The 110,432-nt window shown below is 32.5% G+C and overlaps 1 protein-coding gene across 2 annotated transcripts; it reads right to left on the bottom strand.

Annotated features, from left to right (window-relative positions):
* Positions 1–13,303: 13,303 nt before the first annotated feature.
* Positions 13,304–83,483, bottom strand: LOC149417188 (uncharacterized). Of its 2 annotated transcripts, none has more exons than XM_089639937.1 (4): positions 83,308–83,483; positions 16,533–16,652; positions 16,045–16,101; positions 13,304–14,583 (listed from the first exon to the last, which is right to left on the bottom strand). In XM_089639937.1, the coding sequence occupies exons 2-4, from the start codon at positions 16,650–16,652 to the stop codon at positions 14,320–14,322; spliced, it is 441 nt and encodes a 146-aa protein (XP_089496063.1). In that variant the 5' UTR covers positions 83,308–83,483; the 3' UTR covers positions 13,304–14,319. The 2 variants fall into 2 exon arrangements, with proteins under 2 accessions (XP_089496063.1, XP_089496064.1); XM_089639938.1 differs by having other exon boundaries at positions 14,424–14,583; positions 15,935–16,101.
* Between the last annotated feature and the right edge of the window lie 26,949 nt (positions 83,484–110,432).

Here is a 110,432-nt window from a genome sequence, read left to right as displayed (position 1 = left end):
TTTAGAGCACACGCATCAGGTAGATATGATATGCTTGTTCTATCTGTATTAAAATACAAGACGCATAATCAACATATATTTACGGTTGACATTGTTCACATGAAAACGGTCGCTTCTACGACTCGTTCTTGAGTTCAACAGCTCGGCTTCGGAACGACTTGCCGGCCTCTGTGTTTCTTCTCACAGCATTCCCAAAGATGACATAGTCCCTGAGGGGAATTATTTTCCTCAGGACTTCCTGTGTGGAGTTAATGAAAAAATCTACTCATACAATCCTATTTTACAGTGATGAATAGTTTTACCGGGCTTTCATCTCCGCAAGGTATCAAACGTATCGATAGACATTTTTTTAGACTCGTGGAATGGTTTGGCCTTTTTTCGTCACTATTAATGATTTTATATCACTTTTTAAAAGTGTGTTCAATTGGCACTGTCCTGAGGTGCCATGAAACTTTTTGCAATACGATAAATTGGCACTATCCTGAGTTGCATGGTACCTTATATAATGCGTTGGCACTGTCTTGAGTTGTCATGGAACCTTATGTAATACATTGTCACTATTCCGAGTTGCCATGGAACCTTATGCAATACGTTGGAACTGTCCTGAGTTGCGATGGAACATTATCCAATATTTTGTAACTATCCCTAGTTGCCATGGATTCTTATGCAATACTTTGTCACTATCCTGAGATGCCATGGAACCTTATGCAATACGTTGGCACTGTCTTGAGTTGCCATGGAATCTTATGCAATACGTTGGCACTGTCCTGAGCTGCCATGGAACATTATGCAATGCGTCGAATTGGTACTGTTCTGAGTTGCCATAGGACATTATGCAATACGTTGGCACTGTCTTGAGTTGCCATGGAACCTTATGCAATACGTTGGCACTGTCTTGAGTTGCCATGGAACCTTATGCAATACGTTGGCACTGTCCTGAGTTGCCATGAAACATTATGCAATGCGTCGAATTGGTACTGTTCTGAGTTGCCATAGGACATTATGCAATACGTTGGCACTGTCTTGAGTTGCCATGGAACCTTATGCAATACGTTGGCACTGTCCTGAGTTGCCATGGAACATTATGCAATGCGTCGAATTGGTACTGTTCTGAGTTGCCATGGAACCTTAAGCAATACGTTGGCACTGTCCTGAGTTGCCATGGAACATTATGCAATGCGTCGAATTGGTACTGTTCTGAGTTGCCATAGGACATTATGCAATACGTTGGCACTGTCTTGAGTTGCCATGGAACCTTATGCAATACGTTGGCACTGTCCTGAGTTGCCATGAAACATTATGCAATACGATGAAAAAGAACAAATATATTGAATATTTATTTGATTTAGCCACTGATTGTGCTAATTGCTATTTTCAACGACAACGTGGGTATTTCCGCAAATATGTAGATGTTTATCTCGCCAATTTTTTATTAAAATGAATGCGCTAATGATTATGCACGTTAACTTTGAATTAGGAGGCTAACTCACTTACAATAAACATCAATGAAATTGGAATTCAATAATGTTACTCTACAAATGATATAAAATATCGCAAATTTATTAAAAAAATCTCTTCAAATTATTCGTATTCCTGTTAAGAACGAGACTGCAGGCCTTTAACGAATGAATAGCCAGATTTCCTAATAAATTATCAGTACAGTAAGAATATGTAATGGCGATGAGGGAGCATGTGTTCGTAAAAAATTCTAATATTTTCGCATTTCGTAATTATATAATAATATGATAAACGCAGCTGCCTGCGCACGTGTTCCGATATAGTATGAAAGTACTAATAGTTCGTTATGAAATAGAAAGCTTTCAAGTTTTTATACGATTTTAATAAATCAGCAATACTCATTTTTCTACGTGAACGCACGTTACTTTATGGAATTAAAATCACAAATAAATGCAGTACATACCAAGTGCTAACATATCTCCATGATAGGAAAAAGATTGGGCGTTTTACACGAGGCATTTTTTTTCTTCAGTATTTCCATATAGTGCGTTTTTTCATATGGATTGGGGATGAAAAAAAAGACCTCATCTATTTCGGTACCGATTTCCGTAAATTTCAAGATGGCGGACAATATTTGACAGTTGTTTTACTTATGTATATTATGTGGAAATCTTGCATTTTTATTTCGTTTTATATTTAAAATGTTGTTAAAAAATAAAATTGACGGCTTCCGTTGTCGAGGGGTAAGCCTCTCGACTAGCAAGCTGGAGGACAGGGTTCAAATCCCAGCGTGCGCAAAATTTTTTTTTGATAAATTTGTGTTATTTTATTTAAAATAATTCATAGTGTATTTGCGGTAATTTCCAGAGTGGAGGATACTTTCAGTATCGCCCTGATGGAAGATTACCATTCAGAGTTGAAACGTTGCTTGAAATGGCTTTGGCCGTGTTTGGTGACCAGACCTGAATGGACAGATACTTCCCCACCTTCTTCTTCCCCATCTTCTACCCTTCCTTACTACCTTCAGCCTCATTACATACCCTAATTAGTTAGGAGCAGTTGGAACTTTTGTGCGGTTTCCAATAAAAAAATTAAATACACAAATTTTTGATGATTTGTTGACAGAGATGCTTACATGTGATTTATGGTTATGTTCAAGGTGTTTACATTTTTAGATAATTTGGGATAATATAAATCCAAAAAATATTTCTTTTCTATTGGCAAATATCTGTATGAAATTATAAGCATAAAAATAATGGTCGTGTAAAGCAAAGATTTTTATTGGATCCCGATATAGTTTCCATATGGGGAACGGAAAAAACATCATGTTTAAAATATTGTGAAACCAGGAGATATGGTCAAACACCCAATGACAACCCTGGTGAAATTTGTTAAACGCGCTGGATGCTGTCAAAGGAAGAAGGTAAACTAAGGGAAATAGCTAGCTATATCATTTAAAAAAATATATCTGAACGTATGAAATATTTTCCCACTTCTAATGTCTGTGAACCCTTATGCAGGCTCATTCTGCAAATCTATATTCATGTTAAATATCTGGCAAAAAGGGTGTAAAGGGATAGAATCCCCCCCCTTCCCCCTCTTGGCCAAAGTATTACGTAGGAAAAAAGATTAGTCCTCGCAGATTACATTCCTGTAAAATTCAACAATATTATTTGCACCATCTCTTTCATTTGTAAATATATAATATAATATTATAATATATAATATAATATGTAATAAGTTATGGTAAGTGGAGGTTGCAAAAAACTTTTGTAATGAATCCCCCCCTTTCTATCTCCCCCCTTAGGGTCGAACTCCCCCCAATGTGAATGCTATAACTACGCTCTTGTCTGGCAAATGTGTTGATATTAGATTTAAAATTTTATCACGATAGTTACATGAATTGGGATTTCCATGGGTTGAATGTATGAAAACTATTCAATTGAAAAGTGCAACGGAAGTTTTGCAGTTTGAAGATGGATTTAGGAGGAAAATTGACGAAATCATGAGATAAGGGAGTGGTCTATAAAATATTCACTGATTTCGGAGGATAGGTGAATAGAACCTGTTTCATCTTCAGGAGCATATATACAATATATAAAAAAAATCATTACTAACATACTAATATATAAAACAATATTACTAATAATATATTTTAAAAAAATCCCTAGTCACATGTTATATTTACCTGTAACTATTACTAAAACAAGTAGGTAGCTAAAAATGCAAGGGATATCGATAAATGCAAATATTATTGATCAAGTTCTTAGTACGACGTTACAACATTACAACAAAAATTAAAACCACTGTTGTGTGTAATGGAATTTTACCTTGCATAATATTAAAAGACATAAAAATGTACAGATTCGACGTCATACAACACGTCTAGTTATTCTAATGACTTATTCCTGGGATACCCAATTTCACTGTCGCTAGAATAAGCATTTAATGGAATAAAGTCATAAGTCATATATACAGGGTGTATCGGCACGTACCCGACAAACTTTAATCAGCTATTCCTTAGCACATTTGGAGTAAAAAATGTTATGGGCACTTTGCTGTCCGGTAACATTTTTTTTCAATTAAAACCAAAAATTATAAAAAAATCCACACTCCGTCACTGTCATTGGCATTGTTTCTCGTGTTCAACAGCTGTTATTAGCAAGTGTGTCAAAAAGTGTCTTCGCTCTTTCATACACACTAAATAATAATAGTTAAAAATGAGACGAATGGTGCCATGCCATTTCGTTGTGATTGTAAAAGCGCGCCAATGTAGGTACATACGTATATTATTCAACGAAACTCGAATAAAATATTGCCAGATGGGTTTTCAAACTGTGACAAAGGATAAAACAGTGGTGACATGTGGTGAAAATATGAATGATAAATTTTTTATTAAAAAAAAAATGTTACCGGACAGCAAAGTGCCCATAACATTTTTTACTCCAAATGTGCTAAGGAACCACCGCACTGCCAACACGTATACAGACCTTTTTGATATTTTCAAAACCTCACCGTCTTGCATCAAGGCAAAAATACTTGGTTATGAATGTAATTGATATGTTTGTGAAATGTTAAATGTCTGTTTGTACTGCATCATACTGACTGTTGTATTCTTCTTTATGTGTAACATATATATGGTGTTCTATACATATACATTCCACATATATACATATATGTGAAATGTATATGTATAGCATCAATAAAAACTGCTTGTGGATGTATTATTTTAATGAAAAATGCTATTTCTAATTGTCAAGTCTCTTACAGCCCTGAACTGTGTACTTATAATCCCATGTTTCACATTACTGTAAAAGCCTTTTATGGCGTTTAATAAATAAATAAAAAAAAATAAAAATAAAAAAGAATAGCTGGTTAAAGTTTGTCAGGTACGTGCCGATACACCCTGTATTTACGATATTATTTAATTAATACCATTTCTCCAAATATTAATATTAAAAATCGTAACATTTTCGTATTTCGTCATTATATACTATTATCATGACAAATGCAGGTTCATGAACACGTTTTCCGATATTATTAGAAATTTACCAAAAGTTTATCAAGAAACGTCCTGCAATCCCATTTTTAACTAGATAACCAATTATTTGAAGAGATTCTTAATAAATTAGCAATACTCATTTTTCTCCTTGTACATTGCGTAGTTTCGCTATTGTTGCGTCAAGGGCGATCATATTATTATTGTGATATCCTTGAGATGTTTGCACACGAACCAAACACGATTGGCTGTTTAAAAAGGATAGTAAAAATCAAAACCTGTCCAAGACAGGTGGATTCTCGAAGGCCGCCATGACTTGAACCCTAGTGCAATTAATTTTAAAAAAAAACTTTATAAAATTTTTCATTTTAAGGTATTTTTTTAATAAATTGCACTGATTTACGTATTATAAAGCAAAATTATCTACATACATATGTTTATACGGAGCAAAACTATAAAATGAAATATTTAAAGTTGATAGCCACTATAATACTAGTAGCAATTAAGCCTACGCTTAAAAGCAGCTGCAATGATGCCAAATATATCGATATCTGAATAATTCTAATTCTGTTAAACAAGATATCCCTTCCAACCGGTATGACCATTGGTAAGTTAGTCCTGCAGGTTGGAAGGTAAAACAGTAGTATGCTGTCGGTAATGTAGATAACCATCAGGAACATAGAAATGAATGCTCTCCATGATAACCGAGTTTTCAAACCATCAACGAATCAATCTGAAGAATTGTTTAGTAATCTGTACATCCCTTCTGACTCGATCGTTCATTCCAACTAACGAACCAGATTGTTCGTTCCAGCAGTTATGACTGTTTTACACCACTCTTTTTTTACGTGTACGTGTTCTTTTTTGGTACTTGGTACCATGAGTGGCATATCTATGTTGGTACCGATTTTCGTACAGTTTAAGATAGCGGACATTATTTTACAACTGTTATCTCTCATCGTTTTAAATAACTATATTAAGTAAAAATGTTGCATGTCTATTCAGTATTTTATTTTAAATATTAATAAAAATACTACAATGTGTATTTATTACTGATTGTGAATGTGTAAGTTAGTTATTGTGAATTTCGTGTTTATGTTTGATGATTTGATATTTTATCGGGAAATCATCCACGAGGACTTTACATTAACTTATAGACTAATGTGTGTTAATTTCATAGTGCAACATATTTTTTTTAATTAATCAGTAGAGACAGGGTTTTGAGAGCTATTGCTTTAGCATCTGCCCTGTCTTATTTTGGTGGTTTCACCTCATATAGTATACAAATACCGTATCGATCAAGATACGGTGATGACGCAGGAAATTTTTCCAAGGAATAGGTACCCACAAAAATCATTTTGATAAAGGTTCAAACGACAAATGGGTAAACAAAAACATCGATTGAATAATGAGGACCAAGCACGTGACACAACTCGCAAATGACGGTGACAGATCCTATCATGATTGTGATCTATGGCTATGTTCAAGGTGTTGCCATTTTTTGACGATTTAGCACCGTCCCAAAATATTATTTCTCCTCTAATGGCAACTATCTGCGTGAAATCGTAAGTATGAACATAGTGATCGTCTAAAGCCAAGATTTTTCATGTGGGTCCCGATATGGGGATCGGTATGAAAAAAAAGTATAGTGTAGAGTAATAGAGACACTGGTAGTAGCCATACCATCGTCCCTTAGGCGCAGAAATCTTCTGAACTCTCTCCAACATGAGCATGTGTGGGTTGAAGAACCAACAACGATAATAAGGAAGTTGAGTGAAAAATATTTTGACTTTTAAAAAATATGTTCATGTAGATCAAAAAATGTAGATTCTAAATATATAAATATATTTCTATATTATTATTCTTAGAATTAGTTAAACGTTCTTGAAAAAGCATTAAATAGCAATAAACTGAATACGCTCCACGATCGGTCGAAAGAATTCTGACGTCACATGTATTGTATCGTGGCTGTACGTAGAACGCGTCACCGCAAAGTCTATGGTGCATCTTTTTCTATTACATGATAGATGGTCGGTTTAGATGAGAGAGGTGTATAGGCCAAACGTTTATTTTGGTCAAATCACAGCCGGTCGTGGAGTTAAATCTTCCAAGTAAGTATATCAAATTATTAATTGTGTTCATTTGTACGTTACGATAAATATAATACATTTTTACAGAATAAAATAAATATAATCATTGCGTATTCTACCCATCTGACATTTACCAGGTATATTTATTGATTTCGCATGACATGATAATAATTATTTCCTACTCATTATAATATATATTATAATGTGGTGATGGCTTTTAAATATTTCAACTTTTGTTTACCATATAATAAGGCACTGCTGAAAACCAGCTGCATTCCCGGAGAAACCCCTTTGTCAATAGGATCTATGTGAAAAAAATAGCTCCCATCTATTGTCAAATATTTATGTGGGTATTTGTTGTTATTATTATGTAAAATGGATTTCTAAACATACATATTCGTATAGTGCTTTATAATAATATGTTGTTTATTGCATCGCTTAGAAGTTTTTTATTATTATACATGTCACATTACATGTGATACACTTCAGGCCGCCGCGCAGAAAAGTCTCACAGTGAACTGGGCTGTAAACCGTTATTTTACTTTTGGTCTTTACTTTTCTGCGCGGCGGTCCCTAATTGGCGCGGGGCACATCAACAAATAGCGACGGCAATACCGTACCGGGCGGGAAAAGCAAATATTCTAATTTAGAATATTAATTTAACTATGAAATCTTAATCAATTTTCTTTTTTTTTTAATAACATCAATTCTAATAGACGGTTAGCATTGGTAAAAAAAATACTGGAATTCCTTATTGAAGAATTTTTTTTCCATACAAAATGTTTAAGCGACGTGGTTCTCACAGTTTGAATGACGTCACACCCACACCCCGCCTCTTACCGCTCGGATTTAGCTCGTTTTGGCGGGCTTAGTAAAATTCAAACTTTGAGAATTAATTTAACTATGAAAACCAACTTATAAAAAATAAAAAAAATACTTGTATTTAAGTTTGAATGCGAACATTGATAAAAAAAATTTAAAAAAATGGACTCAACTTCCTTATTGCGAAGATATCTCGAGCTTACGGCAACAATGTGTCCCTTCGTAGCTTTCTTAGCAACATACGTCTTTTTATAAAACCGAAAAATTTCACTGCGTTTGTGGGTACTGTAAGAATTTATTTGTCAACTCTCGACAGGCCAAGATGCCAAACAAAACCAAGTGGGTCTTCCGACGACCCCATGCATTTTTCGGTTTTATGTGCTTTTATACTATAGAAATCCCAATTAATCAGTCAATTATTAATGGTAACTAATTTATACGTAAAATACTAAATTGGCATATCAAGTATTTAGGCTGATATAAGGAGTATAGTAATTTTGGGTACTACCTACTACATAGTACACTTGGTTGCGGGATAGTTAAAAACACTGCTCTACGGACCAAATGGATACTCTTTTCAAAACAAAAGCTAACCTCAACGTAAGTTTAGTAAAATCTTTTTTAAGCTTCAACAGATTGCTTAGGTTTTCCCATCCTTAAAATATGTAACAAGATAAAAAATTTTATAGCAATAATTAATTTAGCTTAGGCACTTGAACATTATTGATGATAATAGTGAGCGTTCAACAACGCGTTTTTTTTTCATCGGCAAAACTAGGTAAATCTTTATTAATTATAATATAATTCATAAAATACATCGATGTTTACTTAAATAATATGTTCCCCAATATAATACACAGACGTGATTCTGTAAAATCTTTATTCCGGTTTTGCTAGGTTCCAATACTTACGTAGAATCTTACCATGCTGTAATATTTTTACGATTTTAGAGGCTAAATACTGCGGTGGAAGTTGAAAGTAATTCAATAAAATGTGGATAAATTCAAGAACATTTTGCTTAACTGGAAAGGTATCTCATTAAAAGTAGGAAGCAAAACTTACGTAAATTGTGAATCATTAAACTAATCCATTTGATTTCTGGTTTCACTAAATAAACATTACAGGTCATTTAAGGTCTTTGACATTTATACATGATTAATTAATTTACTCTAAGTGCTGAGTGATGGATTGATATCACGATAGATGGAAGTAATGCGCCTTATAAATTGTCAATAAATTAGAAATATGCAGAATACATGTTAGTTTGGCGATGACTTCTTGAGGAGACCAAAGCCAATATTTTTTTACTCCACTGGATTAACCCTCCATTTATTGTAAATATCACATTCGTTTCAATATTAACGATTAAATAATTAAAAAAAAAACAACCCTTAAAAAACAAAGTTTTTTTACCACAAAACATTTATTTTTATTAACGTGTGTATTTAAAAATATTTATTTTTGGATTGACTGAGGATCGAAACTTCCTCCCCAGGGACTGGCAACCGGTGCTAACAACTGAGCCAAATCCCAATAGTCACCCGATTTCAGAGAAATGCTGATGTGCGCGTATGACAAAAAGTTGATAGAATGCACTGTCATCGACAACGGAAACGGGTTGATTTTCTCTTCCAAGAGTCCAGTTCATACATTCAAGAAAATAATAGTGAAATTCAAATAGATGTATAATACATTTTACTATTTTGAAGACTCTGAAGGTCGTCTGTATAGCTCAGTGGTTTGGAGAATTCGCGCGGTTAGTTAAAGATTAATTAAGTCAGTAATATGAATTACTTACCTTATGTAGTTTCACAAAATCTTTTAAGCTTTTTGGTTTTATAGCTTTTCCAGTTTTACGTTTTTAAAACAATATTAATAACATTTTACAAACGAGAAAATCTTACGCCATCTCATGGCACAGCTTTCAAACTTAACAACGTTATGGGTGTGCGAAAATACCTAGTATAAATTTTTATCAATGCTAAATTTTAGAAGGTTATTATCCATCTATGTTTTTGTTTTGAAACACATCGACTACTATAAACGCTAAAAGGTTATGTAAACGTGAATATTCACCGTAGTTAATACTTCTTAGTTTTCTCAATAGATCTTCTCACTAAAACAGACGAAGGTGAAAGCTTGTAAACCATAATTAATGCATTCTTATATTTAGTTTATGTAAGGTTTAAACCTATGTATTGTTAGCAATAATAAAACGCTAATAGATGTTTGAGATGAAATATATTAGTCTTGTCTCCACGGTATTACAATCAATAACTTTATTTGCTCTGTATTCGCTCAGCGTGGCTGTTGGCTGTGCTCATAAGCTGTGCTAATGTCATAAATATACCACTCTCGCTAATGTGTTATTGTGTTGATTGCTTGCAATCCTTGCTCGTCCCGCGGGTGGCCGCTAGGTGGGGGGAGAGTCGCTCCCGCCAAACCAGCAGTGCCTCTGCCGGCCATACCGCAAACCACTCACGAAGTGTAGATCCCTGATAGGCCGACAGTGATGAGAGTGGCGCCTCTGGCGGCCAATTGGTAAACTAAACACTATGGCGGCAGTATTTGAATGCGCTGCTACCAGTATTGTTTTTCTGTTGCGTTTTTTTTTTTTTTTTTTTTTTTTTCTTCGGACAGATATAACATAGAAGCATAATATTATTGTTAAAAGCATCACTTAGGAACCATTGCATTCGTTGTTATGTTCTTAATATTTATTTATCTACAATGTAAAAACATGTTCCTCTTTTTTTTCTATGTATTATTAAATTATGTTTTATAAAACCATATTATATTAATTTAAAAACTAATTTCTGTTTTTATTTATATATTAAAAAAAATTAAGCGATTTTTGGCATATTATGGCAATTTTGCAAAAATATTTTGAGCGATCACTTACCATGATGTGCCAAATTTATAGAACCTAAAAATATTCCATAGAAGGAGAAATCTAGGTGGATTCATTGACTTTAAATCGCAGTAAGCAATTTCATACGCTTTCATATTAAGGTTAAACGCAACGCTCGTTGTATTCTACGTGTTCACAGATGGCGTTAATGAATTAATTTTGTTTAAATACGCTTTTGCGAGGTATTGCTTTACAATATTAAGACAAATCATTTGTTTGCGCCCTCATATACGCAATATGAATATGAATCAATAGTTTTGTTCGTTTAAAGACTTAATTCTTTCGAGAAAGGCACACAAATACAATATTTTACCGATGATTCAATCCAATATTGTATTTGTATGCCTTTCTCGATAGAATTGAGTTTTTATTTGGACAAAACTATTTATTCATATTCATATTGCGTATATGAGGGCGCAAACAAATAATTTGTCTTAATACTGTAAAGCAATACCTTGCAAAAGGGTATTTAAACAAAATTAATTAATTAACGCCATCTGTGAACACGTAGAATACAACGAGGGTTGCGTTTAACCTTAATATTTTGAGGAATGGTAGTAATTAAATAATAGGGTGAATAGGTCTCTTTTGCATTAAATCGTGTAAAATATAAGATTACGTAAAAGCCCACCGGGCGTTAATAATTAATTTTTTTTTTTTTTAATTTTTAAGTTAGTTTAATTTAGATATGAGTATTTAAGACGATGCACTACGTCGTGTAATATTTTAAATTGAGCCGCTATCAAAAAAAACCCTTACGTAGATGGCGATAATGTTTAAATTCCCGCTTAACACCATCCGCCTGTTTTGATTTATGCAAGAAAAAAACATGGCCAAAAAGTGCCTTTTATTTTATTTTGTGGATGTTCAGACATAAATATTTAATTTTTTTTCGATTATTTTATAAATTACTTAATTTGCCACATTATACAATAAAATTATAACCGAAAATAGGTTCGTAAGTGGGAGATGTTCAACTTTAAAGCAGTTTTCATAGGCCTTATACATAATTTTTTTCTGGGCTTATAAAAAGACTTATCTAAAAAATACTCTATTATTTCAAAGGCCAAGATGTATTCTACTCGCAGTATTTAATTAAAGCATCTGAAACATTTCTAGGCGACCAAATTTTCAAACCAAAAACACATGATTTTGCATTACTACGTATGGCATCGCCTTAACAAAATTATATGTAACTAAAGCATTTTGTATTCAAAAGAATGCTATACCATTTTGTAGTTCCATATCTACAAAATGACGACCACTGTAGCATAGTGACATATGAATTCAATATTGAATCATTTTGTCACATAGTAGTCCCAGAGAGAGGTCATCGTTCTAGTATATTCCAACTTTTGTCACATATTATTTTTTATTATAGGAGACGGTTGACGTAAGGTTCCCGCGAGCACTTAGGCCATAGGCTCATTGTGTTATCTCCCATTTTATCTCATTTCTTTAACAGTAATCCGGTCCCTTTTATAAAGTTCACCAGGGTTGTCATTGGATATGTAGCTATATCTTCTGGTTCTACAATGTGTCTTCCCAGATATCTGAGTCTTGTTCCCAACAGAGCTGGACATTGGCATCAAAGGTGAATTGGAGTCTCTTCATCCTCTTTACATTTCCTGCATCTGTTGATGTTTTCCACTCAAAACAACTGCATGTGTCTTTTGAGATAGTAGTATCCCATTAGTAGTCCTACCAGTTCCCTCAGTGAGTTTCTGTCCTTATTGAGTAGTAGTTGTCTGATCTGGTACATTTATGAGTACTTTCGATAGCCTTATTCTGGGTGCACTTTCCCATTCCTCCCAGTGCTGGGATTTGACCCACCTTTCAATATGTATTTTGGTGTGGCAAGCTGCTACTCCTACGGCCGGTTTGGATCCTGCAAGTGGTGCTTTCGCCCCTTTCCTTGCTAGCCCATCAGCCTAGCCTAGTCATCGTTCTAGTATCTTCTGTCTTTTTTTTTATACACAAGACGTGCAAAAAGGAAGTAAACGATCATCGATGAGGTAAATATCTTCTTTTTGTGGCATGAGGACGACATATCCGGATATTATTACAATGACAGTTAAGATCGAAGGATGGAAAAGAATGGGGATTAAAGATTTGTAAAAGTATTTTAGAAAATCATAAAAAATACAAAGATTCATATAAAAATAGTTTATTTGAAAGTAAAAAAAATATATTTAGGTACGAATAATATTTATAAACTTTATCCAAAAATACAATATAATATTATCTTCTGTATGTTTACCTTGGATTAAATAGCTTTTTTTTCCCTTTGAAAATACTTTAAGTTTCTTTATAATACTTATACAAATAAGCAAGAATAATGGTAAATACATATTATTGGACCAAACGGTACTTTAAATATGATATGATATTTCCCTGAATGTATTCTTTTTTCAGATATTGAAAAATGCATATTTAATCTCATTAACTATAAGTAATATGTATACATATAAGTATATTTTATCTCACAATCTTTAAGTGGCTTTGTTATTAAATTTTCTCAAAAAGAAACTCTTTACAAAATATAAAAAATAAAACATAATAATAAGGAATACATTAAATAACTTTCTCAAACTATCTAATATTATTACTATTCATAAAAAGGCATAACAATATGGACCCGTGCGAATGATACGAACCTTGTGCACTTATAAGAAAATAATGTATTATGCCGTGAATAAGAAAATAACAAAAGTTATATCTACAGGAAATGTTACACTACACTTTTTTGTTTATGGCACAGCGCATAAATGTGTTAAGTGAAATTTTACATAAAATGGCTTACTAGATTATTTGTTGCGCACCTCTCAAGATGGACAATCAGTAAAGAATGTATCACGCGGAACACATTGATGCTTAATTCATTTGTAATACATTACATTGATAGTTTAACTGATAATTTGTATCATATGTGAGTTTTTGCAGTGTTCCCCAAATGCGGCTGTCGCTAACATAACCTACGAGGTTTTACAGTCGATATAACAGAAGTCTTCAAACAATAAGAGTAAAAACTTAAATTAAGTACGTAGGTACCTCCTTTATTAATTTCGTTACGAGAGACTTTTGAGAGAAATTCTAATATGTTTTGAATACTTTTGCGGAACAATAAAATCTATTTATCGTAATATTGAAAGCAATTTATAACTTTTAACAACTGTTTCTTTAGTAATTTCAAATTCCCTTCATGGCGTCATTTAAATTAAATGAAAATAACAGACTTTGTTTACACCGTTATTTAAAAAAAATGTCAACATGTTTCTACATCAGGATACGACTGATTTATCAGATAAACTGGTAGGTATCTTGTGTAAACAAAGTTTGATATTTTAATTTAATTTAACAATAGTATTAACAAATCAATTAGCATGTTTATGTACTTGAAAAGAGTCATGTATAGTTTATGTTAAATTTTCAAGTTGCACTTAACACATTTACGCACTATGTTGTCATTATTCGTTATTTTCATGTCATTAAAAGGCAGTTTGATTTTTTCGTATGAAAATGGTCGGTCCAATAGATTATTAATGACGTTTGTGATGTTTCTTGACTACGTAGGTCTGTTCGACAATCTGCGGGGTCTCCTGGACATATGTCACCGAAGGTCGGGTCCTGTCGGCTCGGCGGAGGGCCTTGGCATCGTTCCTCGCCTCGCGGTCTGCGGCTCTTGCCTTGAGTAGCTCCGCCCTGGCCCTGCGGTCCTCATTGCGCTGGTCGGCTGCCTTCTTCAAAAGGGGTCCTGTGGTTTGGACGAGGTCGCTGACGGCGTTCAGTGCGGCGATTGGGATCTGCAATTAATAAGTTCAAAAATAAGTATACAGTTCCTACAAATTTATCATAAATTTAATGCAGGGCGAAAAACAGGCCAATATGAAGTCTAGTCATTTACTGAAGTCAAGTCATTAAGTAAGATAAAGTCAGTAAGTGAAGTCATGATAATAAATGGAGACAATTCAATAAGGGAAGTAAGTCAGTTAGTTAAATGAAGTCAATAAGTAAAGTCATGTGATGTCAGGTCAATTAGTGAAGGAAATCAATAAGTCAAGCCCTTGAAGTTCTAAAAACTTTAAATCTTCACAGGAAAAAATTATTACTTATTAAAATAATGGCTGACATAGTTCAACCTGCGTGAAGACATGACACACAATTTTTCCATCTCATTTGTATATGTGAGAACGAAATTTTGGTATGGTTGTTATAAAATAAACATTGTTTATTTTTACTAGTGACTATTTCACAATATTTTATTAAAATTGATGAAAACAGAGATGAAATAGATATACATGGTAATATTGATAAAAAGCATGACAGAAGACCTACCTTATCTGCTTTTAAAGCATGCAAAACAGATTGATTTGCTGGATGTGGTGAGGTGATAGACTGGAGAGAAGATGTGTTGAAATCAGACGATAGTGAAGAAGAACAACCAACTTACCACGATAATTTTTGACGAAAGCAGGTGCAGATTAAATATTGTTAGGTATTAATAAAATCATTTAAAAGGTGAAGATATAATGTTCGTTTTAATAAATTTTAAGCAACGATTTATGATTAATGCGAGTCTTACACGAGCGCCATACTCTCATAATACATGTCTGCATGACATATATCATCACCGTATCAAAATTCCAATTTAGAATGTATGGCGAGCGACATGGTGAAACAGGCGAAGCACGCTAATATATTATGTAAGTATAGCGCTTGTGTGAGACTAGCATAAATCAGTGAGATTATTGTTGATAATCTAGAAAACATTTCTTGGTGGAAAGCAAATAAAAAGCTGTATCCTTTGTACTTTGTTTATTTTGTACAATGTATTTTGGTTTTTAATTTGAAAATTTTGATACCTACCTAAGAAGAAAGATTAATCATTTATATCAAATGGAAACAGTCTTTAATGACCAGAAGACATTCACTCAGAGTTGAAATCAGCATTTTTACATTGTTTTATCGAAGCGACAGATCTTTGACACTTTTCATAGAAGGTAACGAAAATGAAATGAATGAAATTTGTACAATGCATCATGAAAGAACAGACGAACAGAAGCACAGATTTTATATCAAATTGAGAATGAATATAATTGAAATGAAGAATAACAGGGCATGTTGTACAGAAGACATTGGGTTCATCTCTTATACCTGGCCAGACAGAGCAGCCTCTTGGCAGCCTGGTAGTTCCACATGGCGGTGAGGGCAGTGAACACACCCCCCCTGATCACGCTCCGTAAGGGTAGGCTGTACCAACTCACGTTGAATATTCCCTCGATCACCCGGCTCGAGTAGTCCTGTTTGCCGTTCACCAAGGCCTGGAATTACACAAAAATATTTGAGGTAATGCATAAAACGACAAAGTTTAATTTGCTTAGTCCCATTGACTTGACTTTTGTATTATTTATACAATGGAGGAAGCTGAGAAACTTTACATAAGTGGGAAAAACCATTATTCAAAACATATTTACATGCCGGAGGATTCATTTTTTTATATGATCTAAAATAATTAAAGGTAGGATTTTTGTTAATGTATTAAAAAAAAATCGAGCGTCCTAAATGGACTGTGCGCAAATAGTACAAATAATTGTGTATAAAAATTTTGTAAACACAATTTATTGTAATTATGCAAAAGCCCTAAATTGCGAAAATATATTTTTTTTATTCATACTCCAAGAGTCATTACTCGACGGTGCAAGTTATGATAATATTTTAAAACTATGTTAATTATAAAATACGTCATAATTACGTTGAAATCGTTGCTGTCCTTAGCATGAGATGCCACCCCGCCGAACTGTAGCGCCGCTGTGAGCGCCACGCTAACTAACAGCACGGACACGAACCGATTCAGCATATTGAGGAACTTCATCTGGAAATATAAAAAAAGCTTCGGTCAGATAATGTAGATGGCAGGGTTATACAAGAAGAAAATAATAACAACATGAGTCAGTTCTCATACCGCTAGAGAATGTTTTCTTCGGATAATAAATAATATAAGTTCATCAACTGAAGGATCGTGTACTCTTAGGACGGGTTGTTTCGCAATTTGAACAATTCTTCAAATTTCAAAGTTGATTTTCAAGTTCTGTGAAAGTTGGATGAAGAAGGAAATTATATATCATGATTTGTTTACATTTAAAATATTACATATGAAAACCCCAACTGTTTCAGCCGTCAGAGCAGTTATAATCATTGAATTACAAGTGTTCATATTATCTGCCCTGATGAAAGCGTGGTTGTAGCGAAACCGGTTGGCATCTTCGTGTACATAAAGGGAAAAAAAATGTATTTTCGGAAAAATATTATTTTCAAAAAAGTCTGTGTTTTTGAAGGGAAAAAAATTATGTTCTATTTATAATAACTTGATTAATAAAATAACATTAAATAGATAATCGTTGTAAATTTCCTTCGTCATATTTCTGTCTCCACAACAAACGGATATAACTATTTAGATTGAAGGACAACTAATCGATTTTCACGCTTTGTTCGGAAAATAATTTAAATCTGTTTGGACAAATAAACTTTTCATTAGATTGTCTTTGATAATTTTCTCAATACGAGTTCATGGTATATTTATACCGTTAATATGAAACAATGTAAAAAAAATAAAAAATACTGCTAATATTTATTACCGATACTTCAAATATATTTTCAAAGACGATACCGGACGTTATTTCTGATGACTAACGAACTAAAAAAGACCTTTCCGCAGGGCTAGGCAGATTGGATAGACCACCAATTAAGTCTCATCACAAACTCATTGCTTCATCCACATTCTTAATTCTTATAATTGACAATAATGATTTTAAATACCCATTTTCTCTATTTAAATTGTGTTTACAAATGCTAAAAAGTTTTCACAGTTTTGGCAAGACGACAATATGTATTTACAGATCTTAAGGTTTTGTTAAAATTGGACCAACTTACTTACATAAAATTTATTTATTTAACGCCGAGAGGGCTTTTACATGTAGGTGATACAATTTTGATGGCAGACAATTTTGAAAACATGAGAAAGAAATAATATAAATAAAATTACATTAAAAAATATTTGCAAGAAACCAAAATAAAAAGAAAAAACATAAATTAAAAAATATTGCTATTTGACTGGTTTACAAAAATACAACTTCCATTTAGGAACAGTGTTGAAATAAATCTTTTACATAATCCACAAAATTCGCAAAGTTAATATTAAATATATCGTCATCACTCATCACCTAAGTATTTGTTTCCCATAGTGTGAAACCGTTGTATTGGGGAGTTCGCAATGTAATTGCGCTTATGTGTGTGGAACAGTGTATTTTGTCGTGTTGTTATTAAAATGTTGCTAATTTATAAAAAATCTGTTAAAAACGGGACTGCAGGCCCTTAACGCATGAATTGACCGGTTTCATGTTAAGCTTTTAGTAAAAAAGGAATCTATCAACACAGCTTCGGAACACATGTTCATAAAAATCATTATATTTTCGTATTTAGTCATTATATATTTACAGTGCTTTTTAGTAGTAAAAGTAGTATAATTTTATTAGGAAACGGCCTCTTGTCCTGTTTTTAACAGGATTTTAATAAATCAGCAATACCAACTCATTTTTCTCCGTGCATCTGCGTATCACAATCCGACGTTCTTACAAGTCAACAGGAAAGGAATTCACAATTCACTTTGAAACGAAACCAGTAGCAATTATATTTCTAGCGACTCATCTTCCTAAAGTGTTACAGCTGACTGAAATGGAATTCAAGAAACCTACAGCTAATCTGCCCACAGATATACGAACAGTATAAGGCGAGACAGTCGAAAATTCTTGCTTGAGGCCTACTTTCAGTAAGTCTGACCTATATTTAATATTTATGAATCACCATTCATCAAACACAAATCACTTGCTGTTAGTTTGACGGTTTGAGTAATTGAACTTTGTTACTTTCCCTGCGTTTTTTATTCAATTGCAATATTATTCATAACAGTAAGACAACACGAATCAATTATATTTCTGATTGATTGACAAGAGAAGAGAATTAATGGTACTATTTATAACATTTCAGACAGAGCTTTCTTAAACCTTTGTCTATGTTTTATAATGTCTAGTAGATGTAAAAAAGCGTTACTATCGGCTAGTAAACTAACCATCAATCTTAGATATCGATGTATTTACGATGTTACTTTCATAAAACATCTGTTATATATTATTTCGTTACTAGTATACCACAAAGTTACTGTAAAAAAACTATAGTACATCATCTTTAATTCGACTCCGTATGTCATTCTGGTGCAGAGATATTGCGTTAAGCATTCCTCAGGTATCCCCGACTCCTTCTACAATTTAAACCAGTCTCTAAACACTCCTGGCACTAATCAGAAGAAATTTTCAGCGATATCGGTAGACTACTTTTCGATTTTTGCGAGCACAAACATAAACAAGCTGAATTTGTATACATTAGAATTAGATAGTATCGAATCCCCCTCAACGTAATAATAATAACGATGTTCTATACTAACTAACTAAACATCATGCCGTTTCTCCGCAGGGGTAGGCAGAGAGAACGGACCGTCAACAACTCGATCTTGACGCACACTCCTTGCCTCATTCACACTCCATACATACTCTTCTATTATTCTGACTCTTGACATGGCCTGACTCAAGTATCTGATTCACTTGATCGTGCTATGTCTTCCTTGGGCGTCCCCGACTTCTGCTACCAATCGCATTTTCGTCATATATTCTCCTTACATTTCTTTCTTCGCTCATTCGCTCTACATGCCCAAACCATCTAAGCTTTCATTTCTTAATCTTACTCATTACGCTTACATCAGTCTTGCACTCGTTGCGGATCTCCACATTTCTCACACGATCATACATGGTTTTACCACATATATGCCTCAGGGATCTCATTTCTACAGCATCCAGTGTATTTACATACTTCCTCTGCCAGTTCTATGCCTCGCTGCCAGGTAGGGTAGGTACCAGTACTCCACTGTGGACTACTAGTCTGTTGTGTCTGCTGTTTGCTGTTTAGTCCTCCATTAATGGAGTTACCTACATTTACCCTTCTTTCAATATCTCTGTCAGCCTTCCCATCTCTTGTAAACATACTCCCTAAATACACAAACTCATCCACCTGTTCCAAGTATTCCTCATCCACAACTACATACAGGGTGTATAGGCACGTACCCGACAAACTTTAACCAGCTATTCCTTAGCACATTTTGAGTAAAAAATGTTATGGGCACTTTGCTGTCCGGTAACGTTTTTTTTTAAATAAAAAGATTATTATTCATACTTTCACCACATGTCACCACTGTTTTATCCTTTGTCAAAGTTTGAAAACCCATCTGGCAATATTTTATTCGAATTCCGTTGAATAATGTACGTGTGTAGCTATATTGGCGCACTTTTACAATCACAACGAAATGGCACGGCACCATTCGTCTCATTTTTAACTATTATTATTTAGTGTGTGCGAAAGAGCGAAGACGCTTTTCGACATACTTGCTTATAACAGCTGTTGAACACGAAAATCAATGCCAATTACAGTGATGTAGTGTGGAAATTTTTAATTTTTTTGTTTTTAATTGAAAAAAAAATGCTACCGGACAGCAAAGTGCCCATAGCATTTTTTACTCCAAATGTGCTAAGGAATAGCTGGTTAAAGTTTGTCGGGTTAGTGCCGATACACCCTGTATATTGCACACTGTTTTCGTACTCTCTCTTTCAAACACTTTTTACGTTCATCATTAACTCATTCTTCATACTTACTTCGTTCATCCTAGACACGAGAGAAATTTTATGTAACCGATAAATATTCATTTACAATATTTAATGGTTGTTTATCAGTTGGATAAAATTTAATTACGTTTATCAGTAAGGCCAATAATGTTCAGTTTTTTTTAAAAATATATTGGTCTACTTTTGGGGGTGTTACATTCCATCCATTGTTACGTGAAATAAATAACATTTAACAATTCAATCGATGCGTAACTGAATACTGCCTTGATCTTACGTATTCTGAAGTATCTTAGCCTGTTATAGCGAAAACAACTGTCGATGTAAACGCTATGAAGGCATAATGTTTAGTCCACGAGAGCAACAACCTAGATTGACCAAGCCCCGCAATGCAAGGGCAAAGCACTGCAATGAAATTAGAAAAAGGTTGTTTACTTCCTCATCAAGCCTTATTACCTAAACTCTGTCCACGATAAGAACGACCTGTTGGAGTACCAAATTAGGTTCGTTCTGCGCATACCACCCCCCCGCTCCTTTCCTTCGCCATCGCTCGGCTATCTCCGGCAATCTTCGCTGACAATTCGTTAGTCGTTAATGCCCGCGCTTAGAGAAATTAACCCATTCAGACCCTGCTATAAAATGGATGTTCAGCCGATATGTCCGAATTCATTATCACCAATTACGAAAAACAAAAAAGGACAGGTAAACATTATTTATGTGTTATTTGTATGACTATTCGATTTACAACAATGCATTTTTATAATTCAAGGATATAGATAGGTAATATATGTATAAAATTTGTGAATGTTGGTGTTGATCGGTTTTTTTTATGTTTATAGGTGGTGCACAAACCTCAACGGACAATGATAATAAATATGTATCGAAAAAAAATTTCGGAATATCGATCACATTTTTGATGAACTAGAGGACAATAATGATAATTCGTTAGCTTTTGAAATTTCAAATGAATCATCTGAGGAAAATTTTTTTTTTTTTTAATGGCAATGATGATATTTTCAACTTTGGATTGATTTCTTAGCCGATTTGATAAATCTGATGCCTAATAAAGTACAATATGTATTGTAATACTATCATCATCATTTTTTTTTTTTTTTTTTTTTTTATCATTATTTGAATGTATTAAAATGTTTTAATTTTTAATTTTATTTATCGGTAGGAAAATAAATTAAATAATTAATTTATTAAAATAGTAGGTCTGAATGTGTTAACGCTCGTCCTTTTAGGAGTGGGGTGAAGGGGCGGAGACATGCGCGTCCACGGGTTGTTCTAATCTTGGACCGAGAATAGTTTATGACATACGACATGTTTCATATACATAATTATCGCAATTAACATTAGGTAGATGATACACAAACAGATTTTTGCTGTGAATTCAGTTAAAAATGAAAGATTTTGGAATATTTTAATTTCAACAGAATGTTCGTGGTCTTCGTAAAACAATTTACGAAGATATTGATATTGTATTTCTGCAAATAAAATTAAACCACGCTTTAAGGCGATGTACTACATCGTGTAATATTTTGAATCGAGCCGCTATCAACAACACACCTTACGTAGAGGGCGATAATGCTTAAATTCCAGCTTCACACCATCAACCTGTTTTGATTTATGCAAGAAAAAAACATGGCCAAAAAGTGCCTTTTATTTTTTTGTGGATGTTCAGGCACAAATGTTTAATTTTTTTTTGATCATTTTATAAATAACTTAATTTGCCACATTATACAATAACACCATAACTGTAAATGGGTTCGTAAATAGGAGATTTTGAACTTTAAAGCAGTTTTCATAGGCCTATACATTATTTTTTTCTGGGCTTATAAAAAGACTTATCTAAAAAATACTCGATTATTTCAAAGGCCAGGATGTATTCTACTCGCAGTATTTAATTATAGCATCTGAAACATTTCTAGGCGACCAAATTTTCAAACCAAAAACACATGATTTGAAATTACTACGTAATGCATCGCCTTAATTAGCAACTTTATACGATTATCATGTGATTATTGTAAATATTGTAGATCAAGGACAATAACTGAATAAATGTATCCAAGATTGATTAATGCGTCTATGCCATTGCGGCCACGATCTTAAAATGGAAAAACCAACTTGATAATGCTTCGGAGAATACCTTTTTGGATAGAACTCTAGACAAGTGTTATGCGCCATGCTCCATAATGAAACGTTGTTATTTAGAATTCTAGATTCGTTCTCAAATCCTCATTACTTATAGCCTTGTTCTTTGATTTTTAAATCTCAGGTTTCTTCAGATAAATTCGCTTTTATTTAACAGTGAACATTTAGATACACACTGGAATGCTTTTAATAGATAGCTACTTTCTGTCTCTATTATTTAGTTGATCAGATTTTGTTTAAGATGTTCTAATCTTTAATCCATATTAATTCTACAATCTATATTATTTCCTTAAGGTATCAAGTTATACTGGTTTTGGAAAATATACTTTGTTGAACTCGTTTTGATTTGCTGGACATGAGATAGAGTCTGTGAGTATGAATCTAAAATAACTTAACCTCTTTTTTATTTAACGGGTGACAGCACCAAAAGGCTCAATTGTTTCAGCTACAGTACATTTTGTGTGAAGCACACCCTGAGACACTTAATATTCTTTCAAATGAAGGTAGCAAGTTCTAAACTATTGTAACCAAAATCTCGACTCGAAGGGTTATTATCGTCAGTCATTTATATTAAATTTGATAGTTTAGATTTTTGTATAAATGAATGTATTTTTAATTATAAATAATATGATGTTTTTGAGTATTTATGAAAATATACACATTTGATGAACTTTCTTATTATTTACCGTTAAGAAAATAATTTGTCAGGTTAAACATCATAATTTGATAAATTACGGTATCTATTCATACAGTAAAACACACTCTGTGAACCGCAGTGTAAATTGTTGTATTTGATCAATAAGATATCTGTCATATATTTTTGTCCTACGTAAAAAGTCATATGTGCATTATCACAAAAACCACTTCAAAACCCAAGTCTCAATTTGTGAATCCTTCTCAATCTCGACGTAGTTTTGAACTGTATATAATAAAGTTGATTTTCTATCGGATATCTATAATGTTCCACTCTCGTTGTTTGTGTTTGGTGCAGGTGGTTCAACGATCCTTAATTAAAAAAAACACTAATTTTAACTCCGCTTTATCCACTTCATCTAGTATTTTATTCTTATGCAGTGACTGCTCCTATTTTTTAGGAGAAACTGGCGTTTGTTTGGCTCATTATGTCTTCTCATAACTGCATTTTTGTAGTGATTAATGAAATCGGTTTGGTATTATGTCCCCTAATTTATTAATATCTGATTTGTTTTTTACCGAGAGATAATTTTTCTCAAAATTAAAAAAAAATAATCCTTGCAACTTGCAACTTAAGATATATTTTCAATAAATAGGCATAACCTGTTCTGAAAAGGGATTAAGACATTCTCGATCCATCCATTTACCGTATAGCGTCCTACCCACCATTGCTGCACTGGCGACATACAGTTATATTATTCGATAGCATCTGCAGCATAATGACATGCGTAATTAAATTACACAGACGATGGGAGAGAGATGGACGAGAAAGATATAATTAGAGAGCACATTTGTATATGCGTTTATGTATTGCCTGCTCTTCAAGTCTGTAGTCTTGATAGTTAAGTTTGTTGAACAAAGCTAATACTTTAACACTTTTACAATTTTAACTGTATCATACTTCGAGTAAGAACTACCAACAATGTCTTCATTTTTTCACCGCACATTACTTATTGGCAACTATCTTTATGTATGATCGCAAGATTCAACCCGAACTAAATGCAATCTAGACAGCGCCTTTTAGATAAACTTATCTTATTATTATTTTTTTATTTTATTAGAAAAAATTAAGACATTGTTGGTAGTTCTTATTCGAAGTATGATACAGTTAAAAGTGACCGAAGCGGATAGGGTCCCATTAGCTCAGTGGTAGAGCAGTGCCCCGGCAAGGCAAGGGTTCTGAGTTCGAGTCCTAGATGTGACCGTATCCTTTTCTGATTTTTCTGTTTCAGATTTTCGTTTAGAAATCGCTAATATTGTCTTAAATAATTAAATATTACAATTTGAGGTTATACTCAATAAATTTATTCCAAAAAATAAATAAACAAAATTTATTGTTATTATTGTCTTCATTATTAATTTATATTTAACATTTGGCTATCATTGTCAACATAACGCTTCTTCAATGAGTAGGTAATTATGTTATTTTATAAAAGTTAAATGGTATTTTAAACACAAGTAATAAAACTATTAATAAAATAGTAGTATGAATTAATTTTAAAAGTAATTCGTTGTTCCTCTTGCTTAAACAGCGGGACTATAATAACGTATTAAATAAATGCATGCTTCCACATAAAATATCAAATTAGCTAATGGCTAGAGCCTAATTAAAATCGCTGACCGCGTTTACAAAAATGTATGATAATGAAAACAGTTTATTGTATGTTTAGCCAACCGGTTCGCAACAATAGCCATTATTTATTCGGAGTAAAAAATATAGGTCTACGTGAATGTTGGCACGCTCTCCGTTCGCTCAGACGTCTGCAGATCTATGAAACGATTATAAAATCACACGTTATCAGCTATTATGAGGAATAATATTATTGAGAGGAATTAATGTCCTTTTCCTCATATTCATATAAAAGCTTTTTTATGTTTTTTACAGGTTTCTAATAATTCTTTCATTGCTTTTAGTCCACGCTTGTTTTTGTTATCTCGTAACTAGTTTTAAAAATTTATATCAAATGACCAAGGCGTGTAGATTAACATAATATGATTATTAATATGAAAAATTTATTGAATATGAAAGTTTTGGTATTTTTATGATTATTGGGTACTTATTGAAGGTCATTCACTGCGAGATTTTTTAAACTATTATTTGAAAACGTGTTGTGCATCCGCCATTGAAAGGGGGTCGGTTTGACGCCTGGATTATAAATTGTAATTAAGTTCTCATAAAATCGACTATTAAAGACAGTTCAAGTAAGAGCAAAGGTTAAAAGGTTCAGAAGCGAATAAATATAATGTTGTCTCTCACCTTACAATTGTAATGCAGATATTATTCCAATACTAACTAAGAACTTTGTAATATGATTTTCTATGACAGCGTTCATAAAATTTAGATAGCAAGCATCAATCGTGATGTGTTCTATTCTGTTGTAACTTCGAAAAATACGTCTTACAACAAACGTAAATAAACGTATATTACGTTATGCAGTGTGTGTTTGCACAACACGTGTACATAATTATTTGAGAATACGAAGGTATTGTTACAAGTGCGACAGTTGGTTACCGCAGGGGTCGGCAGACTTTCAAGCGAGAAGAGCCAAGTTATAAAGGAAACGGGATAACAAATGGATGCTAAATAACCGAGTCCTTAGACAAAAAAGCTTTTAAATTATCGTTTTACGTGAATAATTGCTGCATGTTTTTGCTGCAATTATCTCAGACCTTTATTACACAGAGTCATTGACAACTAAATTGACAGCCTTGTCATCATCGCCACTATTAAATTCTATGTACCGACTAAGATCACAAGACAAAATGTAACTTTCTTCTGCAATACATACACAACCAACTATCAGACACACTCACTAACCAATAGGATGCATGATCTGAGCAATAAGTCTGGGGATACCACTATTGATTACTGACTCCATTGCACTTTGATGAATCTTAATAGTTATAGTAGAGTTGGTAATGTACTTTTAGTGATTTGTCTTATGTGTAGAATTGTTCGAGTTTCTATATTATTTTATGTTACTTTTACATGTTTTACTTATATTGTTTCATATATATTTTGATTGAAATTTAATGTTATTTCTTGTTTTAAAAACTACGTGTATATTTTTTGGCAGCTCACTGGGTATATTCTTTTACTATAATCTATGTAGAAGTTCTGCTGGGCGTAAAACCAAATAAAATAAAACAAAGAGATAGAATATCTGAAAAATCAAGCGCTAAAGTTGGCAACTTGATGCTGTTCAAGTCAAAGTTCGTTCGGTGGCTTCATCTCATAAGGCTGGTTAAGTGGAGGTGAAATTAGAGTAGATTTCTGAAGAATCTGCAAATGACTATGCAAAAGCCACATCCTTCAGGTTAGCGCATAATAATTCACCGTGTTTGTCAAAAATCACGTACAAAGTTTAGCGTTGGTCTATGGTTAGTACTTTGGTTTCCAAAAGAGCGAAAAAATTTCTGAGTGCGTAATTTACAAAAAAGGTTCAAATTTATGGTAAAAACGTGTAAAAAGATTTTAAATATTCAAGACTTCAGTAAAAAACTCTGTTACTAAGTGTTAAAGCTAAGGTTAAGCTTCCTCAAATATTTGCCGAATCGGATAAGTGCTATGATTTTTTTTAAATATATTCGAATGTTTACGTACTTGTAGCAACGGGTTTTATTTCCTATAAGGCAACTCAAACAGATCTGTTGAATAAATTTACATTTTTCTTATTCAAATATTTAGTTCTTACTCATTGTTGATTCGGAGAATTGAAATAATTGCATTTAATCGTACACTTCGTTTTTTTGTAAAATACTTATGAGAATAGATTGAATTATGTATAATAACAGACCTACTGTATTCCACAGAATATAAATTTAAAATTGAGATTATCAACACATTACATTCATGTGTACACATATTTTATTTTAATCAATTCAGCTACTTGTCATTTCATTAAATGCTTTTTAAAAAAATACAGGGAAAACACATTGCTTCAACAAACAGTAATGAAACATTGCAATATTGCAAAGAAGGTTTACTTTGTTACCGTTTTTATTGTTATTTATTAAGGTTATTTATTCCTACGGCTGAACAATGTTAGCTTAACTCTTATTTTGTTATTTATGTCTATTTCCTTTTTTTATTGTTTCTGATTTCAAATAATTATTACTATATATACCAATGAAAATATTTATATTGATATATTATAATAAAAAAAATATTTTTTTTCCACTTTAATTTCAACGAGCTGAAACCGGTTACGGTCAATAAAATTAAAGTGGTAAATATTTTATATTTGTTTTATTATAATATATTATGATGGAATTCCACCATGAAGTGTCAGTTTCAAAAATAGAAAAATTTCTATTTAATTCATTAAGATTTATTTATTACGAAAAAATTAGACATCAATACAGCAAAAGGAGAGCATTTTTTTAAATCTATATTATGTAATTTTTTTGTTACATATGAAAATATTCATGTGGACATGAACAACAGTTTTTGCAATATACAATCCTTTATGCTAAATATATCGATGGCTCACAGATAAAATATTGTATTCCCACAAATCATACTATTGACGAAACTGAAAGTTGGCATATCATCCTGTATATGTATCCGTATATTCATCTGTCTATGAATCTATATCTGTGTATGTGTCTGTAACTAATGAAAATTCAATATTGGACTTTCGTTTAGAAAAATTATATTATTATGGAGTATATATATATATATATATTATATTATTACGATATCTGTGCTCATTAAAACATTGCCTGGAAGATTTGAAACATATTTTGGTAATTTTTTGGAAATACTATTCTTAAACCCACCAAAATCATGATTGCCTTTAATACATTTCAGTACTTAACTCATTTTCGACCAAAATTGGAGATTGAAGAATTTTACTCTAAGCCATCGATTATATTATTTCTTAAAGTAAGCTAGTGCTTATGATAAGGGACATTTTTTATACCTGAATAGAGCCATATTAAATATGTAAGTCTGTTTAAAGTTTTGATAAAGTCGAAGATTAAATTCTTATTAATAGAAAATACTATATTTATTTTCAAAACGAATGAAAACATCTTTTAGAAATTCACCAAAAACTGTAATGCTTTAAATCTCGATATTCTGGACAGAGTAGAATAATTAAAATGTAGTTTCGTTGTAAATTCGAATATAAAAGGCACTGCGGAATATTAAACTAATAAATTTCCGACCTATCTCACTGTTAGCATGCAGCAAACTAGTCTTAATCATTAAATGTCGAGTTATAAAAATGTCAAACGAGTTGCATTGTCGAAATTGAACTTCAAAACCATTTGCTTTATTTTTATTTTAGGTTTTAATTCGGTGAACCTTTACGTAAATTACTAACATAAGAATAAACGTGAAATTTTTTTTTAATAAATTCTAAATTGTTACACTTGATCTACCAAGTAGCGATAAGGTCACACGGACACAAAATGAATAATGCTATTTATTAGATAATGGGATACCTACGAACATACCTATTGTATAAGTAATCTTAATATTAAAAACATCAACGCACAGTTAAGAACGAAACCCGCCGGATTATTTTGGTAGTGATAAAAAAAAGCTTAATTTCACGATTATGTCTGGTACTTGATAAAATTATGCTATTGAACTTTTTATTTGATAGTATATTGCATTTAATTGGTTCAATTTAATATGAATAAGTACAAAAAACTGTTGTGCCTACCTGAATATATCCATGCAACGAACTGTTTGAATTGCCTACCTTGTACCTACGTGTTCTAAAATTAGCACCTCTCAAGGGATTTATAGTTAGCGAACTGAAATTGAGTAAGTGCAAACAAACTCTTTTATTTACTGACAAGATTCAAGGCAGTGAATGAAGTATAAATAAAAGAAATTAATTTATTCAGAAAACTAACCAAATACGACAAAGACAAATGTATAATGTTTTAATGTAAGGGTTATTTATTTTCGCTTTGTTTTATAACGTGTTAAATTTATCAACAGTCTTCCGAGGAGAATCTATCTGGCAAAAAAAATACTAAAAAAGATACCCAAAATTAACATTGTTCAACAGACTGTCTTCCAACGGTCCACGTTGCAGTAAATGACACAATAATTGAACGTTTTCATTTCTTTTACCTATTACACTGCCCATTGTTTGACATGATCCTACTTAAGCGATCGTCCCACGGATCGGTAAAGAATCGAAAAAACCGAGTGCGGTATACCGAGAACCCACCGATCTATATATTTGTATTGGGGCCTGCAAACAGTGTAAACGGGTCGGGGGGCGAGAGGGAGCGATGCGAAATACTTCCTGTATACAGCTAGCGGTACCAGATTTCAATGGGCGCTCGATATTTATCGCGTTACCTTCGATATCATATAACAAAGTTCAAAATACAGTTTTAACATTTATTTTTAGTTAAAAGGGATTTTATTATATTCTTAATAATTTTCTATTTAGGCACATTAAATATATCACAAAAAATTCCACAACTTCGTGGTCACTTGGTGATTGACTTGATTCACAGTCCATTTGTTATTATTAAGTCAGTCAGTCAGTCTCCTATCAAATTTAATATATATTTTTTGATATACTGTTAAAATGCGCCCTTATAAGAGTACCCGTGAGTCAATTTGACGATGATAAGATAATGACATTCGGCGTAAAGGTGGTAAATGCAATACCGACAGTTTTCTAAGCTACCAGCTATGTAGCTTTTCTCACGTGTGTAGAGGTCATGACACATAAAATCGTGAAATATTAAACGCGTCTTCATTTTTTGATTTATTTTTTAACGCTGACCAAGAGATTACATTGATGCAATTTTACTTACTGTTATTTTCGACTTTTACAGGTGTTTTGGTGACATTTTTTTCAATAAATAGCAAATATCTACTTTTTATATATTATAAGTATAATATTTACATGCTACTTCCGTAGAATTAATCTGTGAAAATAAAATAAACAAATATCGCGAATAAAATAAAAACTCCCACTGTTTTATGTAAACATCACGTGTGTGTGTTATGGGTACCATATATATCACAGGAAAGATAATTAAAATTCTTTCAGACACTAGAAAAATTCTATTAGAAAACACTTTAATACAAAGCATTGTACTTTATGTGGTTGGTTTAAGTTGCTGTTTTTCATTAATTTAAAAAATACTACCGAGATATGCGTGGAGATATGGATAGTGAAGGTAGTCATCAAGTCATTTTAACTATTGTAGTGTCAGTATTTAGTGGAATGGGTTAGTTTAAGGGGAGTGAACCAAGTATTGTGTGTGATTTACGAAGTTTAAAGTGATTCATCTTATTATCAGTTAAGAACTGTTAGACGATGATAACATAACAATATTTCTTTATCAGTTTCTTGAATTTCCGGTTCCAACCCATTCGTGTCATGTTTAAGTCAATTGTTTCAGCATTATTTTTTTGTTTACAGAAAAAATAATGCGTTCGTCAAATGTATACATGGGTATTTAGGTATATATTATATGTACAATCATGATAAGAAGAGATACAGATTACTAAATGGAATTTAAAGTCACGAACTCAAAAGTAGAGCAGAGTAGATCAGAGCCGTAGGCAAAACTTTCGTTTTTTTTTCATTGAAGACAGTATTTTTTTGCATTTAGGAATTATCTCCAAATTTATAAAATAATTAGTATTTTATTTTTGTTTGCATTGCAATTCAATACATATCTTTATTTACAATTTTTAATCATTTATTTAATATACAATATTATGGTGTATGTAGATAAATATTGAATTTTGAGTGCCGGGGAATTTGTGTTACAACATTAACGATGTACAACTTTTTAGATAAAATCAATATATATTATTGCTTTGCCGTACAAACAATGTTAATATTTCACAGCGTGGGATGGAAAGGAGCATGCCAGGCATCACCAAAAGAAACGGTTTTTTTACTATTTATTTTATTATAGTGACTATTTAAAACATTGTACATTCAAAATATGACAGTGAATATATGTATAGTAAATTATATTTCTTAGTCCTCCTCACTAGGGTGACTTGTGCTGAGGCGGGCTAAAGTTATTCATTTCTGTTTTATTAGTTTTCTATGTCATTTTTAATGTTTTGTCCAGAATGTTTATTTAATCTCTTTCTGCCAGATTTGGTTGTATATTTGGTTATTAAATTTTGCACCTACAATAGCAACTTTTATCAGATATCATCGGACAATCTTAGAATACAATGATTAAATTAACTTATGTTTACTTTTGTAGTAATTTTTCACAATTAACAGTATAATTTTAACTAAGAATTATTTGCAAGATGATATTGTTAATTCTGAGTTAGAAATGTGAGATCGACAAAAATTAGGTACAAACATTAGGACCTAATGGTCGAATGATTGAATGATATGATTAAGACAGATATCCGGGTTCGACTCCCAGTTGAGACCGTTATCTTATTTAATTTTTTTATGCGCCTTGTTCTGTTTCAAGTTTCGTTCAGATGAGTAAATATCATATTCTTATTCTTCAATGATATATTACATTAATAGGTGTACCCTTCAAAAATTATAAAAGAAAAGTTGTTCCAATAAAAACGTATTTAACTGTTAAAGCAATAAGACCCAAACGAAACCTAAAGGGCCTAGGATCTGATATTACAGATTTTTAAAAACTAACCGCGTAAATATGACGTTTTAAGTCTGATTTAGGTTGACAATAATAATAATTTTTACGCTAATAGTTAATTAATAGTCGAGATTATCAAGATTCTATTAAAATTCTAACTATTATCATGCTAAATTTCACGCAGCAAATATACGTGGAAATTGCGATGTAAAACGTCTTTAAGTTATTCACACTTTTCGACGTGATTCTTGTAGTTTAAATTTGACGTCATAAAGTCAAGGTTGGGTCAATTAATTCGGTTAATTTGTATTTGCAACGTACATTTTTGTTTCAGTTAAGAAGGTGGCTTGAATAACAATTATTGTAATACGAAAATTTCTCTGCCATCTTCGTCAATTTATTGGCACTTATCTTCCGTAGATATAATAATGAACTCTAAATGGTACCGATTATTATTAATGGAGAGATTATCCTATTTTTGATTATTTACATGTGTTGAATATGTTCTTCATTGAAGACAATATTAGCGACTCGCAGACGAAAATTTGAAACCAAAAAATCAGGAGCAAATTGAACCAAGAGCCTTGCCGGGGCGTTGCTTTACCACTGAGCTTATATCTTATTTAACGGTATCATACTTTTGACTAAGAACTACCAATATTATTTTCGTTTTCTTAACGCATATGTTTATTGGTTGCTATCTTCATTTGTTTATTTACTAACGGCACATGTCCAATTTCAATACATTACATTTTACATGTAGTTAATAAAAGGAGAAATGTTACAATACAGGATGGTTAAAAAATTACTACTATGACAAAAATAGGGCACAAAAACCAGAGAGATATTTTCACGTCATGACAAGAACAAAGTTTTGATGGAGTTCACAACTTTTGCCACATCAATATAAAATATTACTTGCGTGATGACTGACAAAAATCATTAAGGCTTACACCAAAAAATTCAACGTCCTGTCTTGAGTTGACAAGTCTTCCCATTATGAACATTGGTGAATGGTATCCATAATTAGTGGAGTGTTGTTTAGGAAAAGCAAATGATTATTTCTGAAAGCAAATCAGGTTCTACGGGAAGGGATATTGAAAGGATATTATGATTGCAAGATTCTCCCCGAACTTAATGCAATCTGGATAGTGTCTTGGATAAATACATATTTCTTTATTTAATGAGCGACATCTATTGACTTTCCTACAAGTCTGTGATGAATATATTTTATTTTTATTTTTAGAATGACTTAATGAGTAATATCCCAAATTGTAATATTTAGACATTGAAGACAATATTAGGGACTTTCAATTGAAAATGAAGGAGATAAGGTTGAATTAGCTCAGTGTTAGAGCAAAGTCCCGGCAAGGTTGAGGTCCTGGGTTTAATTTCTAGATGCGACCGAATCTTTTTCTAATGTTTCTGTTTCAAATTTTCGTTTGAGAGTAGCTAATTTTGTCTTCAATGACTAAATATTACAATTTGTGAAATATTTTCTTGTGAAATCGAGGTTATTGATGCCAATAAAAATATAATGTGGGTGTTAGGTGAATTTTATTTGATTTCAGATAGAAATATTTTTTTTCTAAAACCGCTAAAATGTTATTAACTTCTCTAAAATAACAGTAAAAATATAATATTTGGTCGTGAAGAGACGTCCATTAGTGTGTCAAGGATTGAGTCTGAAATGGAAACCGATTCACGCGAAAAATTAATATTCAAAGTAATAACACGCAGTCAAAAATATGAATAAATTTTCAAGGCCTCGCCTTTTAATGAAAGCACTTCTTTATTGCTTATTATAATTGAGTATATTATCCGCTCTAACGCAAAACGTGGAAAAATGGATTTTACAGTATACAAGTAAAAACTGATGCAAGTAGATTTGTTTTACAGTATACAAGTAAAAACAGAACACGCGGCTTTGCCACAAAAGCACATATATTATTTTATTACATGTGGTTTTTATTCGGGGGGTGATTCTACATAATTTTAGAAGCAAAAAAAAATACGCAGTTTTTTATTTTTTATTTTGAGGTTGTTTTTAGTTGAAAAAAGTTAATTTTTTTGTATGGGAAAATAAACATTGGAATATCGAAAAGAGTTTTTTATTTATTTTTTTTTACTTCTACCGTCATGTAGAATCATTTCCCGAAATTAGCGCACTTTACCTCCAGACACCGTATATATATATATATTATGCCCGCCATTTTACAAATTTTATCTTCTCTTTCTCATTTTATTCAACTTATTTCACTCAACTAAACTTAGTTAGTAATTTAAATAAATTTACTCTTTTTGCACAACGTAGGTACTAATATTTCTCATTTTACTCATTTAACAACGTTGGTACTAATATTTCTCATTTAACAACGTTTTGTTTTTTCTATTTAAAATAAACTAATTTTCCGTCTCAACCAACCAAATTCATTCACTTCAGTTGGACAGGGTTCTAACTTCACTGTACTTTGTTCTGAGAAATGAGGTGTCAATGTTTGCAAAGACGATTTCTCATTATCTGTATATCATTCTCATTAAATTTTAAAGGAAAATATTTAAATAGAACATACATACGATTTACCGTGCAGATAGAACCATATGCAATCAGCTAGGGCATAATCATTAATTGCATAAGGTTCTATATAAACAATATATTTCCCTAATGCCATTCCAAGATAGGGCCATGTTATAGTTAAATATTTTCCTTTAAAATATGTTAAACTAAAATACTTTACAAAAGATTGAGATTATGAGAAATGGTCTTTGCAAACATTGATACCCCAGAAAATAGTAAGAACAACATACAAGTATCTGCGGAAATACAACACAGATGGCTTAGAAAGTTTTTTTAGTTATAGAAATGAGCAAAAAATGTGGTTTAACAATCAAAGGTCATTTTTGAAAAAAAAATGTCAGTAAAAACCTTATCCAACTGAAGTGAAGATATTATGAAAATTTACCAATTACTTCATCAAGTTGCAACAGTTGAATCACCTTTCAGAATTATATAAATTATTGTTTCGTCCATGAAATTTCAATTGATGTGAACTTTTTACAAATTATTATAAGCAATAATTAAAAAAAAGCCTTTCCTACAAAAAATAAAGTTGGTTGTTTAGAGGTGAAGAAATATAATAAGCAGTAATTGTTGATTAAAGTACTAGTAAATATTGAATTATTTGGCGTGTTGGAAATAAGCCGACGTAGCTCAGTGGTCCAGAGCATCTGGCCGGACATCAGAAGATGCGGGTTCAATTCCCGTCGGCGACATTTATTTTTACTCTGGAGATATTTTCAATTTGTATTGGTATTTCATGCGAATAATTATTGCTTATAATAATTTTTTATCATTTGTGCCATGCATAAAAAAACCTTGTCTTAAACATTATTTTATCATTAAAAAAATAATTGTACTTTATACTTATTTTTTAGTAATGTTATTATATATTATTTGTTATCGCATGTAGTAATCATTGATTATTATCATGTGCGAGTCAAATCGATAATTTACCTGTAAATTCACCTATCGAAAAGAGGTATGTTTGTATTGTATTGTACAAATTGTAGGATATTATTAACAATTATTACACAATTGATATTCTATCTTTTTTACATCGGAAAATATTTCAACACCGTAAAAAGATTTTTTTTAACCATTAGTAAAATTTGTCAAAAACACATTTACAATGTTATTTTTTCTAAATAACATAAAAACTGAATATACCTAAATGTTTGGAAGAATGGTAATATTTTTTTAAATCAACCGTTCAATATCATCTTATTACATCTCAGAATTATACAAATAGTCAGATGTAACTGGCATATTTTTTATGTTACTTTTTTTTAAATGTTGCTTTATGTGAAAACCACACAAAAGTCCCAACTTTCCGGAGCCATTAAGAACATTGTACCCCCAATTGGAGTACACAAGAAGAAAAATTAGTATTGCTAATATATTGAGAATCCGCGAGAATTGCAGATCTTAACGAATGAATTAATAGATGCCCTGGTAAACTTTTAGTAAATAATATTAGTTTTTAACCGGATTACCGATAATTTAAAGAGATTCTTAATAAACTAGCAATACTATTTTTTCACCGTGTGGTACTAGGCGTAAGGGAGTGGTAAGAAGGAGATGAGAAGGAGGAAGGTTAAAAATTACCTGGCTTTTCAGATCTGGTCACCAAATACGGTTGAGCCAATGTGTAATTATAATATAAGTAATGTGTAATTACACATCTGCCCTGATGATAGACACTGCAATGTTGTCCGAAACTAGCTCTCTAATTAAAAATTACTCATAATTAAAAAAATATATAGTATATTTGTGGCTCTTTAAATCGGAAGATACTCCAGGTGAAATACCACTATTCAGAATTGAAACGTCGCTTGAAATGACCATATCTGAATAGCCAGGTACATCCCTACCTTCCTCCTCCCCATCTCCTTCCAATATTCACTATCTTCAGCCTCACAACATACTATTGGGCATGCCATAGTCTCACAGGCTCCAGACGGTTAGAAGTATTTCAGACTCTTGTGCGGTCTCACATTAAAAAAAAAATTAAACTGCAAAAATCGGTTCAAAAATTTATCGGCACTGAACAAAAATGATATTTAAAAAAATGTCATATTCAGTTTTTTAACTTCATATTGATAAAACGGAATTCGTTTTAATTTAGTCGATTTTGGCGAGACGTAGAATTGTTCGATTAAGTGTGTGTATTAATGAATCAACAATCATCTAGGAAATTACAATAGAATTAGTCTAACACATTCAGTTAATTACTCGGCCGTCCATTGTTAGTAGTAAAGCAGGATATAAGTTCTCATGGTGTTGGAACGACCTATTGTTTATTGACCTTCACTCTATAACAGAATATGTTTGAAGGTGAAGGAGACGGTAGTGAACTTAAGGTGTTGATTTTAATTGACTTGGTTTAATTGAATACAATTGTACATATCAAATCATGCATGCTTTATAAACGTCAATCAACATATATGTAGATGTGTAGGTCAATAATCTTCTTTTAAATTTATGACATATCCATCAAAATAGTTACATGTATAAAGCATGTAAATTCGTGTTTACAACGGTCATAATTTTACGACATTAAATTTTTATATTTTTCAATGGTCAAAAAAAACTTGTTTACTTACTACTTTTTCTTCTATTATATTATTATTTCTTAATTGCTACTACAAAGTACACAAAAAATAGGTAAAATTAATAAAATTTTATAAACAGTATACATACATATACAATCTACACGGAGAAACATCACGAATAAAAATATTGCAAATTTAATAAGAATCTCTTCAAATTATTCATAATCCAATTAAAAACGGAATTCGGGCCCTTAACGAATAAATTGATAGAATTTTTTGTTATTTGTTTTTGGGGTGTTATGCCTTGCGCGAATTTCTTCTTTAGTCAACGTTTCTACTACACTAAACTAACTACACATCTGCCTTGATGATGGACACTATAACGTTGGCTTAATAAAGAGTTAGCGCAACACGGCATAACACCCCAAAAACAAATAACTTAAATACTTTTGGCCATGAAAATCTTAAATCGTATTTGAATTGATAGGTTTTCTAATTTTTTATTTTTTTTATTTTTTTTATAGTGAATACCTCACAAGAGTCCCAACTGCTCCCGTCTGGAGCCAGTGAGACTATAGCATCCCCAATTGGGGGATGTTGTGAGGCTGAAGGTAAGTGGGGAAAGGAAAGAGGAAGGTGGGGAAGTACCTGGCTATTCAGATCTAGTCACTAAACACGGCTAAAGCCATTTGGAGCAACGTTTCAATTCTGAATGGTGGTCTTACACCAGGGCGATACTGGTAGTATCTTCCACTCTGTTTATTTTTAGTAAAATACCAATTTATAGTCAGCTTTGTGACGATGTTTGAACACGTGTTCATAATAATCCTAATCGCGTTTCGTCAATATATATTTCCAGGGCAAATGCAGGTGCATAAATACGTGTTCCGATATATTAGGAATGTTTTAAAAAAATTACGGGAAACGGACTGCAATCCCGTTTTTAACCGTATTATAATAAATAATGTAATGAAAATATTTATATGAGCTATGCTGGGAAAACTATTTACTAAATTTACAATTTACAAAAACACACATTTGCAAAAAAAAAACAAATAAGTTATTACGGAAATAGAATCAGCTGGCGGATGGCAAAAAAGAAAGAATAAATTTATTTGGATTCTTTCCAAAAGGTCCTATTTTTTATTCACGATTTTAATCAGATATCACATTTAATTTTATTTTATTAGTGTCACATATTTTGCAGTTTTTCACATCGTCTGTAGATACTGCTGTATTTATTTCTTTTAGAATCATGAACATTTTAAAAATAATACCATATTTTAATGGAAAATTTAATTTTAAAACGGGAATGACACTTGGAATACTTTATTGTTTACTTTGCAACCTATTTGGATATCATCGTATTTTAAAGTTTGGTTATATTCCCACACACACTTCGTGTGCCTTGGCTTTTGACACACTAAAACCATATTCAGAAATTTATTTCCTGAAATAAGTGTTATTTTTTTAATAACGGGTAGGTATGCCTAATTAAATATTAATCATGTGGATATATTTTTAGTGCCACCTGTATGGCAACAATATTTTGCAAATAGTGAAGTCAGCATTAATTTATAGAATATGAAAAAAAAACTCTTGACCAGGGTTAGAATTTTTGACATTAGTGACATCCAATATATAAATATATAAATTATTAATTATTAAATTATATTAATTATTAAATTATATTAATTATTAAATTATATTAATTATTAAATTATATTAATTATTAAATTATATTAAATATTAAGTTATATTAATTATTAAATTATATTAATTATTAAATTATTAGTATGCCTAATTAAATATTAATCATGTGAATATATTTTTAGTGCTACCTGTATGGCAACAATATTTTGCAAATATTGAAGTCAGCATTGATTTATAGAATATGAAAAAAACTCTTGGCCAGGGTTAGAATGTTTGACATTTATGACATCCAATATATAAATTATTTAACCAATAATGATACATATTTATCTATTATTAATTCACATACGTGAGCTAATATGTTTTCTCTCCGTCGAGATGTTTGCTTTTGGCAAAATGCATAAATTATAATTTTTTGTGGGTTAATCTCTTTAAGTATTAAAATATTCACCGAAAGATGCATTGTAAAATAATAACTCCCACATTAGCAATTTTAATAGAGACTGCATTTTAATTATGTATGTGTTTTTATTACATTCTAAAAGTTTTAATATGCAGAAGTAACATATGTATTATATCGTAGAAGCTGTTTATTTCTATATGTTAATGGTTATTTATTTAAATCAATGATTAAAAATAAACATAATGGTGTATTACTTAAATAGTTATTTACTTATTTTAGCTTAAAGTTTACATTAGTTTTCACAATTATAAAAAATAGATCGGTGTCAAAGCGCACACTCGTCAAACTCCTCGAAAAAGTGCAATTTAATAAAAAATAGGTTATGTTACATATTTTTTGTCAGCAAAAACACTTAATTAGTATCTTTGCAGTCAGAGCAAAACTAATAAATGCCCAAACTTTTGATCGCAATTACATGTTTTTCGTTGAAAAATTATCATTGTATTCTTTGAAACTACATGTTATGAGTTACACGAAACAAAACAGTGGGTATTTGCACGAACTATGAAAGCTGTTAACACGTGTGAAAGATTTAACTTTCGTTTTTCTGACGTGAATTTTAATATGTTCATTCATGATTATTGTTTTAAAAAACGGTCAACCCGCGTTCTAACTGGCTACAACGACGTTATGACATAGAATACGCCAAAGTATGGCAAGACGGTTCTAACAAACGTCGTCTGACGTGACGTTAGCGCCGCCAAATTCACGAATCAAACGAAACATTCCCACAACGGCAAATCGAAAATGGCACATTTTAAATCGTTATTCAAAATAAAAATACCGTAACAAATAATTATAAATAATAATTAGACGGAAGAAATATCAATACAAAATGAAAATATCTTCCGAGTAAAAATAAATTCCGCCAACGGGAATTGAACCCATGGCTTCTGATGTCCGGTCAGGTGCTCAGAAACCACTAAGCTATGTGAGCTTATTTCCAACCCGCCAAATGATTCAATATGTACTAGTACCTCAATCAACAATTACTGCCTATCATATTTTTTCCACCTGTAAATAACCAACTTTATTTTTGTAGGAAAGGCTTTGTTAGTGCTAAATTTCTCACTAGATGGCGTTGAGACATATAATATCTTAATTTATTAGTGAAATATTTTTGACTTGTAAAATATTATTATTTTTAAATGATAAACTAATGTTTATAAGACAAGGTTTTATGCAAAGCATAAAGGATAATAAATAACTAAAAACAATAATTATTTGTTATCCTTTATGCTATGCATAAAACCTTGTCTTATAAACATTAGTTTATCATTAAAAAATAAAAATACCGTATTACGTTACTACGTTACCAGCATATTCCTACGAACTCAAAGTTATTTTAAAACATTCAAGTTCAAACAATGTTTCAATGTTATGGACGATGGAAAAAAATATTACAAAAATGTTATTTTTTATAGGTTTTCTAGTGGTCATCTAAATCAAACAAGGTGTAGTTTAGCAAACGTTTATAAAATAATTATCTTGTTTGGCCTACGTGATTCCATCAAGATATACAATCCAATAAAAACATAAAGTTATTCCAAATTTTAACACACCGTCACACTACAAACACAAACCAAAAACCATCAGTTAGTTGTAAAAAATAAATGTATTTATTTTTAAATGATAATTTATTGCAAAGTGGATACATAATTTATGACTCAAAACGAGATCACTCTTACTGTAATGAGATATACTCGTATTATCCACGCGAGTGATCGGTATCCGATTATTACCGTATTATTTGAATAATACCTTTGAATAATATAGAAGATGTGAAACTTCTTAATCTGATTTAATGCCAATGAATTCACCTAGATTTCACCGTTTATCTCAAATTTTAACTTGGCATAATATTACAAATATCTCTCAAATTATTTTAAAACCGCAGATGTGTAATATAAAACCTATACGATGATAAATTTTAAATCAATTTGTATCTGGTATCGAATGAAAAAGATTAAAGAAATCTGACCGAAAGAGATTGCCGCAGAGACGATGATAAAGAATATCATTTTTAAACTCGAACTTACTATCACACTTTCTCCTAACCACAGATTAATTAATTAACTAATTATGATTAACAATGTATTTTTTATTATTATTGTAGAAAGCAATCACTTTGTGGTTTGAAATATTTAATAAAATGTAACAATTAGTTTAAAACCACGATTTTTTATTAATTTATTGACCGACCGGTTTCGTTTAGCTCAAACATCAGTATTAATTTGCACCATGTTGATTATTAATCTTTTTTTTGTTACAAAATAGCGAAAAATGCTGATGATGATTTGAATAAAAGAGATGTTATTTTTCATTCACTTAACATAATATCAAGAAGTATAAAACACGAGCCATGATAGGATGTACAAATTTTTTGCATTGAACGTGTACTTTATTTTTTGCGCGAAAATAATGAATAAGTCAAAACACTATACTGTTAAACACTAACGTATAACCGATTCAACTACTGGAATACCATTATTAAACCGTTTATATTCCCACATCGGGCATTATTATTCATAGTTTCAATGAAAAAAAAAATACGATTTTAACAAAACTAGAGTCCATGGTCACGAAAACAAAAGGCAATCACAATTATTTGCATTAACCAGAAAGAAATCTGCATTTTATGCAGTGTAATATTGAGAAAATGTGATTATTATGCTAGAGCCATTCGGATAATTTTCATATTTATAAATAGTGGGTTGGATTTTAAGAAACAGAAGATGTAGTTATTGGATATAATAACTAGGATTTTGCTATCAGAAAAAAGTTTCTGCACGCTTTTCACGAGTATGTTAACTTTAAATTAAAACTCTTGTACCTTTTTTTATAATTTGCTGCTCTTGCAATGAAAATCAATTTATTTAATGATGTTTTATTGTGGACCAATAGTTACTATCAGGCTGTGCATAAGTCAAAATGATACTGCGATCTGAAAATAATCACGCCATAAATATGCTTTCAAAAATGTTTGCTGTATCAAAAAACAGTTTTTTTATACTTCAAATATTTTACAACTTCATATTAGTTATAAATTAAACGTCTTTATTGCTAGAGAATTTTTATGACATTAAAAAATCCCCGTTTGTTGAACCTAGAAAAGTTTGCAAAATATTAATATTTTCTAAAATAGTGTTTTCCCAACTGTGGTTCGCTTCCTCTTGATTATATTATATGTGAAGAGTTTAACACTTTTAACAAACATTAAACCGATTTTTTTTTATTTTATGCTTTTTTAAACACACATTTAAAATATCTTATTTACATAAACGACTAGGTACTAAATACCATTTAAAGAACGTTAGACAAAATATTGTATTGACTTATTAATATTACTATATTGACTGAATATTCATATTGTATTGACATATAAATATTAATATATTGACCGAATATAAATATGAATATTGTATTGACGTATTAATATTGATATATTGACCGTATAAGAATATGAATATTGTCAGTGACTGAGTTGGCATCGTGTCTGGGTTCCACTCAGACGTAGTGAGGTCGATTCCTCGGCTAGCTCCTCCATCACGACACAAGCAACACCTCCGCTTACTTACTGATGGTAGTAGGCGAAGTTTTTCAAATATTGTCTAGTTTTTCATTACCTGGGAATGTTTGTCTATCTTTAAAAAAAAAAAAAAAACAAAATTAATTTAAAAATGGAAACATTTTGCGAACCAGAAGTCAGATCCCCGATAAAATACGTGTCAAAAATATAAATATTTAATATTATTTTTAATACCTTCCTACACTTCGTTGTCGTTACTTTTAATCGGCGCAAAATCTCCGTTGAGCGAATGAAATAGATGAATATTATTAAAATAATAAATTAATATTCAAAGAATTTACCATTACCTATGCCTTATCGGCACCATAAAAACCTACAAAGAACTGACCTAAAGAGACTGTTAAATTATTATCACTTTGGGCCTCGATTCTCGACGAAGTCATTCCACTCGAACGTTCGACCCACTCGTTTTTCGAGTGGAATGACTTTTGCCGTTTGGCGTATTTAAGTATGTACCTTCGACGAGACTCAAGAATAAGGATGTCGACCAATGTATACACTTTCGACGTCGTTTGCGAGGGGGCTGGATTGAAGAATCGATACCCTGCTTTTGTACTGTGTAGAATTGTAGAATCGCGTCATAAATATTAACTTGTGGGTTTTATATATTACAGTTCACCTTCATATTTCTACTGGCATTACTATATTGCCGCCAGTAAAAAAACTTTATTTCTCATGTTTTTTAATGAGTATAATAAATTTATTAAATATTTTTTTAATCCTGTATGTTAATTAATAATATCAATTTTATAATTTATTTAATATGTTTAGGTACCTAACTGAATAAAATATAAATAAAAAAAGTTTTTTTTAATAACACAGAATATGTCGAAAATGATACAGACACTGGGTCACGCCGTTCTGTGAAACCTATTAAATTCATAGATTATGTAAATACTTTGTCTAAATTGGATCAATTTGTTAGAAAAGCTTTCATTTCAAACATGCGCAATAAATAGGTAGACGTTTTTTGCTTCCTACTTATTGAAACAAAATTATTCCTTAGATTGTTAGAACTCCCAGAATTTGAAATGGGTTTAGCCATGCTTGGTGATCAGATCAGCAGAGCCGGGTACTTACAAATCTTATGTACCCACTTGAGTGATTTTTGGCATATTATGGCAAGTTTGCAAAAACAATTTGAGCGATCGCTTGTCATAAAGTGACAAATTTATAGAACCTAAAAATTTGAAGTAAACGGAGAAATCTAGGAGGATTTTTTGGCTTTAAGTTACAGTAAGCAGTTCATATGTTGCCAAGTTAATAATAATGCCTCTCCCTTAAAACCAGAGAACATTAAAATTGGTAATATGTAAATCAATTATTTAAATCGAAGAATTTAATTGAGTACTTGAGTAAAAACTTATAATGAATGTTCAAATTCCATTACGTATCATTTTCAAAAAATCATGAATATACATATAAAATTTATTAATAAGATTATCTAACACGTAATTGCACCTACAATGTTGCCATTAAATTCCGATAATCGTGACACTTTAATTCTTATGTAGGTATGTGATAAATTGATATGAACATATTTATTTGCGTAAAAAGTATTATTAATAATCACAATCCTCAGATATGCCTGAATTTGCATTTGAATATGGAAAATTTATAATTTGGAATTTGGAACAAACATCGGTTTAAATATTTTGAATAATGTACTGTGATAATTATAGAACCCGAATACAATCACGAATTTCTCCAATTTTACTTGCAAAACGAAAACGCATTTGTTACAAGAAAATATACGAAGGGCTTAGGTACCTACAATGAATACTAAAATAAGATTTTTAATTACGCATTATGATTTCACAGCGTTGAAAATATTCAGGCCAAAATCATTAAATAAATAAAAATCATTTTTAGATAACATCAACATTTTTTCAAGCTAATAAATTGTTCTACATATTGACAATTCCATTCGCATTAATAAATGTTAATTATTAAATTATTTGGATTAAAATGGATTATTCATCATGTATTTGTGTCGTATGTAAATGAATAAACGTATGAAATTAATGTGTAATAATAGCTGAAATCCAAAGATTTCTACAAAATTATTTTTTTTTAAGAAAGACAAACATTCCCGGTAATAAATAACCTGACAATATTTTAAATTCTCCTACTACCACCACAGTAAGCGGAAAATGTTGCTTGTGTTGTAATGGAGGACTTAGGACTTAATATACTACGCCTGGGTGGGACCCAAACGCAATGTCAACTCAGCCACCGGCCCGGACTTTACACAGATTTTTTCGAAATCAGATGTAGACAGTAGTTAACCTCTTATATTGAACGAAGTGCGTAAAATTTTAATAATAAGTAAAACATTCTGCTGTAAGGGGTAGAAAAATGGGATGGGGATGTTTTTTAAAATCTCTTCTTTTGAAGGTCAAGCGTGCAAAATTTCATCAATATCTGTATAAAAGAAAAAAAATGGAACAAAATGTTTATGAAAATTTTATTATCTACTATTTTATTTTACTCTAAAAATTTATTTCTATTTTTTAATTATCTACAATTTAGTTTCTTATTATGTTCGTATTCCATTTCTATTCAATATTTTTTGCTGAATCTGCAAAAAAAGTATGACTGCATAATTCATATTTCCTTACAATCGGCATATCAATCATTCATTATATTTTTCTTAACTATTATATAATATACATTCTTACACACGTGAATGCAGTTTTTTAAAATACTCGAGAAAACCCAGATTTTTTAACGTAAATTTTTATAAGACGAGATTAAATGCTCAATAAGAGTACACGAACTTCTGCTTGATTTTATATTTATGCTACAGCGGATCTCTGTACAGAACATAAATAATATTTCTAAGGTTTATTAAAAAAAATGTTTAATCATATTATGAAACGTCTTCTAATTCGTCCACAAAAAAATTTGATATGTACTTGTTGTATACGAGAGTGTTATGTAATTTCATATATGTAAAGTTTTGATTTATCGAAGTATTACGTTCATGTTCCGTGCATAATACTTTTTTTACATTGGTTCAAAAATAAACAAAAAAACAATTATTATTATAATCATTATCACCTGCATGTATATTTGGAAAGATCACCAAATATCAGAACGAAAAGTGTAAAGGTTAGTTTGATTACTAGGTACGTAATATTACTAGTTACGTAATATTACTAGTTACGTAATATTACTAGCTACCTAATATTACTAGGTATATAATAGTATTACGTACATTAAAATACTTGTTACATAATATTATAAGGTATATAATATTACAAGGTACATAATATAACTAGACAAATAATATTACTAGGTACATAATATTACTTATCTCATAATAGTACTAGGTACATAATATTACTACATTCATTATAGAAAGCATATAATCAAAGATACAAATCAAATTGATGATTTGTGTAGAAAATGTTTGGTTTTCCGGAAACTATAGAACATATTATATCGGGATGTTCTATATTAGCACCGTCCGAGTATACATTTAGGCACAATCAAGTTTTAAAAATAATTCACCAAAATTTGGTAATTAAACATAACTTGATTGACTGCCGTAATGTAGTACCATATTATGAATACGAACCAAATTCATTTTTAGAAAACGAATTTTATAAAATATATTATGATAAAACTATACTAACAGACCGAGCGATTAGTCATAATAGACCCGATATAGTTTTACATGACAAAATTAAAAAAATAACTTATATCATTGATGTCGCTATACCAAATTCCTGTAATATTCAAAAATCTGTTAACGAAAAAATAAGAAAATACACAGATTTAGGAAATGAAATAAAAAGAATTTGGCATTCTCAGACTATAAAAATATTACCATTCGTTATTTCGGCTACTGGCATTATACCTAGCTCTCTAATTAAAAATTTAGGCGTGTTAGATTTATCAAAAAAATTATATATAAAGATGCAAAAGTCGGTCATTTTGAATACATGTAGGATAACAAAAGATTTTTTAAATATTTATGTTGAGGGATCAGTAGGATTTATAGGCCCTGTTAGAAGTTCTACCGAGCCGAACCCTCTGATATGAAAATATCTGGAGCCGGTGAATTTTTTTTCCCATTTGATATCTGGTGAGTTGACGTGTTGTTGTTCTTGTATTGTTTTGTATTTATTTTACTTATATAATGCACTTACATAATATAGATGATCATTTGTGGAAAATTGAGTGGAAGGGTTAAGTTTTTCCTTTGGGGAAGATTTAACCCGGACAACTAAATCGGAAGTAGAAATATAAAATTACTAGGTACATAATATTACTAGGTACATAATATAACTAGGTATACAATATTGCTAGGCACATAATATTACTAGGTACATAATATTATTAGGTACATAATAATACTGGAAACATAATACTCGTATTACTATGTTTATAATAGTACCAGAATAATAGGTACACAGTACTAGGTACATAATGTAACTAGGTTCATAAATTACTAGGTACATAATATTAATAGTGACATAATATTACTATGTACATAATATAATATTACTATGAGTTAATTTACCTAGAAATTTAGGAGGTAGAGGTATAGTCAAAATAACTTCTTTGAAACATAATCAGGTAGAAATGCTAAGAACTTTTTTCCATAGGAAAGCTCATAGCTCAGAAATGCACAAAATAATTTGCAAGGCAGATAGAAATATTACACCTTTAAATTTATACGATGAGAATGCCAACATTTTTATAAATCCCAACCAGGAATTATTAGATTCCTGGTCAAATAAAATTTTACACGCAAAACACTTCAATTATCTCAACCAAACGTATGTTGACAAAATTTCGTCAAACAAATGGTTGAGTATTTGAGAGTTGAGCGCAGAAATAGAAGGATTTATGCTTGCCATTCAGGATAGAGTCATTAATACTAAAAATTATAGAAAGCATATAATCAAAGATACAAATCAAATTGATGATTTGTGTAGAAAATTTTTGACTTTTCCGGAAACTATAGAACATATTATATCGGGATGTTCTATATTAGCACCGTCCGAGTATACATTTAGGCACAATCAAGTTTTAAAAATAATTCACCAAAATTTGGTAATTAAACATAACTTGATTGACTGCCGTAATGTAGTACCATATTATGAATACGAACCAAATTCATTTTTAGAAAACGAATTTTATAAAATATATTATGATAAAACTATACTAACAGACCGAGCGATTAGTCATAATAGACCCGATATAGTTTTACATGACAAAATTAAAAAAATAACTTATATCATTGATGTCGCTATTCCAAATTCCTGTAATATTCAAAAATCTGTTAGTGAAAAAATAAGAAAATACACAGATTTAGGAAATGAAATAAAAAGAATTTGGCATTCTCAGACTATAAAAATATTACCATTCGTTATTTCGGCTACTGGCATTATACCTAGCTCTCTAATTAAAAATTTAGGCGTATTAGATCTATCAAAAAATTTATATATAAAGATGCAAAAGTCGGTCATTTTGAATACATGTAGGATAACAAAAGATTTTTTAAATATTTATGTTGAGGGATCAGTAGGATTTATAGGCCCTGTTAGAAGTTCTACCGAGCCGAACCCTCTGATATGAAAATATCTGGAGACGGTGAATTATTTTCCCATTTGATCTCTGGTGATTTGACATGTTGTTCTTGTATTGTTTTGTATTTATTTTACTTATATAATGCACTTACATAATGTTGATTGACTAGATGATCATTTGTGGAAAAGTGAGTGGAAGGGTTAAGTTTTTCCTTTGGGGAAGATTTAACCCGGACAACTAAATCGGAAGTTTAAATAAAAAAAGTGCCATTATGAAAAGTAGTGTGTTCTTCAATATGTTTTTTTTTGTCAAATATTTTTTAAATTGGTTATCAACAATAAAAATTATTTTCACTCATAAAAAGATCCAATTCCCGTTAAAAAAATGGAAATTTACTTACCACAAGAATAGATAAGGTGATAGTAAAGTTTAGTTGGGTTTTTCACATATGAACGATGGAATAGGAGCTGATTTTTTTGTATTTTACTACTTTAGAACACTTTCATAAGACCAACAAAGATTAGTGTAGCATTAGTAAAAGTTCGCCTTAGGGCAAATAAAATCGTAAACACATAAAACTAGAACGTATTCCAACAGTACGAAGTTCAGTTTCCTAGTAGGCAGTCGTTTCTTTTCAGTAATATAAAGTTTTTATTAACGTGTACTATTTCATCTAAATAATTGTATGAATGTACTTATTCATAATAATACCAATAAAACCCTGTATATCGGACCTGGGAGACGTATTTGTATATCTTGCATTAATTTTCCAAAAATACCCAACAAACGACTACTAATGAGTCATAGGTGATTGATTTAAGTGATTGATCTTTTAATTAATAATTTCTCACATTCCTACAAATGACATATCTTTGATAAAATCCTTATCACGGAAGAAACGCGGGACCAATGTATTTAATTTTAATGAATTTTTGGCCTTGTCAGGCATTTAAAAGTAATGAATTTAAATGTTCAACTCTGCTATCTACAGACCTGCTACCGAAGGGTGCATGGGATCACCTCTATTAAAATAATTATCCCCTATTAATTAAGTGTAATAAATGTACAATTTTGACCTATAAATAATGAATTGATTTGTACCAGCAGTAAATTCCGTAAAATTAATACGTTTTTTTATTGATTATACTCCTACTGGTACTAAAAATCTCCTGCGGCCTTTACAAGCTGGACTCTTTACTACCTGTAAAACTCCGGTGTCCTGTCAAATTTACAGAACTTGTGCAGCCACCACTTGTCCCATACGTTCAGCCTGGCAAATTTATGTCCTTTATGTCTTTTATGTCCCTAACAATTATACTCGAGGGAGATCCCATGCACTCTTATATGCTCCGAAAGCGAGGACTTCTGCCTATCAGAACGCGCCAATAAACAGAGCGACTCAACTGCTTAACGATTCTGCATTAGCCATCGACATTTTCAATGTCACCTACAGACAATTCAGTTACTATCTGATAACGCATGTGATAAAATAGTAAAACTGCCCGTGTAAACCTTTTAATTTGTAATCTTCTCCATGATATATTGGTGTATAACCGTTTCATGGAGAACATGAAAAAATAAATAAATAAATAAATAAATACAAACAAGAAAATTATTACATTACATAAGAGTGAGGTGTCAAATCCCTCAAATTACTCAAAATGAGTTAATTGAGTTCAGACAACGGCTTGAACAAGCTTAACCTAATTATGTTATCTTGTTGTTGGTAAAAAATGTGTCAAGCACTTATTCCAGTTATATTCAATTAACTAAGAGCTCCGTATGAATCACGAGCTACTTTCTGAGTAAAACAAATCAATCTTAATTGTAAAAAAGAAATGATCAATACCAACAGTGACCTTGACATGGTTAAAATATTTGTTTCCCCGCAATACTAAGTGCTTTCCTAATTACATAAGTCCACACTCATTACGTACTTTATTATTTGCAAAGTATCGAGAGAGTACGCTCTTCAAACAGAATGCAACTTCTGACGGTTCTTCATATTTCCTTCAGAATTTCAACACTCGAAGAGACTTATAAAAGAGAATGTTTACCCAGGAATAATTTACGAGTGTGATGTAATATAGGCCTCTGAACAAAAAGAATTTAGCACAAATCCGTAAGAAAATATTATTATTTGCACAACAGATTATATAATAACCATTGTGCGACTCATTAATAATTATAATGCGGATACTAGCTGAAAATTAAAATGTATTAACGTTAGTTAATGAAATGATATTTCGTAACATTTCGAAGGATTATTTTGTTTACCTAGAGATCTTTAAGAAATTTTTTTCAGTTGGTGTCACTAATTGTTCCGAAACACAAACTAGGCTAAATTCTGTCATATTAATGTTTCAGCGATATTTTAAGAACACACAATAAATGTAGATTTATGCTGCATCAGGGGCGTGCCGTGATAATTACTTCTACAAATAATATCAATATTGTAAACTCACCATGTTGACTCACGTGGTCACTGTGGTCAGTTGTATAAACAATTGTATCACTATTCATTAAATAAAGTCGTTATAGTTATATGAATCCTGCTAGATAAGTTGCAAAATAAAGCTACATTGCATTTTCCAAAACGTAAGAAACGTATGCACACTAAAACAAATGAAAACAATATATGTTGCACTTTGTCAATCCATAATAAAATATTGAATCATTGTTTGGGGGGGAGCAGCAAACTCAGCTATCGGTCATATAGAAATCGCGTAGAAAACCATCGTAAAGGTAATACTTTAAAACATTAGACCAGTCAGACAAGCTTGCAAAAAAACATGAAAACTTCGACGGTAAACAAAAGCTTTGTACTAAGACCCAGCAATAAATAACTATTCAACAAGCTTTCAACCGATATAAAAAGGGTGGAAAACACAGACATAGGAATTAATAGACGAGAAGATAATGGCGAGGGGTAAAATCAACTGTTGAAGAACGAAGGGCGTAAGGCTGACTGTGATTCGTCAATAAATCAATCTGACAGTAAATAGGCATCTCGCATTATAATATCACCATTTACTTCTTAAAAGTAAAATCTGCTTTTGAATGAATAGACATTTTTGCATGGGAGCGCAAATTACTCGCCACGTTATGAACAAATTTGCGAAGTCCAAATTTGGCAAAAAAATTCGGTTCTATTTTCAGAGTCGAATATTTCGTTTAAGTATTGAGTTAAGACACTTTTATAAATGTTCATAATTTACTTCCCAGCAACCAACCAGCTTTGTGTTTCGCGTCCAGACGTTTCTCGATGTGATAGTATATGTTTCTAAAACTGATCTATATTATACGATGTGAATATGCTTAAAATAAAGTAAAATAATTCTTATATATGGAATGTAATACGACAATTGAGTTTATTCTCTTTTTCACATCTATTTTTACAAGTTTTAGTACAAGTCAACATTTTGCCGTGTTATTTCGTAAAATGAACCGATGATGCCTCGACCATCGTTCGCACAAGAATGATGACGTCACGTTTTCAAATTTCACTTGAGGCCATACGCGAGCACAGCCGGCTCCAATGGAACCGGTATGGGGAGTGGGGATAATACGCTTTTAATCACTTAGGGCAGGTCTACTAATATTCATATGTCTATGGTGGAAAACAAAAAAAAAATTCAGATCGAAAATTGAGTAATGGATTAAAGAACAAAAAAGGCAATATAACAATATTATTATATAATTTGAAACAATGGATGTAAATTATCAAAAGTTCCAAACATCAAATGGCTATGAGCAGGTGACGTCGTTCGGAGTACGGACAAATATCGTCATCCTCCGGTAGCCAAGAGGAAGCAAAAGGCCCTAGGTCGTAAAAACTCATCAGTTCGACCAGATAAACAAGTTCAGTGTAAATGTGGATCAGCGCAAAGCAAGAAGAGTGGAACAGAATCAACCAAGAAGAGTCGAAGTAGATTAGAGAGGTTTCATCATACTTTGTACATGATGTAGACTCTGATTAATGTTGAGTATTACAAACAATATAAGGAACGACATCACTGTGCCTATACTTATGTTTTAATCGTTTTTTGATGCGTTTCTGATTACTTCCTTACTGGAGTCGATTAGCTAGGTAAATGAACTCGTGTAATCGAACTATAAGGATATTAACAATAGAATAACGAAGATTTCGTCACAGTAATCAGCTAAAACATTGTCGCAGAAGTAATCATCTTGCGAAGAATTTAGAGAGGCATTATTTCAAAACATTCATAAAGTAATCTATATAGGATTGAAGTGGTGGAATGACGTACGATAGATCAATCCGACAACTCTTAAACAGTACTTGTATTCAAAAATAACATTCCGGTTAGCGAAAAACGAACAAATTGAAACAGAAAAAAGACGAACCTTTAGCGTACCTTTGCTAGTAAGTACCTTACATTGAGATACAACGGAAAAGTGCTGATGACCTAAAGAGAATTTGACGGCTTTGAACGGGTGGGAACAATTCACTTCAAAAAAACATTTATTGTTCAAGTATACAGAAATTACAAAGGGTATAACTTGTAGGTTATTGTTTAACTTGTAGCCTATTTCTTACAGATAACCTAATTCACAAAAATAAGCATACATATTACAATATTACGGTGTTTAAATGTAGAAATAGAAACAAAGGTATTTAAGTAGTGTAAAGAATTTGCTTAGTAGTAAGTAGTGACATTTGTTTAAGGAATGTTTTTAATAATGATTTAAATAAATTGGAATACATCATGTTTTTGTTCAATTTTATGTGGAAGGTTGTTATATAATTCAATAGCCATTTAGAAAGGTCCTTTACGAAATATTGTTTTGTTTGCTAGTGGCATTAATAAGTTTTTTGTAAATCTTGTGTCGTGTTAATATTTTGAGTGTTTCAGTGGGAACTTTTCTGGAGATGACTGTACCAGTAGGCATAACTCCATGTTTCTGTGGCATACGGTTTTGTTGATAAAGAAGTTAATAGGTTTGTTTGGCATAAGTATGTTGTGACAGTTAGGCTTCTGTGGCTGTCACAATACAAAACTATGGGTATTTAAGCACAAATGCAATCTTCTATCAGCAAAATTTTATGCCACACAAACTCGTCTAACAATTATAACAAAAAATTGACAGTTGATCAGTTTTTTATCTGAGTGCTTCCAAAATGTTTTTTATTATTATCCTATTATAACACTTACATTAAAACCTTTTTTATAAGGCTTATTTTTTTAGATTAAGCCCATTATCTGAGTGTGTAAATGTTAATGCCACAGAAACTTATGTAACAAAAAAAGTATTTTTCATTTTACTATACGTCAAAGGGGCTCTTTTTTGGCATTTTTGTTAAATGACGCTTAAGCTCCTTTGGCGCTTAGCTTCTCATATATATATATATATATATATAAGTGCACCTAGAACAAAAGAAAAGCTACTGATTTTTGCTACAAGTTCTTTTCAGTTTATATTTGCATCTGGTTGTACTCCCATCAGCAGTGAACACGGTTGGGGCGTTATTATTAATATAGTTTACCTATTCAGGGTGTTCGTGGGTAAAGTGCGCTAACTTCGGGAGGTGATTCTATATTATATTGATATTTCGAAAAGGTTATTGTTCTTTTTTTTATTAAAAAATCGTTTATTTATTACCCCTCGAAGTTAGCGCTCTCTACCCCGGACACCAAGTATGTTAAAGGGTGTAGATCATACCGGACAAAATATCAGAAGTTGTATTTTTTATGTTGAAAGATAGTTTGTTATTTAAACATTTAAGGCGATGCACTACGTCGCGTAATGTTTTAAATTGAGCCGCTATCAATAACAACCCTTACGTAGATGGCGATAAGGTTTAAATTCTCGCTTAACACCATCCGGACGGCCAGCATAGTCCAGGGGTAACGCATTGGACTGCCATTCCGAAGGTCGCGGGTTCGAACCCGGCGTGCGCAAATAAATTTTATTTGATTAATTTGTGTTATTTCACAATTAATTAATTAAAATAATATATACTATATTTGCGGCACGTTCCAGAGTGGAAGATACTACCAATATCGCCCTGGTGTAAGATAGACACCATTCAGAATTGAAACGTTGCTCCAAATGGCTTTAGCCGTGTTTAGTGACTAGATCTGAATAGCCAGGTACTTCCCCACCTTCCTCTTTCCCTTCCCCACTTACCTTCAGCCTCACAACATCCCCCAATTGGGGATGCCATAGTCTCACTGGCTCCAGACGGGAGCAGTTGGGACTCTTGTGAGGTATTCACTATAAAAAAAATAAAAAAAATCCGCCTATTTTGATTTATGCAAGAAAAAAAACATGGCCAAAAAGTGCCTTTTATTTTATTTTGTAGATATTCAGGCATAAATATTTATTTTTTTTCGGAACATTTTATATATAACTTAATTTGCCACATTATACAATAAAATCATAACCGAAAATGGGTTCGTAAGTAGGAGATTTTGTACTTTAAAGAAGTGTTCATAGGCCAATACATTATTTTTTTCTGGGCTTATAAAAAAACTTATATAAAAAATGCTCGATTATTTCAAAGGTCAAGACGCATTCTACTCGCAGTATTTAATTAAAGCATCTGAAACATTTCTAGGCGACCAAATTTTCAAACCAAAAACACATGATTTTGCGTTACTACGTATGACATCGCCTTAAGAAGAAAAATACAAACTGAGTATGATATTTATAATTTTACTGTTTTTTCAGTAGAACGTGTTTTTCTTATATTATTTACAACATTTTACTTCTAGATGCGAAATGAGAGTTCTGACCGCGGCTGTTCGAATCGTTGCATTGTTGAATTGCTGATGTAAACGCATAAACCACTCGATTCAACCTTATTCAGTCACTTTTATGACTCCCCATTGAAAAATAAATGAGTTGTATAGTACTACGTGACTTGTGACATGTTAAATGTTAAATGGCGTGCTTATTACGTTTATAATTATTATTATTGCAATATGACAAACAAAAGCAATTTAGCAGTCGACGTAAAAAAGAGAAAGCGAATCTTTAACGACTCGTTAAAGTAAACTATGTGACGCAATTCAATATACATAAATCTTCGTGTATTACCATAATACGGTTATGTTTGTTATTTTTGCATAATTATGGTGACAACAATGCTGTGGTCACGTATTCTAAGATTCCCGATTTAAGAATAAGCACGTATGAAATTATATCCTTAATTTTATGATTTTATACGTAATACTAAATCAATTAGCACAACCGGATTTTTAAACGAAGTGTTTTATGCAAAGAGCAAAAATCAATGAGTTTTGTTAGTTTAAAATTTGTGATTAAGAGGAAGCTAAAAGCAAAATATGTGTGTATTCTTGACTTATAACAAAAAAGTTAATCACCTGAAACTGTCACAGATAAGCTTAGCTATAATACTGTATTTTTTAAAGTTGTTTCCTTTACGTGTTCATACATTTCTATCGAAAAAATATTTTGTTTTAGTAGTTTACATTTATATTTTTTATTGGGTATTTTTTTATTTATTTGTATTCTACTCAAGCGAAACGATAGAAAAACCTTCAATTTATCAAAAGCATATTTTTTTGTATTCATAATGTACACCAATTCGTTATAAAGATTAATCAAAATAGTGATTTGGAATTAAGCTTCGCCTTAATACTAAACGTTTCTAAAATGATCTGTAGAAGTTACCGATGGCTTTTTATTGTTACTTATACTTTCCGGGTATGTTTCTGATCTTTTTTATTTACATCGTTTTGAATTTCATCGTTTTTTGAGCTGAGACTCGGGAGAATGACTCACTGTCGATGATTATGCATTCTATCAACTTGGTGACAATCACGCATGTGAACGTATACTAATTTCTCTGAAATTGGATGATATTGCAGGTGTTAATATACACAATAAATGTCGGTCTTAAACAATTGGGATTTTGCTCGATTTTTGGAGTTGTCCACTCCAGTTCCTGGGTAGAAAGGTTGACCCCTCAGTTTAACAATTTTATATTTAAAAAACATTTGAAAATAGAAAAACTTTTTTACGTGTTGATTTTTTTATAAATCGCATTCACAAGGCCAAAGTAATGCCCTAATAATATAATATTATTGTAACTGCGACAAGTTGGAGCGCGTGGATCAGTTCTTAGCGAGAACCAGTCAGCTGTGAACACTGCAGAGGTTGTTCACCCTCTCCCTCTCCCAACAGACAGCCGTGAATGTTATGTCGCTTTCTTTGTGCCCGATATTTTCTTTGTTGACGCGCGGGTTTGGTGTGGACAGAGCTCTGTGGTTTGCAATTCTTCAATGTTCGTACACAATAGGTGTACAATTTTATATTTACACTCATTGTAGGATGAATGTTGATTCACGTATCGTGCAGGCAACAACACAAAGCAAAATACTCGAAAAATATTAGGTATTTGCTATTAACAAATATGTATTTGTATGTTAGTATCGTATTGTTTTTGTAGAAAGTAATTGCTTTGTGGTTTGACATTTGAAACCACAAAAGCATAAAATAATTACTTTGCTTGAAATACATATATATTGTTTAAAATTTTCCCGCCTAACATATTAATATACAGGGTGTCCGGGAGAAAGTACAGAAACTTCTGAAATTTATATTGTACGGGCGCAAACAAAAAAAATTTCTTTATATTTTAAAGCATAACTTTCAAATTAATAAAATAATTAACTTAACGCCATCTATTAACACGTAGATTATAACGAACGTCACATTTAACCTTAATTCATGTTTGACTTTGAATGTTTTTTTTCTTTCCATAAATTAGCTTACAATCAATCCACTCTCGCAAACTGATAGAAACTTCAGAGCTAACGACTTAACATTAATTGGTACATCCAATTTAAGAGGCATCTCTCTAAATTGTAAATGGCTAAAAAAGAGGCAAAACGCCAGCCAAATAATTTTCTTACCATTATTAAACTAATTGACTATTCGCATCCAAAACCATACATTAATGGAGTGCATTGAATAATTAAAATGCAACCAAAAATGAAATAGCATCAAAAATGTACAATTTTTCAAACATAGCACCCTATCACACCCAAAAGTCACGAGCCGCTACTGCTACGGAAAAGATACGGCCGTATATAGGACATGAACCCAAGATGGTAGATGTGACCTATCTTTTTAATCGCTATGTATATTTTCTTTAATAGTTAGATTCTTAGTTCACTTAAATAAATAAAAATTAGTCATCTCTCCAATATATCTGAGTAATTTTCTCAATTGATATTTTTATTTTACAACTTTAATTGTTTTGACCTTGCCAGCACTTAGTTATTAAAGGCCACTGTACTATAGTTTTAAGTTATTTTCTAACATTTTACAGCGTCCTTGAGGTGATATTTCACAACAAAAGCGCTACAGAAATTAGACAAAAACCTCTTGGACATAAAAAATACATATTTGTAATATTTTTTTGTGTCAGTGGTTTTTCCCCGCGCTGACAAATTGCGTGCAATTATTTATTAAGATGTTTGTCAATCATTGTCTTTTTTTCAATGATTCGATGGATTTGGTAGTATTTCTTCACGGTCCAAAAGGCAGAAATCTATTCACATTAATCACGAAGTATTTTATGAGATATTATTTTTATCTGACCTTGAAGGAAACGTCAAAACGCAGCAATTTTATATATATTTATTTATTAATTTTTAGGAAATCGACAGTTTACATTTAATCAATTTGTACATAAGTATTATATAGTAAAATTAAACCAATTATGGATTTCCTCCTTGTGACTTTACCTCTACTGAGACAGCATAATATGGAATAAGTAAATTAAATTTGTAAGAAAGGAATATGAATTATAAAATTTATACGAAAAATTTACAAAACAATACATTAATAGCCATGCAGAGAGGTTGTAGATATAAATCAAATCATTATAGAGATAAACATTACTCAAAAACCATCAGAGAAATATTCTTTTATGGACCTCTTGAATTTGGTAAGTTAGCAACTGAAAATATCAACCTTGGATAATACGCTATTGTAATTATTGCACAGTCTGTTCAGGTAAGAATTCTGCTTAGAGTTCGTTTTGCTTATGGATAGGTATACGAATTATTTTTGACAAACTTGTTGTAATACATACTTTGATCGGTGAGTGGATGGTTTTGAATGTTATCTATTTATTTTATACTTTCTTTTACACACACATGTAAAAATAAGTGTACTGAGTTGTATCTACCTACCTATAAAATTTAGAATCTAACTTTTACCTAAAGTTCTAAAATCTGACGTTTATTTTATTTTTTCATGGAAATTCTAGTAGGTGTAGGTAGACTGGCTCAAGTATCGAGCCTCTATAGAAGCCCGAGTAAATCTGACTATCTGGAAACTGGGCGTCTTGTATATGAGAAATGCGGAGATACGCATAGAATGCAAGGCTGATATAAGTGTAAAGAGTAAGATTAAGAAAGGGACGCTTAGATGGTTTGGGCATATAGAGCGAATGAATGAAGAAAGGAGTGTGATGAGAATATATGACGGAGATGTGAATTGCAGAAGAAGCAAATACTAGAGTCGGGCCATGTAAAGAGAATAACAGAAGAGTATGTATGAGACAGTGTATGAATGTGAATGAAGCAAGAAGTGTATATCAAGTCCGACGTAGTATAGCGGACCTCTCTGCCTACCCCTGCGAGGAAACGGCTTAATGGTTAGTTAGTTAGTTAGTCTTAACCGATTCGAGCGTAAGTTTTTATGAAAAAAAAAGCAACAAAGGTTTTCTTTTTATTTTATCTTCTATGCGTTTTAGAAATACCTACAATCATTATATACTGTTAATCTACAATCTTAAATGCTATAATAAAGCTGTAAAGCCAACAACTTTTTTGTTGTTTATTAGTCGCCATAATATATGTAAATTCAAATATATTAAATTCATTGTAAACTTCTTAATTTCGGTCAAAAAACCGCTTCCAATAATAAATAATTTACAACCATCGAAGAAGAAGATAATATAAACAAATCTATTTTGATGTACCAAAATAATATAATATGACTTATTGGAGGTTATTTCTACAGTAAGGAATTATAATAATCACTAATCAGATATCAATACCGGTCACCTATCCAAATACCAGACGTACCACAAATGGTGCTTAACCTTCGTGATGACTTGGCAAGATTCGTTGCATTCGCAACCATTGCGTTGTTACGACATTTGGTTACCTGCTCATTTAAATCTGAAAGGATATAATATCGCAATTTTTTATTGTGTATCAACTTTACAAAGTTCAAGTCATACCGATAAAAGCTCCTTTTCAACCTCTCCCTTTTCTCATAATAGACCATGTAACAGAAAGAGATGTTACGACTTCTGAGTGGCAGGACCTTATGTAGTCACACATCGCATGTGAATCAATCAAATCAGTTTGCACAACTATCTGGGAAGCGGGTTAACATTTAGTTACAATTGGGGACTTACTTGCTCCTGGTCCTTTGTAACACGTCTCGTGAGAGCAAATATGTATACTTTCTGTATTCTTTTAGCAGACTCAATATTAATACCCTCCGAGGGTCACTCAAAAGTGGACACTGCACGGCTTGTCTTAGTAGAGCACATATAAACCTTATTGGTTTTCTTGACGGACTCAATATTAATACCCTCCGAAGGTCACACAAAAGTGGACACAGCACGGCTCATTTTAGTAGAGCACATATAGACCTTATCGGTTTTCTTGGCTCGATATTAAGGCGAAGCTTAATGCTAAATTACTATTTTGATTAATCTTTATAACGAATTGGTGTACTTTATGAATACCATAAAATATGACTATAACTTTTTTGCTTTCTTATAAAATTATTTACAAAATAAATAAAAATCAGTTTTGTGCTTGAAATCGATCGTTTCTTGACTCCGTTTTTCAAGCGATTTTAATGCCTATTACCTACAATGTAAGTTATACCAAGAATATACAAATTTTTAGCTTGTAGCTTCCTCTTAATACACTACGAAAGTCACTTAAAGGTAGACACTGCGCGGCATAAATAAACCACTCACTAGATCGATATCTTCGGGTTTTTTGTATGAAACAAATTGGTCCTAAAAAAGGATAAATATGCCAATATATAGACTAAAAATCTCATTCGTACCCTACTTATTGTACTATACATCAATGAAAAACTCTGAAAGTTTATTCCATCGACTTTTAGAGTTTTTCATTGGTGGATATTGTTAGGCAATTATATGACGTCACAATATTTTGTTTCCAATTTTCGATCGGAGTTATACCCTCTGCTGCACTGCTTTTCTTAGTAGACCGCAAGGTAATGATAAATTGTCACTGATGCAGGTACTCCACAGTTTTTAGATTGTTTTAGTCAGAACAGGATAAGTAATTGGGTAAGGTAAAGAAAGATGTGAGGGAATGCAGGAACACGAATTCCTAATGAGTGGGATATGCATAGTTGCATCAACACCGTAAATTAATATTTTTCTTCGCCGAAGTGGGTAGATACTCTATATTTATGAGAACAATATAATTCGCGTATTTATTACACATATTATAATTTTTAAACTTGTAACAGTGGTTCTAATAACGCGTCTTTATGACAGCATTGCATGTAGATAAATAGTTTGAAATAAATTACTAGGTAATAAGTACCTTCCTCTCAATCCATTATCCATTGTTATACAAGTAATCTATTTAAGTACGACCATCTCCGTTAAAGGCGTACGCAGTTGACTTCGAGATGGAAGGTTAGACGTTTTTTGACTAATTATTGGACTAAATAGGACTATTTATTGAAGGCTGATTTTTTTGACTATTTCAATGTTTAATATTTAGTTAAATGAATGTTGCGAAAAATCGAAAACAGGAAGTAGAATCATTTCTGCTTCTTTTATTATTTAAATTAGAGTTAGGATGGAGAATTTGTAATGAAATATATCGAAAATTCAAATAAAACACAACGATTTTATGGGCCAGTTGTTTCACAAAATTTTAACAATTCGTCAAATTTCAAAGCTAATAATCAAGTTTTGTCAGTATATCATTATGGGCCAGTTGTTTTACAGAACTTTAATAATAACAAAACTTGAATAGAACTTGAAAATTAACTTTGAATTTTGATTTTTTGTTCAATATCTGTAAAATAACATAAGCACTATACATATAAGACAATAAGACCTGAGCATTTTTATCGAGTCCAAGTTGATTGTTGAGTTCTCATAAAAAATCAGCCCTTTATCTGCAACAACTGATGAATATTAAAAATATGGTTCCATGATAACTCAACACAGTGATTATTCAACACACCTTTAAAAAGTGATATAGAGACATTAAAAACGAAGATTTTTTTATTTAATCCTATCCTAACCTAACCTTACCTAATTAACCCAGTTTTAGATGTGATGAATTATCATTTTGATGATTTATCCGGTCACCTAAAAATATAGACGATTAGCTTAATCGAGACTGATAAAACTCCAGTAAAAGTGTTAGTATAATGTTAACGAAAAAAATAAATGCAATCACCATCATTTAAATTATCAAGTCTCTCAAGAGACTTAGATCTGGGACACAGAACAACTGTAAAAACTTACTGTTGTAATCGGAATGCAACACATATAACAAGATATAACACAACAAACAAAATAAAAGGGTCATGCTAAGTGAGACTTTTTATCCGTATAAAACCAAGCATTAGTAGTTATTTTTTTTCAAGCCTACAAATAAAGGTATCACAATCATGCTAGCCGAAAGGATTTAATTACGTCTTGTATCACATGTTTATTTATTAATTAATGCGACAACAACTGGTACAAAAATTGGTACCATTTTCGTAACCAAAACTAACCTAACCTTTTTAATACTGAAAATTTTAAAAAAATATTAAGATGCGTAGATTAAATGCTCGGTAACCAGCTGAAGTACTCGGTGTTGCCCGAATCTAATGTGGACAGTGACTTTTATTTTGTTTTGAAGGTCAAGTGTGGGAAATTTCATCAGTCTCATATAAATCAAGTTCTTTATGAAACATTTCACACACTGGGCGTTAAACTGTAATGAACAAATATTATGTTTATATTGAGTACCTACGCCTGCTCGGAGAAAAAGATAATCTTTAATTTATTAAGAATCTCTTCATAATATTGGTAATCCGTTTTAGAATGGTCTTAACGAACGAATTAACAGGTTTCCTGATAAACTTTTAGTAAATTACGAATATGTTATCACTGTGTCAGAACACGTGCTCCTATATATCATATATCATGACGAAATGCGAAAATATTCGGATTTTCATGAAAACGTGTTAATATATTCGTAATTTACTAAAAGTTTATCAGACATCATGTTTTTCATTCGTTAAGGCAGGGGTGCTCAAACGGTCGATCGCGATCGACCGGTCGATCGCGAGTGCTTTTTGAGTCGATCTCGAGAAAAATTTCCCATTTTTCATGTCTTCTTTTTTTATTATTTATTTGTAGTTTGTAGAATTCAAAATATCGCAATCCACTAACTGACGAACATATGTCATCGTGCTTGCGATTAGCACTCGGTAATTACGTACCATCGTATGAAAAGTATGCTGAGGACATGCAGTGCCACGCTTCAACATCCAAAGTAATTATTTAGTTAAGTTTAGAAACTAGAACTCGTTTGTTTTTTGTAAGAACCAATAAACTTGCGATTTTGAATAAATATAAGTTTTTTCATGGACTTTTTAGTGCAGACCTCCACCTACCTTGACTAAAAAAAATGCATATTGCGAACTAATTTCTGTCGTTACTCCAAATTCTATGTGGATTCGTGGCCATGCAATTATGCAACGTCCCTATATATATATGCACTTATACCTGCGCCACGATACACCCTACCTAAATGGACGACAATCCTGCATCACACATACTGGCAGCCTCTCAGAGTCGATCGATAGGAATCTAATAATATTGAGGTAGATCGCCAGCAGTTCAAGTTTGAGCACCCCTGCGTTAAGGCCTTTAATCCCGTTTTTAACCGGATTACCAATTATTTGCAGAGATTCTTAATAAATTAGCAATGTTCTTGTTTCTTCGCGTGCAGAGTGACTTTTGAAGTTTAAATGACAATCTACAAAAGTGATTTATTTTTGGGGTAATATGCCGTGTTCCGCAACCTCCTTCTTTAGCCAACGTTTCGGACAGCATTACAGTCTCCATCATCAGTGCGAATTTGTCAGAAAATTTGGTTAAAGAAGGAGGAAGCGCAACATCCACATTCATGATAAACAAATTAAAGCTTTATTTTTCTGATAAGTTAACTGAAAATAAACTTTGTGGTTAATTCATTTTTCGATTCAGTGATGCAGTGATTGTTCAATCGTCATTATTATACCAAGAGAATGCATGAATTGCACCTATTAAATGCATTGATTCAATGACGCACTTATTGTTAAAGATAATAATTCAGAGATAACAGCTTTCACCTTGCAATCTCATGATGCATAGTTGTGATAATTATTTATTTTAATAATGAAGTACTTAAATACAATGCATGCCTCGTGTCACATCAGATAATAACGTGTGTAAATATCAATAAAAAAAATTTACAAGCAATAATTACTACCCTAAAACACCCGTGCAAACTAAAAAAAATTTGCTGAGAAAATAATAAATGCCGCCGAAGGGAATTGAACCCAAAATCTTCTGATTGCCGGGCAGCTGCTTTACCGTTACGCTACGTCGACTTATACAGGATTTTACAATAAGAGGTGTTATTTTAAATAGCCCGCTATTTCGGTAGATGTTACTTTTGAAGCTGCCATTTTTTGACATTTGACAAGTAGAAACTACGCCATTAATAAAAATGGAACGATACACGCTTCAACAACGCATTTAAATTATCAAAATTCACTTGAGTTAATCAAATGCAAATCATTTTGAGTGATGAGGCCCATTTCCACCTCGGTGGCTTCGTCAAAAAGCAAAATTTTCGCATCTGGGGCTCGGAAAACCCAAGAGTTATTGTTGAAAAGCCTCTCTATCCTCAACGTGTGACTTTTTGGTGCGGTTTATGGTCCGGCGGAGTCATTGGACCTTACTTTTTCGAAAATGAGGCTGGAGCAAAAGTTACGGTGAATGGGTTGCGCTATCGAGAGATGATTAATGATTTTTTTATGTAGGAATTGGATGGTATTGATCTGGACAACGTTTACTTTCAACAAAACGGCGCTACGTGCCACACAAGCAACGAAACGATTGATCTTTTACGATTGAATATCAAAATAACACCTCTTATTGGAAAACCCTGTAGTAGTATTTTTAAATTATAGTAAATTAGTATCTGTCACCAGACAATTATTGCTTGTTATTTATTATTGCTTACATTAGTTTATCACTAATAAATGTAGATTATAATATATCTCGACGCCATCTTGTGGTAAATTTAGCACTAACAAAGCCTTTCCTACAAAATAAATTAAATAATAATAGTTTAGAATAAGCCGACGTAGCGTAATGGTTGAGCAGCTGACCGGCAATCAGAAGGCTGTGGGTTCAATTCCCGTCGGCGGAATTTATTTTTTCCCGAAAGATTTTTCAATTAGTATGTGTTAGGCTAATAATTATTGCTTGTAATAATCTTTTATCCTTTGTACTATGCATAAAAACCTTGTCTATAGACATTAGTTGATCATTGAAAAAAATAATAAATAATATTCATTACTGTAAATTGACAGATTATAATAATTTATTCCATTTAAACGGGTCAGTGGAAGAAGTTTGATTAGTTAACTATTGGGAACGTAATATCGATTGAAGTCGTCAACTTCAGAGCGATCATTAGCGTATAGTTTTAAAAATTTATTTTGGTTCATTATCGAGGCCTATTGCATAATCAATACTTCATTGGTAAAATTGGTGTTATTCTAAACTTCACCTTGTAAATGTACACGAATTTTAAGAGCTTAAAAGCGTTGTATAATAATTGGTAAAACAAAATGTTATTGAAAATGTAAGTACTCGTAGATTATAATGAGCCGAAGAGACCTTTAAACAAGGATGTATCGAACGGAAAAAAATGTTTATATTTAAACAATGGTTTTGTTATTATTTTCCACATAAGAAAAACCATTATTTTTATAGGGAAGTCTTATATTTTATTATTAAAAAATTAGACTGCAATTATTGACATCTTAACCAGTGGCGTGGAACTAAACGCTTAAGTTTTTTTCAATGTTAATACCGCACGGTATGTTTTGAGGCTGACGGTAGTAGGGGTGAAAGGAGATGAGGAGAGGAAGGTGGAGAAGTACCTTGTAATTCAGATCTTGTCACTGAACACAACTAAATCTATTTCAAGCAACGTTTCAATTATGAATAGTGGTGTTCCACCAGGGCGATACTGAGAGTATCTTATAGCCAGGATTGTAACCAGCGACCTCAGGCTTGCTAGCCGAAAGTCATGGACCTTACCCCTCGACTACCGAGGTGAACAAAAATAATATTTTATTGTCGATTAACCAATTAATATAATTGATAATTGAACGACCTACGCAGTTTTGTTTTCCAGTTTGGAAATTAAACTGTCAATCAGTTAAAAGCGCTATCGAAAATACAAAGTATAATTCAAATGGGCGGAGCAAGAGATAGAAACAATTTCAGAAAAATATTTTATTATAATGGGTAGTCATCAAAATAGCAGTGTCTGCTTCGTGCCTTTTATACAACACTTTCAACCACAGTCAATGCATCACTGGTCTTATTAACGCATTATTTGATCGCTGTTAATTATTATCGTTGTTGATTAGACAAAGGGAAGATTATAGTGCATGTTTCAGCATTATATTATATTTCAAAACAGACATAAATCACTTAAATATATCGAACGTAGCCCCTTTTTTATTCTGTTCAATTAAGTACAATACTTACACAAGCTTTAGAAAAACAATTAATAACATGCTGTTTAACTACCCAAGCCATATTCTATTACACGATCGGAGTGTTATTCCAATAAAATCCAAATAAATGGAATATTTCTGAATGTATCCAATAAATAAAAACTGCTTTAGAAAGGTGATGCCTAAATAAATAAATACGCTCTCATACTTTATTGTAAGCAGCAAACATTCAAATTTTTACTGCAAACATAAAAAATGGCTCCCTTTACGTTTTTAGTAACTAAAATTACTGAAAACAATATAAATATAAAAACACACTAACTTTATTACACAAATGTATTACAAACGTTTTAGTCATTTCACTTTTTTGTGGTCCCAATTTTTTTTCAAATTCTGTGGTTAATTTCTAGATTTTAATTTAAATCGTGGTGTTTTCTTCTTCTAACACAGTTAAAATTATATTTCTCACCACAACAGTAAAGAACGGTGTATATCAAATAAGTATATCCCAAAAGCAAACAAATTAGCCTAAATGCCTAGAAGAACGGGTGTCTATAATGCGGTTCTATTAGTACCTACATAAAGAAAAAAACTTTGAAATTTTAAGTTTCTAATATTATCTAATTGGTACCCATTAAAAAAATCAGGCAAACTGACGTATCTATACAATTGAGAATTCACTTCCTTTATTTAAGTTTGGATGTAGAGTTCGGGATGGAGTCATCAATACAATATTTGATATTTACAATATCGTGATTATTTATCGTGAAAAAATGATAAATATATTATGCCTAAGAAGCTAACCGACGTTTTGATCGTAAGCAAAAAGATCGTAATTATTATTTGGTCGTATTATTTGCTTACAATCATTTGCATATTCATTTGCTTATTATTTGTCAACAATCATTTGAGAGTTACGATCATTTGATTACGATCATTAGATTACGATAATTTGATTACGAGGGTTCGATTACGATCATTTGATTACGATCATTACATTAAGATCATTTGATTACGATCATTTGATTACGATCATTACATTACGATCATTAGATTACGATCATTTCATTACGATTCTTTGATTACGATAATTTGATTACGATAATTTGATTACGATAATTTAATTACGATCATTTGATGACGATCATTTTGTTGACGATCATTTTACCTATAACAAATAAGGGTTATAGTTTTATTGGCAATATCAAAGTATGTGGAATGTTGGAACACATATCAAGACGAGATAACGATATATATTAATTTATCATTTATGCTTTATCATTATAGTTCGAGGAATTTATTTATATTTGTAAATTACGCATTGTCACATTTAAAAACACTAACTATTCGCATATTTCGTTTGTCACTATAGAAAATAAAATTTAAAAATATTTTACAGCACTTATTAAAAAACGTTAAGAACTGTAAAAAAAAAAATTTTGTATAATTCTACGACGCCATATATTTGCAGTATATTGGATTGCAATGCTTTTATTGAAATTAAATTTGATATTTGTACATTTTAAAACACATTAAATTTGTATTTATTATATAGACACCGAAGAAGTGTGTTGACATGTGCAAACTCATTTGATTATCGGCATGGCTATTTTTAAAACATTCATAAAAAATCTTTAACCGTTATTTTAATATTTTTTATACTAAATTCATATTTGTCTATTTTTTGCCAAAAGACCACGTTTTACACATCACCGTGTAAATGGAGAAACGAATGCACGATCAGAATCTAGCTACATTGTTTTGATAATAACTAAAAATATACTGTCCAGGTACTGGCCTACGTGCTGCCTTAAAAGCAATTATTAAAAAAAATGCCATCATAATTCTTATTTTTTTAGCAAATAGATTGTTATTTCTGCATTGGTGCACGTAACAACATGATTGATATACGAAAATTCATAAAAAATAGACCATAAAAAATGGCCACAAGGACTCTAAAGCGGATAATTCGGTTACTATAAAAATAAAATGAACTCGATGATGTTTTTTCTACCTAGATTATGTGTGGATGGCTGACCAGATGAATAAATCTATTGTAGGTGGTTGGTATAGAATGGTAACCATGACGCGATTGCCCTCATTTTTTTTAATTTGGGTTAAATTTTGACGGGCCGATGCCAAACAAAACGTCTGTAACCAAGTGGGTCTTTTCCGACGACGCCATGATTTTTACGATTGTCTTACGGGCTTTTAAACTATAGAAATCCCAATTATTCAGTCAATTATTAATGGTAACTTACATGATATATCAAGTATTAAAGCTAATATAAGGAGGATAGTAATTTTGGGGGAGTACCCCCACTTGGCTGCGGGTTAGTTAAGAGCTATTTATCCAATTTAATTACACGGAGTCAATGTCATGGTATTTTTTAATGAGAGGATCACGCAAGAGTTCCACAATCCCGAGACAGCGCCCCGAATTGGAGGATGTTGTGAAAAGGAGAAAGAAGATGATAGTGGTTAAGAAATACATACACACTCAAACATACACACTTTTTTACTATGTCGCCCGGTAATTAACTACAAATAAGATATTACAAGGAAACATGTCTGTAGTACCCCTTATGAAATATTTAATATGTGTAATATTGTATACCTTCCATAATAACATATGTAGGTACTGTTTTGTTTATTTAATATGAATTAGAGTTAATTTAAGAAAAAAGAAACTACTAAATGTAGATTTTTTAACCATCTCGCACTGAAGGGGGTAATACACATCCCCCAAGCGATAGTTTTGCGTGATATATACTAATTTAATGTACATTTTAACTATTATAATATCTATCTAATTTTGAAGAAATTACTAACCCATCCACAACCCCTAAATAAAAATTAAGGGTTGCGCTCAATGAAGTATCTAAAATCTGAGTTTTATTGGAAATGGCAAAAATAATATTAAAAGACACCATCGCTCAACGAAATATGGGGAACCTTAGTGACTCCTTTTCGGGTGAAACATTATTTTTCCTTCATGTACGTAAAGAGCAATGTTTAGAATAATTGTCTTACACCAGTAAAATATTGGAAGAATCTTCTTTTCGATAATTGTACATGACCATAAATCAAAAAAAAAATGCTTGTCTGAATCAGCAAAAACTATTTAACTGCGAGCTATACTAAATTATTTGTTTATTAACTGTGAAAAGGGGAGTAGAAAAACAGTAATAAAGTTTATGCGAAAAATTCCTCAAAACATACAAATATAGTTTCCATTTTATAATTTCCCTGTTGTCTGAGTCAAGGATTTTACCACTGACACGGAAATCGCCACGATCGAAGCCTTTGTTAAAGCTTCAATTATCTTAAGAACCCGTGCAACATTGATTGTTCGCAACTGCTACAAATAACATATGATTACATCATTATAGTTTTACAACCTTGGCTCATCGCACATTTTCCTCCTGTTTAAGAAATAAACCATGCTTGATTATTTGGTACGGATTTTATCTTATATTTAACAATACGATAGATATTTATTTTGAAATACATATTTTTGAATTTCGATTTTGTTTTTTGAAAGAATGAATAAAATGGAATCATGGAAGTGGAAATTTAACCACTTTCCGAAATCCAATCGAGCTGAAACTCGGCAGATTAGTTGACTATGCTTTCTATGAATTGTTGGTGGCAATCACGTACACACACGAGCACATCTACGCATTAAATTTCGTTACCATACAATTAGGAGGTGACTTAAGTGTTACAAAAACAAAGTGTTACTAAAACAGATTACATACTCATTCAGTATGTTTTTATTAAAATATAAGGATTTCAGATAAAATTTGAAAGAAGACATAGCATAGAAAGACGCCGCGCTTCATGGCTTCTAAATCTACATGACAGATTCAAGTTCAGTTCTACAGACGTATTTTTTGAGTGCGTGAAAAATAAAGCAAAACGTCATATTGTTTGCTTCATATTAAATTTAAAAAAATAATTAAAAAACAATATCGTAATATGGAGTTTTGAAAAACCATCATCAAAGTTTGAAGCTAGTTCGCAATGATCGCAATAATAGTGTGTATTCCTTAAATCAGTGTATCATTTGAATAAACTTCATTAATAATATGTACAGAGTGTGAACATTCATTCCGTCCATACGAAGCCCGCACAAATCGTTGAGCCGCTCCCAACCATCAAAATGGCAAAATAAAGTGTACGGGTCTTCCCATCAAATTTTAATTATTTATTAACTTAATTGACAATTGAGAGCGGCTCAGCGCGTTGTGTGGGCGTAGTGTTGACAGAACCACTGAAGAACTGTTCACTAACCAAGTTCGCAGCCGGTAGGAAAATATAGCTATTTGCCTGATGAGCCAATTTAAAATCATAAATATTTCTTCATAACATACTAATGATCCATCAAAGAATACTACATAAAATTCTATTACCAAAGTGCAAAGTCTAAGTTCACTTTGTTGTACCAAAGATCTATATAATTACTGTTCATATTTTTGATTTAGCGTCCTCGAAGTTAAGAATCACAAAACATTTATGAATTTATCAATTACATAAACAAAATAAAATTCTCACAAACATAATTTAAAAGTAGGTTATTGGGTTATAAGAAATAAATAACAAGTTACGTAATAAGTGTAGGTATCTGCTAATGCCTTGTCGAAAAGGTATAGAAGGTTATCAGATAAAATGCGTTTAAATTAGTCAAACTTTAAGGTCCATAACCAACTTTTAAGGTCCGATGCAAATGTATTTGATTTTAAAAACAACTTTTCCTTCAACAGTCATTAACTACATTTGCCTATACGTTAATATTCTGAAGGTTTGACGGTCAGTTATATAATAATAAACCAATCAAACCGGAAAATCCGCTAACATAAACCATTAAATTTAGGAGATGATCACTAAATAAAACCTTAATCTGGCAAAGCCCTTGATATGTTGAAGGAATGTAGGCACAAGGTGGGTTCCCAACCTTTTCAATCTAGTCTTTGTTGTAACTGTGCCAAGGTAGGCCCTCAAATCAACAATTCAAAAAATGAAATCATTATCAGTTAATAGTTAATCCCATCATTATTTATAATGTTTGATTAAGTGGACTTTATTGGTGTCATCAATAATAATTCCATCACAATGTATGCATTTATCTGTCAGAACAAACATGACGATTTTTTCCTCATAACAGGATTACAAGGATATCAATATACGAAGAATAATATGTATTCATGGAATCTAATATTTATCTTTTGCGGTATTGAGTTCTAATATACGTGTAATATCAAAGGCATGCACACATACAGTTATTATTGAGTTCAGCTATTTCTAAATGTGCGTATTCTCAAGTGCAGTTATTGAGTATTTACTGAGACTTGCAGCTGAAGAATTCAATGCCATTTCTTATTTACTTTAGATATTCAAACATTGGTATCTATTTTTGTTATTTAATTAGTGTAATTCCAGATATCAAGTTAGCTATCCTAGCGATGCCTCTAATCTTCACATGTATACTATTTATATAAATAGTCGCAAAACCAGTGTCAGAGGTAGAGTTTTATTTAACTCACCCTTTTCAGGGCACAAGGGGATGCGGGGCGTTTCTACGTCTGGGGTTATTACAAACCGTTAGTTTACACCAAAGAAATTAGAAACATTGCGGAATTACGAACAAAATTGAGACAGCCAGAAGAACCAATAAAAACTAACAGAGTGGTGTTCATGCGACTGAAACAAAACTTTTTAAGAATAAAATGATAGTTTTGTATTGAGTAGTACTACATCTTCAGTATCTAATATATAAAATTGAATTTCCAAGAGTTTAGGATTTTATAAAAGTGCTTATCAAAAATAGTTTATAAGTTAACAAATAGTTAACTTATAAACTATATAAAGTCACAGGGAGGAAATCCATAATTGGTTTTATTTTACTAAATAACACTTATGTACAAACTGATTAAATGTAAACTGTCGATTTCCCAAAAATGAATAAATAAATAAATAATTCACAAATAGTTTAAAAGTTAACAAATAATTTATAATTTACAAATAGTTTATAAGTTAACAAATAGTTTGTAAGTTAACAAATAGGTTATTTGTTTACAAATAGTTTTAAATTAACAAATAGTTTATAAGTTAAAAAATAGTATATAGGTTAACAAATAGTTTATAAGTTAACAAATAGTTTATAAGTTAACAAATAGTTTATTAGATAACAAATAGTTTGTAAATTTAAAAAAAATAGTTTATCAGTTAACAAATAGTTTATAAGTTAACAAATAGTTTATAAGTTAACAAATAGTTTGTAAGTTATCAAATGGGTTATATGTTTACAAATAGTTTATAGGTCATCAAATAGTTTATAAGTTATCAAATAGTTTATTAGTTAACAAATAGTTTATAAGTTAACAAATAGTTTATAAGTTAACAAAAACTTTAAATAGATTTTATGGTGAAATCTTTTACGAAAGGCCATCTTTCCAATAACTTGTGTTTATTATCTCATTAACTTTCTACCGCAATGTCACGATGTTTATTCGAAAGGGTAGGCTGAGTGTAATTACTAATTAGAGTTAGAGTTCATTTGAGGTCAATCGTGAAAAGATAAGTGTTTTTGTAATTATTATTATCGCTTAAGACCAAAAGTCTTTCCTGTGCAGATAAACTTTCTAAACTGGAAATGTGTTAGGTTTACATTTTAAAGCAAACAAATAAAAAATGCATTTCTTAATATATGCTCTTAAATTCAATGCCGGTGTGATTTTTAAATGCCAATGTTATTTCCGCTTCGTTATTAGGAAAATGGATATAAAATTATTTCTAAATGCATCTATTTGAATTTCGCTTTTGTTTTTTTCGGTAATGAATGAATTCACATCTTGGAAGCAGAAATTAACCCACTTCCGGACGTCCGATTGAGCTGAAACTCAGCAGATAAACTCATTGTCGATGAAAATGCATTATATATGTTGGTGGCAATCACGCACACACACGCTGACATATAATCATTTCTTTGAAATCGGAAGACATTACAGCAAAACACACGAAAATAAATATCGGTCCTACCCGGTATGATTTGAAATTTTCACGGCCGTATTATACGACGTATTATAGTGATTTGTTTTTAAGGTATTATTATTTAGCCAACGTTTCGGATAGCATTGCAGTGTCTATCATCAGGGCAAATGTGTAATCACACATTACATTACACATGTATGGACACTGAAACAATGTCCGAAACGTTGGCTAAAGAGGGAGGTAACGCAACACGGCATAATACCCCAAAAACAAATCACTATAATCGGTCCTACCCAAACGGGACTACGCGGAATTGTAAGCGCGATTTCCCTGGGAAGTAAGGTTCAATCCACAAGTCAAACCATTTTTGAGTTTTAAAAGCGATTTTAAAACTTCACAGAAATTTAAGAGCCAGTTCCAGGAGAGGAAGATTCAAGCAAACCAAACCAAAAATGGGATTTTTTCTATGAAATTGGCTAGTAACCGGCGCAAGAGATGGTGTAAGAAAGTAAAAAATTGTTTTTTTTTATATAAAACCGCACAAGAGTCTTAACTGCTCCTAAACGTCTGAAGCCAGTGAGACTATGGCAGAGAATGACTAAGAAAGGTTGAGAAGTACGTGGCTATTAAGATCTGGTCACCAAACACGTCTAAAACCATTTCAAGCAAAGTTTCAATTCTGAATGGTGGTCTTACAACAGGGCGATACTGAGAGTATCTTCCACTCTGGAACGTGCCGCAAGTATACTACATATTATTTTAAATTAGTTATTTTGCGAAATAACACAAATTAATCAAATATAATTTACCAGCGCACGCCGGGATTCGAATACGCCGCCTCCAGCTCGCTAGTCAAGAGCATTACCCCTCGACCATAGAAGCCGTCTAGTTGAGTTTTAAATGGATCCTTTTCTAATGTAAACGCCTTACGCAAATGGAATAACCAGACCATAAACTCAGCGGTAATCCAGCGATTTCTTTGAAGCGAAATATTGCTCACCAATGTATTAACTAATGACAAATTAATAATGTCATATTTAATAATCCGTGATCAGTATGGTCACATATTATACTCGATCAATAAAAACATTAATAAATCTTCAAAAGGAAGGAGTTATCAATTTAAAATAAAGAAAGTCAAAAGCCGTTACGTCGTTTGGAACTTTAACATCGAAACGAAATATTTCGGTGAAAGTTTTGGGTTGCGCAACACGTTTTGCGTTATGCAATAATTGCGTCCAATTATTTTTTAGGCTGTCATATATACAAAAATATAACGAGATGTTTTCAGCATTCAACATTTAACAGATCACAGGTATTATAGTACTTATATTATGTAACATGTTGCGTGACGGGAGAAAGCGCCTTTTTCTTATATCAGGCTTTCCAATCTTTGAACAATGAACTTCTTCGTAATCATTATTCATCCTGTTTATTCAAATGTATCTGTGCGGGAAATTATGTAAGAAAAATACCGCAATTTTAATTGAACGGAAGAAGGTGGCACCTTACATGATTATAATAATTGATTTGTTATATATATAGACAAAAAACCAACGAGGAAAAGTAGTTTGTGTTAATTTGATACGAAAAAAATCTAATCTAATTATTTGAAAATGATTTCGTATTTAATTGTGCTTTTTTTACTTCAAAGTGTCGAATATTACAGTGTTTTTCAGATGTACCGAATTAATGTGTCAAAATAAGTTATTTTAAACAGAAATTAATTGGTGTATACAAAGACAAACATTTGTTTTTCATTAACGTTACTAACTAGTGACCAAAATTTTTTTAGAACCAATATTACGATAATACAAATCGAATGTTATTATTCACATTTTATCAAGAAATTTGTATGGTTAACGGAAAATAAACATTTCTCTATTCATATACACTTCATCTTTGACTTGTGCAAATTGGTTCATTTGAAAAAATCACTTAATAAAAACCTTTTAAAAATTTGGGCATAAAATGACTAGATAAGGTTTCCTTAAAAATTACTAAATAAAATTTATGTTCATGTGCATTTTTGTACATGTGTATTTTTGTACATGTATATGTTTGTACACGTGTACTTTTAACATTCATTTGGATTTTTGATGAGCTTTAACTGAGTGAAAATAAAATATATATTTAAGTGTTTTGAATTATACATAACATAGATAATATCAGTGTCATTGAAAACTCATAAATAAAGAATATTTATATAAAGGCATATTAAAGCATCTCAGGCCAAAGTGCGAATCCTTGCCATTTGATGAGTTTGACGACCAACAAATACTTGGCAATGAATGCTCCGATAACTGCCTATTTGCTTTTATCATTAAAAAAGTAATATAACCTAAAAGTTTTTTTAACGTTCATAAGTCAAATAAATAGCTAATTCATACAAATTTTTCATTCACGCATAGATTAAGATTTTATTTTTTATGCAAAACATTTTAATTTTATTTATTAGCTATTTATTTACTAATTTTGAGATCAACAAATATGAAAAGACGATTCAGAGTAAAACGAAATCAAATTAAATACAGTCAGCATGCGCCACAGGCGAAATATTTGGTAAGTTTGCAAATTTTATTTGGTAAAAAGTAATTTAAAAAATCTATCCATTGAATTCAACATTCAAGTAATCAACCGCGAAAAAAATATCTTTTCTTAGTTTGGAATTTTTTAAACTTGTCTTAATTCTTTAGGTGCGATTACTGTATTTTCATAATTTCAGGCGAAATTATGAAAATAATATTTGGAATGTCTCTATATCTATGGAAAAAATAAAGTTAAGATATTGTTTATTCATTTATAAAAAAGTTATTGCTAATACTTCCAATGTCGAATGAGCAAATGACAGGGATACTTGTCAAGGGGCATAAAATGTCTTGCCAATGTATCTGTGTACCGCACCTAAAGGGTTAAAAAGCCTTTCTAAAAAGTCTCTTTGTTTTGTGAATATTTTATGAAATCATTTCAATCGTTTCGTCGAGCGCAATAATTTCAATCGCGGTTACAAAAATTCACAGATATTTCGTTTCAGCCGAAGAAAATATCCGGTGGTATGACCAATTTGGTTCAGGTTTTTTCATTAAGCCATCTGTCAATCTCCAAAAAAATAGCCATAAAAGCATTGGTATTTACTTACAAACCAAAAGGTGCTTATATTTTAACCCAGAAAACTTCGAGACACAATTATTATTGACTTAATAAAATGGATATAAGCTTTGAACATCTTTAATACTTAATATTATTACTGTTCTATGTTTGAGAATAATATAATAATTCGGCAATCGTAAAGTTACGTCACTGGTTCTTATTTAAAAAAAAACATGTCTTAAAAAATAAACTCTGCGAAAAGTGCCAAAGCAAAATATATGAAACTAATTGGACTCAGATATGTGAATCATTCACACTTTCAGTAGGTTGACAGAGAAACTCGTCATCGATATGAGTAATACAAAATATAATACATTTAGATTGTATTTTGAACTGTGAAGTATTTATTATATTATAAGCACGGTGGATTATTTCTGTAGCTTATCTGAAAGGGGAAAACTTGAAACACGTTTATAGTAACTGCATTATCGTACATAAATTGTGAGCTGAAAGGTATTATATGACTGCGTAAATTAGTCCCAGCAAGAGGTCGTATGTGACGTCATCGTTCCAGTATCTTCTGTATTTTTCGTTTTCAAACAAGACGCGTGAGAGGGAAAATAATCATCGTCGATGACGAGCATATAAGCTCGTCATATGATTATATTGGTAAAGAGATGTTTCATTTATCTAAGTTGATTGGTACGTCAATGATTTAACCAAAATCAACCATTTAAAGAAATAAAAAAAGTCACAAAGCTTTCAAAGGTTAATATTTATATAATCAAAGGTTATATTAGGTTATTTCATTGGAGGAGTATGCAGAAAAGATAGAATGCCAAAAATCCCATCATCTTTTACATTTAGGTATATATTGTCTCATATTCATCTGGTACAAACTATTGACAACTTTTCTTCCTGGGTACTGGGACAACCCCGAATTTTTCCTCCATTTGCATAGTCGTCAAGTAGCTAGGTGGGTAATCGATAAAATATGAATTGAATTATTTATATTTGAAGATTAGCGATCTTCTAAAAGCATACATAATGAAAACGTAAGAAATACAACTAATCGTAGTTAAAATTCTGACGCATAATATAGGCATGAGAATTTTACAAATAAAGTGTCAAAACCGGTCGATTAGTAAAAAAAAAGTGGGTGTGTCAAGCCTACGCAAGACAGAAGTGAAACTTCTAGTTTCAGCTGATGCTTGGCGTGGCGCAGTTCGCTGGTGTCTGAGAGAGAGGAAAGAAGAGAAGAGAGAGAACGTTCGTGAGCGGCTCCCCCACCTCAACAAGGTTTCACTTCAAAAATGCCACAGCCGAGAATCGAACCTCGCTTAACTGATTGAAAGCCAACCACGCTGAGCACCAACTGTAAGCAAAGCCGTATAAATTGATTATATTATGTAGGTTCTGAAAATATGAGAGCTTGTTATGTTTTATAATGTTACCTACATCACACCCAAAATATAATATATTTTTAAAAATAATGTACAATGTACAGAAATAGAATCCCACACAAGATCGCGTAGTGCGCTCTAGCGAACGGATATTTTATCAGAGGGAGATAGTTTTAATTTTTTTTTCTGTAAATTATTACATATTATCAAAATAAATAAATTAATTAAATAAATGTAATACAATCATCATAATATACGGATTAGATAATAATTTTAATCCAACACAATAACGCAAAGCGCGCTCTAGCGGAGTAATGTTTTATCACAGTGAGATAAGTGTTTTTATTATTTTGCAATATTATTTTCTTTTAAAAAATGTTCTGACCTACTAAAAAATAAGATATTGAATGAAAAAGGCGTTAAAAACAAAAAAATAATGTGCGATGGCCGAGAATCGAACTCGGATCAACTGCTTGGAAGGCAACTATGCTGACCATTACACCACCAACGCCAGTTGTCGGGATGAGCTAAGAAGCATTTATATGTTACTTCAAAACTTTGACTAGATCAAATGAACTTTAATCGGTGGTGGGGGTACCCGCATTTTCGTTTCGGTCATGAGTCGGTTTTACTCCGGTCCTCGAAATTGCATGACGCGCGTAAAGAAGTTTCACTTCAATAAAAGCTTACCTAAATAATATTTATTAAAAATATTTTTATGATACAAGTTCTTACTTATGAATTCTTAATTCTACATTTTAAACTCGATAGTCGAGTAGGTGGGTACCTACCTTCTTCGTCGGAAGTAAGTCCACACCATTTGGTGAAGAGAAAGTAGACAAAATATACACACGTGTAGTCACCGCCTAACTCTTTTTCCATAAGGTAAGAACTAGCATAGATACGTCAGTTAAAAAAAACTCGATTCTCACAAAGTTATGGGTACCTACACTATTTAATATTCACCAGATAATCAAATAACTAGATTCGGTACGAATTATTTAAAAATGAGAATCAATCTTTACTAAAAAATTGTTTATGAAATATCTGCAATTTTTTTGTTTGAATGTTATAATTTTAAATAAAATATTCAGCAAGCGATGTGATTTTAAAATCTATTCATATAAAACTTGACGCCATATTGTTTACTCTATTCAATTCCATATTTGAAAATTATTTATTATAATAAAAGTTATTAATTGTTGACAATTCTGGTAGTACCTACAAGTAGCTACTTTGTACTTTATTCATAAATTTACAACCTGTAGATAATTCTTTTGTATCGTAAATCAAAAGATACTCGCATCGATGTCAAATGTCATACATGTGTAGTAGGTAGGTGTATTATATTTGTTCGCCGTCTATAGAATTATAAGATCAATAAATGACATCAAGTACCTACCTTCCTTTGCAAGCGATGTTCGTTTTCTGTATAAAATGTATACGTAACTTATTCTATTGATGTTTTTCTATGGTTTTCACAAAAGGCACGAGTCAATTGTAGTACGAACCTATTATTAATGTCTTCCTGTGTAATACATTATATTTGTGTTGACCTCTTATGCATTCATTAAATAATTAAGTCATGTCAGTTCTTTTACCTACTCTATTCATCCAGAAGGATTTATTTATTTATTTTCTTTTATATAATCAATAGTATTAAATCGATATTTTTATTAATTAATTTACCAATACAACAGTTTGATAATGCCTTCAAAAGGAGAAACGGTTGTCACGCTTAGTAATAATTACTTACACAGTAAAACTAGTAAAAAAATTAATTATTAATAAGGAAATTAAAATTCAAAATATTATTAAGGAAATAATAATATTTTGAACGTGTAAAACAAAAATTTTAATTTAAAATGATTTTATTCAAATTAAACTAGATAACATTCAAAAGTTTGATTTTCTAAATAAATTAATTTTATGATATCAATACATTAAAAAAGCCAATATTAAGTAGGTAATTAATTGATATAATTTAATTCACCATACATTTTCAATTAGCACTTTAATGACACTTTATTTAAGTAGGATTTTGATGACAAAGAATATGAAGAACAACAACATTATTTTATCCATAATATGGAATCATAAGGGTGTATGTATTGTTAACATGTGTTAATTTGTTTGTTTTGAAAATGATTTATTATCGGATAATATAAATAAACACCTCTCATTCACAAGTTTAAACAAATTAAAATGTTGATATGTCAAATTTGAAAGACTTATTTTAAATCTTCCACGTGATTGTTAGATAGTTCTTTGTCTAATATAATATTGTTAGCCAACAGAAGACAAAAAGGTAAACTTCAGTATAATTATAAACATGTCTCATATTTAAGTCATTGGGTAGAAAATCGAAATTTTGGTACGAAAAAGGTCGCGCAACCGGAACGTTAAGTTTAAAAAATCCATTATTCAATGATTTTATAAACATTTAAATTTAAAGACGGGTTCTATAATCGAAGTGCATACCTACTTCAAAATAAATTGTTTTTTATTAGAGTGCCATCAACATAATATAATATCATATAAATTAATTTATGTTTTATGGGTCGAGAAAATTCAGATAACAAAACCGATTGACATTATTTATTTGTATTTTATTCATAAAATTCTTATTCAAATAGATAATCAAATTATTGTCCAATACAATTTTTATTATGTACGTCCTTGTAACATAATACGTCAAACTGAAATTTACGACTCTATTTTAAAATTCGAATCTACTGAAAAGCAAAAGGAAGGTAAGTACCTACCGATAAATTATGCAACCTAAGTAGGTACCTACCTACTAGAATAGAATTATTTAAAGTTTTCTTTCTGTGATTTTAAAGCGTTTACTTTTCTGACTTTTACTCATGGCACGTTATCGATGTAATATGTACAGATACACGCCATAGTGTGTGTGAGAGATTCCTGTCCGATATCTACGTGAATAGTTTGTCGCTTAGCAACGTTTGCTTAGTACACCGGGTGAAATTATTTTTTATCAGGCTTTATTTTTTTTAAATCAACTTTGTGGGTAGGTACTTTTTATCGTACTGTCCAGCCAAAGAATCACCAGATTTATAGGAATTTAAAAAAAATAAAACCAAATGGCTTTAGTAACAAAATTTCCTTTGAAACTATGAGATTTGTCAGTAGGTACTTAAATACCTACCTACTCAATTATAAACCATATACTTTATGTAGCATTTTTTTCAAATAAAAAATAATACAATTTGTTCAAAGAAATGACAATCGTTTTTTAAGATTTCTTAATACAATTTTTCAAACGTTTTTTGCATTGAAAAAAAGCGAATAAGTAATTCCAAATAAGCACAACGATTTCAAATTTGAAAAGAATATTTAATTAACCATGAAAATGGTCACCACCTTGAACCAGAAACAGAATGTACAAACAAATTTACAAACAGGCGAAATGAAAGACGGTCGAGTAAAAACAGGACTTGGAAACGCTTAGTCAATATTGTTACTTATCAACCTAATGCGATATATAAAAACATGATATATGTATTATGATATAACGTAAAAATAATTGTTATTTTTATGATTAAATTAGATTCGCATGCAGCGTTTTCTAGTCACGAATCCGGGTTGCGGTTTGCGGCGAGCTTTTGTTTCTAGACACCTATTGTTATACCGGTATTAACAATTACTCCAGCTTTCATTTCAATTTTGTATGGAAACAATAAATGCAAAATATGAGGTAGTTATTGTTTCATTTTCAAAAGACGGCCAACATGAAAGGCTACATTTGCAATTATTTCATATACTACAATGCCCACATGCTTAATTTGGCGCAGCAAAAAATTATCCAGTAAAAATGAAGTTTATTATATTGTTAAATGTATTCAAAAAAAGAATTTTCTTGGTTTTACTGAGGAGAACTGGAATCAAATGCGTTATCGACTGAGTCAATTTCCGATTGGGTAGGACCGACAATTATATCGTAGATTAACTGCTGTAATACGTGATTACCGCCAAAAGATGATTGTCATCGACAACGAGTCTGTCTGCCGAGTTTAAGCTCGATCGGTTGTCGGGAAGTATGTTGCACCCCGCTTCCAAGATTCGCATTCATTCATTAACGAAAACAAAAGAAAAAATCAAACATCAAGTAGAATTCCAATTTTTTAGAAAATAAGTTTTTTTTTATTCAAAAATATTTTTTTAAGATTTCGATCTATCCAGTGTATATCTTCATGTCTCTCCGTAAATGATTAGCTCTTTTTAACAAATAAATTACTTACTGTAACGATGGTGCATTTTTACAAACTATGAATACCGTTCGAAATGTGTGGAAGACAGTTTATTTTTGTGATTATGATTACCGTATTAAAAATACGTAATATTAATATTTCATTAATTATAATTGATTTCAAATACGATCTAAAACGGCAAATTCCAAAACGATTCCAACTGGCTACAACGACATGATGAAATAGAAAACGCCAATGCCTGTCATACACGTCGCCCGGCGTGACGTTAAAGCTGCTGAATTCACGAATAAAAACGAACGAATGTCGTTTTGGCGGTAAATCGAAAATGGTACATTTGAAAATTTATTCAACATAAAAATAGAAAGAAAATTGGTTCATTATCGTATTTTTTTTTACGAAAATACCCTATTGAAAATGCCTAAAAATTAAATCGCATCGTTATAAATAGTTGTAAATTAAATATTGGAAAGAGAAAAATGGTATTAATTACCGAAGTATACTGCTGTATGGTTGTAAAATGTTTCTCTCTCACTTTTTTACTATACTGATAATATTATTTGCATTCAACACAATGAAGTTAGTTGACTTTTGGGGTGTCACACCGTGTTGCTTCCTCTTTACTAATGAATCGACGTTTCCGACAGCCTTGCATTGTCCATAATCAGGGCAGAGTAGACAAACAAGGCTATCCCAAATGTTGACCCAAAACAGAGGAATAAACGCAGCAGGGTTAAATTCATCAAAAACATAACAATTTTGTCGCAATTTTTGAATAAATCGAATTGAATATCAATTTTGTTTTCGATGGTGAATTAATGCAAATCTTGGAAATTGAATTTAATCCACTTTCCGAAATTAGATCGAGCTAAAATTCTACATATTGAGTCGTTGTCAATGAAAATGAATTCTATCAATTTTTGGTATCAATCACATACACAAACGCGGACAAATACGCAATTCTCTGGAATCCGGCGATGTTACAGCAGTTAAGCGTCTTAATTTAATCATAATAAAATAGATGACATTTGATTTTTTTATTTATGGGTTGATTTTTGAATAACATGAAAGTTTTAATAATTTTTTCCGTAATTATTAAACTAGTTATTAAATTGTGTTCAGAAAAATAACAAAACCACTTCGTGTCGATAAAATCTGTCCTAAAAAAGTCAACCTATCAGTCCTATCACACACGATAGTAGAACTCGTTATTGAGCATTCTATTTAGTGTAGGTTATTTTTTGTGAGCTCTGTACTAAGTGTAACATCCTAAATAATAGATTCAGGTACATTATTTATAAATAGTGCGGTCAATAAAACAAGTCTACAAATTCCGTGAATAATTTATCTAATTTAAATGGAGCATCTATAAATGCTGGGCGGCGCTACGTACATTCAGGCCATAACTGTTTAATTTAAAACTCGTCTATTAATCGGACAAAATTCGATCTATTAAAAAAACAAACAATAGTGTCTACTTACGGCTGATGTGTTGAGTCCAATATTCAAAAGATGCACAAAACTTGAAACTAAGTCAGAATATAGTTTGATATGTCCAACACTGTGAAGTTATTTTAAGTTTTCTACTGACAACCAAACGCTTGGAAAGAGAGAAAGAATGTTCAGGTAGTATTTTGACCGGTTTGTAAAGAATCGACCTCACTTAGCGGCGGCTCTAACAACAATGACCGCGCAGGTGGGGAGGGATCCCTTTTACGTTGGACTCAAATCAGCTGTTCACTGTTGTGCGGATAACCGGTTGGCTGGGTGCTCGGGTCGGATAATCGGGGTCCCGGCTACTATTGGAGTCAGTGATTCACGGTTTGTATAGGACTACTTGTCGGCAGACTCATTCGTGTTGTTTTCTTTAGGAAGCTTTTTTTATAGATGACATGTGACGATAAAAATATTGTGCAATAATCAGATAAAAATGTGCTTGCGGCCGCGTGGTAAATAATTGTTCGTATAAAAACACATAGTTTTAAATGGTTGTAAAATATATTAATAAGGTTTTGTAATGTTATATAACATTGACGGATGTCCGATTACGTCATTTTATTTATTAACTTGTTTTTTTTTTAAACAAATTATGTATTTATGCAAGACTTGAATCTGGGCTAGGATTTCAGTCCTTTTAAATCTTCCATATCAATTCAAATTTAAATGTTTGTTTGTTCAAAATCTTAAATCTCCGAAAATTCTTCACCGATTGCTTTGAAAATTCTTCACCGATTGCTTTGAAAATTCTGCACCGATTGCTTTGAAAATTCTTCACCGATTGCTTTGAAATTTTGACAAAACGTTGCATTCGAATACGAGTTTGTTTTTATACTATATATATCGTATAGATATCACCGGTGACAGGTAAAAACACGTTGGACCTAAAAGCAACAGGCGCTATTGTGTTTCTATCTGCACAGACAGACAGACAGAATAAGTCAGAACAACTTGTGTCGGGGTACAGCTAGTATAAAAAATATGTTTTTGTAATAACCTCATGAAATTTAAAAAAAAAATTGTCATTTAGATAGTGATGTTTTTTGGACATATTATATAGGTAATTCCTTATTTGAAATAAAAAGTTTAATCTAATATTTATAAGGTTTATAATTAAGAAGATTTGTTTAGGCTACACTTATAAATCTTATGATTTCAGAAAAAACTTTTTATTAAATAAGAGAAAATTAGAAACACACTTTTTGTATGCGAGGTCTGCTGTTCACAGAACTATGAATTTAAAACTTCCCAAAAAAGAATTTTCATTCATTTGCAGGTATCAAGTTTACATGATTGAAAAATCATGTAAAGAAACAATAACAGTCACGTGAATATTTTACTTACTTTGATTAGTTTATGGAGCAAGTGCATTGGAATACGGATAATACGAAGCCATCTGCGTAAATGTAAGTGGGTGCTTGCGTGCTTTCAGACCAAAAGGTCGAGAGTTCAAAACAATGAAAAAGAAATCTGATAACCTGCTAGGTAGCTAAGTATCACTTTTCCAGAGTGGTAAATACTCTCAGTATCGCCCTGGTGTAAGACCACATCTGACCAAATCTAAATAGCCTGGTACTCTTCCACCTTCCACTTCATTAAATCCTTCCCTTCCCCACAACCTTCAGCCTCACAACATACCCCAATAGGGGATGCCATAGTCTCACTTGCTTCAGATGGATGGGAGCATTTAGAACTCTTTTGCGGTATTCACATAAAAGTAAGTCATTCTTTAGGATGTCATTTTGTCAGGTTATTCGTAACCTGAGAATGTTTAAACCAACCTCACCTTCAAGACATTTTTCCGAAAGAGTATGCAAAAAATGGAATGCAGCATAACCATTCTGTATACCGTGATAGAACCTAACTCAATTATGATTTCTCTACCGGAGGGAGTATGGCTACAACCCGTGGTTCTATCCTACTGGCTTTCTCTTGGGTTTGCTCGGAATGAACCATCTACTAGTTAGAAGGAATGTAATCAACTGCACAGTGTACATTGCTTTACATTTCTTCAGACTGATTCGTGGATGGTTCGAAAACTTACCGACTATCATGGAATGGAGAGCATTAATTTCTATGTTCCCGTTACCTCCGTGACCCACAGCATAGTCTATTTATCTCACAGCCTGCAGGAGTAACTTGCCAATGGTCAGTATGGTTATGCTACCAGATCATAGAATATACTATGATCTGAGTTATATGTTTACATATTTAACATCACTGAAGCATAGTTTAAACGGCCAGCTTTAAAATCTACTTTATTTATGTTTCCCTCGCGTATCTTTAAAAAGAATTAAAATTTTAATTTATAATGATAGAATTGAATTGACTCAACTTTGAACGTCTCTCTTTGGGTATCATAATGATTCTTAAATACACCTTTCTCCGATTATTCCACTCTGTACCCAAAGCCCAAAACCATTTGCATTACGATGGGGTTCATTAGCTATGCACTATTCTCGGATTGTCTCATTTGCATTACGGCCATACACGGTTTTACCATTCGTAAACCTGAGTGACCATATTTTGTATGCTTTTCGCGGAATTTAAATATTCTTAATAGTTCTCGCTCAAGGTGTGAAACCGGAAATTAGAAGCTTAAATATTAAGTCACATATTATATTTCTTGGAAGCCAAGATTCATAACATTTAATTATCGTTGTCGCCGACATGTGACCCATGAATGAGAAAGTTATCGCTTGTTTTCTTCGTATGGTTGAGGAAAATTATCTGTGTGGTCATGGTGGGATGCTGGGGTCATTAACTTATTCAGCCAGTCAGTAGCATCGGGAGTCACTTGCTTCAACACATGTGTGCGCGATGCTAGGTTCATTAACTTATTCAGCCGATCAGTAGTATTGGGAATCACTTGTTTTAACACATAAGAAGAAGCAAGAAGAGGCCAGAGGAGGCAAAAAGAAAATACAATACATGAAGGGGGGATAAGACGTAAGAATATGCAAGAAGAGACAAGACGAGCCAAGAAGGGCCGAGAAGACGCAATAAGTACTAAGAAGAGACTAAAGGAGACGAGAAGCGGCGGTAAGAAATAAGAAGATTCAAGAAGATACAAGAAGAAACTAGAAGAGTCGAGAAGGGGTGGTAAGACGTAAGAATATGCAAAAGAGACTAGGCGATCTAAGGAGAGGCGAGAAGGGGCGATAATACGTGAGAAGAGCCAAGGCGAGTCAAGAAAAGGCAAAAGGAACCAAGAGAAACTAGAAGTAACAAGAATGAACAATAAGAGCCAAGATAAACTACAAGAAACTAGAAGAGATAAGAAGAGACAAAAAGAGACAAGAAGATGCAAGGCCAAAAAGAGGCAAAGAAACGTAAGAAGAGGCAAGAAGAAGGAAGTCGTAAAGAAGAAACAATAACGCTCAATAAATTCCTTTATTCCTACTCATCCTAAACTCCAATATTGGCTTATTAGGTTGTCATGTGTACCAGTCGATTAAACTACAACCTCTTCCCCATCCTCACGTGTTCCAAAGTCCTAACTAAAGAGCCCCGTGATGTACCGGTCTCACCGGGACAGGAGTGCTCCTGGCCGGGGTGGTACAATCGTATCGTATCGTAACGTGTGTCAACTTCAACATACTTCAAAACTCTACGGTTGTCTGTTGTCTGTGCAGAATATCTCGCAAAATGGCCTCAGCATATTAAATGAATCCAAATAAAACAACAACAAAAATATGTTATGTCAACTATTTACTTCAAAACAAAGTGACATGAAAACCGTCTCCATCACGTAACATGTGACGTTCTCGCTCTCATTATTTCCCATCTTAATGTTTGCAGGTGAATTATCCTCTCCTTTCTCTTCTGATTACAACACTATTAAGATTGACATCAAAATAATGTCTGTTGACTGAACGTCATTCAGCAGAATCAAGCTAGTCAACACAAAATTCAAACAGATAAACTGGCGCTTTAGTGAAAACAGTTTATAAACACATATTGCGCCCTTGAGGTGATATTTCACAAAAAACGGCGCTATAAAAATTAACCAATTATTATTATTATACAGGGTTTCCAGGGATAAAGTGCGCAAACTTAAGGAGGCGATTCTTCATAATGGTATAAGGAAAAAAGAAAAATATTTTTTTTCGAAATTCCGTTGTTTGTTGCTCGAAAAAAATATTTTCCATAGAAGAATATTTCCTTCTCTTTACAAAAAATTCAACTTGTGGACCTGAAAACCTGTTATTAAGTTATTTTTTACTTGTACTATCATGTAGAATCACCTCCCAAAGTTTTAATCACACCCTGTATAATATTTGCACCGAACCGTGAAAGATCACCGGCTATTATAATTGTAGTACCTACTTGTGAAGAATTTATAAAATATTTTCCTCAAAAACAAAGATTGTCAATTTTCTTTACTAAAAAATTGAGAGACCTCAGAAATTTACCTTTCGAATGAACACCATTAGTACACTTGAAATCATATGTAAAAAAATTAAACAAAACAAATACACGTTTCAAATAAAAAATTACTAATTAACCTCTAGTGTGCCAAGAAATCTACCGTGGATTTCTGACGCTTGTACCCGTCGTGTGCCCGCGAACCGTGGATTTGCCAATAGCTAACCCCACGTGCTTCAAATGTTTTCTTACTCAAAATTCACCCACCTTTCATGAAATTTTAAACCTTGTCATTTTGTCACTTGCAAATGTGTTTATTTTATTTGCAAAAAAGCGCGTTGAGATCTGCCAAAAAAGGTCGATCTGTATAACTCAAATAAAGTGGTTAAAAACAAAGAACTTTTTTCAATTGAAAAAAATATCTTCGAATATAAGTTACTATCACGGGAAAATACATAGGATACATTATATACAAACACTGCTAAGATATGGTACCCGGAATCGAACCAGGTAATTAGTTGGCTAAGCTCAGATAAAAAGGTAGGCAGATGAAACTCGTGTACTATCAGGGGTAGGCAGTTCCTTTAGTCATCAGCTCGTCCATCGGTTAGGAGGTTGGACAGGTTAACACACAATAATTACACAAGAGTAGAAAGGCACAAGGTATATTAATCATCTCGAGAAATTACAGGGTTGACATAGATCTCTCTACTCTCTTCTCTAAATTGACGACGACCGGATGAAGCGTGGATTCTACATGAAGTTACAAGAATTGAACACAAGAAAGGGGATAGGTTGAAAGCTTACGATTCGCCTTGAGATGTGGTATGGTACATCATGTTGACCAGGTCTTCCCGCGCTCAGAGGCCACGGGACTGTTGAGGTGATGATATGCACTCGGGATTTTACACGGAAACGGGACTCCATTGAGTTTAGTTCGAGCCGAGATAATAATCATGATTGGAAATTGATAGCGAAATGCATCTAGTTAGGAAACTGGAACGAGATCGCGTCCGTTATCGCGTAATTATGCAAGTCATGTTCGCGAGTAGTTTTTGCCTTTGCGAGCGACAATGCTGCTATGACCAAGGTCGGTTCTGGACTGCGGAAGCGCGGCGGGGGTCGGCCCGTGTTGAGCTGCGAGCACCATGGGTGGTCCGTGCCGATCACGTGGTGCTGTGTTGAACACGCCGCGACTAGCTGCGAGGGGAAAGTGAGGCTAGTGTGCATTCTTTTTATAGGGTGACTTGTATTACGTAACAACACATTATCTGGTAAGAAGATAAAAATTATATTACTATTAAAAACAATTCAAAACAAAAAAAAGTTAGTTATTTTATTACCAAAATAGTGTCTACCATCATCCATTAATATAGAAACATATATGAACTGCTTACTGCGGTTTAAAGCCAATTAATCCTCCCAGATTTTACTATTTATATGATAAACGATTTTAAATATGAATTAGAATCCATTGGAAATTTTAATTAAAAATGTTAGAAAGGCAAATTTTTTTACACATAAAAATTTGGTTCTCCCAGAGTCTAATTCATAACTCATTTTCGCTAAAAATTGAAAATATAATATATTTGCTTTAAGCCAGCGTATCCTTAAGGATGCGATTAAAAAATCATTTGCCTGAGCATAACTAGCTATTCTAGAGAAACTACATAAGGTAGATTAATACAATTTTTATAAATATATTAACACATTATCTGGTAAGACTTAGGTAAAGTTTACAAAAACATCATTATGCTAAAAACAAGTATGACGAAAATAGAATCAAATGTCGCACGGCGATAATTTTGCGGCAGCACTGACACCTTATTCGTTGGCTAGCTTCATTCTGCAGGACTATGCGACGCTCAACTTTACTGTCAAAACACTTTCATAACCCATGCAGCTTAATGTCTGATGATGTATTCATGCCCGCAGCTCGCAGCAGTGATGATATGTCTGGGGAGAAGTCCCCAGATCTGGGGGATTTTGAATTTCAAAGGGAGAAAGGGAGTTTTTTGGATAAAGTAAGAAATCTGGGGATGAGGATTTTGTATAAACAAGCATTTGATTTAGTGGCCATCTATGAGCGATGTGTTAACGGCTGATGTGAAGAAACGTAGTTTATCTGGAATATTGTTTGTTTATAAGATATTATGTTTACGATGTATTTTATGCTAGTAAGGGAATTTCAATGTTTTCATAAACTAGAGTATTTATCTGGATATGGCCCGGTATATCGGTATTTTTAAGTGATGGTATCACTAGGATTATCTTGCCAGGGCTCCTATCAGAGAACAACACGACAGACGTAAATCTCTCTTATAGCAAACATAAAATGAGACGGTATATCAGTTGCATTTTAAGCCTGGCTAAAGAGATATTTATAGAAGTTGCTCTCTGATAGGAGCCAATGGAAGATAGTATAATAAAACCATCACTAAAAATAATGACATGTCAGCTCTATCTTTACTGAGTGTCTTTATTGCTTTGCTTTTTTCACATTTATTTTTTGTTGATTTACAACCGTTGATTTATTATAATAGTTTTGTCAAAATAAGAGGAAAAATTTTATAAATATCAGAAAAAATACTCCCCCCACTCGTCGATAGCTGTTGCGCCTAATATTTTAACCCCGTACTTTTGCAGTTTTGCCTATTTTTCAAGGTTAAAGTACCGAATCAAAGCTGGGGAGTTTTTTATGAAATCTGGGGAATTTAGGCGAAAAAGCTGGGGAGATTTATTTTTTCTGCATACCATCACTGGCTCGCAGTTCACATAACCAACTCATTGCGTAATGAGTTCTTCGAACCGTAGATGATATTAGCGTTCGTTATATCAACCTTCACTTTATTTTCACTTTATCCCTTCTTCGCTTTCGTTCTAAGGCTTTACGTAAAGTTTCCGGCTTGTGACGAGCCATAAACACAAAGTTTTTTTACTTCTAATTAATTCGCGGTTCGTTAAATTAGTTACGCGTAAAAGTATTAAAAAAAACCGCGTATGAAAGTTGAAGTTCTTGTCAAAATATTATTAGTTTTTTTATTTTAATGTTAGACGCTACAATGTGTTCGGTGTGCATAACTCGGTAATAATGCAAGAATAACAACTTAGAAATGAATGCAAGTAAACGGTTATAAACCAACGTAAGACATGATAATAATATAGAATTCAACAACAACTAAATGTACGTAAGTACATGATTTATGTTAAGCTATAATTTTCGAGCTTATTCGTAAGTATACGGATAAATAATTATTGATCTGTTCTTTGACAATAATAAAGTAGAAAATATGGCTTTTGGAAGTTCACAGCAGTAAAAACTCTCGAACGGTTTAACTTCTCAGGCGGTATTAAATTTTTCACAGCTCTTCCTGTGTAGAATTTCTAAGGAATTGTAGTTTCATGGAATTTGAACAATTCATCAAATTTAAAATTTGATTTTCAAGTTCTGCGAAGATTTTATTGAAGTTCTATTATTATATCATTACTGGCCAGGGGCTTCACAAAACTAAAATAAAAAAGAATTCGAAAATAAACCTTCAAAGAACTTGAAAATCATCATTGAATTTGATGAATTTTTCAAATTCTGTAAAAAAAATCGTCCTAATTCATTTTAAAGAAAAAAATATGAAATGTCGATTTGACAGTTATAACATACATTAAGAATTAAGACATAAAAAATATAGTACCTACATTTAAACTGGTAATTGTATTTATTAATAGTAGATGAATGACATCTTCATGTTAATAATTGATCTCTGGACGTCTGGACAGTTTCGCATCCATAGCTTAAGGCGAAGCTTAATGCTAAATCACTATTTTGATTAATCTTTATAACGAATTGGTGTATATTATGAATACCAAAAAATATGCTTTAGATAAATCTAAGGTTTTCCTATCGTTTCGCTTGAGTAGAATACAAATAAAATAATAAATTACTCAATAAAAAATGTTAATGTAAACTACAAAAAAATTTTTCACTGTAAATGTATGAACGCGTAAGGGAAACAAACACCTTAAAAAAATAAAGTATTATAGCTAAGATTATCTGTGACAGTTTCATTTGATTGACTTTTTTGCTTTCTTATAAAATTATTTACAAAATAAATAAATACCAGTTTTGTGCTTGGAATCGAACGTTTCTAGACTCAACACGCGGGTTCAACTACCCTGCTGCAACGGTTACATACATTACAAACGGTTAAGTTGAACGCAAATGAAAGTACCTATGCGATTATAAAATAAATTAATATTGTGTTTCCCCAATTTCTCAAAGCCCAAAACATTATTTATATCGATATTTAGTCTTATGACGGGTTGTTTCAGAAAATTTGAACAATTCATCAAATTACAAAGTTTCCAGTTTCCCGCTTGTACTACGAGTTTCCGGACACCGTGTATATCAGCATGGGCCAGTTGCTTCACAGAACTGAAATAATAATAGAACTTACACTTTCCTTGAAAATTAACTGTGAAATTTGATGAATTGTTCAAATTCTCTGAAACAACCCGTCCGTAATGTAAGGTAACAAAAAATGGGAAAAGGTTTATTTCGAATATCAAAATAATTCAGAAGTATTTGATTGTTTCGCATATTTTGCTCTGTATAAATACAACATTTGAAAAAAAAGCACAATATTTATTTATTTCCTACAGTCTTAGAACTAATAATATAATTGTGGGTCTATATTTTCAATTTTTATTCAAGCTTCTTTTGCATTCTTTATAAATTAAACAGTAGGTACTTCTTATGATTTCAATAATTTTATAACATTTTGTTTAATATCTTCAACACCTTTATAATATCACGAGTACGCAAATAACTTTACAAGCCCGTTGACGTATTTTATAATAATTTGAAAAAGCTGAAAATCTATAAACTTTCCTTTTCAAGACAATCATTTTTGCACTTACCATATTTTAAAACTACATGTTCAACATGAGTTAAAACTCAATTATGACTTATAGACGATTTAATTAAGTCTATAGATCATGTATATGATTTATTTCAGTTCTAAGAGCTTAGTTAGTTCACCCCGATTAATAAGCCAGTTATTCTGCATAACGAACAACATTATCTATTTAGCAGACATTAACAGTTGTGCATATTGACAGCTTTTCCGACACTTTTGAGGCCGTGTTAAAAGTTGCGGCTTTATTCAACTGACTGCTGGAATCGTATTCTGACAGTGCTCGCAAATATCGCTAACTGGTCGTAGAAGACGGACTTCATCAATATAGTATTTACGTAGGGATTTATTGATCTTATATGTGGGTAAATACTACTATATGTAAGCCATACCTACAAGATTAGCCCTACCGAACCCTTGGACGTTGAAGCGTTAATTACAAAGTGGGTTGATTATTAAACAGTCACACACCCTTTTTCCTAAAGATCATTGACAAATCAAAAACCTTTTAAAATGCTTTGTCCCTTCTCGTGTAACAAATAACATCCGACGAGGTAATACAATACAGTGCTGACGCAAATTAAATAGGATCAATAAATGTATTGTTTACCGCTGTTCAATATTATGATATTTTGCTTTAATTGGGTTGGTACCTACTTTGAAACATTTGGGTACCTGAAAATAAAAAGGTACCTAACCACCATTGCTACTTTCAAATTTGAATTCATCTATTTTCGCCATGATAATTTCAATGCGAAAATTTTAATTTTAAATTTAAAAATTTTAATTCCGAAGTTATTGCTTGTTAAAAATGAACTTTAATTTCAAAATATACTACTTAATGATATCTCAGCATACAGTTTTTTTACACTTCTTGAAAATTTGAATTTTGGCTCTAGATTTTTGATACATTTTGATTCATATCATTATGTTCGTTGTGATGAAATTGAAATATTCTTGTTAAAAAATTATTAATTCTAAATTATTCATTAGCAATTCTAAAAAGCAGCCCTAATTTCAAAGGGTGATAATAATATATAAGCCTTTAATCAGTTTTCACATTTTCGTCGAAAATTAGGTTTTTGGAGAACCTTCCTACAGAAGCAACATAACTACTTATCAACTCACGTCTCGATTACTGCAACGGCATTTATGCCAGCCTTCCAAAATATCAAATTGACAAACTTCAATCAGTGTTTAATGCAGCAGCACGGCTCATAACCGGGGTTTCTAAATATTCGCACATTTCAGAACACCTTCGTAACCTTCACTGGCTCAAGTGCCCTGAAAGAATCCAGTACAAACTGTGCTGGATGGTGTTTAAATCCATCAATGAAATGGCCCCACCCTACATCTCTGAACTATGCTTCCCGGAAAACACTGGTCTGAGGCAGTCAACGCTTAGATCAGCAACATCAGCAGCTGTAGGCAGACTGATAGAACCTAAGCGCAAGCCAAATACTAAGTTTGGTGATCGCGCTTTCGGAGTATCTGGGCCGAAGGCTTGGAATAAACTCCCTCCGGAACTAAGATCCATAACAAGTCCAACGGAATTCAGGTCTAAACTAAAAACTTACCTTTTTAAGCTGTCATACCCTTAAATTAAATATACCATTCAAGAGAAAGTCCAGTTATATTCAATTTTTCAATTAAGTCCTAAATCCTGTATCTAAATTTCGACAATAAACAATTAGATAATGTTAATTAAGTGTTAATCTCAAGTGACCTACCAGGTAAGTATTGTACTGTATATTTTCTCCATAAATAGTTAAGTAATAACATATATCACTGTGTAAGAGAGTGGAAGATACTACCAGTATCGCCCTGGTGTAAGACCACCATTCAGAATTGAAACGTTGCTCTAAATGGCTTTAGCCGTGTTTAGTGACTAGATCTGAATAGCCAGGTACTTCCCCACCTTCCTCTTTCCCTTCCCCACTTACCTTCAGCCTCACAACATCCCCCAATTGGGGATGCCATAGTCTCACTGGCTCCAGACGGGAGCAGTTGGGACTCTTGTGAGGTGTTCACTATAAAAAAAAAAAAAAAATGTATTATAAGTTTGTACAGCGCCCTTGAGGTGATTTTGCACAAAAACGGCGGTATACAAGTCATCCAATTATTATTATTGTTATTATTATTATAGTTATCCCTCGTTTTTCAGGTACCCACTCATAAGCTTTATATAACTTTTTCAGATAAGAAGCAAAAAATCATTTCCTAGTAGCTAAAAAGTGTCATCGCCGTTTTTCTGTCGCTCGAGAAAACAACACTGAGATTATATCTATCATTTGAATGCTTGAAACAACAGCTAAGTACATTTTCGTTGTTTATAAAAAATCTATACGATAAGTAGTTCAAGAAAAACGAACAAAAACGGAACAATAGACTAAGTACAATAATACGTAAATACTTACAGTCCAAAGTCTAATTTCAATAAAAGACACTACTTAATATTAAATTACTAGCTACTAAAGCTAATCAGTTGTGTAGGTATCAATCAGATACGTACATGAAACCTAAGCCCTTACCAATGTAAGTACAAAACTATTAAGATTTTAATGAAAAATACCAACACTTCCACGTGCGGTAAACTAATATTGTTTTCTCTTTTTCTTCAAGGCTTCGAGTGCTTTATTCGAATGTTTCATTTACAAAGCCTAGTGCAGGGGTCGGCAGACTTTCTAGTGAGATAAGCCAAATATTAACTAAACACAAACATTTTCATACAGCCGAAACACAAATTTTCACCTTGGCGCTAAGACTGCTAAAAGAATACATAATATTATTATTGTGATTTTTTTTGGATATTATGCCATGTTGTGCTCTCTCTTTCTTTGGCCAACGTTTCGGATACTGTAACGCTAAATTTTGGCCGTGAGAATCTCAAACCGTATCTTTCTAATTGGATATATTAATATTGATTCGCTTTCATTTTCCTACCATTAGATCAAGGTACTAGTATGTATTATTGTGATAATTAAGCTAAGGTTTCATTCGATTCTGTTCTAAATAAATTACACACTATTGGTAACTCTTGTGCTATGTTAGCTAATATTTGTAATATGCCTGTATTAAAGTGTAAAACTATAATAATTAAAAATTTCAGCTGGTCATATTTTACAAGGTCACTGAGTAACAGGTTTTATATTTTTGTTTCTTCTTCATTTCTTTCACTAATTTAGTACCAATGTATATTCTTTTATCTTGTTTATAATCTCTTAATTTATCTTTTCTTTCTATACTATCCTATGACTATCAATAACATATGCAAATGGAACTTGCGGTGTTTATTCTAAATAAATAAATACTAAACATGTGTTGTAATACGACGGCGTTGTCCAACATTGGCAAATTTTTGTGAAAAGCGTTGGACGTTGGCGGCTATGGTTAGCTACTATTTCCGATGTGTAGTTATATATTTTGATACAGTACGAGTGCGAGAATGTTTTTTTGTAATTGTTTATTTTGGGAACATTTGGGAAAGAAAACTGGAGTTGTTGACTGCCGGATCCAATATGTTTTTTGATAATTACTACAGGGTTTTCCAACAAGAGGTGTTATTTTGAATAGCCCGCTATTTCGGTAGATGTTACTTTTGAAGCTGTCATTTTTTGACATTTGACAAGTAAAAACTACGTCATTAATAAAAATGGAACGATACACGCTTCAAAATGCATTGAAATTATTAAAATTCACTTGAGTGAATCAAATCAAAATCATCTTGAGTGATGAGGCCCATTTCCACCTCGGTGGCTTCGTCAACAAGCAAAATTGTCGCATCTGGGGCTCGGAAAACCCAAGAGTTATTATTGAAAAGCCTCTCTATCTCCAACGTGTGACTGTTTGGTGCGGTTTATGGTCCGGCGGAGTCATTAAACCTTACTTTTTCGAAAATGAAGCTGGAGCAACAGTTACAGTGAATGGATCGCTATCGAGAGATGATTAATGATTTTTTATGGCCGGAATTGGATGGTATTGATCTGGGCGACGTTTACTTTTAACAAGATGGCGCTACGTGCCACACAAGCAACAAAACCATTGATCTTTTACGATTGAATATCAAAATAACACCTCTTATTGGAAAACCCTGTAGATCCTTTGTCATTGCTGGGGAAGTCTTTGTGACAAATCTTTTTAAAATTAAGGCAGTTGGGTGTAATAATAGGAGCTTTGTAGAGATGGGGATTCTGTATCCCCCTATGATTTTTAGAAAAGCTTCGGGAGTATTTAGAGCAGCCCAATTGCTTTTTGGTCCAGTCAAGATGTACATCCGTGCTTGCAAAAGGTCCAGTCATTCTGAATTTTTTATATGTTGTTAGGACCTAAACCAGTATTAAAAAAAAAAAATTGCAACTTCGAAAGTGCTGTGCGAGCGGCGGTGGACCTAAAAAACCAGGAAATTTTCAGATTTTTTTCAGTTTTTGCTCAATATCTCAGTAAAGGAAGGGTCTGACCGGTGTAGTCGATATACACACTTTTAAAGTAGACTAAATTTGCTATAATTTGAGACCAAAACAAGCTATATAAAGCCATTGGTTTTCAAGATACAGTTCTTCAAAAATAGGCAATTTTTTCCAAAAAGTGAAATTTTTTCGAAATGGTCACTTATTTTGTAAAATAATTTCTAAAATACGCATCTCACGTCAAATATTGTATGAAATAAAGTTGTTGTAAATTTAATAAGCTTTTATTTGAGACTAGATTGATATCTGTAGACTAAACGGTTATCTCAAAAATGGCAGATAACCAAAAACAGTCATAAGTGGGTTTTCGGTGAAATGCAAATAAACTGTTCTCGCGTCTTTTTATGGTTTTATTGTGATGTGAAGTAAATCCATTAATCTTCGTGAGTTTATCCTAGGGTTATAATATAATTACGACTATTTCAAATTTCAAGAACCCATTAGTACCTATACCCATGGTTACCCATATGAATGGGCACGCATATTCACGAGCTGTTCGAGCCCACATTTTGGCAAACCTCACACTGGCCAGCATTGTTTTTATGAGGTTGACATAACTCCTGAGGAGCGAGACGAGACTGAAAAATTGCTGCGAGACACTGAAAGGTCTTTCACTATATCAGCAGAAGAAATTGATACCTACCAAATACTAAAGGCAAAATTTAAAAGTGCCTTGGAGAAAATTAAAGCGAATGGTCTAACATCACAGTTGTGGGTCCTATACTTTCGTATGACCACTTTGATAAAACTATTCATCCAGGCAGAGTGTGCTGGTGATTGGAACCTTCATTTGTACACTGTCCACAAGATGCTCCCTTTTTTCTTTTTTCCACGCAGCTTGACATTTTTTGTATGCTAAGAGCGCGCACCTCTATCTTCAGGATATGATGGCTCTATAAGATCGGATGGATAAAAGTGAATACGACATGTTCACAAAAGGATCCTTCACCATTTGCCGGTCTGACAAGTTTTGGTCTGGGTTGTGGTCAGACCTAACAATTGAGCAGAAGCTGATGCGATCCATGAAAACCTACGGTGGGTTGACCCAAGGAAGAGGAATCTCCGAAAGTGTTCTGGCAAGGTGGACAACAGGAATGGTGTTTATGTTGAACATTTGTGAAGAACTGGAAAGTTTTTGCAGCTTATCATGTCATACTGAAGAGCAGCATGTAGACATGAGACCTTTTCGAATCATCCGAGATAATAGTGATGTGGAAAAACTAAAAAACTGGTTTGCTCTCCACCCTCCATTTCCCAAAACTGACAGTTTAATTTCTATCAGTAGTGGTTTACTGGCAGGTCCTGAAATTAATTGCCACACAGCCCAGAGAGTTGGATCGGAAGGAGTAATGAAAATTGTGGGGAAAATGTACGACAAGGTAGTAATATAACGGAAAAATAAAGTTACCACGCTGGCATCGATCACCTCAACCGTTAAACTGCCGGACAAAAACAGAAGAGTGGCTGTGGATCCGCTCACAATTTTTCAGCGAGTGTGTATTGCAAAGAAATCTGAACAGGATTTACAGGATGACTTCAAATATGAGTTGGCCCCGTTCCCGATGTCTCTGTTCAATGAACAAGGGATGCGCAAGGGCACAAAATCTACTCTGTACTCTGCCTTCACTCCTCTTTCCAGCCACACGTCGATAGATGCCAGCACTCACGTCACTTTGGATGTTGGCTACCTCTTGCACAGGTGGTCGTGTGGCAGCGGAAAAGCACGGTTCGAGCACTTTTGGCGCGTCATACCACCTACGTCCGAAACCACATTGGGAAGAACATCTCCATCGTTTTTGACGGCTACCCCGAAGATGCTACCAAAAAAAACACCAAAACAGCGGAACGACTCCGGCGCTACGCAGCTCATTCCAGCTACGAATTGACTTTCGATGAATCCACAGTAATTCAAATTGCTCAAGAGCATGTATTGGGCAATGAAAACAATAAGAGACGCCTTATAACTCTTCTCTGTGACGCCTTTCAGAAGGAGGGAGTAGAAGTGGCTGTTGCCGAAGAAGATGCTGATCGAGAGATCGTCATGATGGCGTTATCAAAAAGAGCAGATGTCGATCGGGTCGTCATAGTGGGAGAAGATGTCAACCTGCTCGTTCTTCTCAATGGTTTAGGCGCTGAAGAGACAAACGTCTATCTTCAGAAGAGCACGAAGGGTGAAGCTGGTTGCTGTTACTACTCTACGACCTCCTACAACAACCAAGACTCCCGACAATTACCAGGAACGGTACTATTTACCCACGCGTTTGCCGGGTGCGATACCACCTCAGCACCGTTTGGCCAAGGAAAGACCAAAATCAGCACACTTCTGAGCAAGAGTGAACCACTTGCTGAGCAAGTGGAGGTCTTCCTTCGGCCAGACTCTACCCCACAAGCCGTGAGTGAAGCAGGCATCAAGTGCTTCGTGGCTCTATATGGGGGTGACATCGCGAGGGATACTTTGGATTTTCTGAGGTATAAGACGTTTGTCACTTCAACAAACATAAACCTCGCCCGTTTGCCACCGACGGAAGATGCTTCAGGCCACCATGCAGCAAGGTGCTACCTCCAAGTGCAGAAGTGGCGGGGAGTCAACTTGAATCCCACTGAATGGGGGTGGAAGCTGTCTTCTCAACGACTCACCCCCATCCCCACCACGATGGATCCCGCACCTCCTGCCCTTTTGCGAAAAATTTCGTGTAAATGCAATAAAGGATGCTCTGGGAGCTGCTCGTGTAGAAAGGCTGGGCTCCACTGCTCAGTCCTCTGTCAGTCATGCGGTGGCAAATTTTGCATTAACGTCCCGGATGTGGAGCTGAAATGCTCGGACGATGAAGATGACCCGACTACAGACTGGGCGCCTCTCCCAAGTAAGATAAAAAGAAAGACATGATTTGGCAACCAAGACACAATACCTACATGATTTATATTAGTTTTATTTTTTGTGTACATGTAATTTGTCCTTATAGTAGGTACCATGATGTTTGTACAAGCATTTTGGTATGTAGGTATATAAAACAATGTTTGAAGATGACGTAATTTCCGATAGATGTAATATCTTTTCTTTTTTTCATCAAAAATCTGTTAACTGTTTGATAAATAAAACCATAAAAAGACGTGAGAACAGTTTATTTGCATTTCACCCAAAATCCACTTATGACTGTTTTTGGTTATCTGCCATTTTTGAGAGAACCGTTAAGTATACAGATATAAATATAGTTTCAAATGAAAGTTAATTAAATTTACAACAACTTTATTCATCACAATATTTGACGTGGGATGCGTATTTTAGAAGTTATTTTACAAAATAAGTGACCGTTTCGAAAAAATTTCACTTTTTGGAAAAAATTGCCTATTTTTGAAGAACTGTATCTTGAAAACCAATGGCTTTATATAGCTTGTTTTGACTCAAATTATAGAAAATTTAGTCTACTTTAAAAGTGTGTACAATAACTACACCGGTCAGACCCTTCCTTTACTGAGATATTGAGCAAAAACTGAAAACAATCCGAAAATTTCCTGGTTTTTTGGGTCCACCGCCGCTCGCACAGCACTTTCGAAGTTGCAAAATTTTTTTTTAATACTGGTTTAGGTCCTAACAACATATAAAAAATTCAGAATGACTGGACCTTTTGCAAGCACAACCCCCTTTTCATGTTTAACTTGACTGGACTATTTGGAATTCAGTAATTACCACGCCCGAAATTTTAGTGATTTCCAGTCGTGCATCCCTGTAGTAACGCCGGTTGGAGGTCTGCCCTCGCACCAATCGCTTGCTACTCTCCTTTCCCTCCTTTTTAACTCCAGAGGTGGAGGACTGAATGTCTATTTGGGGGTCTGCCCTCCTCGGAACGGAATATTTTTTCTGGACGGAATGAAATCTCGGACCGGAAAACGTTGAACTGGTTTTGCTACCTTTTTTGTTCCGGTCCGCTCCTTTGGTGAACTAGTTGAAGTGTTGGCCTGTGAGAAAGACCAAAAAACAATTCTTTACTCCTTACAATTTCTGCAACTGGGTAGAGAGTACCTCTTCATTGAACAGATGAGAGGAAGGAAGGGATATGTATCAGTATCCTGTGCTTCGAAACCCCATTCCTCCAGTAGCCCAGGGGCATTTAACTAAGCTTTGGCCTCGAAACTCATTTGAAACCGCCACGCCCACCTCAAAATTCTTATAGAAAACGAATAATATGGCTAAAAGCTCAGATCTCATTGGTGAGAACAGAAGGATTGGTTTGATCTCTCGCTCTCTACCATAATGACTCGTGTAACAGAAAGAGATGACGGAATTTTTGCGTTTGACAGTTTCAAATCATTCAAACAAAATGAGAGTGGTTTATTTATACACGCGGGTTGTCATTTTCTGCCGAAATACTATCATTTCCGTCGAAAATATTGCGTGTTAAAGTTGTTCGTGATAAAAATACAATATAATCCAGTATAGTGTTAGCGAGTTACAAACATATTATATTCTACCTACCTACGTAAGTTCAAGTTTAAAGTGAATTAACAGTTTTAGGTTATTCGTTCGGTTTTTTGAACAATGCTTCATACTTGACATATGTCTTCCTCCACAACGTATAAATGTTATTTATTATATCGATAAACTTATTCATGTTATTGATTAGTGTTATCCTGTATTATCTTGTTGTTTTGGTGAAATTAAAGATTTTTAAACATATGTAACCATGAGTTCATGAGGCTGACAAATGTCGGAATTTTTCGTCGTACTGTCGGACAATCATGTTTTGGAAATTTTCTTCAGTGTTTTTGCAAATTTCTTGTCATTTTGGGTTTCTTATTCTCAGATTAACAAGTTTCATCTTAAGGAAATGCACTGTAAAAGTTTATTTTCTTAGTCAGATGAACCTTGCCCTTGGAAAACATTTCGACATTTTTCTGCTTCAAGGACATTTTTATTTTTATAATAGTTTTTTTGGGCTAGTGAATGAATAGAGTAGGCTGAGAGCAATTATGTTGTCTATGGTCGCATCTTTTTTTAAATGGCCTTGAGTTTCCTCTACTTTGTCTACTGCTCTGCTCCGCACGGTAGGGTAGACCGGGTATGGTTGAAACACTTTTACCTTAACTAGGTGTAGTAATATTTCTTTTGTATTTATGGATAAGATGTTTATACTAGATGATCTATGATCTATCTAGTTATCAAATTAAATTTATTGGATGGCCACAACTCGTACAAGTAAGCTACAATAACCACTTAAAGACGATGGGGAAATCTGTTTCAATTATCCCCATAGTGTGGACGATTGAAACAGTATGTGGGGATAATTGAAACACTCTAAATATCTTTGGAATAATTGGAGTAATTTTAATAAATATTAAACATTTTCACTATAAAAACAGTACTCAATGAGATCATGAATAGTGATTAAACATATCACAAGTATTTTAAAAACTATAAACATAAATGTCTTGAAATAAAACAACTTTAAATATATTATTTATTATTTGTGTTTAAGTGCTCTTAGTTATACTAACTATGAGTATTTGGCATAATCAACATAGTTTTCCAGCGATATTTTCCTGGAACAGAATAGAACGGTATTAAAAATAAGTTTTTTGCTTTCATACAAAAGTGCTTGTTTCAATCATTACACTGTTTCAATCATAACAATGTTGATTTTACCTCTGACTCGACAGAATTTTCTCCATGTAAAATTCAACAATTAAGAAATCAAAAATAGAAAATAATTGTATCTGTGGTTTGTGATGTGAGATCATATTATTACAAAGTATCGCAATATTCTAGAACTAACAAAACTCTAAATAATCGGTTAAGGGGCCATAAATATCTAATAAATAAGTATATATTAGGTATCTATTTAAAGAAGAAAAAAAAATGTAGGTAGGTACTTAACACTGGAAGTAACATTAAACCCCTTTTTTTAAACCCCTTATCAATTACAAAAAGGTAAGTAAACACTTAAATGATACGAATAAAACGTCTTTCTGTAAAGAACGATACTAAAACAAAGGGCTTAGCCAACAAAACAAAAAAATGAAAATGGTCATAAATAAGTAAATAGTATCTATTACAAGTAAACAATCAGTAGGTAAGTATCTGGTACTGTATCATTATAATTACTTGTGACTTATTACCTACAAAAAAATTCAGTGAACACTTGAATGATACGAATAAAACACCTATGTGTAAAGAATGGCACTAAAACAAAGGGGTACCTACCTACTTCTTAAGGTACATTATAAAAATTAACATTAATGAAACGATGAGTAATCAAATATTAGGTAAACTCCTTACTCTTACGCAATTAAATATATTTATAAAATTATCCGTCCATATTACAAGGCACACCATCAATAATTAGTCAGATTCACAATTATGACAAGTGTACTGTAATTCTTGTTTGGTGCACTTTTCATGAGCCCAAAGTTCACAAATCATGCACTGGACCCAAATTTCACCGGACTTACTAGAATTATAGTCTTCACCACATACTAAACAAAAAGTATGTTTATCTGATCTCGAAGCGTTATTTCGATATATTTCTGTTGTTTCAGTCTTCCTTTTCTTCCTCTCTGTATTCTTCATGTTCTTTTTTATCATGTTAGCACCTTTTTTTCTTTCCTTTTCTTTGGTTTCTGTTCGTATCTATTCTTTTTCCGGAGTGTTTGTGTAAATAGTGGATTTCCTCTTCTTCAAACCTCTGGTAGTTGTTTTCCTGGGTAGCGCTTTTGGGAATGGTCGCACGCTTTCTGGTATAAACATTTTACTTGTTGAAGGCACGGACAAGTTGCAATAATTGCTTTCGGAAATAAAATCGACTGGTAATTCATGTACATAATTTTGTGACGATGATATCAGAGACTCGGTCGTGTTAACCTCAAGAGGATCAGAAGCTGTAGGTAAAGGCAGCGTATTATTTGTTAAACTGACCAAACCTCTCAATGAACACGTAACAAATGTTATTGATTCAGTACTAACATTTGGTTCTGGAGTCACCGAGCCTCTCTGAGTGGATGGAACAACTGTTTCAATTCCTACAGAAATTGGCTGCGAAATCACTGAGATTAAAGTAGGTGGAACAGCTGCTTCAAGTGGCCGTGAAATCTCTGAGTTTTGAACTACCACTGGGTCACTTTCGGCACTACTTAAAACATTTAGATTTGGTCTGTCTGTGACGTACGAGGGTTCAAAATCTAAATCACTGAATATGTCTCTGTTATACGGATGAATTCCAGAACATCTAAACCCAGATTGAATGTTAGTTTGGGTTATTGCCCGGGGTAAAGCAGTCGCCACTATGCTTGGGATATCATAAATAGTCATTGGTTTTCCTGGATTTGTTCTCATCCACCCATCACAAGCTGTATTCACCGCTTTTTTTAAATGGTCCGAACACTGATCGATCCAATGGCTGTAATTTGTGACTGCAATGCGGGGGAAAGGAGAGCATGATTATACCATTGGCATAACAGTAATCAATACAATTTATAGAAACATGCGATGAATGATTATCAAGTAATAAAAGAACTTTATGATCTAAAGACGAATTGGTGTGCCTTTGAAAATGATTTAGAAATATGGTAAAATCTTCTTCTTGCATCCATCCAGATTTGTTCGCGGTACCGATACTACCAATCGGACCATCTTTTAAGAAATGGCTTTGATATTTGATACGTGGGAATGTAAACATCGGCGGAATTGAGTTGCCAATTGCGTTTGCTGCTACAGTAACAGTTACGAGAGTTCCTCATTCGGCCGACGTTACCGCACCTACTTGCCGAGTTCCTCTTCTGGCTACAATCCGATTTGGTTTTTGAACAGTTGTGACACCGGTCTCATCTACGTTGTAGATGTCCTTTGCTTCAAATTTAAATCTATCCAAAACGTTCGCTAAATTTTTGAAGAATTCATCAACATTATGTCGATTAAAACTTGTCGCTCGTGCCAAACTCGTGGCTTGGGCACACCTTACAGATAATTGTGGATTGCGGTCTAAAAATCCTCGTAGCCATTCTATTCCGGCCATGCTATTTGTGTCCCATGAATTTGGCCTTGTCAGGTTGTACCGTGTGGTCAAGTCAAATGCCAGTTTTCTTAAATCCTTTCTAGACAGTCCAAAATAAATGTCATAATTTTGTGCATAATTTGTAATCTCAGTTTCTTGAGATGGGGAAAATACTTTCTTCGCCGAATTGTATCCCATGGTTATGGAATCAACAGATGTATCTATTGGTGCACTTTCTCTCTTTTTTTTGTACCTTCCCAATGAGACGTGGTCCAAATTAAACATCGCTGCAGCCTTTCTCAACGATCTTCCAGATAATGTTTTTTCATATGCTTGCTGATATGAAAACATGTCTCTAGTATTTCGGTCTGTGACGTTTATTCGTTTTCTAGCCATCTGAAAAATTTAAAAAAAAATCCTCGTCAGAAATACTGAATGAAAACAATTGCAAGAGTAGGTACCTACCCATCACGATGAGGTTGGATATCGTAAAAAATTGGAATAAAAGTAATGATAGGGCCTTTACCGACAAAATACGACATTATTAATGAAACCATATTTCCAGAAATAATATTTCTGGATTTAGCTAAGGCATTTGATACAGTATCTCATCCAATCCTTCTAGCCAAGCTCAAAAAAATCGGAATAAAGAATAAGGCATTTGATTGGTTCAAATCGTACCTCACAGACAGAAAGCAATGTGTTAAGCTACCATCGCATAAACCATCCCATTCAACTAGCATTAACTTTGGTGTGCCACAGGGCAGTGTACTCGGTCCCACACTTTTTCTCATTTATATCAATGACTTATGTAAACTATCTATTATTGATGGCAATATAATCACTTTCGCCGATGACACTGCCCTAGTACCTACTAAAAAGTAAGACATGGGAAGAAACATTTCACAGAGCGGATCTAACATTGCAAATTATTAAACAGTGGTTGGATGATAATCTACTCACCTTAAACATAACTAAAACGAAATATATAACGTTTAGTCTTAATATTCCGAGTCAGCCTTCAATCAATCATACACTAAAAATACATTCTTGTAGAGATAACTCTAGTTGTCTGTGCAATCCACTAGAACGAGTAGATTCCATTAAATATTTGGGTGTAATAATTGACAATAAACTACGATGGGAAGATCACGTAATAAATGTTACAAACCGTATACGGAAACTGGCATATATCTTCAGGTCATTACGAAATATTCTAAATAAAAATACACTAAAAACGGTATACTTTTCTTTATGCCAATCAATTATATCTTACGGTATAATAGTCTGGGGAGGATGCTCTAACACGATATTAGATCCATTAATTAAAGCTCAAAAATTGATAATGCGGACTATTTACAAAGTACACTATATTCACCCCACGAAGGACTTATTTAACGACTTCAAAGTACTCAACATAAAATCCTTATACGTCAAAAACATATCCTCCTACTATAAATTCAAACATACGAAAAAAAATATTTTTGAATCGACCCATAATACAAGATATATATTCCAACAAATCGAATTATACTATTCCCCCAATAAAAACCTCAATGGCACAAAGACAATTTAACTTTCTTGCTCCAAAAATATTCAATAATTTAACGTTAGAAATAAAATCAATAGCCAAATACGACAGTTTCAGGAAAGCACTCGGGGATTTTTTGATGTGTGATTGTTATAGTGTTAGTAGCCTATTCCAAGTACTCAGATAGAGGTGTATATATTGTTTATATGCGTGAGGATGCGTCATATGGGTGTATGTATACATGTGCTGTTATATGTATATAGGTATGTCTGCTGCTATAAACACATGTGTGCTTGCATGCACACATATTAAAAATTATATATATAATTATGTACATTTTTACAATCTAATGCTAATTTACTTCTTTCTCCTTTCTAATTTCTATCTTCTACTTTTTATTACAATTTTTCCAAAATTTTAGCTTCATCTATAGTTACTTATTTCATATGTTTACACTAGATTTCATATTTCATACAAATTAATTACACTCAATTGGTCACCATGAAACAGGCAGCCGCCTAGTATGGTGATTCATTATATCTACTTTATGTAAATTTCATAATAATGTAACATGTATTAAATAAATAAATAAAAAAATAAAAAATAAGTGAATAAACCTTACAAGTGTAGGTATGTTCGTATGTATTTCAAACTAACTTATAAAATGACTGCCTCAACACAGGCTAGCCTATTGAGGCGGGCTGTGTGAAAACTCGATTTATAATTATAAATCTCTAATCTTTAAATATTACCTACTGTTCGTATGTATTTTTTTTCTCTGTTGTCAACTTTTTGTCCTAATATTGACAATGTATACTATTAACGCTGAACATGAACTTTTTTTAGTTATGAATGTAAAAATTTCGTTCAATAAAGATATATAATTATTATATGGTTAAGTGAGGTTGTCTACGGTCGAATGAGATCGACTTCATTATCCGTATACAAGATTACCGAAGACAGAATGATTTCAATTTCTGATCAATTTTCATTATAACTATTTAATTTTCTCTCCGCGTGGACGGTTGAAACATGGTCATGATTGAAACGTTGCAATCATCCCCACACGAGTTGTTTCAAACATCCCCACGCTGCATTTTCTACTTTAAGGTCTAAAATAAGCCCTTTAAATAGACATAAACGCCGCGCAAATGCATTAAAAATACTTTAAAATAGATAAAGAAGAGAATGGAATAAAAAGTTTCGTCGAGCTGCGAGAGTAAAATGAGTTATAACGTAAACAAAAATGTCGTAACTACTTACTTTTTAGCGCGAAATCCAATAATGTCTCCTGTGCACGACTGTATCACTCGCCGGCTGGAGGGCTACTGGTGATAGGTACCTACAGATCTGACGGAGATTCGATTGTTGCGTCACACTCTTAGGTATTATAGTTTTCGAGTAAATTGAGATGTTTCAATCATAACTTGTTTCAATCGTACCCAGTCTACCCTAGGTACTGGTTGTATATCTGTGGTTAAGTACTGTATAATTCTATTGGATACAAAAAGCCGGAAGATATCGATCTAGAGAGTGGTATATTTATGCAGTAGCCGTTGCTCCCTGTGCTTGAGAGTTGCATGCGTCATCGCCGCGAAGGATTTTTCAATTGTGGCGTATTTAACAGACGCAGAATCATATGGCTACAACTCAAAATTCACCTCGATCTCTTTAAAACCTGGACCGGCAATGTGGTCTTTATTGACCTTGTTATATCTTACATTGCTCCAATATTTTTTTAAAAACCGTTGAAGGCGCATTAACACCTCGAGTCTGTCTCGAGAAGGTGAAGGCGTTGAAGGTCATTTAAGAGAAATGGTTGAAAAATACGAAGATCTTGGTGAACGCCGGCCTTTTTCGTTTATTGTCACACTTTACGGATTCACAGGAGGAACTTTCAGAACACAAATGTTCGTCACGATTTACACTCGCGGACACAGGAATTTCAACCGCTTAGAGAGATTATCGTAGCCGTCTGAAGTTTAGGAATGTGAAAATACCTACAGTGTTGCCAGCATATGTCGATTTATAATATATTACATTATCAATATCTCGGTAAATCGGTACAAAGTTATCAGTAGTTACGCCTATCAAGCCGATATTTTAAAGTTACCGAGACGAGTCAAAGATCCGCAAATGTCTATAAAAGACCCGCACGCAGCTCGCGAGCCGCGGTCTGCCGACCTCTGTCCTACACAAACAAAACGAGCCAAACTAGTAACCTACTAGCCTATTGATTTTTTGTAGAAACCATTACAATACTACTGATATGTATTGTAATGGGTTATGCCCTTACCTAATTACTTATCCAATTTTACGGTAGAGTAAGTTTACTCTCACTACATTAAAAATAATGGTGAAGTCAAAAACTTTGTACTACGTTTCGTAATTGCGTTTCTTACTTCGTTTCCATTTTATTCGAAATTAATTTGTACACAGTGCATACAAAATTATGAATGACAGCCAATTTGTATGAGTGGGCAAATACAACTAAAAAATATTATTTCCGAAGAAAACGAAAAGTTCAATATATGTGATTCGAAAGGCATTTAACGTGTAGAAAATAGCGATGGACGCCTAAGTAGATTTTCACTATGTCAAAAACAGTAGACGCCTAAGTAGATTTTCACTATGTCAAAAATAGTGGACGCCTAAGTAGATGATCACTATGCCTAAAACAGTGGACGCCTAAGTAGATGTTTTTTATTAACAATTTAACACTTTACAAATGTAAGGCAAAAAAGTCCCGATAAACTACTTTTTAGCAGTTTGTCTAACGGGTTATTTACATTTTAAATCTTATTATTGTGACTTTACAGTTACATTTTTACAATTACAAAAACAATAAATTAAAAATTTTACAGAAATATAGCAAAAGAAAATTATGAAAAAATAAATAACAATTTTAAAAGTCTTTAGAATAATATATGATTGTAAGCTAATACAAATTAATTCTTTCAGTAAGTTCATTTCAGCGGGTAACATATACAACTGGGAATCATATAGTTTAACGTTCTTTGTCCATATCTTTGTCCTTATCATCAAAGGAATACATAAAGACTACAACATTCAAGATTTTAACGAAGATTTTATAGAACAAAATGAAGAGATTTATCAACTTACCAAAGAAGACAGCAAACACATGCCCAAAATAATGGCAAAAATAAAAAACAAAAGAAGCGATCAACTATCCAACTACATCCTAGAAACAACCGGTCAAATGAGAAAACTATTAATCGAAAAAGGAAGAATAAACCTGGGATTTATGCGGGTTCACGTAGAGGACTCCAACCCATTGTCCCAATGCTACCACTGCCTGTGGTTCGAACATACTGCCAACAAGTGCCGAAAGAAAACAGAAAAACCCAAATGTCTCCACTGCGCAGAAGAACACATTCTAGCGAACTGCCCAAATAAAAATCAAACACCAAAGTGCTACAATTGTCTAGCCTTTAATAAAAAAAGAAATGGGAAAATAAATTCTAACCATCGAGCGAATGACAGCAAGTGCCACTACGTCAAGAAAATGACAGAATCTGCTTACCAGAAAATTGACTATAATTAAAATGCTATATTCATTAAAAAAAACAAGTAAGAAATTAATATCTCAACTATACTTTGTTTACAGCATATCAATGTCGACACCCTGTTTAATAGCGCCTGTTCAAATTTGCAGTATCTACTTAAGTACTAACAACTCACAGTCGAGTTACATTATTATTTATAAGTATATGATTATTATTGTTCCGCCCAATTATGACGTTATTAATAGAAACGAGTTCTTAATTACTAACAAAATATACTTCCGAACATATTTATTTGCAAACTCATTCATCTGTAACACAATATT

The sequence above is a fragment of the Hesperophylax consimilis genome, chromosome 15, assembly GCF_061612785.1.
Source record: "Hesperophylax consimilis isolate HC1 chromosome 15, BYU_Hcon_1.0, whole genome shotgun sequence".
NCBI lineage: Eukaryota > Metazoa > Arthropoda > Insecta > Trichoptera > Limnephilidae > Hesperophylax > Hesperophylax consimilis.
The sequence above is the reverse complement of the archived record's forward strand: the minus strand, read 5'-3'. Positions and strand labels throughout refer to the sequence as shown.

Excerpts from the sequence above, each read along its gene's own strand:
- LOC149417188 (XM_089639937.1), bottom strand. The coding sequence starts at position 16,652 with ATGAAGTTCCTCAATATGCTGAATCGGTTCGTGTCCGTGCTGTTAGTT. Across the intron at positions 16,102-16,532 it reads AGGACAGCAACGATTTCAAC|GCCTTGGTGAACGGCAAACA; the intron begins GTAATTATGACG and ends GTGTAATTCCAG. Across the intron at positions 14,584-16,044 it reads TGATCGAGGGAATATTCAAC|ATCCCAATCGCCGCACTGAA; the intron begins GTGAGTTGGTAC and ends TATTAATTGCAG.